The following is a 125,540-nucleotide window of genomic DNA, read 5'->3' as shown; positions in this document are numbered from 1 at the left end:
AAACCAGACTTCCATTTATCTAAGGCTTTTATCCAAATTGAGCAGCTTGTAAAATGAATGTTCCATTAAAATACCTTCAACATCATTTTTCTTAACTTACTTATGATTTCTAAACAACCTGCATGCCGGCAATCTGTGCTAATGTCTAGTTGAATGTAGAGACAGAGAATTCTAGCCAATCACTTGAGTCGTACATGTCATGTGACTAATAATGCAAAATACATAAATGACAACGCTGAATGACTGAATTTTTTTTAACCTAGCGTTATTTATAATCATTCTCATTAGACTAACACAGCCATTATTACAGTCAAATATTACTGTAACAACAATTTATATTTAAATCCTCAGTTACACGTTAAAAGTGCGCAATGTAATTTTGGCTGTCTCGTTCGCAAAATCCGTCCAGCGCACTGAAACGTTCATTCCCTAAAAATTCCCACCATGCACCACAAAAAACAGTTCCCTTACCGGAAATCACTTTATGTTATGTTTAAACAACATGGCTTGACAGGCAGGCAACACAATCTACTTAACATTTCAAATTAATAATCAACCAAATGTGTGCACTGATATCTAACAGAATAATCAAAAGTGTAGTGAAATACTTCAATCAGTATTTAAAAAATAAAGTCAGAGAGATGTCGGTTTTGATGGCTGTTGATTGATACAAGCTTTGAATTATCACAATGTGCTCACACAGTCACGTCACAGGAAAATTAGAGAACAGTTTCCCAATGTGATGTGAACCTTATAGTACTCGAACCAGTGTACACCATTTACTGATTCACGACCTCGGGAACAAGTTAGCCGATCTAGACACGCGGTAACTCTTATTAGAGTTTTAGAAAAAATTAAGTTTAAGAATAGGAATAAAGTTATACAGTTATCTAAAATTTGTTAAATAAACAAAGTGGAAATTCCACATCATCTAAAAGGTAAAACAATGTATTGATGGTTTCATCGAACACGCGCCTGGCCCGAAGTCAACTTCCGGCGTGTGTTTGTTTATCATTGCGATTAGTGGCCATCAATATAACTATTTATATTTGCAGGGACTTATATCTGCAGGGACTTCTTTGCAGATGTGTACCAGAAGTTAAGTTTGGGCCACAAAAGCATTTCTTGCGTAGTGCCTTTTTATGTTCACTGTAAAACCTTGCTCTAATTTCGCAGCAAGTTTGGCAGTAACTTACTGTAGATTTAATTTACAATATTGTTTTTAAGCATAAACTTGTTTATATATTTTTCTTCCTTTAAAACAAGACTAAATATCTTAGGACACTTTTCTTTGTATCGTAATTTAAGAAGTTTTAAATATTTTTACTATAAAAAAACTTAGAAAGTACGTCATTTTTTGCAGTGTTGCTATGCTAATGCCAGTCTCTTCTTGCTCATTTGGAATGTCAAAAGTCAAGGTGTTTTAATTGATTAAATTTTGATTAAAGTAAATGAGATCCGTATAGAGTAGTATTAAGCTTTAATTAAATCTACAGTAAGTTGCCGGCAAACATGCTGCAAAACTACAGCAAAGTTTTACAGCTTTGTTACTTTAAGACCGTCCATAAATTACAATTTATATAATACAACATTGTTCGTTTTTTCCACATTATAGTACTGTGAGGATTTGTGTGCGTCAAATGTAGGAAAAAGTTAGTAAAATTAATCTTCATTTTCACAAAGCAAACCACTTTATTTCTTTTAAGGGATGAAATGAGGATAGATATTTCTATGGTAATTTAGACGCACCTGGTTAATTTCGCCCTCTGGAATCAATCCTTGTGCAATTAAAAACACTGGTACAAGTAAGGATATAATGTATGATATTGACGGCATAGTAAACCACAAAAATTCATGAAGACTTCATGCTCTACTTAATACAAATACCAAAAAGAAACATCCCTAAGCAGGTCTGATTACAAAACAAATGAGCGAAATTCCCCACAGGATCTGATTTAATCAATTGCCGTCTTTTAGTACTCTCTATTAATGGTGCCTGAATCCCCCAGGTGCTTCTTCAACATGAAGATTTTATTCTGTGATTAGATTAGCACTGCATGTCAGGCTCATTTCACATAACCGGAGCTCTCTATGTCACAGTGCGATGTATCTAAAACTGAATTTTTATGGACTTCTGGCTGTAATGACACCTCAGAACAGGAGCTGTGGAGATCATCATCATCTCCAAGCCTTGTTCTTCCCCCTGTCGGAGCTCAAACTCATAATGAGAATCTGATCAGTCGCATTCATCCTTTCTTCTTCTTCTGAGCTGCTCACCTTGAAAGATTCTTCGTCTTTATCATCACTGAGAGAATGTTTTCCCTTCCGTTCATACAAAGCGATCTGCCCTTATTCATCGGAACCAGAGCTCGCAAGACAAAATAAATTTTTACTGACCTGCAAAACTGCCCATGCAGAGTTGGATCTAATTCTGGGAAAAAGGAAAGTTTGTTAGTCGCGGTATGCTTTTATGTAACCCGGTTTCGTAGGTCAGGATGAGGGAGATGGGATTGCACATTGTTGACAATCATTTCTCCAGTCGCCCCTCACAGAGCAGATTATATTTCATATAGAGATTGAGGCGGCAACCTTGACTCTGTTCAATGCATTTGTGGAATAGCTGTGTTTTATCAGATTAGTTTTCTCAGAGTCATGCACACTACCAGGGGTCTAAGGGTGCTTCAATCCAATATTTTAGGAACTGGTAAAAGGATTTTTCTTTTCTGATAAAAATAGAAACATGAGAAATAAGCAGATTACACAAGCAATTCTTTTTTTCATTTGCATTTCTGAAAACTAAAGCCGTTCATGCTAGGCTGTATTTTTAATAGCATCGAACTCTCTGATGCACAAAGCCAATTGGATCAACGGCCTGACGCCTACAGCCAATCGGATCACGTCGCTGAAAACTACAGCAAATCACATCAACTCTCTGACACTCCAGGTTTAATTATATTGCGGGGCTCTCGCAGAACGGCTGTCAGGTTGACTCGCTCTCTGCCCCCCGCTGCCTGTGGCTTATGTTTTCGAGATGAAATGTCTCTAGTGGATAACATTCTGTGGGCGGTAATAAATGTTCTTTTAACTCAAGATCATTATCATAGCAGAACTGAATTGCTTTATTACTGAGCACTGAAGAGCAGGCTGGTTTTCAGAATGTGTTGTTTTTGTCACCACGTCTACACAGATCGAACAGTCGGAAACCTGAGGAGCGCTTCGGGGTACCAACATAAACACGGACAAAATCAATCTCCTTTAGTGCACCTATCTTCCAAGATCTATCATAAAACCTGAATCTTTGTCCATCTTCACTCATCTCTCCTGACTCACAACTGTGCATGTAAAACTTCAAACTGCTTCAGTTCTTTTTGCTCCACTTGAATTAATTGATTTTAGATTTAGTACATTTTTAAGCTGCTTGAATAAAGTGCCTACTAAATAAATAAAATGTAAATGAAACCGAGAAAGTCCGTTGATTACACCACTGTTGAAAAATTGGCCACGACTTCCACTGAAATGTGTTTGAAAATAAGTTATGTAGAGAAATATATTGTTGTGTCGACACATTAATATCTGTCATTGCAAAACAATCTACATGAGTAGATCAAGTAATGAAGACTTATGAGAATACTAAAATACAACAGTTTTCATTTTCTTCATATTTTTTGGTCAAAACATGTGCCAGTTTTTATGTTGATCCATAATTGTGATGGGTTTACTTTACTTTTATTCTAAAATGTGGAAAAAATGAACATATTACGCTCAATAAAACGTGAAATAACACTAAAGTCTTATTTTTTATAAAATTGTTAGAAATCATCCAATTCTTCTGTATTTTATCAAGCAGCTTCCTGATGTCTCACTCTGAGATGGCCTTTCATTTCAAAGACAAAGATATTTGAAAGACATTTTACATTTTAGTGTGTAATGAAATTTAGTCAGTAATATTTTGTCTACGAAACTTTTAGACATTTAAGAACACACCTCAAGATTAAAACCTTGGTAAGAAAATGAGAAACTTTTCACTCAAATGTTCTTGAAGGGACAGTTCACCCAAAAAAACAACTGTTTGGTTTTTGAGCATTCTTCCAAATATCTTTCTCTGTGTTCATCAGAAGAAAAATGTATGCAGATTTGGAACAACTCAAGGGTGAGTAAATGAAGAAAGAATTGTTATTTTTGGTTGAACTGTTCCTTTGATGAACTGGTAGTGTACATAAATAAATAAAAAGTAGTGAATGACCCTAAACTTTTAAACACTGTATAATAGCAAATTTCTTAGCTTAAATTGACTACACAGCCAAATAAAGAGCCAACATTTAAAAGCATTACAAGAGACAGCATGGCAACATTAATATACAATTATTATACCAATCTTAGTTTTAGTGAACTACAGGTTTAGTTCATCTTTTAAAGTCAGTGATTCAGACTGTCAGTGGCGACTCTCTGAGCAGGAGAGCTCAGGGCCAAACTGGACTCCAGGGATCTACTGAGCGTACCAAGAACAGCTACTGTCTATCACACGCCAAAGAAACATAAGGAAGAGACACAAGTTCAGAAGCTTTAGCACACATGCTGGAGTCACACTCAGGCGAAAGATTGAAAAGTGAAACTTTATACAGAATGACAAACGGACCGCTAAAGACAAACATACATATTTATATATACCGCGCTACATTCCTATTGGTACATTATCAAAACAGCCAAAACAGTTAATAATCATGCAAAAGAACGGAAATGTCGGTGAATGACGGATGTCTCAGTTCTGTGAAAATCTGTGCAGGTTTTCTGCGTTGCCTATTTACAGCTGACATTTCCATTGATGGGTACAAAATAGCTTTTAAATGGCCACCCCTGCTGAACGGCTGTCAAACGATTATTTCTGACTAAGGAAAAGGTGAGTAAAGTCAATGGCAATAACCAGGAAAGTTAACTCTAACTTACACACAAAATAATGGACCGGCTTGGAGGGATCTGGCACATTATATCTTAGACGGATTCACACAGTCCTTCATTACGTGTACCCATCTTTACCATATGGTCTAATGATGTTAATAGACACATATTGGTCACCTGGAAAGCTTTGCAGGAATCAGAGCATAGGAGATGAAGAGGAAGAGAGAGAGGCATTTATGATATCCTCGGCAGAAGTCTGGATTAGATATTTACCTACATACTACATGTATACCCACCCTGAGAGCGACATTATAGAAAGTGAGACCAGCAACTCCCAAAGATGTTATTTGTTACGAAAGTTACCTTGAATTTTTAGCTGAGCTAAAAAATGTGAAAAGCATTAAATGTGGAAAGGCCTTGTAACGACGAAACTTTATTGGGGCATAAAAGTGAAATATTTCTGAGCGCCACTGAACAAAATTGCACAAATAACGGGCAAAGTTTGTCAAGACTGTTGACAAGTTTTGAAAAGTTACAAATGCTTTTAAACGTTTATGTAGCTTTAGGAAAGACTGACAGACACAGACAATCCTGCCTCTGATTGGTTGCACAGGAAGCTCCGTCTCAAAATCATCGGCTGGAAGTAAACCCTCATTCATCATGTTGAATCTCTTTAAACTGCATGGTGTAATTTGCTCATCAAAAGAAGACACACTTCAGCCTCAAGTTCCATTCTTGGAAGGAGTATTTAAGGTCCAGGAGGGGGCACCTTCATTATCTCCAGCCTGGCAGAAGAAATGGACAATTGAGTGCGGCTTTGACTTATTAAGGTCAATGAACAAGAATGTGGGTGAATGGACTTGGCAGATGCCAGCAGGTAAAGACAACAGCACAGGCAGGAGAGACTAATCAGTGTGTTAGCATCTCCGTGGATTCACGAACACACACGTGTGTGTGGACACACACTCCCCCAAGCCTTTGAACCGCGACCAACCCAAGTGTCAGGTGAAGTTTATTCCAGCTGAAATCCCACAAACAGTTTCACAAACACATGCTGGCAATGTACGTACAGAATATTAAAAATGTACACATTTTTCGGTTATCCTTCTTCGACATATGGGTAGTGACAGGATGTTTGACCTTCATAAAATGTTAATGGTCAAGCATAGAATAAAATAAATACTACAGTAAAGATGTTTTCAAGTATTTTCTATGCGTTTTAAATCAAGTTTACATTTTTGACACCCTTACCGAAATTTGGCACATCTACAGAGAGTTTATAGTGCTTGGCATCAGGGTTGCCAAGTCTGCACTTTTTCCATGCAACTGGACAACTTTTAAACTGCTGTCGGGATGTTTTTTGTTCCTGCGTTATAGGTGGACAGATTCTGTTCGTCCTTTGTCATTTTTTAAAAAGAAATTGTGTGTAATGCATATGAAGGTTCTGAAAAATATGTTTTGTGGAGAGTATACTTTTGGTATTTGGGGTGGGGTCATAAAGGGCTAGTTTTAGGATGCAGATCTGGAAACCCTTCTTGGTTTCCCTCTCTCTATCTCTCTCATTTACATATATGTATATATATCCAATATATTCAATCCCACTGTCATTGAAAAATCATAAAATAAGCTAGATTGCATCTAACACAGAGAAAAAGGTTAAAGATAAATGTCAACAGAGCAGTAAATACAAATGCAGCAGAGAGCAGACATGAACCCACAGAGAAGCTTCTATCTCAGCTGTGGACCCTCCTAAACCTCTGCTCGTCTTTCGTCTTGTTTCTGCTCGAGTACACCTCTGTGTCTGTGTGAGATGGGAGGAACATAAAATGTTCAGCAGAGTGAAACACACAGCGGGGACTAGTGAGCTTTGCTTCTTCTGCATTTAAAACAGCAAAAACCATATCCAGATCCAACCCGGTGTCATTTCAGCATCGTTTTGAGAAATTAAAGCAAACAATAATCATAGAGTTTACACTATTAAAGACCTTAAAAAATGCATGATGCAATTCACAGTAGCACACACCAGAACACACACTATATGAAAACTGTTGTATAAGTTTTGCTCCTGTAATTTAATACACAAATAAATGCTGAGAGTTTGCATTTGTTCTGTGCATTAAATATAAATGTAAATTGCTTTTGCATTATGAATGTAAATATAGATGTTCTGGTAGGTTAACACATGGTTGAATGTAGTTTTGTAAGGTTTACCAAAAATGTGCAACTCGGACGCTATCTCGAGCCCCAGCACACATCTAGAAAGCTTAAGTCTATATTATTAAATATAAAATAAAATTACTAAATGAATCAGTTTACTTTAAAACAAATAGTAAGATTGTCAGTGTGCAACAAAAAATATTAGTATAATAATGACCCCTTCAAGTCAACATGACATCACAACCAATCACAATCTATTTTACTTTCATAATTGACATATTTTAAAATGAAAAAGTATTATTGCTTTGTTTGTTTTTAGAAAAAAAAACACTATCCACTTACATGTCAGGTAGCTGGAATTGAACTACTTACATCGAAATTCTGTTTAAATCAGATTGGTGATGACAAAAAACTCAGAGCTGGAGCACGTTATATTTTAATAAAGATTATGAAGAACAATCTTTCTAAAATTGGAATTACATGCACCATTGAATCGTACACAATAAGGACGGGAACATGCATTAGGTAAATACATGCAATTTTGATTCCATGTTGACTTAAATATAAATGTTGGGGCGATGAATTTAATGAGACTTTGTAATGAGATTTTTTCTGTTTTATATAACAGCAGAGACCCACAGAAAGGTATTAAATGGGTAACATGATTGGGAAATATCCAACCCCCACATGAGCACCCTATTATGACATTAGTATGTATTAGCCTATGAATGAGACATGAGTAAGAAGAAACTATTTTCAGATTTTCTTCAAATACAAACTAATTAATTAAAATATTTAAGTAAAATGAACACAAAACTGAATAAAACATCATTCTTTGTATTTTGGGGAGAAAGAGCCGTTCTCTAAAAGATAAATAAAACGCCATTCCTGAGTTAAATACTAAATGTTTCTATCAAAGTTTACCTAATAGACCTCTCTCGCAAGATTAAAAAAACTACCTAAAACCCATCTCTTCTGTGAATACTTGACAGGCAAATAAGAAAAAAGAAGAAAAAACAATAACCTGCTCTCTCTCGAGGGGTATTAGTCTAGCATGTGCTGAAACTAATAACTTTGTAATAGTACCTATTGTATTATTATTATGGCATATCGCTCATTGCTCCCTAATCTCTTTGTAAGTCGCCTGATAAAAGCGTTTGCTAAATGACTAAATGTAAATGTTTACATCTTTAAAGAACTCATTATTGCAAAATCTGAATTGTAAATTCCCTCTCCCCTTCACCATTCAAACCTAAATATGTGTTTGAGTGAAAAGATTCTCAAATTACAAGAACAAACCTTGAAATAATTGTTTAGATAAAAACGTATAAAGGTTTACAAGGTTTAAACTCATGTAATGCATAAGGCATGTTCTGCAATAAATCTCTTTTAGAGAAGAGATGCTTTTTTTCTCCAGAACACGATTCAGGGATTGGCGACAATAAGTTGCAGGTGGAAAGAGCTCATAAAATCTTAAATGAGTTTGGGGACTTCTGGGAATCCTTCGGAAAACTTCCTGTTCCTGTTTATTGCTCTTACTGACAAGCAAAAAATGGCAGATGTTAAATATGAGCATTCCAATTTTCCAGATAACATTTTCAATGTGCCTTCAAATTGCTGTCAAACACAGACTGGATGTTCCGAGCACCACAAATGGCATGATCCTACTTTCCCAAACATTTCTGACAACAAAAATCAGTTTTCCAAAAGAAGGGAAATCACATAGAAAATGCATTGACTTTGAGCGCAGCGTGATGTCAACCTGAGTAACAACCTGCATTCAAAGTATCAGTCAGAAATCTGAGAGTAATCACTGAAAATGTTTCAGCCGTGTAATGAAAGAGTCAACATGCTACTGGTCTAATGGTTTATTCATGTAAATGTGTAAGAGGGGATCCGCCTCTATCATGGCCTAAAGCAAAGACGAGATGATCAGAGAGAGATGCTTACCGGAGACAGCTGAAGGACACTGAGATGCACTTCTGGAACGGTCGGCTCTAATCCTGAGATGAATTTATCCTGAAGTAATTTGCCCTGACTGCCTACCAGAGGCCTGCAGACATCCTCTGATCTCAGTTTCCAGTAACAGGACAGGATGTGATGTCACCCAGAGGAAGAAGCATTCAGCATCACACAGAGCAGCAGGGGTGTAAAAAGTACAGATGCTGAGAGAAAATCAAGTAAAAGTCAATTTGAATCAATTAAAAGTCAAAGAGCCAAAAATGTACTTAAAGTCACAGTGAAATAAAAAATGACAATTCTTATTTTTTCATGAAATATCTTAGCATTTATAGTAAATAGCTGATCAATATGGGTCATTTTCTATTTAATATTCACGTACCCTCATAATCTCCAATGCAAAATATTTGAAAATGCACCCTGAAATGACCATCCATCTCAAATGACGTAAATTAGACGGCCTGGCCGGAGCATCCGTTAACTCCTCCCCTTCAACTGTCAGTCTGCTGCCAGTTTCATTAAAAAATCAATGCAACAGCTGTTTTTACACATCCAATCAATTCGCGGTGAACAGTTCAAGCCACAGCCACTAATTTTCTCCTTTGAAATTCCTTTTCACTCGAAAATGTGTCCGAATACAGAAAGAAAAACGATTGCAACGTCCGGTTCACAGAGACTTTATGTGAAAGTAAAAAAAGGCATACGATAAATTGTTCTCAAGTCTTACAAAAGTCGAAGTAAGAGCAAGAATTAAACGATACTTGTTCAAGAATGGATTCTCCCAATATTAAGTGAATGAACATTGAGTGGGAGACAGAGGATATGTTTCATCTTGTATGACTCCTTGTAACACAACTAAAGGAAAATGACTTGCTGAGATATAATGCGGTGTCAGAGCACTGATCATAGAGTCAGCCATCTCTTTTGCAAATCATTTTAGTGCACTGAAACCTTTGTTTCCTAAAACTTCCCACAATGCAACAGAAAAACCAGGGAGTGTAAGTGCTCCTTATGTTCCCTTACTTGACATCACGTGCCAATTTTTTTCTAGAAATCATGAAAAACTTTTAATAAATTGGAAACGCAGTAGAAATTTTGAAAAGACAAACGTTTTATTTTCTTTTATTTAAAAACACTCATTGCTAGACGAGCTACTTTACATTTAAATGGTATTTTAGACCAAATTTATGCACTGATGTGCAGAGGTGGGCTAAGGAGGCTAAATCCCCAAATGTTTTATTACCATACCTGCGAATCACCCAGGGGCCGTTAACTTTTTGAGTCATTTTAAATGTAGACACGCTGCAAATGAGCTGAAATAATGGCCGTTCACATTTCTTACTATACTTACAATTTCTCAAGTATTTTACACCCCTGCAGAGCAACAAAGTGCGTCTGCATTTAGGATCACAGAGATTTCTCATATCGTGGAGGCTTGGAAAGCAAAGTCAAATTCTGTAAATACAAAATTAACATTAGGTGTATGTGCGTGGGGTGTAAGAATATTTAGTAATTTAACCACAATAAAACCATGAGAACTTTTAACAAGAAGCAATTATTCTAGATTAGTTTTCCTTCACAAACTTTTTTCTGATTAAAAAGCCCACACATACATAACCACATGCAATCATTAAGAATAAAATAAAAATAATATAATTTACCTTGCACTTATAATTAAACCTTTTGAATGTTGATGTTAGTCGGCTCAATTTATAATTAGTAATGATTTATAGTAATTAGACGAGCAATGCATTTACACATATTCAATTAGAAGATGCTTTTATTCAAAGCAAATAATTAATAGTCCCTCAAATGTAATTAATCCCAGGGAACAGTGACTTGAGAAATGTTGATAAGTATAGAATTGTTTAGTAAAGTATGCTATACAAGTGCACTCGCAAATACAGACATGACACCATTTAATGTACTAAAGACAGCAAAATTAGTCTGTAAAATAGAGTAAAATACATTTCAGTTTATTCTTGTGCACTTTTTTCCGCTGGTTCGATGCATGCACAACAACTTATGTCATTGTGTGTCAACACGGCATGTTGTGAAGCCCTATGTGTATGATATACATTTTAAATCATTAAACAACAAGATATAATTTGAAAAACAAATAAAACTCATCACATCAAACCTTCACATGGTTTAGAAGAATCATGGTACACTGTACTGCAAAAACACTGTCCGATCTTCACACCTTAGTTCTGTCCTCTACACTCCTTCTGTGTTCCACGGGGGGAGAAAATACAGCTTTTTTACATTATTTTTGGGTGAACTCTTCCTTTGGAAGACCTGGTAAGAATTTCGAGGTTCAAACATTTCTATTGCTGAAATCAAGTGTATTACCTTTCTCAATGATTACACCAACCCCTGAAGTTATGACTTAGGGGGTTGCATGTGTTACAGCACAAAGAAACGCTGTCATCTAAATATAAATTGTATATATTTGTCAACTCTGTGAGCATTTCGAGGCCTGGGAGACACAAGCCAACAGCTATCATAAATCTGTATGTTTGCACCTCAAACTGTGTCCACCATTAGTCAATAAAGTTGGAAATGGAGACCTCGGACTGTATCACAGAAACATTTAAGATTTCACATTTCACATTCAATTCATGAATCAACTTCCGTTCTTCCACCGACGTGGACACTCACGGATTAACCGGTGCTCACCTCCACCAGCTTTCACGCACCCCCGGCGTCCTCAACCTCGAGCATCTACCCCCCGCGTGACCGTGCGGCTGTGATTAATTCGGCTGAGCTCGGGGATCTGCTCACAACGAGAGAAATTTAAGCAGCTAACGGCCGATCAGCCGCACTGCAGTGTCCTGCCCGTGAAGCGCCGCACATGATAAATAACAACAGATGAGAAAGAAAGAGGGCACAGGAGAGACATACCAACCTGTACGGTGAAGAAAAAAGGGCTGTAGTTTCCCTCTGCGGCTGCCTGCGTCTCTGGAGAGCCGGCAGTACCTCACAGCATTATTGATGAAGCACATAGCAGAAAACAACACAACGATGAAGACACCAGGAATTCTCCAGCTAGCTGGATGGGAAACAGAGCATGAAAGAGTGAAAAATGCAGTTAGGGGGAGAAATTGAGATATAGTGAGTGCAGCAATAACTCTTCAGCGTGTCATTCTGTGGAGCCCGGGACCCATAAAATAACACATTTATACGTTCATCAACCACAAATACGTTGAGTCTGGTTTGCATTCACAGAGCAGCTAAATGCAGCTGTCACTCAGTTTCTGAACACACAGTTCGCATTTTACAACCAAATTCCATCACTAAAAGCTCCAATAGTACATTTTGGAGAAATCCAAACATAACGCATGGAGGTTAAATGTAGCATGCACATCCTACAACAGGAGTCAATGGGGGGCAAAATCTGTGTGGTTATAAAGCATTCTTCCAAATATCTTCTCACTGTTCATCAGAACAAAGAAATGTATAAAGATTTGGAACAACTCGTAGGGTAACTTGGGCAAAATACCTCACATTAAACACAATGGTTCTTTCAATTTAAGTTAACTTAAAGCCCCCATTCCCCGCGATTGCATTTTTCAACCGATAGTTACTGTCTAATGTTTCAGTTAGAGCATAAATAATACCTGCAAAATGATAAAGCTCAAAGTTCAGTGCAAAGAGAGATATTGAACAGAATTCGCTTTTCACGGACTACAGAGAACGGCTGGAATCGGACTACAGCCCTCTACTCCTGGGTACATGATGTCACTATTCCGAGTGCTTTTGATAACCTCCACCCAAAGGAATACGGCAGAAAATGGGTGAGGCCTTTCTTAGAGAAGTGGAAGAGCCGCTTGAGTAGTGTTCGGTTAACAGATATTGTACACATTTAACTGAGCTGTGCACTAAACTTCTTTCACTTTCATCACAGTCCTACAGCTGTTAATAAGAATTCAGCGGCACACATTCGAAGATAACCAACGGTCAAATAACAGCTTCCATGACTATCATTGGCTGTGAAAGCTGTTCTGTGTAATACACTGACATTGTGTGTGTGCTCGCTATACCTTTTAAACACTTCTATGAAACTTCCTCTGATGTCCTGCTTGCAAATGTCTCTTGGTCAATCTGCTTGTTTTATTATTCAACTCGGGGCCAATATAAAAAGGCAAAACTAACGCTTCAGTTATTAGTGTTAATTAATATAATCGGTCTGACCTCATTCGGTGCAGTGTCATTTCCTTCACCATAGTAGGAAAATGTAGAAAAATGTGCAATCTCTAACAAAGATTGAAGTTTTCACATGCACCAGCAGACCTCCTTAACACTCCACATGTTTTAACTGATAGAGTGAAGTTGACGCATTGTTACTGTTTATTGCTCAAAGCCAAAGCAACCAACAAATCACAACAGCCTGAGAAGCGGAAGCTCGCTGATATGGTATGGGTGGGACATCTTCACACACATACTCCAAGCGGGACACCAATCGAGAGAGAACTGGTCAGCTTTACCAATCGGAGCATTTCGGAAGGAGGGACTTTATATAGATCGGAAGAAATTCAGTCGTTTTGTTAAAAGAGGGACAGCGGTGAACAATAGACTTGAAATATTTGAAATATAAAGTTTTATTAGAAACATGAACATCCATTGTTAAACACCCCAAAAACATAATCAAAGCCTCTAAAACAGAAAAAGACTGGCTCCTTCAATGCTAAATTGCCCTTAGTAGTTAACATTACTGTTTAGAAAGTAGCTAAAACCGTGTTAAACTATTACATTATTTTCTTATTTGCAGCTCTGAGATGCCTGAAACATTTCAATGGTCATCAACACGTCAGGCTGAAGTAGTGACTGGTACACGGACAGAATGATATCGTATAAACTGAAGAAATAAATAAAGAAATGCAGTTGTCACTAATTTCACAGTGCGTACCCTGTCATCGAGATTAAAATTATAATTTACAGAGAAGACCTCGCAAAGCCCCGGAACACGGCGAGGTACGTGCATGCGATCTGAATTGTTCTGCTTATTACTAGCGAGTAAAGAGCTTGTGACAAAAGGCCAGGAGTAATCAGAGACTAGAGCACTAATGAACAGAAATATCTCGAGAGAACAGCGAGGCAGAGACGGGGGGCTCGTGAAAGCAGGCGGCTCGGTCTGAATGGAGATGAATGGGTCCATACATCATTAACCCTGCCAAGGAGCAAAGAGCAGTCGGGCCAAACAAAAGCCTGCAGGTTTCGGACACCATTCATTCCTTTTGTGATATTAAGCGCTGCCGAATCTTAACGTGGCATGGAGACGAGCGCTCAGATGAAGAAAAAAGATCACGTTGAGGACAATAGACACGTTTTAATAATAAATGATAGCATGCGGGCCATTCGGGGAGCCTTTGCGCTCAATTTAGAAGCTCATCGTCTGGTGAAAGCAGGGAGAATTTGCAAGGATGACCCGGAATCTCCTATGTGCCGTTCATTACAGAACCCTCCACATCCCGTTCCTGTAGCTGAACATTTTATATCACTTGTAACCGACCAATTTTTGTAAAGTGTTATTTAAAAACCAGGAGAGCTAGAGAAGCAGATGACGTTTCATTTCAGATACTGACTGAAAGGAATAGCAGAAGTTACAAGCATTTCATCATTGTTACTTCATGCTCATCGGCACGTAATGGAGATGCCGTGATAGATTTCTATCTTAAGGTCCTACAACAAGGTAGACGGAAGTCAATATGAGGCAGGCGTTTCTGACAACTGAACTTTCATTCGAGTCGAATTCAGACATCTGGTTTGTTATTTCTTATGAAACTGAGTGAACAGGTGCCTAAACTTTCCCAACGCACAAGAGTTTGATTTGAATGTTTTTTAGGTTGCTCATTCACCGGTACTGAAGTGAAGAAATTCAACAAAGACACACTCAAGCCAACCAGTCCTTATCTAGTCTAGTAGATATTGAAAAGTAAATAATATCACGTGTAAAAATGTATTACTTTTGACTCTGACGAATAGATTTTTAACAAAAACATCTCTTTGCACACTTGACTACAGGTCTTCCAGATTCCAAAACCAAAAAAAATTCATCATAATGTCTGCAACGTGTCGCAGCGTGTCCCAAGCGCACAGCGTTTTTGTCTAAGACTGATCAAAACATCAAAGCGCTTCAGTCTCACGCCCTTGGTTTTACTAAATTTACCCCTCTTTGATATACAAGATGCTAAAACAGCATTAAACTTAAAACTTTAGTCCAGACACGATGCTCACGTAAAATCTTCAAAACCAGCCAGCAGGGAAGGTTTCTCTCATCAGAAAGTCAAGAACGCCCAGGTACGTAATCAGCAAACGCAGTTACAACCGATTAGAAATAATGAAACATGAAAGACGCTGGCAAATTGGTTGACTTTGTGAAGAAATCGTGCAGTTGTCATTTTTTTTCAGAATCAGAAGGAGCTGTATTACAACGTATGTTTACACACACAAGGAATTTGACTTTGCGACAGGAGCTTAGTGCAGAAGAAAGTGTACACATGGTGCAAACATAGATGAGAGAGATGAAATATAAATTAAAATAGAAAAACAATAATGCACTACATACAAATTGTAAAAAAAACAACATATAATTGTATAAATGAATGTGCAGATGTGTTATTTACAGGTTTATCGTATTGCTTCTTACATTGTACAGTTTCCAGATGCTATGTGCAATGTGCAAGTGTGCAATGTTATGGACAGTGTATGCCATAGTAAGAGCTTTTAATTGTTCAGGCTGAGTATAGTATACTGGTAAAACTATTCTTGTGTCTGACTGTTCTTGTGGTCAGTGCTCTGCTGGTAGAGATGTTCTTGTGGGGGTTGTTAATATTGAATTCTATGATGAATGTGGTGAAGATGTTTACGAGCAGTGATAAATCTCACGGCTTCAGTCATGAACGTGTGAAGTTGAGCACGCTGGGGTTTAGATGCTCTCCTGCAAAAGAAAGAATAAAACAGGGAATAAACCAGAGAAACATATTTTGAGCGAGAAACAAGATGTCATTCAAAACAGTTTCATATCTGTATCATGTCTTTGATTATTTGTGTTATTTTTCTTATGTTCCAAATTTGTCCGGCTGCTCTCTTTGGCAATTACATTTTATGGATCGAAAAAATTCACTTAAATCTTTTTATGGTGAAAAATAAAATGATGTCACGCGTCACGTATATAAATCTTGAACGAACATAAATATCCTCAAAAACCTCTCTCTGTCATAGACTGTATTTTTCACCCACACATATTTTGTATATAAATCTACATACAATTCATCTATTTCTATCGAGTTTTTGACTCCAAACATGCCATACCTCATTACAGGCTGAATGAGCAAGTAAATTAATTCCTGCCTCGGCTAGCAAGTGTTTTAATAGAACACACCAGTGGGGTTTCCAGATGTAAAAATTAAAATCATATTGAACATAGACAAATGCATGTTAATTCCTTTAGTTGCTAAGTGTTACTAACAGGAGAAACGTTAGAAGCAAATGAATTTATTTCTTCTTAATAAACAAACTCCATGCAATGACTCCTCAGGGTCAGACCTCACAAGACCTAATCACTGTTAGATGAGCAACATTTCTACAGCAGTCATTTAACATGCTCAATTAGTTTATACTATCTTGAAATACTAGGAAACATTTTAAATATTGTAATATAAGAGTTTGGTTCGGAAATTAGATGTTTTTAGCTATTATTGCTTGAATCAAAACAAACCAACTGCAATTTGATTGATATTTATTGATACTTATTTATTACAATAAGAAAAACATGAAAAGTTCTTATTTTGGAACCAAACTCTTCATTTAGACACAATAACTGGCTGCAATTTTCTTAATATTTTGTTTTTGCGACAGTAACGACAGTATCTCCGCCAGATAATGTCTGATTCTAACATCACATACATCCATACAAAGCGTAATTATTCAGCTTTCATTTGATGTCAAATTTCAATTTCGAAAAATTTACCCATAAGTCTGGTTTTGTTGTCCAGGGTCACAATTATTGAAAAACCAAGCATGAAGGTTCTCCCCTAAACACAAATGTTTCCAGAGCAAGAGCAGATCGTAAAAAAATGCACAAATTATATCATAAAAATTCAAACTAAATAGCCACCAATACACAAAAATGTAAAATAATTACAAATTACCCTGAGGTTGTGTTGGGTACCTTATAGGTAAAATCTGATGTGTGACAGTCTTTCATTCCGTCAAAAGTACTTTAGATGTTGGTCACAACTGATTCATGGCCACAGACTTGTAACATACCTGGAGAGAGCTGTCCATGAGCATTAGTATCACATGTGAGGTGCACATCTGGCATGTGAGACCACAGATGTCTTCTGCCCCTTCACACTCTATAAACCCAAACCATAGATACCAAAAGTGGGTAATTCCCAAAGAGCGGGTAGCAGCGAGTAATGTTTGTAGGTGTGTTTTAGGCCATTTTTGTTCGTGATTTTTGTTGCATTCACTCAGAAAAATAGTATTTTGATGTTTTTAAAGGTAGGAAATTTACACAATATCTTCATGGAACATGATTTTTACTTAGTATCCTAATGTTTTTTTGCATAAAAGAACAGTAGATCATTTTGACTTATAAAAAGGAATTATTGGCTATTGCTACAAATTTATTTTTTTCCCAAAATCATGTTTTTTTATTGTGCACTCCTATTAATATCAATCAAACGGTTTGATTGTTCGGTTTTTTTTATTTAATCCATAAAAAGTAAAAAAAATACAGCTAAGTAATACAATAAAACACACAAAAAAACATGATAACATAACAAAAAACATTTTATTTATGTTTTATTTACTGGGTTTAGAAACCCAGTTTATGAATACAGAATAACCGGAAGCTAGAGACAAGGATGCGGCCCTCACTGCCCAAGCGCCTGAATACAGAAACACACCAGTGAAGAACTCTTATCACCTCACACACAGAGAGCACAGCAATCTTGACCCAATTTTACAGCCACACTTATCGAAGGCAACACGTGAACATACAGCAGAACCCATGAGCCAATGGACGAAGAGTTAGATAGCAGAAAGAGACAGAGTGCAAACATGAGCTTTCCAGACCAATGATCTTCTGGTGCACAACCCGTGTTCAAGAAGTCTACATACAGTCAGGTTCCTCATCTCATTGCGCACAGCTCATCAATGCACATTATTCCAAATGCCAAGTAATGTTTGTCTTTATAATCTTTTATACAAATTTAATAACTCGCTCTGCTTCTGAAACGTCTTTCCGATTCACATGACATAACAAACTAATACAACTGGAAAGTGCTCGCCATTAGAATTCATCTCAACGCCAGTTACTTGACTCACAAGTTTGCTATTTTTGTATTGCCTGTTTTTTTTTTGCCACAATGCAGTTCTTTTTGAAGGGTTGATCAAAGCATTTCACCCACATAATGGTGTCAGGAATATTACATACTTTCCTCCAACCACCTGGTCTATGTTTGTACCTATAACAACCCAAATCCAGTTACTTCCCAATGAATAATGAATTCATAATCTCCTCCCGCTCTCTCAGACATGCACCAGATTTGAGAAGTAAAACAGTTGGAAAATTGCATTTCAAATTGCTGAAAAAAACAAACAAAGCTTCAGTGACATCCAACATTTAATGTTTCCTTCTTAAGGTTTACTTACAGATTTAAGCTTGGCTTGGGTGGGCTTCATGACCAAATAAACACCGTGTAGAGACGCAGTATTGAATTAATATTCAAACACAGAAAAAGAAGGCCTTAAGCAAGTATGAAATCTTCTCAAATCAAATTATACTCTTCAGTTTTAATGGTGCCAGTCCAAAAAATAATTTACCTCACATAAACTTAAACATATGGGGTGGTTTCCCTGACAGGCAGGCGCGGATTAACGCACAGGCTTCCCTAGTGTGCAGCCTAGGGCCCCATCTGTTTAGGGGCCTCTGATTGGCAAGATTTATTATTTTAAATTTACTTTAGCAGCAAAAAAAGATAATAAACAGAACACGGGTTAATATATTGTGTTTTTTATTCACTTGATGCTATTATGAGTAGCGTAGAGAAAACAACACTTCTTCTGACTGTATGTTCGCTTAGGGGCTGTGTCCACCAAGGCGCTTTTAAGTGGCTGAAAACGCAGGAGCAGGGCATTCTGCCCCAAGTTGAGCATTTTTCAACTCTGGGCGCTGGTGCTGAGCATGGGAAAAAAGGCAGATTTAAAAAAACGTGGCGTCTCGCTGAACACAGCCCCTAACAGAGCTTTCTGCTGATTGCAGACAGACTATTTATCATTTTTAAATCTGGAAATTAACATTTATTTGCCTCTCTGATTCCACTCGCAATGCGCAAAACAATGCAGGCTCGGTCTTGCTCAAATCCAAGGTAAATTACCAACGCTATTACATGTGATTTTATTGAAGTAAATACATTGTAATCGGCTAAAGCGCATGTGCAGGGTTCGGTACACTGGTGCACACCCGAGTTTGCATGACAGCTTTACATTAGCGATATTTCATGTTAACCGCGGTCCGATCCGAACTAAACTGCAAGCACCTGAAAGCCACCTAAGGGGGGCCTCAACCAAAGGGCAGCCTAGGGGCCCCTGACCACCTTAGACCACCCCTGCTGACAGGGATTAGTTTAAAACAGGACTAGTTTAAAATGTTTTTTAGTTTAAAATGGATTAGTTTAAAATGTTTTTTAGTCTCAGACAATAACACTGTCCGGAAAACCACCCCATGATGTCTCCTGAATAATGTCCAAATAAAAATGTGATAAATGTTCAAGCACCCAATAAAAAAAGCTATTTGCAAAGCTTTAACACAGATGCAACAGAATAAAAAGCATCCTAACCAAAATATAAAATCAGAGAATGAAAGCAATACTTGGAAATTGTAGACACTACAACTAATCTGAATCTTGGTAGATTTTGTGTTCTCCGATGGAACATTTCATTGCTCGTGGTTACTCTTTCAAAGCTCAGAATGCTTAGTTCTTGATTAAAATTTTATTCAAGTGTCAAGTTAGCCAAGATAAAAACTGACATAAGAGAACATCTGCCAAATGGATAAATGTAATGCAATGTAATATTATTCATCCTCTGCAAGTTAAGTACTGTAAAAGAACAAACTACATTTTGTTGCTCCCAGGAAGAAACAGTTGTGATATCTTAAATATTGTGATTTTTTTCGTGTGCAGATTTCTACTATTTAAGGCTTTTGGGATTTTTCTGAAATAGTGATATGCACCTTTTTCCGGTTGAAAGTTTTTTCCATCCACACTTTCACGAAACTATTAACATTCATTTATTCAAAGCTTCGGGCCAAACAGTTGTTTCTCTTTTTTCTCACATGCAGATAAATGTTTGGCGGGTCTGGCAGTTTAATGTGCTGTGCAGTTTAAAGGAAACACATTAGCATGCCTGTTTCATATTCAAATGTTTGTACAAAACAGCAGTTGTGTTAATTGGTCATAGCTGGAGGAATGCCTGACAGAACATGAGAAAAGAAAATATGTGAAATGAGGACAATTGAGGGAAAAACTCACAAGAGTGCAGTGCGTGGAGAATCTGTGTTTTCCCAACAGCCTTTCTTAAACCATTCGCTGGTACAATACTGCAGGTGCTGTGTGACAGCCACACGTTTTGAAAGACAAACAAAGACATTTCAATATAATTTCAATCTTTAAATATCACAATACAGCCTTGTTATAAAACTGCAACGATCTAGAAGCACTTTTATAAAATTGCCAACGGTTTAATTATGTCGGATTCACACAAAAAGAAACTTTGTTAAGATGTTGAAAAGGCAAATTAAGACACATAACCTACATCCCTGTGCCAAATTTGCACAATACTGTGTGTACAATGTACAAAAAGGTAAAAGCAACGAGAGGCTGTGCATTACTGTGACACAAGGCCTTTCATAATGCACATTTTCATATTTTCATACTTAAATTGTACTGAAAAGCTACATTTTACTCAACTTCTGCTTGCCAGGCACATTAAGACGTGGACACTTTTAAGCATCTAAACATTTTGAAGTGATATTTGTTCTTACATCTATTTAACATTGAGAGGCTATTAAAAGAAAAAAAAAACATCCGTCCACTTAAACCTGCTGTCTGACCTTTAATTAGGTATTTAAGAAGCACTTAGGAAATTCCTGAAGACTTAACTTTAGACTGTGGAAATGCTAGAGAGAGAGAGAGAGAGAGAGAGAGAGACTAATTGTAAACATCCAGCGAACACAATGATGAATTCTTGTTGGACTGCACAGATGATTATTTTTCCTCGAGGACAAAAGACTCAACGCAACTATTCATTTGCTACATCAAAAGATTGGATTCTTATTCTGTGCTTTGTTTTGCTTGCTGAGCCCGATTCGCCTTCTCCCATTTCCAATCTCCTCCTTCCAAACCCACTGACAATGACGGCAGAAATGCTTTATGACTGCATTTGAGAAAATCAATCGACACACATCACCGGAGAGCGAACCGTTCTGCCAAAGATAGCATAACAATATCAAAAAATAAATAAACTGCATCGATAGGAGAAAATCTGACGGGCGGGTTCGATCCAGCAAAAAGTGTCAGGGACGAAACCAGGTTAAATCCAAACATCTGTATGCTGTTGGTTAGCACAGAAAATAATAAGTCAGTAAGCTTTTCGGAGGTTAATGACGGCATGCCAGCACGGGAAACCCGTTTTATGTAATTGAAGCCATGAATCATGTACTGTATTGTGGTAAGAAGGTCCATAGGATCAATTTTGACATCATGTTGGATTTTACGGTACTATTTTTACAAATCATAAATTCTACCTCTATATTGTCAACTAGCTCAGTTTTGGATATTTCTGAATGACCAAAAGACCACAACCATCTTCGCCTGTCCTTCACAGCTCTTGGCATCTGGATATGGATGCCCCTTGGAGCGGGTTGCCTTTGTCATGACCCACAGGTTTGATTTGAAGGTCAGTGAAGGGTTCGACATTTTTTACACACAGCTATGACATCCAATCCTTTATTTTAAAATCATTTTTATTATTCTAGCCCAATTGCTTTTGTCAAGGAAGCATGTATGCGTTCCCTCAACTATCCTCTGAGCAATGGAAACAATCACCTGCGCAGCTCCTGCTTGCAGCAGATAGCGGCGCTGGCTGTGAGGAATGATCCGAGCAGAATACCTGCACAACTCTCAAAGTGTGTGCTGCATGACACCCCGGCCAACGCCGCAGTGGCCACATAACCTCAGCTTGAATGTCCTTGAAACAAATATCACATTTATTAAAGATATATGTAGTGCGTCCAAGCGGGTTGTGATTTTTACCGCTATCTGTGAGACTGGCGAAAGGTTTCTGAAGGACATTTCTGAAAGGTTTCTGAAAGCAACTTGCTGACAAGCAGATGCATTCAAAAAGTATTAAAGAGTCAGTGGAGCTGAAAGTTCTTCATCAGTGTCAAGCTGAAATCTAAGGAAGGAAGCAACCGATAAGACAAACATCCACTTATTATTCTATTCTAGATGAGAACGGTCCCTACCAAAATCACTTACGGGTTGATAAATGATTGCTAAATCTTTTGGGGTTTTCAGGGGGTTCTCAACATTTTTTACTCCACAGCTCGTATTCAACAATATTCAAAGGTCACCTTCCCACTCACAAAAACTCACAATTTCGACCCAATAAAATATTTCAGAGCTTTACATGAACTGTAAAAATCGCCAGATAACAAGAAATATTTTGGTTTTAGGTCTTTTAATGTATTTCAAATGTATTTCAGTGCTCTAAATTTAAATGAAAAGTCATCTTATCAGGCCCCCTTGGACATCAGCTGATCCCCCGTTTGATCACTGATCTATATAAAGGTATACAGTGTATATGCAGTGTTGGGTAAGTTACTCTGAAAAAGTAATTAATTACTAGTTACTCATTACATATTCAATAGTGTAATTAGATTACTTTCCAAATTACTCTGTCCAAAAAGTATTTAGTAACTCATTACTAATTACTTTCTATATCCTACATCAACCTTGATTAGTTAAGTGATTCAAGAATATACATGAAACAGCTTATCGAATTCATTCAAATAATATTATTAACTGACCAAAGTATTACAAATGTGAGAATTATACATTAAAGCACAGATTTTAAAGTAAGACTTTGAATTTTGAAGTCAATTACGCTATTGCACACGCATATATTTCACAAAGTATTTAGTTTAATTACATCAAAAGTAACTGTATTTAAATTACAGAAAACATATGAGTAATCCCTTACTTTAGTTTTTCAAGGGAAAAGTTATTCAATTACAGTAACGAACCCAATACTGTGTACATGATATATTCCCCATTTATGTATGATTTACAATTAATAAAAAAATACTTTTTTTATTAAATTATCTGATACAATTGTTTACATCACTGATAATAACAGCACTTTATAGGATTAACAGTTTAAAAAATAATTATATTTTCATGATTTATTTGGTCATGTAATAATAATAATAATATCTTTAAATCAATATAATCCTATTATCCTGTTTTTCAGGAAATAGAAAAAAAACTGTACTTTATAAATGATTAAACACTGTTTTGTCAATGTTGACAAGCACCTTTTAAAATGTTTAATTAGTTAGATATTTGGTAGATATTCTAACTAATCTAACTAATAGATATTAGTTAGATATTCTTAATTAGTTAAATATTTGCAAAACCCAACAAACATAAAGGATGACTAATAATAATGATTTATTCCAAAAATGTAAAAGACGGAGATGCAAGGTTTCAGAAGGACAGCAGCGATATACATGTGTACACATGCTCATCTCTGGGTCATTTCACATAAGCAGCTTTTGTAAATGTTTTGAGGGATCCAGCCTGATATCTTGGCGACTGACAGCTCAGCGCAGCATCTACAGAACACATATATGTGTAAAGAGTCCTTCTTATGAGAGCATTTGCAAATATAAATGGCTGGTTTTAAGTCTTATGTGGGTGGAAAAAGGTTGAAGAAGCAACACATCAGATGTTTCCCAGGGCCACGACGTCCCTCGCAACTCGTCGAAAGAAAAGCGAAGACTATATTTACCATAAATGACATGCATGAGAGATCTCACACCATGACCTGCCGCTCAGCTCGGCAGCGAAGCTCAGAGCAGACGGGTAGAAACCAACTAATGTTGACTGATGTTCATAGCACAGGATTCTCATCTCTGGATCTCATGTTTCTCCTCTCTCATTCCCTCACAATGACGACCAATCCGCTTCGGTAAACAGCCCGAAAATGTGCGGGGCCGGATTCATTCATACGTGTTTGAAGGTGGCCGTTTCGTGCTCCTCCCTGATAGAGGGACGAAAAAAGACCGGTTTTTGATTGGAATGATGGAACGGAAATGGGCCCAGACGAGGAGGGTGAGGAGGAGTGACAGGAGGTAATTACCTCCAGAAAATAGGAGGAATAGATGGTGCGTCGCTGCCCTGTCGGAGCTGCCCGAGATTTAATGTCCGAATGATCATGAAAAATCACCATCATCTCATGAATACTGAGGAAAAGAAAAATGACAAGAGACAGATCGAAAGATAACAGCGTGAGAGAGGAAACCAGGAGCGTTATGCATGAACGTACAATCAGAGAAATCAGATTTGAGGTGTTCACACTGCGGTCCGTGCTACATTTTAAATCATACAGCTTGTAAAGGAAAAATGAGCTGTTACCATTCTATCAGACAAATCAGTAATGATTTTCACATGTTGGGTGATAAAACAGGCAGACAGAGTAACAGGGACCAATCTAAAAGAAGAGATTTTGATGAACGTTGGTCACCAAACAACACTGGCCTATATTGACTTCCATTGAATGGTCACAAAACAACTGACGCATTTCTCAAAATATCTACATTATATAATATCTATATTTCTGAAACACTAAAGCAAAGATGTGAATAAACAATTCTAACTTTTTTGAGAGGGGGTGAAGCATATAAATGACCCTAAAGCATTGAGCATAATTACTATATAATTCTTCAGAATATGTTATATCTAATAAGAAATTGCTTCATTTCACAGCGTAATTGCATAAAAAAAAACAAGAAAAATGGACTATTGACTAAATACGAAAATTCACTAAACGATAACCAGGCTTGCACAACTTAACCGCTGCCAACAGCTCATTGGGATCATTATAAATGAATATTTTTAGACGTTATTAATGGCCGTGCTAAACCCTAATGGTGTCATCCATAGCCTGGCCCGCGCTGGCATCATGGATCATGTCCCAAGCTCACGACAGGAGGGTTAAGAAATTAGCCTAATGCTCCAACCTACTCCAGCTAGGAAACAAATAACTTCAACAAAGCTGCAATTACCCCAACACTCAAATTGCATACACGCCACCGATAGGCCGTAATCCTCAGAAGGTACCCTGGAGGAGACTCACTGCAATATCACAAATGCATTAGTGGCCAGGTCAACATGTATAATATCTTAATGACCGGCTTAATCTGTATTTAACTGATCAATGTAAAAAAATAATGTGACTACTTACGGTTGAATACACACGCTCATAGAATTGCATACTACAGTGATACAGCATCATTCAGCATCCTTTAACCGCTGTGATCCTGTTTATATCAGTACTAGATGGTACTTTTTTCTTCAGTAAAACTGATAAATAAAATAATGCTAAGTAAAATTACAAAAGTCCAAGCCTTTTTTCAGTGGACATGCAGGTTTTGTCCTTATCGCCGGCTGCAGTCATGTCCTCCAGCCTTCCCTCATAAAACACCAGAGATGTCATCTGATAATGCACCCGCATTCGTATAAAGAAGCCTAACAAGTTTCAGTAAGTCAGGGCTAAAAACACAAGATTTAGTACCTTCAATGCCCTGTAAATGGCAATATTGCTTTTCCTGTAGCAGAAATAAACTGCTCCAGTTAGGTACCATGCAAAAGGTAATGTGTAATTGCATTTGTCATTACAAATGTGGTGGAGTAAAGAGTACATATTCTTATTAAAAATGTAGTCAAGTTGAGAGTAAAAGTCGCTAATATCTTTAATACTAACTAGAACGTAGCCAAAAAGATACTTAAGTACCGTAACCAATTACATTTACTCCAATACTTTACACCACTGATTCACTTTTATTGTAATTTGGTTATCCTTATTCTTCAAAATATCATCTTTTTTTTGTTCTGCAAAATAAAGAAAGTCATACAGGTTTGAAATGACATGAGGGTGAATACATGACAACAAAATTCCATTTTTGGGTGAACTATACCTTTGAAGGGGTCATATGGGGGGAAAACGTGTTTTTCTGTGTCTTTGGTGTATTATAAGTTGCCCGTGCATGTATAAGACATGTAAAATTGCAGAAATTAAGGTATCGAAACAAAAGATGCATTCTATCTAAAAGCGAATGCTCACTCAGACCTGCCTGAAACGCCTCGTGTAACAACATCCCCACATCAATTTGTGGTATGATTCGACCAAGACCACCCAAATGTATACACAAGTAAGGTGGGTGTACCTGTAAGCACAATTGCTTTGGAACCTGATGTTCCAAATATGGCCAGAGGCGTTACATTACCATCACACGCTTGCAGAATCTGACCAATCACTACGCACTGGTCAACTGGCCAATCATAGCAAACCTCGCTTTTCAGAGAGATGAGCTTTGTTAAAAATCTGCGCGTTTCAGCGAGATTTTTTCAGCGAAAATACAACATCTTAAATCTTGTATATGCTCATACAAAAAAACATAAATACCACGTGGAAAAGTGGTTCAACAGTTCAGTGAATTCACCATCCTATTTTCCTTTTCCTAGACTTAACCCCTTTTTTTTAACTTTAAGCAACAATTTGGTTTGTCGCCTATTTTTAAAGGTCACTTCTTCTTCCTAAGGCATAGTCAGTTTCCTGGACCAATCCTTTACAAGCTGTCGTTGTTCATACTTCCTGAAAGGGAAATAAACAAAGAGAAATCAATTGTCAATGTTTAAATTGCAACCAATAAAAATTATTTTGTATTGAGCTACACATATTGCAAAACCTCATTTTAGTACTGCTGAAACAGTCATAAGAAGGCTATAATATCATATCATATATTTATTATATTATGCCTTAATAAGCACAATAACAATGAATCGATATAATAAAATACCTAAATGGACCTAAATTGTTTTTACCTTCAGCTGTACACAATCACATTTCCATTAAATGCACAACTATGAATCTCTTCTTTCTTGAAAAGGCTCCAGCACTCACAGTGCACTGTTTAAAAAGATACAATAAAAGCATCAAAGCCTTAAAAAATCAAATGTTGTCTTTTGCTCTTATGTGTATTCTCTTCCACGCTCTGATATTTTAACGGTCCAAACACAAACAACTGAAACATGCTTGTGTGCTTTGAAAGTTTGCGGTTAAAACTTTCACCTTCAAGTAAAAATCAAATGCATGTATTCTAACCAAGACATGCACTACTAGAAATGCGATGACCTTATTCTGTTGTCTTCTGAGAGTCAAGCCAATTACTTGGATTGGAACAAACACACCACTAGACCTTGAAGTGTAAGATATCGACCTTTCAAGGACTCACTAAAACTTACTCCATAACACAAGTGGCACCCCAGTGTTTATGCGTCAATAAAGTTGGTGCATGGGTATTCACCTCTCTAATATTAAAATATTTACTTTTACTATTATGCATTCGGTATATTATTTTATCCAGCTGTACATATTTAAAAATGAATTTATAAACAACTTTTTGTGCAGGCATTTTTTCGAGTTAATCATTGTTGAACTTCCATCAACAAGTTATAGCAGGACAATAGCAGTGCACATTATCTAGTTCAATTGCAGCGAAAGCAACGTTTGTCTCAAGTCCACGAAGATAAAAAGCAAGAATGTTTGTGATTGCTGCGGATAATGACATTGTCCTGCCTGCCTCTGATGGTTCTGGATGAGACGTGGCAGCGATGTTTCACCATCTGGCTCTGGAGACGACAAAAATCATTGCAAAATCCTCCCCAGAAAGCCCAGTAGGGTCCCCCTGCCAGTGAACAGAACAAAAGCTCCTCATCTCCTGTCCTCCTAGCTGGTCCAGGTCTCATCATGATTAACAACACCATCCCAACAGAACCAGGTGTTTGTCCGCAGTTCAGTCCAGCTTACTATTTGTTTCATATGACAACAAACAAAGACTTCCTCTAATGAGCCATATGTACCACAACACAACTCATAAATTCAAACTGCACTGCACTAAACGTATCACAAGTTTAGACAATTTTAAGGCTAAGGTTGGGATCGAAATTCAATTCCAATTAGGAATCGGAACGGAACGGAATCGAAAAGAATAGGAATTGGATACTTGAATTAAAAAATTCAATTCCTCTTATTAAACTTTTTTTTAAGAAATGTGCATGTGCTAACTCAATAAAAGCCTTTGTGAAAATAAACCATATTTTTACTTTAGTAAGCAAAGTTTAACTATAGGATTGAACATAGTTTAATAATAGTAACTACACTTTAACCTAGAACTATGGTAATACAAATTGTAATAAATCAGTCAAAACATGGTTGCACAGTATATGCACAAAATGATGCTCATAAATATACATATTTCTTTTTGCAAACCAGTCAACAAGCAGGCTAAATCACCATACAGGTTAAGATCTTGAAACTTGGAATCGATCAGAATCAGAATCGATAACCAGAATAAGAACTGGAATCACGCTAAAATTCAAATGATACCCAACCCTAAATAAGAGAGATGTAGCAACCCCAACTCAAGCTAAAAAGTATTTGTGATTTATTTCATAGTCATCCTAGGTGTAAGAAATTATCTTTCAGTGCAAAAGAGAAAATGAACGGTGAAAAGGCTGACCTTATTGAATATACATTTGTAACCTACGAGTTTCCTCTTCAGACACCACCATTATGAGAGAAGAGTATTTAAATGAATCACGTATCGTGATTTACTAAGGTTTGCATTCGTCATTGTTCTGGTATTTGCAATTTTATTTTCGCCCCTAAAAAGCATATTATAAACCCTGTGCTCAGTATGTTATAATGTGAAAAAACCTCTTTAACTGGATACATTGCTCCATTTCAAACCATTGGCTCCATTGTTATTAAACCAAGATTGCCGGCATGCCGTCTACTTCCCACATAGACAGTCGCCTTCAATGGCAGAAATCTCCTAATTGACCAATTTGGTGCAAATCACGCTTGCAAAGTGCACTGGAGACTTGACCGTAATAGATTTTAAAATAACCTGTTGCTTAACTAACAACTCAAAATTCTAAAACATAACAACATTGTACAAAATATTGGGTTAAATACGAGTATTATAAGCAACATGTATTTTGCTTTCACCTGCCATCTAGAATGCATAGAAATGCCCCTTTCAAAACCTAGTCTAATGAAGTAAGCTTAGATGAAAATTTCTTTATAACCTGCCTATGCTGCCTAAAAGTGCTCACTACCTTGGCAACTCCGGTTTTGTAGACTATGAACCATTGAAGTCGGACACCAGACAAAAGGAGACTTTCAAAAACTGTCGATTCATCAAAGCAAACCAAGTTATGACATTTTGCCTCAGTCATATTGTTCTAATACACTGCGGTTCTCTCTTCATGCCCATTTATCTCAATATCTGTTAATTATGCCATGCAAGAGCAGAGCTAATGTTGAACATATGCTGTTTGTTTGAAGTTATCGCCTCGTGACTTCGCCTTTTTTAGGTTATTAACATAAAAAGTACTTGACATTCTAAAAGACAACTTCATTTTAGTTCTAATAGATCCCCACCTGTCCCTCATGAATATTCATTTCTCTTTTTTATTAGGAATTAATGAGTTGCAAGACACAGCTGGTGTATCTAAACGCTTGCCTTCATCTATTTTACCATCTAAATGCACATCCACATTCGGATACAAGAAAGGTGATGGGCACCAGTTGTAGTTTCGAGTTCATCTGTAGTCTTTAAAAGGTCATTTACGTCTTGTTACCATCTAAAGGATGCTAAACGGGAATTAATCAGATCTAGACGAGGCTAAAATAGTTCTGCAAATGTCTTTTGCTAAGCACATTGCAACTGTGTATTGAGGACAAATGGTTTAAAACAGCAGGTTTTCTCATCAGTTCTCTCCTGGAATCCCCAAAGGGGGGGGGGTCATAGGGTCTACAGATTACATTCATTAAATCTCAATATCCAAATCATCTTAATAAAGACAGACGAGTCATTTTACTCTATGCCAACAAACCTCACAACCACAAGACATAAAATTTGTGCACATTGTCCAAAAAATTCATGTTGACTACACCCACTCATCCCACATCTTTACACATATCTGTGCTGGAAGAAGAAGAACGAGAAATGATAAATGCTTCTGGCGACCCAAAGGAAAACATTTGAACTAATCGTAATTATACTTTATTTTAGAGATGTGGATAACAGAAGCCCTGTACACAGATGGTATCGCTGACCTCTCCACTGGCTGAAGAGGCCTGAACTTGCAGCTGAACGCTTCACTGCTGTGATCCCTCATCATAAGCATCACATACATCATGTGGTCCAGCTGTAACCTGCAGGAGTACATCAGCTCGCTTCAGGACTGTACACAGGTATTTTTAAGAGCTTGAACAAAAACAAACATAGATGCCATGGACACCAATTGTTGTTGACCCCCTACCCTTAACCCCACCCCTAATGCAAATATTTTGGATTTTTACATTTGCAGTTTTAACGACCACAAGAAAAAACTAAAAGTACACTTCCATGATAATCTTGTGTTGTAATGTAACACATTAATTTCATACTTAACATACTAAAATATTTTGTACTTCTTTTCATGGTATTCAAAATAACACAGTAAAGTATACTTAGATATTCTATCTTAAGTTTATCTTAAGAAGTACAAAACCTTTTTGGGGTCTATTAAGTACAAAATTAGCGCATAAATTAGTGCAATTCGTAACCTCACCACTAGATGCCGCTAAAATCTACACACAGAACCATTAAACATTCCTAATATAATAACTCCTTACAGACTAATAGATTCAAGGGTGTGAATGAAGTGATGCTACATCAACATCAATGCCACTATTAAATAAAAAGACAACAATAAAACAAACCAGGAATTGCTTACTGCACCCTCAACAACATTCCATGACTAACACATTTATCTGAAATTTCTCTGCCGTTCTGTTATTACATTACAGGTCAATAGATATCGATCAACTCGCCCTTGTTATTAGTTCAGCCATAAAGCCAAATTAAATAAATGACTCGCAAAACTGTAACGGCATGCAAACATCGACACGCAGCGTTTGATCAATCCCGGAGCGTTTCTGCTGAAATTCATTTTCAGTTTAAGTTTATGGGCCAAATAAGACTTTTTTACTTCCGGTCAGAACTGCAGCGTATCAGATCAGATCAGATCCAGAGTCTCTGACTCATCTACAAACCGTTCGGTGTGAAACTGGTGCAGTGTAAACACAGTTTTATTGTTTGATTCCATCAGTTTCGCTTCATTACACCCTCCCAGGCAGCACTCAACACCCCAATATATGATTAAACCCTCTTTCCTCATCAGGAACCGCCTACTGGGAGCTGATAACACGTCCCACCCTCTCAAATCAGTCCCTGCTTTAACAATAACAAAAAACATTTACACACGCTGCTGTTTATAAACAACATGATTTCTGTGAGCTTTCATGATTCAAACAGGATTCTGCTTGTTTCCATTTGGGCTTGTATGGGTGTATGTATGGGTTTTCCATGTGTCCTATGGTGTGATTGCAAAAATCAACAAGAAAAATTAACAATGAAGATAAATCTCTCTTATGCTATTTTATATTATAAATATTAATAGCATGAATACTATAAAATAATATTCTACATTTTTGCTTTCACACCACAGGAAACATGGTAAAGTTTATTTGTCAATTACGGAAAAACTGTTTTTTTAATTAAATGATTGTTGTGGATGAACCTTTAGGTTGCGAAATTGTTGAAGATCAAAAAACAAGAAACAAAACATTGATCATATGCAATCACACACGACTCATTCCTGTATACTGTATATACATCAGCAGAGATTTACATAAAATAAGAAATCACATTTTTTTGGAGATGCTTGCTCTTTCATTAAAGTTTTGATAAGACTTCATACTCTTCTATTATGCTGGATTTGATTGATTTTGCCCAGTTTCTTACACAACTAATTCATCCTCATTCAGGTCTTCAACAGCAGCACAAGTGCACAATACGTGGGCCACACGACTCCTACGATTCCCATCATAACATTGATTTATGCTAATTTATTTTGAGCTTGCTCCTTTCTCCTAAAACGTTGTTTTTCTTTTGCCTGATATTCTAAGGCGCTTGCATGAAACATCTCTCTTCGTCTCAACTTTAGCTGCTGTTATCTGGTGGGCTGAAACTGGTCGGAATGGGTTGAAATGAACGTGTCAAAGTCAATGCCAATGCAAACAATAAAATGGTAACAACATAATCGAGAATAATTAGAGCTTATTATTGTGTGAAATCACACAAATTCATACAAATTAGCCATCTGAGACGTGTTGTTTATCAGTGACAGACCAGAAGCACCGCAGGTCAAAGTAGTAAGCATCTAGCTTTAGTCACACTCCTGGACATTTACACACTCAAACTACAAACCCGTACGGCTGGGGGTTTCTTCAGCATTCCTCTCTTAACAGCTTTTAATAGCATCATAAAATCTTTGGCTGATTCGACTTGTTTCGACACCTCTCGTGTTACTCTATGTGTGGGACACCCTGAGGCCTGACAATTTTATGCTAAAGTTTATTGGTTGCAGTAAAAGACAAGAGAAGCATCGTGCCCCTGTCATCTTTAGCGGACAGTCCGTTCTGTTGCGTAAACGTCTGTGTAACTTACAGCCTGGTTTGTTTTCTGTGACACCTGTGCTCTGTGACACTTACCAAATGCATCCCGTCTCCTGACGTTCAGATGACCCGGCTCGTCTGGATCAGAGAGGCTTGTGGATCTCCTCTAATGTTGGGTCATCATGACTCATTGAAATTGCATGTCCTAGCGAGTCTGACCGCCTCAAACTTGACCACTTTCTATCTGAAATTCATTGCCAATGTTGCCAGATCTGAAAAAAATAAACATCCAATCCTTTTCTGACAAAACAAGCCTTAATAAGCAATCCAATTTTTAGTTTTTGGTTTGTAGAGTGATTAATCCATCTGATTTGCCATAAACAGGAGTACATTTACTTTACATTATAAACACACATATATGACATTGCATTATGTATATGATATCTATATGCACTGTAATGTACAATGTGATATATATTAGACATATACATCCATACACATATGTGTATACTGTACACACACATATATAATATATAAGAGTTTAATCCCAAAATTAGATAAATTCATTTTTTATTGTGCATTCCAATAAACTCCTCATGTATATATATATATATATAGCGATAACAGCCGGCTGCTTGTACTTATCCCGCTTATTACACAGCTACTTGCCACAAGAGAAAAAAGCTGGACATTTTGGATAATTTGAAATATTGGTTGGTTGTGGATGGAGGGATTTTAATTGATGGGGCTGTGTGGTCAGGTTTGGTCTTGTTTTGTGGTCGATGTCGGACAACAGAGAAATAAAGTTACAACATGCCATTACTATTTTTCCTGGTTGTTCCTCTGTTTTCTGGTGCCGATCGTGGAGTGGGACTGGGTTGGACCTGCACGAGTGGGACTTTCTGGGTTGCGGATGGTGTGCTCTCCCTCTTCCTCGTAGATATTTGCTCTGTGGCTTTTGGTCGGGGTCACTGAGTGCAGATATGACACGTCAGAGGGGATCTTGCCCTCCCGGCTGAGCCTGGTTTCTCTCGAGGTTTTTTTTCTCCATTAATTAATCGTTGGAGTTCGGGTTCCTCGCCACAGCAGGGCAGTGTTGGCTTGCTCACCGGGAGACTGCATTTATTTATTTATTAATTAGATATTATTTATGAGAAAGATCTTGCTTGTTCTATAAACACCATGCACTGTGCTGTGTTTTACCTTTTCTGTTTTTCCTGTTTGCTACTGTAAAGCTGCTTTGGAACAATGCACATTGTGAAAAGCGCTCTATAAATAAACTTGAATGGAATAGAATATATAATGTATATCACTTTTATAAGACTAATATGCATCTTGTGAAGTTTCTTCTACTTAAAATCATCGCAGTACCTTAAAAATTCTTTGGTTATGTAAGCTCACTTGAATTTTGTTCCAGATTTTTACATCTTAAGTTTCTGCCCTTAAAAAACACTGCTTGTGAAGGTGCTGACAGGGCGGCGAGGCAGCTACCTTCGATTTTGGACCCAGGCCTTAAATTATTCAGTTGTATGGAAAGTCAAAAGAGCATATGAATTCACACTGTAATCTAGCCACAAACACACTGCTGACCAGACTTAAAACCAAGAGCAATTGAAATGGAAGCCATTACTGCCTGACCTGCTGCAAACTTTGATCCAGGACACATCACAAAACCCACATCCCTCCATCTGCCTACAGGAGCTTAACAGCATATTAAACCTTCATATCTCAGGTAAACACACTCCTCTGCTGCGATTATGACGTTTCCAATATACAGTGTAGAGAAATATTGCAAGACATATTTATTATTGTTTTAGGACATTTTAGCTGACTGAATATAAGACACAGCATTTATACACAATGAACAGCTACAAATGAACTTACAAACCACTACAGTTCTTGATTCTCTTCATCTGTACACCATTCTTCAATCATGAAAGAACGGAATATTTGTGTGTATATCACACCACTGACATCTACATTATTGATCGGTAGTAAACCAGACCCTGTCACTGAGAGGCATTAAAATGACTGATAATAATCTCTGGCCTCATCTAAAAGGTCATCATGGGTGTTTAGTGGCATGAACTCACGGACGTGCTGAATGTCACTGAACTTGGTCTCATTTTAACACACGGTTTATTGGACATTTTGATGAAAACAATGTTCAGTGAAAGAAAATGATTAAAATAAGATATTTTGCATTTAGTTTGAAATGCTGTTTTGTGTGAATGTGTAAACTTATTAAACAAAACTAATTTAGCAAGACAAAATGAACTACTTGATCAAAATATAATTTAGTTGGATTCACTCAACAATTTGTGCTCTTAAAAATAAAATTATTACCATTTTATTTCTAAGCTTGTACAATTATTTGAACAATTTCTTTTTAAAACAGGGACACAATTCTATAAATAATTGTGATAATTTATTTTTTATTAAACCTACTAAGGCACATGATTACTTTTTACATAGAGAGTTGAAAAACTGCATAGATTAAGCTTAGATGAAGCTGTATAAATTTGAAGGAGCAATGTGGACATTTTAACAGCGGCTTCTTTGCCGAAGGAGATAACATTTTTAGGAAACGTGCTCTGTAGAGCAGTTTTGTCCGTTTAGGTCTACTGTAGAAAAAACATGGCCAATTCCATGCAAGGCCACGCACGGTGTATGTAGATAGAAATAGCTCATTCTAAGCGAATAAATACATAACGCTTCAGTATGTAAGGTCTTTTTAAACCTCTGAACATGTTATGTACATTATATAGCACTTGATACTACAAAGGTACTTTGAAACACAACCTCTGTCATTGAAATCCCTAAGCTTTTTTCAACCTCCTAGATTCAAGATGTCAGGACCTTTCACATGTGTTAAATCCAGCCAATTCATCAGCGTGTGTCTCTCACGCACACAGACACAGCCCAATACATTTCTCATTTACAGTGTCCTTGAGGCTGGAATATTCCAACAAATGTCAATTAAAAGACAAATAGATTTCATCTCCTTTCCTGCAGTCATATTAAATGAATTTGACCTTTCCGTCCTATCTACTGTGATATTGTATGATATTTTTATTTGCTCTGGCAGGGATGTTTAACAGTGTGCTACTTCAGTACAAAAGAACAACAACTGTAGTGCCCTTTTCAAACTGTGCCGCATTCAGAATGCAATTGATATTCTGATTCAGTTTCTGAATTTCAACTGAATGCCGAATTGCAGGCCTAATATAAGGGCGCAGAAATAAGTCAAAATATTGCTATAAGTGGGGTTTTAATAATACATTACATTTTTTTGTTTGAATTATATTCATTAAACCATAATTATCAATTAAACTCCAACTCGCATGCTTGCGAGCCTATTTTAATTTTGCGCAACCCTGGTAGCCTAAAATGCAGGAGCTTTCAAACCGAGATGGTAATTACTTAGGCATGATAATCAAATATTTGAAATTACAATATAAATTATTAAAGATATTAACCCGTCATAACCACTGTTGTGCGTGTGTGATGTTCACGAGCCCCAAGCGTGTACGGCTGCTTTATAATTCTGTTTTCATACTCTTGGTCTGTTCACTGATAAGAGCTACTTTACAAACCCGTCACACACAGGCCGGTACTCTTATCATTAGAGGACTTTCCATTGACTTTATCATTTTAATTTTAAGCTATAATGATAATTTCTGTCCCCTAACCCTAAACCAAACCCCCCAGAAACCTTTCTGCAACGCATTTGCATTAAACGATTACTTAGCATGTTTAGTAAGTCAATTGAATAACAAACACATCATATTAAATGTCAGGGTTGCCTATGCTGTAAGGTCTTTTTTTACCCAGTGCCATAGCAACCGAAAGTAATAACTACTGATTTGAAACTACAAGGAGGGAATCTGTGTAATTTTTGTGGTAAGCAAATATTATTTGCCAGTTATAAACCTCCTTTAATGTATTCGAGGTGGGCCGTCTTACATTTAATCACTTCTGCACCCTTTCCCATACCTTGACCTGTGATATTAAGAAAAAGACTAAAGGAGACGCACGCCATATTTTCATTTCCTGAGCCTCCCTGTCTTGCCTTTGTTTATTTCACCTTGGTTTGCTGGTTGTTGTCATCTAGGTGGAATGGAGAAATGCTTACATCTTGTGGTGGTATTCTGGTCTATGCCCCCTCCTTGACCCCTCCATTACACCAATACTGTTGAAAACTGTTGACTTTGTTTCGAATTCATGTGGACAAATGTCAAGTTTACACATAATAAAAGTCAACTGCATGTTTCCAGTATTTTGCTCAGTGGGTTTAAAAAAGAAATTTAACAATTTTAATTTTAACATTCGAGTGTTTAATTTCACGTGCACCGCGTAGTTCATTTCTGCCGTCGATCAATTTTACTGCAACTCCTGACCCACAGAGCTGAAATGACTCCCATCTTTTACCTTTTTTGCTGATGTTTGTCCTTCAAAGCAATAATGTAATCGCCTCCATCAACTTTTAGAATATTGAGTATATCGGTAAAACTCATAGAAATAGCAAAAATCGTTGGAAACGTCAAGGCTATTCTCGTAGCACGTCAACAAGTGAATAAAACATACTTTTTCTAAAGATAACAGAACAAAAAGCAACACAAATTTTTAACCTAATAAGACATTTTACTTGAAAAGCATATATAAGTAACTTCAATAGCAAATGAATAGAAAACTAGGAATAAGGCCTGATGCCGCAGAAGGACATTGAAAAACTTGAAAAGAAGCATCTTGTAGAGAAGATTCACGCCGAGACTAAACCGCCCTGAAAGCAATTTCCTTTCGTTATTATTTCTTGCCACTTTTTTGCTGACAGACAATGGAGTTTATTTCTATAACTTTGCCGTAACTACTCGTGAGAGCATTTCAAACCACAGCATGATTGTGGATCTCATATACGTGAAAACGGGCCTTTTTCTTTCTCTAGTGTAAGGTGACCAGCACGGTTTAACACATTGAAAGAGTAACATGTTCACTCTAGAAGAAAGAACATTTCTTTCTCGTGAAGGCTGTGATTTTGTCTGAGTGCACTTCACAGCAGACAGTATATGAAACCTCTTATATGCAGGAGCTACTTGTTAAGGCCTATCTGAACCACCTAATAGGAATGTAGAACCTTTTTGATGGCCTCTGTTAAAATACAGAGAGATATACCGTTTTAATGAAGAATTATTATATATTATTATATATATTATTTTAACGGACACCAATGGAACTAGAAAATCATAACAACATAAAAACATCATCAGAGACATTAAAAAGGGACAGTTTGGTCATCGATTCTGATGTTAATGTTTGGCATTGTAAATTACTCTGGAAACATACACTTCTGACCTCATTACATCAATATTACTGGGCCACTGCATCTTGGATGCTGCGTCTGTGTTGCTTGGCAACCACTTTGTTGCATTTTGTTCATTGACAGATAACAGGTTTTTTCAACATGACTACAGTTTTGTAGCTGTGCATTCATTTTATAAACATTGTCTGGTATATAAAATAAGGTAGCCTACATGCTTGTCCTAAATGCACTAAACCTCATGTAGTCATAATTTGCGATGTATTTAGAAGAGATGGCCTAATCTAAACTATGCTTTCTGTGTCTTATTGTGTTATTTGTGCAACACAAAAAACAGAAACTGTAGTGAAGTACTCCGTAATTTTTCTTTTCTCAACAATATCGCCAACCAATTAGCCAATATTAAATCATCGCTGTACAGAACGATTGGCGTGTCAAAATATCGCGAGAGCGTATATATTTGTATACACCGCTAGTCATATAAACTATAATAACCTTACCCAACCGCAAAAAAAGTGTATTTACTATACATCTCTAAGTAAGAGTATGCATTTTTCCATAAAATACGGTTAAGTAAGTTAGGTCCAATCAAATGATTTCGATGTTTCAGGTTTAACGTTGTGTCTCCAACTAGCATCCTATATAAAATCACCACCAAACGCTTACGTATTTAAACGCATTCGAACAACACACAGAAACTAATCTCAAACCACATCACGTACCCTATACATATGTTATGAAGTGCTTTTCGTTTTACACTTAATTTCTTGCCTAAATCTGACGACTAGGTTGAGTTTGGCGTTCTTCATTTCTCCCAGTCGTTCAATGTGCGCTGCAAACAGGAAACACAGCGCCACTCAGCGGCAGAACATTGCAACTACACGCAAAAGGACACAATGGATCACTCCCCCAGAGAAATAGCAAACGTCCGTAATTTAGTGACGTATATGTCATTTAATAATTCAAAACCGTAAAGCGAGCTTATAAAATGATGTTCATGTTAAACATATGACTATTGAACAATTTGCTTTAAAATAACAAATTAATTCAGATTAAATAGGTAGAAGAAAAACAATTTTGAGATCGTGAGCAAGATAAATTCATTTAAAGCTTTTTAATGGACACATTGGTCTTCAGCTTTTTTGAGGACGTTTGCTGGGAAATTGGTTTTTAGATTCCAATTATATTTCAAATGACATTCAAATAAGGAATAATGAAAAATCCCTGCAGGGTTTAGAAGACCAGAGGCATAAAATGACACTCAGCAAACTGTAAATGGAGAAACGCCACAGGACAGAAGATGAAAACTGTGTGTTTATTTACATGAAATGATGCACTTCATTTCATTTATTCATTTATTTGTCAGCTCGTGTCTTTTTGAAGAATAAATACCCACTGAAAACCTCTTGGGTTGCTTAATCACATTTAAGCATTTAAAAGGAATGTTGTCATTTAAAAACGATTGCAAAAATGACAAATAACATTTGTGCTTCTTCCCCAGGAACACTAAAATGTGGTATTTCACAAAACACTCCATAATATCAGTTTCCTTGATTTCTTATTGAATTGAATTCTGTCAATGTGGACTTGATGTAGCCGATTAATGCTCTAAAGTTCAAGGCATTTGGTAGGTGGGTCACCGTGGGAGTATAAATCTCTTACATGTAAATATATTAAATAAATAAATATTTTAATGAATATTTTAAGTGCTAGATGATTCTATGGATTTACTCCATATTCTATGGATAAAAATTGGGTGGTGGATCTGAAAGAGGTGATTATTGAAAATAACACATTTTTCTCTGACCTGAAAAACCCACAGCAGCCATAGAATGCATTAGGCAGGCCAAAGTATATTGAAATGTGTAAATGTAATGATTTCTGCCAAGCTAAATTTATCCACAGTTGGCTGGACACTCAACTCCATTATGGACAAAATATTGGAGTTCTTATCACAGAAAAACAGTCCCCGTCTCATTTTTAAAAGCTGTGCAGACTGTACAGACATTTAATTTCATTAGCTGTAGACCTTTTTTCTTAAAAACATGCTTTTAAATTGTGAGATTTGGGACATTTAAAGGAAAAACATCAAGTGGGAAACATACTGTTAAAAATATCAAATTTAATTGGATCTTCAGATGTATTAGAGAAAAAAGGAATTTGAAATCTATGAATTCTCTACATTAAATGCCAACATTAAACATGTAAAAAAGCATGAAACTGCATGTCATTGAGCTTTACACACCCTAAAATAAATGACTGCACAAAGAAATTACTTAACAGGCCTTTTGTGTTGGAAACAGAATTCAACTTTTTTTTACCCTTGTGGAAAAGCACAAATGTTGAAGATATAAGTAAAACCTTAGCTTGAAAGTGCATTGTTTCTTTTAGCTTTTTATCAGAAAAACATAGTTTGCATCAGTAGTACAGCCATTAATAGAAGTCAGTACTTACACAGTAAGTGTGTTCTGAATAATATGTTTTAAAACAACAGCTCGACCTGTAAAATGTAACTTTGGCATCATTTACATCTATAACCATTGCATTCTAAATCTGTATGTTGCAATGATAGTTCATCATTACATTAAAGAACAAAACCTTTGAGGGCCATGTGTTCAGAGTTTATAGCATGTAAACTGTATGCATAGCATATGATTTTGCACTGGATTATGATTAATTTAAAGTAATAAATGTGATGTCTAATATATCATGAGATGAATCAAGACAGGGTTGATCACAAACAACAACAGACTACATTTCATTTCACAACAGATCATTGACGTCAGTCCTTCAGTATCTGTTCTAAGTTTGAGAGAAGGTTCCTCAGTCCGTACATGTAGCTCTCATCAGGACCATCACTAGGAAACACATGAGCAAAATCGATCATCTTCACTTCTACTCCTTCTTCAAGTACATCCTCCTTCTGATGCTTCATTCCAATGTTCTCACCGTCCTCTACACTTCCTCCACGTGTTCCGTTGATGGTCCTCTCACTGAGGGAAAGATCAGTACAGTACGGTTGACTGTGTGTTCGGCCTGATCGTGTTAAACTGCCGTGGTTGTACTGCAGGTCTGTCTCAACTCTTCTCTGTTTCATTCCATTGACTCTGTGAGAAGAACCTTCATAGACCAGCAGCAGGGAACTGGCATAGAAATGCAGCTGTGTTTGGCTCTCAAACCAGCGGAGAATGCTTTTGATTTTAGAGATGATCAGGGAAATTGCATCTCTTCGTATGTCTTTACCGTTATGGAAGAATGTAGTCAACCCTGTTGCAAACAAAATCCACAAATTTTTCATCATTTTTGTGATTCCATTTAAATTCATCCCACATGCTTTTATCAATGAATTTTGAATTTTCATACTCTTATATTTACAACTATTAATTTCTAGACGGTTCAATATTATCTGAGCGTATTGTAATGAAATATTTTTTTTTTAATGAAAACATTTTCAAGATTTTGCAAGGCCTGAAAATCACATTTTTTAATTAAAAAATAAAGTCCTGGAATATTATATATATGGCTTTAGTGTGTATTTCAATATTTTTTTATTTCTTTAATTTCATATGAATTTCAATTATTTTTATACATTTTTATGACCGCGGGACCCATATAAGTCAATCATGAGAATGGAGCCGTACCATTTTTAACAGTGTCCTTTCCAAGACTGCGTCCGTAGAGCTGGTCATAGGTAATGTAACTCTCGGAGTTGATTTGGTACACCTGAGGGGAGAACATAAGAAAGAAAAACACAATCAGTATGAGCAAACATCATTAGTACTGTTAGTTTCCTAAGAGAAATAGAACCTCAGGTATGTAACACAGGCAACTCATTGCAAGGCGTTATGGGATTGCCTTATCCACGAAAGATACATGTGATGCGGCTGTATAATTTGGCTAAAATTAGCCTGTAAGAAGCGACTGCGCTCCCACACTCCTGCCATCTACAAAGGCAGCTCTGGGTTTTGGAACAGACACTCACGCGCAAACAGGCCTAAAGTTGAGTTGAGCAAGTTCCACTAGATGGATTTCCACGCTCACGTCCGCCATACGACAAAACAAATGAAACAAACGGAAATAACATGGAAAGAACGAGAGAGGAGACTGTGACAGCAGCTGGCAATTGTGTCTCAGCCTAGAGACACTGAAAGTAATTAGATGGGAAGAAACAAGCACGAGTAGAGAGTCGAAACAGAAGATGATTTACTGAGGTGTGGAGGAGAGAACCACTAAACAGAGGGCCAGAGATGGAGAACTTCCACAAGATCGTGAATCATGAGCTACAGAAACCTTCAACAACAGGCGCAATAAAATGTACACTATCAATCTATTTGTGTGTCATCACTGTTTACTGTATGTCATTTGTAGTCTCCATTTACACCTGAATTTAGTGTTGCCCATTTTGTGATTATTCAAAATATCCCATCCTTTACAAACATATATTTCAAGAACATTCTATGTATACTTAGGTAATATTCAAGTATATACATTGTGTAGCAAGTGTACTAATATCAATATACTTGTATATGTAGTATTTTAATACTCCTTGGGGATAAATTCACCCAATTTATTCACAATAAAAATAAAAACAAAATTCAATTTAAGTATAACAATAGCAAACTTGTGAGTATACAATGTTTTGTACTGCAGCTATACTATTTATGTATAATATAATGTATAAAATATTGAAATGCAAGTCGTTTTGGATAAAAGCGTCTGCCAAATGCATAAATGTAAATGTACAAGTGTAGCTTATATTGGTATAGTTCATTACTTTTTGCACCATTTTTAGTTCATGAAAAGACACTTTGAAGTATACTCTCTGTAAACTACTAGATTAGTAGTAAGATTGTTAGATTTCTTATAAACTTAACATCACACTTTATAATTTATATATAATTTTTGAACTTTACGTGTACTACTATATTCCAATGTCGGTAGTACATTTTAAAATATACTTAACTTATACTAACTGTGTACTTGATATAACTGTAAAGTATATCTCGATCAAGAGACTCAAATGTACGTAGACTTAGTATACTTAGTAGTCATTTTCATTTCTGAGAAACAAATAAAACTAGACTAAAAGTATAGTTTCCTGTTCTAAGTTTAAAAGAAGTATACAAATATACTTTATATTTATATAAATATTTATATGAATAAACTTTGTCTTGTCATTTTTTTAAAGTAAGCCTGAAAGTCTCTTGCCTGTTATACTATACTTTTCTCCTTACAAGTAAAGAAAACACTCTTCTTGATGCTCTGCAGCTCGTCTGGTTGTGTTGGCAAAGTAAATTTCATCCTACAAAGTTAAAATGAGCACCTCCTACTGTCTGGATATTATAAGTAACATTCAGATTGATCATGAAACTTTGTATATCAATGGAAAAAGTATAAACCATCTGTAATGACTAATCATCCACATTCATGGTTAGTAAATCACTAAACAATGGGTGCAGAATAAAGAGATGAGGGCAGAAAGGCAGGAGATCTTTACAATCATTGATTCTGAAGTGAGAATCCAGATGGAATTAGTTTAATCTGTCTCTGTCTTCAAGTTTGACCTTGTTTACAACCACTGCAGCACAGTGAGCTGAACTAGTGGCTGGAGAAACCAAAATGAGGCAGGCCGACAAGTGTGTTACTCACACACACCACAATCTTCTCATCAAATGTCTTATCAGAGGTAATTAACAAAGTGTCTGGAGAAGCTGTGAATATTGATCAAGCCTTACAAGATGGAGGACGGGGATTTCTGTTCTGCTGCAGTGAAACCAGACCTTTAGAGACCTCAATCACGGTGATCTCATCACAAATGAGATCTTTAACGTCTTGCTTGTTTCGTCTCAAAAAGAAATGAGATTAAATGGAAAGTAAATGGAGACATTTGCTTGGTATCGTCCACCTTTTGGATTGTCTGCCTTGAGTCTTTTTTGGAGTTTCAGGGAAACAACTCAACAATGTCTCAAGCACAAAACCACTGAGACATCTTTTGTGTTCTACAGAAAGTGCATGAACTGCACGAGGGTAAATAAATGATGATGTAAATGTTTTTTGAGTGAACTATCCCGTAAACCATGAAAAAGCTACTTCTGGGCAATACTTTTCCCTCCGATTTAATATATTTATGACCCACCACACTTGGTACATAAAAAGGAAATCAGATACAGGTAGATAAATTAAGTGATATAAAGAGGATATGACAGAAATTGTGAGGCCGCAGACACTCACCCTCATGCCTAGTAACAGGAAGCCTATCTCCTCCATCAGAGGATACTTCCTAATCTGCTGTTCACGTTTCTCATTTGAGGCAAATGGGTCGTAACTTCTCCTCCCGATCTTCACATCCATGATGCATGGCCGTAAAAACCTCCGCGTCACATTCTCCAGCTTCAGATACAGCTCTGAGAAATACAACAAATGAACCCAGTTTACTCAATTATACTTGTATTGTATTTAACAATTTAAAACAGCTTTTGATTTGGACATCTCAACATCAATACCAGACTGCCACCTTGAGGCGGACATTTGCACTGACAATAAACCATCCAATGAGTTCTGCATGTGGGTCAGGTATCAGATTTCCACTTCATGGTTATTGTTAACAGAAGTTCACTGTCTGTGACAATATCTGTTTAAAAGTTTTTTTGTGCTATCAATCAAATTCACCTTTAATTTAGTTTCTTTGTGATTTCTCTTCTTTTTTGTCCATCAAATCAGACTTATAATTCAAGTTTAAATAAAAGAGAGAGAGAGAGTTTGTCATCCCTGTGGCTCTTAGGTCAAAACTTTAGGTGCTTTAATTATTCACAATATTATCATATTGACATGGTTTGAATATTGACAATACCAGTATATTAGTTCTTTCCTTTACCTCACTGTAACGTACTATTATACGTATTATTGGTCAAAAGTTTGGGGTTACTTGACTAAAAAGGTTTAATATCATTTTAGAAACCTTTTGAAATGTATTTCTAAATACATAAAATAATGTTTTATAGACAAAAATATAATTGCGCTAAGTAATTAATTTATTTCAATAGACAACAAAATTTTCAAAAAAATCTTTCGAAATAAATGACTATGACAAATAAATAGAGAAATAGCTGATAAAAACTCAGAATAGATGGAAACTTAATAAAATGTCAAGAGCACATTTTTACAAATTCCATGTAAAGACTTACATTAAAGATGCTAAAATATGACAGAATTGTATCAATTTACAATATTCGTCAAAATTAGTTATACAGTATTTGAAGTATTCCGTTGTTTTGATGAGTTTACTATTATAAAAAAATGATGTGAATATAAATAAATAATTGAGCCTAAACATTTGAACAGTAGTGTCTGCGTTTTCTTGCTGACAAGTGTATACAGCACAAAGCACATTGATTTTCAAAACATAATTAACCAACACTGAGGTCATTACTTCATTATAGAATCACATTGCGCATTGGATCGTTGACATAGCGACAGATGATTCAGAGGCCGAGCTTAATGTGCAAACTGAAACTTCCAAAATCAGCACTAAAGCCGTATCAATACTTTCAGCCGAGTTCTTCTGTAGAGCTGTAGGCAAACACAGCTCTGTACTGTGTGCTGTTGCTGAGAAGGTCAAACAGAAGCACATGAAGATGCATAGAGAAGGTGAACAAAGGTTTAAAGTCAAGCACTAATAAAGTGAACGCTCCTTATACAGACTAAACAAACATCCCACTCATCCAGTTCATGCACTTTGGACACAAGGACACACCTACAATGATGCAGAGAACGTGAGGAAGCTATCGTGAGTTTCTGCTTTCTCATATAGTGCATGCCAATGCTGGAAGTCAATCCCATAGCAAATAGCAAACTATAATGATCAATTATTAACTAAAAAGTAACTTTCTGAAGATACCAAGATAACACTATCACCTAAACCGGCCTTCATGGAAAAGCCCAATTGTAATGGAACTAAAAAGCTTGTCTAGGATTAACTCCACAGATCAACGTATAAAAGCCTTTCTTGTACTAGTTTCTTAACTACTGCACAATAGTACGAGTATTTATATTTGTATTATATTTTTTTGTAAAGGTCACTAATACAAGTTACAAAAGTCACTATGGATAAATGTGCCTGCAGAATGACCAAATGTATAGAATTAAAAACGTATTATTATATAAACATATGAATGAGATTGTAGAAATTCATACAAATTGGCAACCAAAAGGTTCAGAATTGCCATGAAATTGTGTTGCTTTTAATCTCACCATGCGGGGACTCCCGTGGTGCCCATGTGCCATAGAACTTGGGAAGATGTTTTTGCAGGACCAGTAGCCTCACATCTGTGCAGTCTTTATCATATACCTGCAGAACAGTGACATGTGCCTTACAGTTCAGATCTAAGATAACAGACATTTCCTTATCTCAAGATGGATCCTTTGGGTATGTGTCCTTCACAACTCCTTCCTGGTGGAACATTTTCCTAACTAAGTCCGGTCAACCACATCTCTCACAACATTCAAAAAGCTACTTAAAACCCATCTCTTCAGTGAATACTTGACAGACAAATGAGGGGAAAAACTCTCTTTTGGTCTGGCTTTGGTTGAAACTAGTTTCTTTGTATTAGCAAATATTCTATTATTGCTCCTGTATGACTTATTGCTTCCTGAACTCTCTGTTAGTCGCTATGGATTAAAGTGTCTGCTAAATGACTAAATGTAAATGTGTGATTGGCGAAACTCTAAGGTCTGTCCGAAACAGAGTGAAGGTTAGTTACCTGTTTGTAGAAGAGCATCTCTCGTGGGCCTCTCGGCGGAGGCTGTAGATGTTTGAGTATTGTGCCATCAGGGTGCTGCAGAACACCTGTAGAGGTGAACCAAAAGACTGAAACCCTGTGGACACTAATGATCATCACAACGTACAAATCACACCTATTTTGTTAGTGTGAAGATGTCTATGATTCATTTGAAGGAAGTCTTTACATTACAAACATTTGAGGATCAATGCCAAGAAACGTTTGATCAAACTGTATTTTCATGCTTCGCTTTAATGGAATTTGTTAGCCTGCCTTTATCTACTCTTATCTACTCACCCCATGAAACACAAGAAAAACTAAAGTGCTGACCACTCAAAATCTGGCGGTCCATCAGATAACAGCTCTCAGTGGCTAATTCAGTGTGAAATCCCCATGAATCACAATCATGAATGACAGCAGAGGAAGTGATGTCATCTGACTGCTGAAGCTCAGCGGCTGAGTGAGCGGGACTAATCTAAATCCCTATACTTGTGTAAGAATTCCCATTGAAACCATAATTTAGGAAAAACAGGTCTAGAGCGTCCTAATGGAGATTTTACAACGTGACAAAATCTATTTTTTTCATGGGTTCTTGATCTTTTAAGAGATACTTCACCCAAAAATGGTCATTTGGTCACCTTTGAGTGGTTCCAAATCTGAAAGATAGTAGGAAGAATGCTTATAACCAAACAGATATTGCCCCCCATTGACTTCCATAGTAGGAAAAATTACTAATATTTTTGGGGGTTCTGTTTAACACAAAAGAAGACATTTAGACATTCTGTTATCCTAAAGAATAAAGGATAATAAACTGTTCTGTGTGACTTTTGACTATCATTACATGTGTCCCTGCTATGGGAGTCAATGGGGGGCAAGATCTGTCTAGTTAAGCATTCTTCCAAATAAAAGTAACTCTTGAACCTTAATGTATATGGTACAAACAATAATACATTCAGCATCAAACAAGATGATAAAATTCAACTTTGTCAAGAATTCACATCGTTTCATTTGATCAATGAAATAATTATAATAATATCTCATTTGAACACGGAATGTAACAACGAGGTTTTAAATTATAAAGTTATGATAACTTACAATATGTCAAACGGATTGTTAGCCAGTTTCTTTGTCGCTCTTCGGAAAAGAAGCGATCATAAACATGGATAAGATCACTTTGTCCAAACTTACCGGTGTTATTGATTCCGTATTTATGTCCGGCTACTTGATGGGAGAAGGGCACACATCCATCCACCCGCTCCAGTGCGTCCAACTCTTTACTATTTTCCAGTTTTTCAAGCATTAGAGATGGTGGGTCCATGATCAGACCGTTTACTGACATTTCCATTCACAACACTGCGCCAGTTAATGATTTTCCAGTGTGACGGGTAATTCACAGGAACATAAACATGTTCAGGTAACTCATTCATCAGGTCAGAGGCGCGCCTGTGACCCCGCATGTTCATTCATCACGTGCGTGTGCGTGTTAGTGATGGGCTTATCGATACCAACGTTGGTATTGGTATCGGATCGATACTAGTCTGACGAGATCGATATTTTAGTTTAAAGCTTTCTAACCTACGTTTAAGTATTACTTTCGGTTCATTAAAGAGACATGGGTGAGACTATTCTGTTCTTTTCACACGTGACTCCTCCTCTCCTGCCGTTCAGAGTGTGCAATGAACGCAATCCGGATTAAATTTATTCTCCGTCTACACTGACGTCACATCACTTATTCTTGGTTATGAATGGAGTCGTGACGTCACTCAAACCAGCTGTAGAGCACCCGTTTTTATTCACCTTTCGGTCATATGTTTAGCCTTTTCTATTTTCTAAAATAATACAAAATATTCATTCTGAAAAATGAAAAGCAATTCTACGGCTTAACCTTGCAACAGGATTTTGAACTATTGGGGTTTAACGTTACCTTAAAACGTGCTTAAAAGTATGTTTATGCTTTTACACGACTGTGACGTCACATCAATGCGAGTTGTGTCTGTGCGCATCAACGTCTCACAAAACTGCGCAGGAGCTCGTCACAAAATTCGTTTGACATTGTTTATTAAATATCAAACATGACAGTGTACTTCTCTGAGAGGAAAAACAAACATTCAACCATGCCCCCAAAAACCTGATTTTCTGGCCTGTTATGGAAATAGATAATACATACAAACAAATATAGAGAGCACATCTTTCTAAATGACAAGACAAAAATATAAGTGAATAAATGTAGATCTGTCATATTTAGTGATTATGGTTCAAAAAATAGAATCCTTAAATACATAGAATGTGATTGATCCGTTAAGGTCACGGGTGACATATATCAGGCAAAGAGCACACATGAAGGTGGCCATTTTAATTTCATACAGATTACACATTCATATCTCTTAAAACAATCTCCCCACTTATATGTTGCTCATCCAGGCTCCGGAAATCTCATACGAGCAGTAGTGTGTAAACTCTCTGGACTAATGTAGTGGCTTTAATCTATAACCAGTGTTTAAGCATGTTTAGGAGAACGTTTGATAACACATCTGAAATCCAATGAAGTCTACAGAGATGAAGAGGAAAAAATATATGCATTCTTTAATTATACCCAGATATCTACTCCAAAATTCGCCAAGTACCAACACATATTGGCAGACTACTGGTCAGTTCACCTAAACCGGTCAACCGTACATATTATATGATCAAACACGTGCACACAGAATAAAATAACCAGACAATATCACCAAACCTGAGCACACATGTAAAGACACTAATCTCTATGAATTGACTGTTGTGAGCAGCTCAGCGCACGTTTTAAGCCTCCTTGCGCTTTATGATCAAAGGACCAACGTTGTCTCCCGTTTCCTGATTGTGTTTCGCGTGTGCGCCGTCACAGTATGGAAACTGTAAGAAATCACAGAAACATTATAATTGTGTAGTGTGTGCAACCTTACATTTAATGACAAGCAATACATTATATAGAACTGTATTTCTGAATATAGCCCAAGAGACTATAGTCTGGACTACTTTATGGTACTTTGGCACTTTTTAGGATGAGGAAGAATAAATAATCTCTTAATTTCCTAAAATAAAAAAACTAATCTTGGACCTCTCGCTACAATTTCTCAACTGTTGCAAATAAGAAAGAAAAGAAAATGGAACTGGGATCATCATGAAAGTAGGTAGGTTATGAGAAAAAAACACAATTAAGGGCAAACAAGAAAATTAGGTGAAATCAGGTGGGTCCGGGTTTGGATGGTTGACCTCAGAATGCAGAGTTATGAAGGCAAAAATTAGCCACGTGGTCCACAACGAGATCACACGGTAATGTCCAGTTTACAATAAAAACTTCACAGCGGAATTAATGTCACATTTCCATTTCTGACAACATGTAAAGTCTATTATTTAAATATCAGCAATGCATATCCTTAAACAGCTATGCAATTTGCTTTGAATGAAAACTACTGTATAAACTAAGTGTCTGTTGAAAAACAATTCTGTATTTTAAGTTATGATGTTTCAAGGTCAAACAGCAGCCGGATAATGTTATACATCATAATTCATGATTGTTGTAATAGTAATTTAACGCAAACCTCATTTTACTAATTTTTTAATGGAATTTTTGATTCATGGTTCGTTAAGGTCTCTCTCACCTTTTTGGATCTCCAGCATCTACAGTAAACGGCTTTGTCGGCCATGTCTTCGATGTCAAAGGCATGCACCACTTTGGGGTTGTCTTTCTGCAGATCAAGGTTCACCTTTGGCTTCACACATGTGTCTTTCTTACAGATGGTTCTGTAAATGAGGATTCCTACAGCAGCAGCTCCAACTGACACAGATACTGCGGTGATGATCTCAGCTGGAGAGACACGAGACATTTTACCATCCAAACACTATAATCCTATTATTTTCAGCACGCTCAACTAATTGATATAGCTATATATATACACATTTATATATATATATATATATATATATATATATACACATACGCATACACATATAAATATATATACATATACACATATAAATATATATACATATATATACATATACACATATACACATATATACACATATACATATACACAAAGAATTATGTTCATTACATAAATTATTTCAAATCTATTACTGTAACATTCTTTTTTATATTATATAACATTAATAATAATTGTATTTTTTTAAGATTCCCATATAAACAAGATAAAATCTGAATAGATTCTAGGCCTCTTTAACGCCGATAACATCAAGGACAAACAAATATCTTAACAATTAAATGTCGAAACCACTATAGATAATAATAGACTAAATGACATTCAGTTATTGAAAATTCAATAAACAAATGTTAGTTTGAAGAAACCGGATATGATCAAACAGACACACTTGATACATTTGAAACAGAAATAACGTAACAAGATTCTTAACGCGACCAATGTTAAAGTGAACACTGTTTAAATCCACCATTTAAAACTCGCTTCAATGTGTTTGTCGGACATCTAACGCGCGAATATATACATTAGATTCAGTTAAATTACTACGGAATTGTGCACATGAACATGAACACAAACGCGTTCTCAACACAGCACCTTGACTTGTCCTAAACCCTGTTTCTTTCATTGAAAACGTATGATTAATTAAATATTTAACGTTACCTTTGCTTAAGGTGTTTGATGCGCACATGTTTGGTTGTAATCTGTGTATTTTATATTATGGTCTGCTCATAGTTCAAACGTCCACAAATGTCTTCAAGGCCGATGATAAATATCGAGCCAACAAACGAAGCGCTAAATCTGCGCAGCGATCGTTTGGAATGTGGTTCACTTCGCCAAAGCAGGACTTTTATTTTGACGTTTGGTTGACCTCTGCTAGTGCACGAGTTCGAAGAAAGTTGAGAAAGTGTCCGCGTGCTGGGTTCCCAGATATACGTAACAAAACTGTAACGATGTGGCAATAATTTATGACGTTGCAAAATTACGTACGCAATATAATGCTTCATAAATAAATCGTGTTTGTTTATTTTAAATTATATTTATTTGATTATCTTGTACTTTAATATGATTTCAATTATCCTTATTCACTTCGCCTACTTTACCAACGTCTTAATATTACGAATTTGACACTACTTTAATTTTGACAAATCATGGCAATAAAGCTCTGTCGGCGCTGCAAATTCAGGAATTCATTTTAAAATACTTTTATTTTGAAATAGCCTAACAGGAAGTTGTGCTTTCTTCTGCTGGGCGCACCAAACACACACGTGTGTGCACAGCAGCATGGATCTCTCAAAGTGGTGCAATTTAGCCTCCGCTCCGAGTTTAAAGAATTTGACAGAGGCAGGCTTCGGTGTCCCGAAAAAGAAACAGCACGTGGCCGTGCAGGACCTTGTGAAAGCCCAAATCGAGTCGTTTGATCAGGCTGTTACTGATGGACTGTGTCGTGTTGTGGGGGTAACGTTAACTTAACCACCGCATATTTTGTATTGATTTGTCTGATTTCCATGGGAGAAATGGGCATATGAACAACATGTACGTGTATTTCTGTTTGTTAAAGGCTATTCCTCCACTGGAGTTCATGTGTAAGGAAGAGAGGATCAGTCTGTCTTATGTGGAGGCTGTGATGCACGGTCCATCAGTCTCTAAAGGAGGAATCAGCAAAGATATGAGGGTCTTTCCTGCTGAATGCAGAGGCAGACGATGTACTTACAGAGGAAAGCTCGTGGTATGTGACACGATCAAATCAATCACTTTGTTATTGGTGTTGACTGCTGTCTGTAGCTTTTGACATGTCAATGTGATCATATACTTCATGTGATCTATGATTTAGGAACGATAGGTGGTCTGCTTGTCCCGTGGCATAAGCTTTCAGATGGTTTTGTTAATTCAACTTCCCGTAAAATCTCAAAACATTAGTCATAAATTGCATTAATCAAAACTAAAAATAAATGTGGACATCCTAGCTCCCCATCATCTGGCTTTGACCCACTGTGGTGAAGTAAATGTATGACGTGCCCCCTTTAAAGGTGCAGTTTGTAACAATTTTGAAGTAAAACTAGGTAACTAGGTTAGTAACTACTCAGTTACTGCTGAGTACTTACAATATCTCGAATGTTTCCAACTAATAAATCGTGAGAAATTCGCCATTCTAAACAGTGACACGGGGCTGTGCAGTCGCCTGTCAGTGGCGTCATGTCCGCGTTACCCTTTGTTACCGCCTTTCATGACGTAGAAACCGCATGACAACAGTGTTGTGGACAAACGCGGAAGTAGGGCCTAGCGTCTAGCAAGTGACCAGATTTTTTCGAGCAGTCACTTAATTTTTCACAACATTTATAAAACTACCTCATCCGCTAACATGATTTTTCGTTCACACCTGATTGATGGCCATCATCGATGGAGTTGAAGACAACAGATCCCATCATTCCACGCTTCTTCACAGCGTCATCAAGCTACGCCGTTGTTTTGATTGTGCGCCCTCTATCAGTGGTTTTTACAAACTGCACCTTTAAATAAAGTGAATGTTTTTATTCTCTCCACAGGCCGATGTGAGCTGGTCTATAAATGGAGTACCTAAAGGAATCATCAAGCAGTATTTGGGTCAGGTGCCTATCATGGTCAAATCTAAACTATGCAACCTTTCCGGTCTCTCGCCCAAAGAACTCATCGAGCATCACGAGGAAGCCGAGGTACAATCACACATCTAAGATCTTTCTAAAACAGCATATAATGCTGGAGAGTTCCTTTTATCATTTATTTTTAATCGTATTTTTTCACCAACAGGAAATGGGCGGATATTTTATCGTGAACGGCATCGAGAAAGTGATTCGTCTGCTGATCATGCCGAGGAGAAACTATCCCATTACCTTGTGTAGACCCAAATTTAAGAGCAGGGGTCAGGGCTACACACAGTACGGTGGGTGCCGCCTCTTTCCGCCTGAAAATATTTTCTATTAGTTCTAAATTAAATCCTACTGTAAATTAAATCACACACAGATTGATTCATTATGACTTTGTGTGCAGGTATTTCAATGCACTGTGTTAAGGAGGAACACACAGCCATTAATATGAATCTTCACTACCTGGATAACGGAACAGTTATGCTGAATTTCATTTACCGGAAAGAGCTGTTCTTTATTCCCTTGGGCTTTGCACTGAAGGTAAAATAAAGTTATTGTAACAAATGAGATCTTTTAAATCTCGACTGGTAAAAAAAACAAAGAATATACTGGCATAACACTGAGCTCAAAACAACAGTTTAACATAACATTTACTTATAAGGAGTTGTGTAAAAGGTGTTCATTTGATTGTTTTTTGTCTGTTATGAGAAATACTGTCCTCGAGAAAACAAGTTGCAGTAAATCACTACAGAAATTTTAAGTTTTATGACCGTGAATATTTGAAAAATAATTGAATTTATTTTTTTGAAAATGTGTATAGTTTATGTCTGTTTGCAATGTGTCATAGTTAATGATAAAAGCTTGAAATTGACTTGAGCTAAATATACACCAAAACATTGATGATGCTAGATTAAAATAAATATTATTAATAAGCACCACAGAATTATACAAGGACTATAAAATTGTCCGGCGAAATAACAATTTGTTACACCGTGTAATCAAAGAAAATAAATATATTAAACTGAATGCATGTGGGTAGTTGAAAAATAAATGGATCCTCGATCACAAAACCACTCTTAAGTAGCACAGGAACATTTTTAGTAAAAGACAAAAATACATTGTAAGGGTCAAAATTATAAATTTTTCTTTTATGCCAAAAATCATTAGGATATTAAGAAAAGATCATGTTACATGAAGGTATTTTGTAAATTTCCTACGTTAAATATATAAAAACATTTTTTTTTTTTGAGTGGATGGCCTGCCACAGTTCCCCTGATTAACAACTTCCATGGCAATTTTCTCAATATTTAATTTTTTTTGCACACTCAGATTCCTGAGTTTTAAACGGTTGTATCTCAGATATTGTCATATTCTAACAACTCGTACATCAATAGAAAGTTTATCTACTCAGCTTTCAGGTTATGTTAAGATCTTAATTTTAAAAAATTTACCCATAAGACCCAAAGTTTTTTTGTCCAGTGTCACAAATGTGTCTTATGGTGTGACAGCAAACTTAGAAAAAACTAACAATGAAGATAAATGTCTATTATGCAATTTATATTATAACATATAAATATGAATATAAAAGAATATTATGTTATTATTAACAGTTTGTTTTCTAACTTTTTTTAACCATGTTTATGCATTTATATGCTTATGTATATATATATATATATTTTTCTAGGCTCTGGTAGACTTCTCGGATTTCCAGATCTATCAGGAGCTGATCAAAGGTCGAGAGGAGAACTCGTTCTTCCAGAGCTGTGTCTCTCAGATGCTGCGTATGGTCATGGACGAGGGCTGCACGACTAAAGAGAAGGTGCTCAATTACCTGGGCGAGCGTTTCCGGGTCAAACTGAACCTTCCCGATTGGTATACTCACAAGCAGTGTGCCAACTTTTTGTTAGAGTGAGTGCCACGTGTAATTGAACACGTCTACTTACAATCATGACAAATTTCTGTATTTCAGTATTTGTTTAGTTATATATATATATATATATATACACTATACATTCATGTGATGTAGTACCTGTGCTCTTTAACTATGTTTTACCGCCTTCTGTTTGCAGTGAATGTTTGTGTATCCACCTGAAGACAGATGTGGAGAAGTTTTACATGTTGTGTCTGATGACACGCAAGCTCTTCAGCTTTGCCAAGCAGGAGTGCATGGAAGAAAACCCCGACAGTTTGATGTGTCAGGAAGTTCTCACACCTGGGCAGCTCTACCTCATGTTCCTGAAAGTAAGCTCGGCTTCACCATCTTTTCACGCATCTGTCTAGACGTAGAGTAAATATAAGCGCACAAATTATTAAAGCTGTTCTGAACATTTCTCAGGAGAAGATGGAAGCCTGGCTGATGTCTGTGAAACTGGTCTTGGATAAGAGAATGCAGAAATTGGGAGAATTGTCTGCAGAGAATCTGGTCAAGGCCTTTTCCAGAGCCCCAGATCTCACCAAACCTTTTGAGTATTTGTTAGCCACAGGAAACCTCCAGTCCAAGACCGGTATGAAATGGTCAATATTGGGTGTCTAGGTTTGGGTTTTCGTTTAATAAGATCTCAAATGAACGCCTCGCTCTTCTGTAGGTCTGGGCATGCTGCAGGACACAGGAATGTGTGTTGTGGCAGACAAGCTGAACTTCGTCCGGTATGTTTCTCATTTCCGCTGCGTGCACAGAGGAGCCGCCTTTGCTAAGATGAGGACCACGTCTGTGCGCAAACTGCTGCCAGAGTCCTGGGGTTTCGTGTGCCCCGTGCACACCCCTGACGGAGAGCCTTGTGGTCTCATGAATCACCTGACTGCCAGCTGTGAGATTGTGGCCCCACTTTATCCCACAACCACTTTGCCTGCCCTGCTCTGTTCACTGGGTAAAGACATCAAATTTTAAACAATCAATTGAGAAGATCTGATATGGAAATAAACTGGTATGTTAAAGTGTTTCTGCATTTATCAATAGGTATGACTCCAGCAGACGGGACCCCTGGTCAGCCGTACTCCGACTGTTATCCTGTCCTACTAGACGGGGCCATGATCGGATGGGTGGAGAGAGATATGGCGTCGTCTGTGGCTGAGTCTCTCCGCAGGTTTAAAGTGAGAAATGACGTCTCTTTGTTTTGTGTTTGAAAAAGGCAGACATCTGTTCAAAACACCACACTTTGTGTCAATATAAATAATCCAATTTTAGTTAAAATCTGGCTTAAATGTCCAAATACTGTTTTGGAGTCATTGTAGATTTTTGCTTTAGGCCTGTAAATGTATATCGATGTCTTTTCATGTGTCTGTAGGTGCTGGGAGAAAAGAAGGTGCCACCCTGGACTGAGATCGTTCTGGTTCCTCAGACGGGTAAAGCCAGCCTGTACCCCTCTCTCCATCTGTTTACTACACCCTGTCGCATGGTTCGGCCCGTCCGGAATCTCGCCCTGGGAAAACAGGAGCTTATCGGCACCTTTGAGCAGGTGAGAAGTAACCGATTGAAGAAAATGATGGGATGCAGTTGCTACTTGCTAGCATCACTAATACGAGATGAATATAGAATTGCTCAGAAAAGGTTGTAGCCTGTGGACAGACCAGATTTTACCATTAAAGCGCCTAAACCCTCGATGAAATGTTGAGTGTTTCTATAATACAAAGACAAAAATATAAAAGGATTTACTAGTCAACCTTATTAGTGAGGTTTTCAAACTAGTCAAGTATTGACAACCGCCTCTTTTGTTTTTTCTTCCTCGTCAAACTTTTGGTCTCTTTAGATTTTAACAGGAAAAAAGAATGTGTTGCTATTGTAAAATCCTAGGTACTGTAGTAAAGTTTATTAAATATTCAAGTATACTACAGTATTTACTACATCAATTCATTATAGTCAATACTACACAATACAGTAGTATACATTAATAAAGTGTACTAATTAATATACTACATTTTAATATGGTAAATATTGAAGGATACTACAGTATTTTGTCATGCAAGTCGTCTTAGTCTTCTTTTTTCTTCCAACATGACAAAAAACCTGTAGAATACTTTACTATTAACAACTTGAAAATCATGAATGAACAACATAAAACATGTTTAAGAAATAAAACAGATTTCAAAATTTAACTGGAATAATGGCGCCCTCATCTGGACGAGAGGCGAAATACAGATAATATTCTCTGATGCAGGTGCATTAAGAATCGATTTGGGGATCTTTTAAATAAAGATCGGTTAATATGGAATGATCAATTTTTTTTACCCAGCCCTGTTTATTATAATATTTTTTACATGTGGACTGTATGTCCATTTTTCTCTTGTAATCAACTTTGAGTTATTGTAGATTTATTTTTTATACTGAATTTAGGGTTTTCCTTAATACATTAATCTAGTCCTGTTGCTGACATGATATTAAAAATAAATCAATGTTTTTTTCAGGTGTACCTCAACGTGGGAATCTTTGAGTGTGAGATCGAGAAAGGAGTCACCACGCATCAGGAGCTGTTTCCTCACAGCATGTTGAGCGTGGTGGCAGCTTTAATTCCCTACCCCGACCACAACCAGAGTCCCAGAAACATGTACCAGTGCCAGATGAGTAAGAGCAGCGCTTTGTCATTATGTGATGAATTGCCACTTTCATTCACACTCGTCAGCATTATGAAACTTGAAGAACTGCAAGCCGGCGCTTGCCTCCTGGCTGATGTCAGTGAGAGAAATCACTGAAGCGTTATCGTGCTTTTACCGGGAGCTCTTCTGGATACGGTTCAGAAAATGATCTCATCCTCTCGTTCCCTGCAGGTAAACAGACCATGGGCTTCCCGCTGCACTCGTACCAGGACCGGTCTGACAACAAGCTGTACCGTCTGCAGACCCCCCAGAGTCCGCTGGTCAGGCCTGTGATGTACGACCACTACAACATGGACAATTACCCTATCGGCACCAACGCGATCGTGGCCGTCATTTCTTACACCGGATATGATATGGAGGACGCCATGGTAAGCAATCATCCGGTTATATTCCAAAACCGTACTCGTGCTTCTGCATTCCTCAATGGTTTTTGTTTGACCGTCAGATTGTAAACAAGTCCTCGTGGGAGCGCGGCTTCGCCCACGGTTCTGTTTATAAGACGGAGCTTATAGATCTGTCCGAGAAGTTCAGAGGTGAGGACAGCGTCGTGTTTGGGGTGACACCAAATGATCCGAAAGTGATGAATCAACTGGATGCAGATGGAATGCCTTTTATAGGCTCTGTGCTGAAGTATGGGGACCCTTTCTACTGCTGCGTCAATCTCAATACCAACAAGAGTCATGTGACTTTCTACAAGTAAGGCATCACTTCAAAGGTCAATCGGTGTTACTGTACATGCCCAAAATGGGATGGTTCTCCTGAAATAAAGATTTCATTCATTTATTCACTCTCATGTCATCCAAAACATGTATATGACTCTCACAAGAAGATATTTTGAGAAAAGTGTCGGTGGTTTGTGTTCATACAACGGAAGCCAATGGTGGCCGATGTTGTTTGGTTACCAACGTTCTTTGAACTATCTTCTCTTGTGTTCTGCATACAGGTTGCGTAAATGATGAGAGAACGCACATTTTTGTAAAAGCTATCCTTTACACCCAGTCCAGCTGTATGTTTTAGGCTTTATTTGTTTTCTGCACATCGTAACTCTTGTTTCTCTCCAGGAGCCAGGAAGACTGTGTGGTGGACAATATTAAAGTATGCAGCAATGACAATGGGACAGGCCGCTTCAAACGCGTGTGCATCACATACCGCATTCCCAGGAACCCCACCATCGGAGACAAATTCGCCAGCAGACACGGTCAGAAGGGTATCCTGAGTCGGCTGTGGCCCACAGAGGACATGCCCTTCACTGAGAGCGGCATGACCCCGGACATCCTATTCAACCCTCACGGATTCCCTTCCAGAATGACCATCGGTATGCTTATCGAAAGTATGGCTGGTAAGTCCGGCGCCCTCCACGGCTTGTGCCACGACGCCACGCCCTTCACCTTCTCCGAGGAGAATTCTGCTCTGGAGCACTTTGGCGAGATGCTGAAAGCCGCGGGGTACAATTACTACGGCACCGAGCGGCTGTACTCCGGTCAGAGCGGCTTGGAGCTGGAGGCGGACATCTTTATCGGGGTGGTTTACTACCAGCGCCTGCGTCACATGGTTTCCGATAAGTTCCAGGTGAGGACTACGGGAGCGAGAGATAAAGTCACCAATCAGCCGTTGGGTGGGAGGAACGTTCAGGGTGGAATCAGGTTCGGGGAGATGGAACGAGATGCTTTGCTGGCTCATGGGTCTTCGTTTCTGTTACACGACCGGCTGTTCAACTGCTCGGACCGGTGTGTGGCTCAGGTTTGCGTGGACTGCGGCAGCCTGCTGTCTCCACTTCTGGAAAAGCCGCCACCTGAATGGTCGGCCATGCGGAATAGAAAGACCGTCTGCCTGCTGTGCGATAAGAGCGACTCCATCGAGACTGTGTCCGTTCCGTATGTGTTCAGATACTTTGTAGCCGAGCTTGCTGCCATGAACATTAAAGTCAAATTAGATGTCAAGTAATATTTGCGGTTTGGTTTCATAAATTTGTGGAAAATAAAGTGCCTGAATGTGTAATATTATGGAGTCTTCCCTTACAGACTGTTTAAACTAGAAACTCATGTAGTTCTGAAACACATCTCCGTGGTTTTATGTCAGTGAGGTCACCAATGTTCTCCAAAATATATTTTGTGCTAAGGATGACATTTGTGACCTTGGACACGTATTGGTCAATTTACAATTGAGATACAACTATTTAAAAATATGGAATCTGAGGGTGCAAAAAATCTAAATATTGTGTAAATTGCACTTGAATTTGTTAATGAGAGGCGGTGTAGCCGGCCCTTGCTAAGATGAAACAGGATTGTGTTTACACTGTCTGTGGCCCTACCGCTGTAATGACATTGTGGATGTCAGATATTCTAAGCTTTAAATAAATATCAAACCTATGTGGGTAATTCCCAAAAAGCGGGCAGCGAGCGAAATTTGTGAGTGTTTTCGGTCATTTTTGTAAGCGAGTTTGCGGCATCCATACAATATTTTGCAATATTTGTTTTCCATAACAAATACTGCTGTGCTACTCAAAACATAAGGTTTTGTGGTCCAGGGCCACATTCATGGTAAATAAACAATACAATTATTATCAGAAGTCTCACAAACCTTAGAAACAAAAAATGCAAGTTACTTTGGAAGATGATTCGCCACCTTTTTTGAATGATAAATTAATGAGTCGCTTGTTTTTAACTCGGTCTGGAGAAGGTCTGCAAAAACATTTTCAGAAACGATAATGCATTACAAAGATGCTACAAAGCTATATTTGTTAAAAATAACGTAAAAACTGTTGATGATATTACTGCTTTGAAAATACAAGCATTTTTTGCTCATACTTTGAAGATGTTTAATATGAGACATTGAAGTTAAATTAACTTTTCTACAGTTTTCACTGGCCAAGTTACATTAAGTTAAATTTGAATAATAATTTACATGTTTACTAAAACTTTTGAAAGAAAATAGCATTTTAAGCAAAGTTACATTAAGGTTGAATGCTGCACCAGATAGTAATTGCTTAACTGGCTAATATACGACACACAAACATATCGGTTACCCGTAAAATATTTATTGAATGAAGGTTCCATTAAATATTTCATCTCACTTCTTTGTAAACATTTGTCAAAAGTACAATTCATTTGTGTAGGCGTAAAAATGTTCTTTAAAGGTGAAGTAATATTTTTTAATGCTTCCTGTTTGGAATAGTCATTATTTTTGCAATTTCATTTAGCGAAGCTAAAGGTGCAAAAACACACTTCACCTTTAAGTCTAAAACACATCTTTATGTCCACAAAGACAGACATCATGACATATCACAGTTCAGCTAAAACATCCATCAGATTCAGTACACTAGGAACAGTGTAGTCTGGAGTCACACTGCTCTGTGGGATACATCTACTGTCACTGTTTATCCACACGGTTGCCTTCACTCCTGCGTTGATGCCCCCCTGAATGTCTGTGCTGAGAGAATCGCCCACCATGATGGACTGCTGCGGCTGAACTCCCAGGTGCTCGAAACAATAGGTAAAGATTGAGAGAGCCGGTTTCTGCTCCGGGTGATCTCCACCCACCACCACCGCACTAAAGAGACCCTCGCATCTCACCGCCTTTATCTTCTCCCACTGCGTCTGAGAATCGCCGTTGGTGAGCAGCAACAGTTTGTAGTTTTTCTGGAGCTCCTCGAGCAGAGTTCGAACCTCAGGAGACAGGTCGAGCACCTGCATACGCGTGTTCTTCCACGTGTAGTAGCAACTGGAGGCCAGAGCTGGATCCGGGTCTGTTCCTTGCGCCTCCTGGAGAGCTTCATACCAGTGACGTATCCTCACATCGTCTATCGTTATGCCTACTGATGGGTCAAACGATTCATGGAGAAGCTTTTGTAAAAAGAGCTCACAGATGTTTCCAACGTGGCTTTCCTGCACTTGTTTGGAGTTTAGCAGATCACAGACCTACATTGAGAACACAAAAAGATGGACCTAACATCAGGGAATCTTGTACTACGTCCAAAAAACAGAACACTTATGAAAATAAACCATGGATTTACTTAAGTCACCAAAATGTAACCATGAAATCTGTAGTAAAATTGTGTTAATACTATAATTTTACTACAATACAAAGTTGATATACTTATACAATAATGAACTATAGTTCCTATGCAATAACGTTTCATAAATTATATTAAAACCGTGGTTACTATATTTAACTTTATATTTAAACCATGATTAATTCAGAAATTAATGGTACTTTCTTGAATGTTTTATGTTCGTATGTTATATGTACAGGAGTCTCAACATATCACTGTAGATTGTACATCTTTTTTTAATTAAAGTTGCAAGATTAGAAAGTGCATGAAGGACTTTAAATGGAAAAAAATCGTTGTATATTTTGATTTATTGATGTTTTCATTTACCTTCTGAATGGCCACTCGTCCTGCTCCGGCTGTATCGACCAGTGTATTATCCAGGTCAAATATTATCGCTAAAACTCTTTTATTTTCCATCATATTTCACAGACAACTCCGATAATTATAACACTTCCGACAACGCGGAACTGCAGCTGCGCACGTCACACAGGTGCTGTGACGACATGTGGCGTTGCATGCTGGGTAATGAAGTTCCCTACATATAAACTGGACTGTAATTTCTTTCCTCGCATGTAAACTGTATTTATATATTTATTCAACACTAACAAAGTTATAGGTGTCAAATGGAGTCTCTTGGGGGTAAATAATACTTTTATACGTACGTTTTAATTACATATTACAAGCTATATAATATGTGGGCTATAACATTTTATAAATATACTCAACAAAGTTTCGAAATACGAAATTATAAAAATTCACATGCTTATTAACAAAGAAGATACAGAAAGAAAAGAAAAACATGATATAACATAGAGGGTACACATTTCAATTCTTTTACAAACAGTTTTAAAATGAAAATGTTGAAAGAAGAGCATATAAAACATTGGTTTGACTGCTTTACTATTTTTAGATTAAGACATTATACATATTATCTATACACAATTTAAACTTCCTAAATTCCTAAATTTGCTTTTGTAAATATGGAATTTAGATAGAAATAACAAAAAAGAGGTTAAAGTTAAAATTAGGATTTAGTTTGAAAATGTGTGCTTCAGTCTTATAGGCTTAACATATCATCCTATTTTTGTCATAACTCTTAGGTAAGCACATGATCTTAGTTTTAGTAAACAATGGTTGAATGACCAAAGAGGTCTAAACCCTTTTAGCTAATACCGCACAATGTAAGTCTATGTTATTATACATAAATTATCTTTTAAAAATAAACATACAGGCCTAGCGTGACATCTAATCTTGTGCATGGGTTTACCTAAGAAGTCACCAAGAAACGCCACAATTCAATAATTCATCATTCCCACACCAAACACTTTATTAATCAAACAATTCATAATGTAAAAAACGAAATGTTAAATTCTTCAAGAATTTGATAATTTTATATTATTACTAGAGAGATTTTTTCCAGGATTACTAAACATAGCACACAACACTAATCAGGTATAATATCTGCAGCTGAATGCTGGCTACGTGCAAGGTTTGATTTGATTTTGACAAACATGCTCTCATTCACGTTCTGATCAGATTACATGCGCTGGCCTTTGAGAAACCTCTGTGCGTGAATTTCAGGCTGGGATTTCATCTCAATGTGTACGTGTGGGATGTGCTGACTTCAGACACGTTGACTTGTAACCACACACTATAATATACCAATTTTAAAGGACAGTTAAACATTTGAGGAAATTCAAATGCACTTAATTTTGTATAATTAACAAAAATATTGAGTATCTAAATGTAAATATTTTCACTGATTGCAACATAAAGGGCAAATGTTACTATTGTGATGTACACCAAAACACTTCATTTCAATCAACACGAGGCTTTGACAGAAAACTGCTCATTCCATTTAGGATGCTGTGCACCAAGCCAAGACATGTTCAGTTTTCAGCACTCGCCTTTATGCCCCCGTTTGACAAGATATGCTGATAGGATGCATTTGTTTTGTGTGAAGCATTTTAGATGAGAACGGTTGGCATGACAGAAATCTTAAACTTGTCTCTTTTTCTATATGGAATTCAGATGATGTCAGTTATTTCCAGCAGTGGCTGAATGAGACTCAGTATTCAGATACTTACTTAAAGTCTGAGTTATGTTTATACACTATCTGAAAATATACAATGGGAACTGTAAACTGGGGGATTTTGAAAGTCTATGAAATGAGAATGGGCTTTTGAATGAGCATCATAGTTGATGATCAGAGACTAGAGAGATCTGCAAGGGTGATCAAATTAAATGGACCAGTTTCTTCATCTGATGTCTAGCATTTCTACTGGACATGTGCAAATTAAAACAACTATAGTAGAGCTAACTAACAACTTTGCTAACTGAATTCTGAATTCTGTCAGGATGAGGTATATGGAAGTTTAGGAAACATTGACAATTGTGACCACATGAGGGCCTCCAGGCATTATCAAAACAGTGAAACCCGCATTGCCGGTTTAAATATAAAGGTGACGCTGCAACATTTAAAGATTTTTAGCTTTACATTCATGGCCATACTTTTGTTATACAGTATGTCTTTTATAGACAAAAAAGTATTTATGATTTTTATGATTTAACAATCAGTTTGAATTTACAATGTTTCTGAGGACCACACAATAAAGACAAAGTTAAACCTCAAGGCCTGGTTTCACAGACAGGGTTTAGCTTAAGCTGAGTGTGAGTGATTTTTAGGTAAGACTCAAACATTCATTTTAGTCTGGGATTAGCCTTAAACCTTGTCTGTGAAACCAGGCACAAAACATACAGATATAACACAATTTGGGAACACCATTCAATGGCAGGAAGTTTAGGTCTCACATTACTCATGTTGTACATAACAGTACATTATCACATGATTATAAAATGAAGAGAAGCAGGTTGTGGCCAGGCGCAGTATAATTACCCATCATTCCATTTATCAGCATTTTCTAAGAGTAAACTCACCTCACATGACCCTGCAGTGATTTGAATTGCTCAGCTCCTTCCCACACTCAGCACAAACACACCTTCAGGGCTCTTAAGTCCTCATTCTTACAGTTTTTACATTCAGTTTTGGTCAATGGAAAATATTCAACAAGATATGTAAATTTCATCATCTACCCACTTGTCATTCTAAACTGGCATGACTTACTTTCTTACACGCAAGAAACAAGATGTTCAAAAATAATAAAGGTGTCGCAATTATAATGAATGGGGACTTTAAAATGTAAATAATTAAGCAATAAGTAAAAAATAACACAAAGGTAGGCTACGGTCGAAAATAATGATACGTCGTCTAAACCTGTGGTTGGGTCACAATGGGACAAACACAACCGTTGGGTTTAAAGAACCCAATATATACCGGGTTGTTTTAACAGTTTGGTTTTGTCCGTATTTTAGCCAACTATGGATTAGACCACTCAAAATGTTTTAAAATGCAATTTAGAACATAAGCTATACAACATTTATTTAACATATAAATATATATTAGGGATGCACCGATCCCAGTATCGGTATTAGGCCCGATACCAAGCTCGTGTAGGCTACTCATACTCGTACTCATATACACACTGATACCAAAGACAGATACCTCACATGACATAACCGCTACTGACAGAACTGACTGAAGTTTGTGCTTTGAAAGTTTGTAACATAAAATTGTCTTTTTTCATAATGTGTTTTGAGTTATTATTTTCAGTGTGTTGTGTGATTGGACAATTGAAACCTCACCACAAAAAATAAAGGATACAGGCATCGGCGAGTATCAGAAAAAATATATATAATTTATCATTTATATAAAAAAAATGATATGAACATATATATAAACACACACACATTATTTATTTATTTTTATATTATATATAATCTATGTATATTTATTCTCTATAAATCTTTCATAACTTTAGAGGATCTGTGATCCACAAAAATCATTTACTTTGACTCCACTGAATATATAATCATGAGTTGTTTAGGTTAATCTTTCATCTTATTTTGTGTGTCTAGTTTGAAATCATTTGAAGTCATCTTGAGTTCCTCTTCAAAGATTGTGGAGGCCCTAGATGGGCCCCATCCCCCTTTTTGAGAAACACTGATTTAAAACGTCTTCGCAAAAAACACCGAACGCTCAGGTTACATTACCACTTCCATGACAAGAGTTCAATCTCACACTTTAGCTCATGTAAAGATGTATTCGGACACCCTTAAATCAAAGCACCTGTCTGCGATCTGACAAGACCTGAGACACGCATGCATCCTGTTCATGTGCAGATCGCATGAGCCATTGTCAGCGAATCCAGAGGAAGTGTCACGCTCTGTTACTGTGAGCTATAAAATGACACTTCTCAGTCTTCTGTATAGCTCCTTATGTAACCTTGCGTGCACTTACACCTGGCCGAGCGCCAAGCGTTGACACGCAAAAATGTGTCACAGCATTCTGCTCTCGTCCAAGGCACGATCAGAAATTGGAGCATTTCTCACGCATGTGGATTCTGCTCATAGCACGGATACCAGCCTCTGTTTAAACAATTCCTGTTCATGTACTGTCCCATGCAGAACACGTTCTGTAAACAGAAGTTTCTGGGAGTGGAAGTGTGAGAGAGTTAAAGCGTTTGCTGATAGCTACCATAACAAACATGCCAGCAATTATATCTACAACAGATGTAGCGCAGGCTCAAATCTCGGCACTCTTTGTCTGCTTGACGGTGTCTGTTGTGGATGCATGTGTCATGCTATTTGTCTTTCAAGGCCCCCAGTGTTATTCATCCAAATTCAGTGTTTACGACATCATTTAGAAAATAGCTATTAACTCTTTCACGAAATAAGATATTTTGATGAATATTGTTTACTGGCAGCTTTCACAAAATAAGATTTTTTGAAGAATGTGAGTAACTGAACAGCGCTGGCACGCATTCACTATTGTGTCAGCACCATTCGGTTACCGACATTCTTTAAAATATCTTCTTTTGTGTTCTGCAGGAAATAAAAGGCATACAGGTTCCAAATGACAAGAGGGTGAGTAAACAATGACATCATTTTCCTTTTTGGGTGAACTGTCTCTTAAACGCATTTGATTTTATCCAAAGTCACTTGCTGTGCATTACAAAGTATCAGAATGTGTTTCGGGGGTCAAATCCATCAACTTAAAATGTTAAGTTACAGGACACACAGTAGGGTTTATACATCAAGTGCATCAGAAAAGACAGTGGAGATGTTTTCTGTCCTTTAGACACACGGCGCTTTTGCTTTTCATCTCAGTGGGTGGCCTTGGGACTATAGTCACACGCGATCTCTGTGTTCATCACAAGCCTCCCCCACCGACAAGCGCTGCGCTTGGGTCACCATGTGTTTAAATATCTCAGATAACACCTGCGCAACAAGAGAAAGAGCACGTGAATGAGGGCATGCATCCTTTATTTTTGTTTCTTGATAAATGGTTTGACAGTCTCTGTTCAGTCTTTCCTTTGGGTCAGAACAGGCGTGAATACCACATGAAAATAGCCTGTAAGGAAAAAAGGATGTAGCAGATTTACTCGATCAATGGGCTTGTGCTCGCCAATGGAATGAACATACATGTGTCTCATGTGTCATGGTCTCAATACTGATACTGGCTCAATGTCTCATTCATGTAACATGTGATCCGCAGATTTTGTTTCATTTTCCACAACGTGGTTTTAGAAATGTGTCATATGAAAATATAAAAAATACTTTTGAGGTGCTGCTGTGTGCAAATTTTTTGAGGATTTATTGACAGAAAAGCAATATAATATGTGACCCTGGATCACAAAACTTAAGTAGCAAACATTTTTAGTAAAAGCCAAAAATACATTGTATGGGTCAACATTATTGATTTTTCTTTTATGCCAAAAATCATTTGGATATTAAATAAAGATCATGTTCCATTTAGATATTTTGTGAGTTTCCTACCGTCAATATATAAAAACTTTATTTTTGTGAGTAGGCCTAGATGGCCTGCTAAAGTGCCTCAGATTAACACCTTTTCAAATGTGAACCTGGATCACAAAACCAGTCTTAAGTAGCACGGGGACATTTTTAGTAAAAGACATAAAGTATGGGTCAAAATTATAGACTTTTTTTATGCCAAAAATCATTGGAATATTAAGTAAAGATCCTGTTCCATAAAGATTTTGTAAATTTCCTATTTTAAATATACAATATCAGTGCCCCTGATTATCAGGTTTTGAGGCCAGCTCTACAAACGCTCGGTTTTAATGGGCGTGCCGCATTGAAGACACTTGGAAGTAAACACCCACCGCTTTGATTTCTAGTTACTGGAGTGGTATATTTGTATTACCGTATTTCACCGCAGGTCCCCTAACATGGAATCGTTTCTACATTAGCCCTTAACGGACATGCTCTACAGAGCACATTTCGTGACAACGTTATCTCCATTGGCAAAGATGCTAAAACGTGACATCTTAGCCCTGTTACAGCCACCATAGTGCTCAAACAAAAGGGAGGGGTGGAGTGAGCCGGCTGGACACCGCTAAATTCGTACACTGGACTCTTAAGTTGCATTTTGCAATACCTTATAATCAGTAAACCAAATGTACTCATGTAAGGTGAGACAATATGTCATTTTGTTTGCTCTGATGTGTTTGAGCTGCAGATGTGATCTTAAGAATGTTGCTCGATCTAAGTTCGGGATTAAGGTTTTTATGCCTTTACGATATGATCACCTATCCTCATTTTTTACTGAATTGTCTGCTCTGGGCTTGTTTTACGGCCTAGTGTTTACACTTTTATTTTTGATAACACAATAAGGAAATACCACTAGTACTCATGTATAAGATGACCTTCTTGATTCTGAAAACAAAGAAAGTATTTTAAGCGGTTTGATCTTAAAGAATAGCACGTATCACACACACACGTCATTTCAATATTTTTACAACGCTGCAATTTGCATTGCATCAAAGCATCTGATATACTCACCCACATGTTGCTCCACACCTGTATGCTATTAACCTCAATAAATGACAGAGATACAAAAATGAAAACACTATACAATAGATAGCTCATACAGTAATTTTGTAAGGCCATGATAAGACATAAAAAAAAATAAGCTTGTTTGTCAAAAACACAAGGCTTTTCGTTTTTTTAGGTGTACTCGTTATAACTTAACTTATTTTTGATCAAAATTTTTAATGTTAATTACTATTAATTACACAAAGATATCACTTGACTTCAGAAGACTTGAAATATGGAAGTAAATCTCCAGTACTTCATTTGTTTCAGTAAAGTTTAAATATTTTTGATGTGTACTTCAGGCAGGTATACTAATATCAACGTAATTCCAGTATACTTGTAAGTGTACTATTTCAGTACTACTTGAAACTAAATTCGTTGACCCTTTAGTTAGTACTTTTAAGTATACTTTAAGTGTAACAGTAGTACTTCTACTCTAGTAACCATTGCGTACACAACAACGTTTTTGTTTGTACTGAACCTAGACTACAAGTAAACTTATAGGCGTACTCATCAATACTTGTAGCACTTGTTTTTTAGTTCATGTAAGTTTAAGTGAATTTAACATCATACTTATGGATTATTCCTTATATTTCTATTATTCTTGGATGTTAACACTATGCTCCTGTTTTGCTATTCATTTTTATACTTAAAAATGTATCTCCAATTGTACTTGAAATAGATTTAACTTTACTGCACCATATATCACTATCAAAAGCTGATTCAAGTCTGTGTATTTGATTGTCAACAGCCATGTTCTTGTTTGACGCCCCTATCCTCACTTCCAGATTAGCAGCCCTGAGCAGCCACTGAACCTCATCAGAAGACCAGCGTTTGATCACTGATGTAAAAGACCAACAACAGCTTCTGTTTCTATTGCTGCTTACATCTGGGGACTGGAATATAGCAAAAGCTTTCATATGGGCTTTCTTATGGCTTTCTCTGGAATTCAGCCGTGAATTTGTGCCATCAAGCTTTGCCCAACCGACACCGTTTATACACCTTATGAGATGTAAAAATCGTATTGCTTCTGTTACTTGAATGAAAATGGTGGGTTGCACACAAACACGAAGAAGGCCCACAGTCAAAGACCAAGAATGCAGACAGGAAGTTCCTTTAACCGTTATGATTGTATATCACTCGACAGTGAAGTAATTCCAGCTGATAACTGACTGTTTTCTTCTTCTTCAGGCTGTTTGATCACTCGAGTCAATTTTTCCATTAGAGTCATGGGACAACGTTATAATCCAGATGGAGATTACAGACTTTAACTACACAGTCTGCTGCATATGACATGGAATGAAACAATGGAGTTCATGCCAGGGTTTGGAGTTCAAAGGATGGAGGGTGGCAGATGACCGCTGACAAGAATATCGTGGTCTCCCAGTGACTATGGTCTTTGAATGTTCAGGGGTATCTGTATTCAGTAAAATAAAATGAGATCAAATGAAATAAAAATTAATTAATGAGCTGTATGAAAAAATGCAGCTGTTAAAGGATTGCAAGACGGTTACGATGGAACGAGGAAGATAAGCAGCCTATATAAAAAAGTCTCAAAAACGATGACATCATTGAGTGGATCAGGGAATGTATCTAGATTATGAAATGCTTATACCGATGTCATCATGATGTCATCACCAACTCATAATTATGGGGGAATTTCAAGAAAAGTGTTTTGACCCTTTCTCTATGTTTCTCAAAAAAGAATCATAGAAATGATAAACAAATTAATCATCTTTAATTACATGAACAAGGAAAATGTATTTATTTTTGTCAATGCTTGTTTAGGGTAATGACAGCAGACATTATGTTCAATTACAATCATTATGAGCTTTAGACGGATATTGATAAGGAATCTAACGACAGATGTCTTCCTGAGACTGAAACCTTTTCTGTGAACAAAAGTCTGAGTGATGGAAACAAAGCTGATGTGAGGGGAACTCCTGGTGCTCTCGTGAGACCTCGGAGCAGGAACAATGATGCTCTTTTTTACGCTCTTGGATCACATCACTGGCCTGTTTCTAAGGAAACCTATTTCATTCCAAGTCATACAAATCATGCTAAGAATAGGAGACAAATTGTTTGTTTAATAGTGTCAAATGAGGAAGCTTGTGGAAAATATTTAGCTTTCCCTAAAACACAGTGATCCTCCAGGCATGATCTGTTTACAACACGTCTAAATATGTTCTGTACAGCGTTTACAGTGGTTTCTTTTAAATCTGTTTGTGTTTGATGACACCACTGAACTGTGATCTTTCATTTTTACACAAGGTGTCTTTAAAAAAAACTGCATTCGGCCTCCAGAACTTAACAATAAAAAACTTGAATCCTAAAAACGCCTTTTAAAGAAGTAAATTTTCCTGCATTTGACGGTTTCTCATTTTTATAGAATATTAACACTACACATGTGTGACCAATAAAATTGAAGAACTTTGTCCAGCGCTTTAAATCTTCTGCTTTTAAAGGGCTCAAGTGAACTTGCGTGTAAGTGAAAATCTAAACGTCATCGGATCCTTTGAAATCAAATCCTCATCATCTATTTTTCTTCTCCTATTCATGGAGCCTGGCTCTTCTGGACATAGCTAAATACAAGGAAGTTGTAAATCACTTGATAACAGACACAGACAAAATGGCACCACAGTGTTGTCTAGCAGCCATCAGGAATTGGTTGCTTTGCGTTACATCCCGAGCAAATTCGCACTGCCTGGCATAAACAAGTCTGTGCAATCTTCAAACAGGGATGGATGAAAAGATCTCCCCAAAACAAACACAACATCTTTCGTGCATTTATATGTTCATGATAATAAGAATAATAGAATCTGTCAGTGAAATGGAAGAGGATATTTGGACAGACACCAAACATATTAAGCGATGTTACAGCGATGTGGAATGTAATAGAGTAGTAAATTCCATTAACGTTTGTGCAAAATAGGAAAGAAAAAAATCACAGATGACATGTCTTTAAATCTCAACTATTTCTCTTAGACATTATTGATGTTCAATGGAGAGCAAACGGAAACTTTTGCTTGGTCACAAACAGAGCTCGGATTTGTAAATCTCAATCATTAAATTTACACAAATCCAGATTATTTTAATTGAACAATCTATATTTATTCCTTCATACTCTTCTTTTAATTATTGTCTTTATCTTATCAAGCAATTTGAAGAGAAACATTTGAGACTGAGTTGTTACTTAGCCTAAATAAAACACGATTAAAAACATCAAATCTCCATTAATTATAATATTAAAAATATATATTTTTTTGGGACAGATCATCTCCACTATATTGGAGTGGTTCCATAAACCACCATAAGTAAATTCTCTTTAAACTCTGAATTGTTTCTATTGAAGAACAACATCAAATGGAGAGCTAGAAGCTTATAGAGAGACCTACGTCTCCTATTTAGATTTGTACATGAGAAAATAAACTACCAAAACCTTACATGCGTAGTCTGAAAATATCTAAATAAGCTCTCACATTTGACTTCCCATGATACAAAAGTCTACCAAAAAATCACTCAACTCAAATATTTCTCATGAAATTCCTCCAAAACCAAATGATAGTTTTGGTTCATTTGGTGCGGAGCATTTCAGTATCTACTGTATGCTTATTTCTCCAAACTTATCTGTAACTGGGCGGAACAGGTTTCGGAGTAGTGAATAGTTGTCGTTGACATGTATGTGTGTTCATGTATCTAAATATTTTCATCCGTCTGACACCCTTAAGTTTCGGAAACACACAATAAGCGGCCTAGTTAGTTCACATTTTTTGCCTGGGGGGTCACATTATAACACCTCTGAACTTCTGAAAACTTTTTCTCCATCAAAGGATCAAGGGAAATTTGATTCATTGTGATATAACCTCTTTAAAAGAGAAATAAGAGGTCTATTAGAGGACAGGTTTGTTTTCGCAAGCTTGTTTTTTTAAACAAAAGGAAGCGATTTACACAAGCTTCACAAATACAAGCATAACAATACAGCAAGATTCAACTACATTTCTGTAGGTTTCTCATGCAAAGAAACTTGAAACACACCCTGAAGCTCGCCAAAAAAGCTGAACAGATCACACCGAATAACTTTAAACATGATGTAGATAATACTGATGTTGGAAATTAACAATTGCATTCGTGAATAGAGTTTTTGGATGTATGCCAAGAAATACAGAGTATCTGTTTATTAATAATGTATGAAAAAATGTCATTCTAAAATAGGAAACAGCAATGACACAAAGTATAACACTTCTTTAAATAAACAAAGGAAACATTAATCATTAATAACAGAGAAACGTGAGAATACTGATATTGTCAGATAGTCTTTTACCTGTCACTGTCTGTGTAACTGTAAACAGTATGAAATGTGATATTATAGTCATGATGTTGAATGGAGGCTGAGGTCATGGAAGTTCAAAACCAAAGAATATTTTACTTCCTCCGTCTGAGTTATGTGGTAACACATAAATGGGATCTAGTTTTACATTTTTCTAGTTTGGTTTAGAATGAAGATTATGTATTTCTGACCCCGGCTGTGGAAAAAAACCACATTGGACATTTTTGGGGGGTTAGTAAAAAAAAAAGAGTAATCTGGCTGAGTTCATTCAAGTTAAAAATATTAGTTAACCAATGAATTTCATGCAAAAAAATTACGTTGAATTAATTCATCATTTTAAGACAGCCAGGTTACCTTCTTTTAAGTTGAACCAACATGTTTTGTGATTTGCTATTTTCTATATAAAATCATTCAACATCATGTAGAGAACATTCTATGAAAATAAAACTTTGATGTTTCTAATATAAACTGAGTAATGCCAAATAAAAAAACGGAAATCATAGTAAAATTTATGGTTGAAATCAAAATTTTATGCTTGATCTCTGAAAATTAGGTTTTGAGACTTTAACCTGCTTTTCACAGTCACATTCTCCATTAATCTGATCTGTGTAATTTCTTTTTTTATCTCTATATTTCCAGGTTAAAATAAAAGGCATTTAAATCTGCAAAGGTCATCTTATAAAAAGGACTACTAGAAAAGAACAATTTAAATATTAAGCAAATGTTTCTTGCTAGAATTAAACTACATTTCACTGGACTTTTACTTTAAATATCCACAAAAAACATGAAGAGACACCCCAAAGAAAATAAGGATCCCATCTTCTTCCTCCCTTTCTGGACCTTTCGTGAGAAGACGGTCGCTAGGGAGTTGCTAGGGCGGAGCAATCACAAGTGATGGCAGTACTGTCACAATAAGAACACAATGGCAGCTCTGATTCAGTTTGCATGTATGCTGACAAAAAACCCCATAACAATAGAGCAAAGTTTTGTCTGCCTGACTCACACAACGTGCTCTAATGCTTATGAATCCAACGCAGCAGCTGAGGTGCAAATTCTCAGCTATTCTGCACACTGCGGTGCATTGTTTGCACGGGCACGGTGGTGAGAGCTGAATTAACAAGCGGAAAGCAAAGAAAGGTGTAATGCGGCATACGTGCATGCGTGTGAGCAAAGTGTCTCTTCTCCCTGATCAATCCGGTTTGGTGAGTTTCATTTACACTGACACTGATTCTATTACCTGGTTGCATAAGTTAGTGTAAACTACAAAGCTTATGTTGACTGACAAACACTTACACACCCACGCCACTCTTGTCTCACACATCGAAAAAGCTTTTTATCAATGGAAATGTAAGGAGGGTCCTTTCATGTGCCATTCATAAATTCCCCTTAATGTTTTTATTTTGCAGAACACAATAAAAATGTGCTTATTTAAGCATATTGTGCAAAAAAACAAGTCTGCAATAATGGATAAAAATTGCTCCTAGAGGAAATTTGTGACTGTATTGAATAAAACTTCGTATTTTAATACAAGCACACACAAACGTCGAACCAGCTGAATTATTGAAAAATATAATACAAGAAATGCTTTGATGCAAAACAAACGTATATCTTTATAGTCCACTAATGAACAATAGGCAAAAGGTATTGCATTGGCTGTTTAGCGCGTTCATTTGTGCAAAAGGACAGATTTCCGTGTTTGAAATAAAGTACACAAGATGTTCTTGGAACAATCCCAAATCATGCAGGGATAACACAGGGTTTTGCACAAACATAGAGTCAATGCCAGCTCCATTCTGTGGTGTCTTTAAAAATAGACAAACCAAGTGTGCATTTTTTACTTCAATAATTATGATCAGGTATTAAACTACGTGTGTCTGAAAATATCTTGAATCAATGTCAACACATTTCTTCATCATCATTAGCATGCAAACGCATGTCATCTGATCTGTTTCAACGCTGGATAAAGTTTTTCAGACACACACACAGGCCAGGAAGGAGGCAGCGTGTATATGTGTTGCTTGAAACTGTCATGGCACATCAAAGTGTAGCGAGACAAAAGTAATCCAGACTGACAGGTCAGCCTTTCTGCTTTTCAGATCACCTGTGGCAACACCTCTTACCCTGCTCTCCGCGGCAACAAAGCAACCAAATATTCCCCTAGCAACCGTTGCTGAGGTGACCGACTTCAAACAGAGTTCACAGACTTTCAGGACCCTGACCGATGCTGTAAAGTTGAGCTTCTTGTTTTCACTCCAACATTTGGAAAGTATATATAGATTTATTAAATGGTTGTCAAACTTTTTATTTATTTATATTTTTCCATTGGCGTCCATTTCTAGGTCTTTGACATCAAAAACTCTCATCATTTAGTTTTATGACCCTTTTCCACCCTCTAAGGCTTACCACTGTAAATAAAGCAAAGTATCAAATGACTATTAATGGACAAGAAAATGTGATTCCTCGTGACATGTGATATGACATCCTCAAAACTTCAGTACATGAGTACTTTACACAAAATCCAATACTTCAGAGATATAATGAAGCGAGGCCTCGTAAACGTGTGAAATCACAAAATCACATCCATGTGTCGTGTCGGGAATCTGAGATGAGGTGAATTGGGGTTTGTGTTGGTGCGGGGCCGCAGAGGGGAAGCTTCTACACAACAGAAAGTCTGAACTGCAGACACAGCGACACACAAATGAGCAATCTAATTACAGACATAGCCCAGTTATTTCGGCACAGATCTTTTAGTGGTTCAGAGATTACAAAAAGCCAAACAAAAGAGATGAAGTTCAGTCATATTTTTGATATACACTCTTTAAAAAAAGTGCTAAGAAAGGTTCATAACAGTGTTCAACTACACAAAAGACTTTTGTAAAACAGAAAATTTCCATGTATGTTAACGGTTCTTTTTTGTAACTATGGAGTCGTATTTAAAGCACGTTTTTATTGTGTCTGCATTTGTATTACTTTTGTTTTACATTATCGTTACTATCACGATCACAATCTATGCATCATTTGAAAGCTAAAACACTCAACATTTCTGAACTTGTATTTGCAATCAAAAACTTACTTAAATATAAGGATTCTTAGACATTATAAGAGGGTGAAATCCGTGAATTTCAAGTTAAATCAGTTACATAAACTTAAATGATATTAAACTGACTTAAAAATCTAGATGCATTTCCAATAACTTATAAAATAAACAAAATATAACTACATTCAGTCGGTTTAATATCGTTCACGTTCGAATAATTTATAAAGCCACTTTGGTTTAAGGCAGCTGTTAAACTAAAGTCTGAACTAAAGTTTTTAAGTTAAAGTGTAGGAAATTTGTTACAAAATACAAAAGAGATACTGTCAGAACTGACAGAAGTAACCAACCTCTCCGCAGGTTGTACGTTTATTGCATTCTTATTTCATTCAGAGATGATTCACGATTCATATCTGCGAATCATCCATGTCGTCTGCTTTTAATCTGTACTCTTCATGTTCAGCACTAGTGCTCCTGACATTCTTGTCATGTTATGGCAACAGTGAGAGAGCGTCCTGCTGTTAGTGGACATTTGTGTTTTTCTAACAACACAGTGGGACATGAGAAAGGTTTACAGCCATTGAAGCTGAGCACTCATTAGTGTGTGTGTGTGTGTGTGAGTGTAGTTATCTCAGTGCTATCTCAGTGAGACAGTACAAAACTCATACTGTACATTACTGTAAGATGACGCAAGACCCAAAAAACCCCTCAGACATCAGATAAAATGGTGTTATTTTCTTTTTTCTATTTTACATTAGCCCTGAAACATTTTGCATGTGACAGGATTGAATGTCTGTTGCACATTTTGAAAGAGAACTAAAAAGATTATGTTTCACAACTATATCGGTAATTTATGGGAAAGTCAAACAGAAACTGAGTGTCACTATTCAAATTGACTCACTCACTGCTTTTGATGTCTGTGAATTTAACACTTTCGGGCATGAACTGTCAGGACTTCAAGTTTTAAGTTTTATTGCTCACATACACATACACGCTATACAATATGTAGTAAAATGCTTTTGTGTGTGTGTGTGTGTGTCTTTTTCAAAGCTCTTGAGAAAAATATACACATATTTTCAAAAAGATTTAAAGATGTTTACTCAAGCAGTATTCTTTTTGTATTTGTTGAAGAGATGCTGTCTACTGTAATGATGTCATCACATTCACAGCAATTTCACTGCCAAATGCAAACTCAACCACTTGTCAAATGGAATGAATGAAATTGTAGGGAAATTGAAGTTCTCCCTTGCGTGCTGACCTTCGAAACAACATTTAAAGAATTTCTCACCAGCACTAAAATCTGCATTATAAGCACCAGGTGGAAAGAGTTTGTGGAATCTGAAAACAGTGGCACAAAAACTTCATCTTTGGTCTGTTGTGAGGTCTATGTGGCTGCTTTCACCCCCCAAACCCTGCGTGCTTTTCTTAGAGCCAGATTTCCCATTGCTGCAGGACTCTTTATACATCATGCCGGTGAAGGGGGATATGGGTGGAGAGGAAGTGTCTTGTTTTCAGTGGGATTTCTGGATGTTGGAGACGGCGTGGATTCATGCCAACCAGTTAAAACATTGTGCGTGTGTGCGGACGTGCAGATTCAGCACTCACCTAGCATTGTTCTTAAAATGGCACCGTGACTTACATCTAAGGCCCGTGCTCATGATATCAGCACAGGATTGTTCCATAAAGTCTCCTACTAAATCTGGCGATATCAATGTCAACAGCAGCAACAATAACCACAAACACAGCACATGGTGTTTTGCACACAAAGCTAAATCTGGCCGGCGTAAGAGGGGTGTTACCTTCACGAGAACGTATAAATCTTACCACCTTATCTGATGAAAAATGAATGACATATTAATGACAACAAAAAAAGTCCAAAGGAAATGATACAAATTCCTCCCCGAAACAATACCGAGGGCAGGCAGCACCTCACATATTACTAGCTGCAGGGAGCGTTGAGCCAAGAGGGGATTTTTCTTGCTTCTAGATCCGAGCGATGTCACGCAAGTTCCTTGAAACAAAAGTGAGACAGGAATAACCATAGAAGAAATGCAAGAAAAACATTCGTGCCCACGTACAAATCATTAGCACGAATAGACATCTACACTCGCTGCACGCAACGGAGTATCAGGTGCTTGCGTATTAAGCAATATACTAAAACAAATACGATACAAGGAATCATGTGGTCAATAAGTCATGATAACATGTTTTTGCATTACGTTAACTTATCAAAATAAGCTTAAACTTTATTTATAAAAAATACCAAACTTAAAACTATATGTTGGCAAAAATGTAAGAAAATAACAAATAAAATCTTGCCATAGTTATTCCAATTTCATTTCCATAAAATTACAGAAATCCTTCATATACTCAATGTCTAAACTTCAGAACGCATGCATTCTTATAAATAGTCAACAATAATGAGCTATTTGAGGGAGGTTTAAGTTTTATTCAAACACGTCCTCACCCATGTAAGAACAACTGAGAAATGACTTACAATTACCATTCCGAATTCTGCTGTTTGCAGAAGCCCTTGGTAACCTGTAATGTTACTTCGAGCGAGTACTTAAATGTTTTACTTCCATCTTGAAGGCCTTGCGTGACTGTGAGCTGCTGCTGCTCATGCATGACCGTCCTTCATCATTAACTGCTAATGAAAACACTGCCGTTGCGTCTCATAGCAGGAGACAGGAGTTCTCTTTGAGCGAACCGCGACCTCTGACCTCTCACGAGGAGGCTGGGTAAATAAAGGAGGTGAAGAGTGGAGCTGCACTGACACGGAAAAACTCCTTTTTGTTCGGGTTGGATCTCATGCCGATTGGTATTCGGTACCTTTTTTCGTTTAAAACGGGTGACAAAATCGGTGCCAGAAACTGAGAAACCACTACGAATCGGCAGGAAGTGTCGGGTATGCAAAATAAAAGCCAAAGTGTTTGGCACTGTAAAAATTCAGTGACCAATGGACTGTAGCATACGGGCCAGAAGTGATGTCCAGTGGGCATATTTGTTAAATATTTGCTTTTAATGACCCCTCAGGTTGGTGTTTAAAGCATTTAAATTATACAAAATGGAGAAAAAAATGAAGTTAGGCTATTAAAAAAAGCAAAATACAGCATATTAGGTGTTATGGGTTTTATTTGACTATACAAAAGAATGCATAGAAAACCCTTTGGCTACAGTCTTAAAGGTTATTCATATTTTGATGTTCCTCTCTGGTTCTTCAGTTGTCACTTATAACTCAAATTCTTTTGGCCAAGCCTCTACTTTAATTCTTCTCAAAGTTGATGAGCTTCGAAGCACAAATATGCAACACACGAAACATTTGTAATCATTTAAAATAATAAGATTGAAAAAAGCAATCCTGGATATCACTTTTGGCCTCTACTGTACAGTATATTATTATTGGAATCTTTACTACGGATTATTAACAAAGTCCCTTGTGGTAATGTAAGTGCTGTTATTGAAGTGGTTAGTTCTATTAGTGGTCATTGTGTAATACTGTAATTTCACAAAAAAAAGGGAAATTGTATTATGTAAGGCACATGGTCACTAAGTGATTTTGACATGCAATCTAAAAGATATGCCTCCTTTTCTCGTCACACTCTTTTACAGGTCCGAAGTACTATTTTTGGGTCTTTTCAACCTTACAAAAAACGTTTCTTCAAAAGGAAGGTTCTATGGAATGTTACAGGGTCTTCTTGGAACAAAACCTCCTGACAAAGAGTCATTTAGGAACATTTACTATGTATAGTGTATATTAACCAGGAGCTGCATGCGTGAGCTCAAGTACTTCATTTAAAACCAGCATTAGGAAAGCCAGCATGGGAGAAGAGCACCAGCACCGCTGTGGGCTGAAATAAAAGCGCAGTCATGCGGTTGATCACGTACCACCATGTGGCTTCCTGCACATTATTTCCAAAGAGCCCATTTTTAGATGTCCGCTGCAAACCTGCCCTCAACAACAAAAGAAAGAGCCCGAAAGAATGAAAATCCGAGGCGACTGACGGTTCAGAATTCTGGGGGAAAAATGCCCTCTTAGTGTCAGGAAGAAGTAGACGCCTTCACGGACTGGTGGCCACGCTTTGGCAAGGGCCTCCACAACAGTTGGCCGGACAAAAAAAAGCAGCGCGGGCTGATGGAGGCTCTACCTCAATTGGTTGTTAATTTGTGGGGTCATTAGGATACTTCGAAAACTCATTAGCATTGTTAGCCTTTTCAATCATTTAGTATGTTTTTGAGCTTTTGGAGAAGGGGGGAATAGGACGGGTTTTATCATTTCCTGGGAAACGGAGGCTTGTGAAGACTGTGCCGTTAGGAGGGTTTTTGTATTGTAATGAGGGAGAGAGCAGTATGCTCTGGGCTGAACTCTCTGACACAACAACAACTGATTTTCACCCTTTTGACGACAAAATGAAAAACTGAATTGAATTAACACAAGTTCCTGCTTACCTGTGTTTCAGTGAAAGCTGCAATGTGTTTTTGTGTAAGAGAGATAACATGACAGCATGCAGAGTGGTATCGCATATTACAATATTTGTGTCAAATGAACTTGGATAACCTTCTCCTTTTATTAACAAAACTGACTCGTTAGATAAATAATAATAAATGTTAAATGCGTTCTCATGTGTACCCTGATAAAAGCACCTGATTGAATGAATTAATTCAAAATGAATGTAATGTAAACAACATAACTACAAAATCACATCTTTTATCTATTTACAGACTATTCACCTGTTCAGTTACATGACTGTTAGCAATTCACATTTGATAGTGTACACTTTAACTTAACTTAAATTAGATCATAATATAAGACTTGACTGTTTATTTAAAAATGAAAACATTTGGTAACACTTTCCTTAAAGCATGTCTGTATAATGCGTCATAAGAGTTATTAAAGGGTAAAATGCATTATAATTCTTCATAATGCATTATATGTAGTTGTAAAGAATTATAACCAATTTAAAATGTGTAGTGTAACAATGAATTGCTATAATGAAGTGTTATAATGTACTTTTTTATTTATAAGATATTACAATGCATTAAAAGGTGCATTACAATGCTTTAAAACTACTTTTATAATGCATTATCGATACATGCTTCAAGGAAAGTGTTACCAAACATTTTGGCAGCAATTGTAAGGTCTCATTCACTATTGCATTAGCCAACATGAACTAACAATGTACAATATATTTTTAGAATCTATTGACTTTTGATCATGTTTGTTAGCACAGACACAATTGTTGGTTTATGTCTGTTCATTAAGAATGTTAACAGATGCAAAGTTCGTTTTAAACGTGTCGGTTAATATTCAAAATAAAACTGATCAACGCAAAACAAGTATTATTACTTATTAGTTAAGGTTAACTAAGAAGTAATGGTCACAAATTAAACCTTAATGTTAAGTGTTACAAATACTTTAGATTAATTTTGAAAAATGCAAAACACAACCATTTTAAGTTGTGGTTTTCTTTAACTTTAAAATGAGCATGCCCATGTTTGATTTAAAATCCACGGCAGAATGATCTATCCAGAATTTGAGCTTCAAGCAGACAGCTCCAGTTGTCACTTCTCATGATAAAGTGTCTTTGCGTGACTGCAACCCACAACTTAACGCCCCATGGGGATTTCTCCTGTTGATGTGTTTCCTCCAGAAGATAAAGTACCCTGCAGCACACCGCACTAGACTACAGTCAGGTTAATTACTGTGTTCAAAGCGTAAAGTCCAGGGCAGATAGCGACCCCCAAATATCATAACAAGCTTCCTTAGAGGAAACTGAATGTAAGCTTATAAGTATTGTAGCTATACATTTTCCTGTAAGATTACATTAGGGAGCTTATTTGCTGGGCTGTCTGCTGTCTTCACAGTCATGATACATATGCACTCAATACACAATTATTATTTGTCTGAAATGTAGCACTTCAAAATAACCTAAATGAACATAAATCACCTGGTCTTCAAAGATCTTTTATCTCAACTATCTTTGGAATCAAATTATTCTCCAAATCAAAATGACAGCCTTACAACCTGAACCAACTGGTCTGTGTACTTTTTATGTATTAACGTGGCCTGTTTTTGGTTTACAAGTTGACCATGAGTGAAAAAGTTTACTCTGCTATACTTTCCCATAAACGGAAACATAACAGGAAGAAGCCTTAAACATCTAACGAAAATAAAGGTATACTCACATTTTTGTGAACCAAGGGGACTTGATGAAAAATGGATTTTGGAAGAACCATTTTCTTTTCTAGACAAAAATGTAATATTTTATACTTTTCTAGTTTTATCTAAACACAGGATTTTTTATTTCCGTGATGAAAAGAATTATATTATATTTTGTTTTATTCTGTATTTAGTTAGTAAAAAATGATGTGTAAAATGTTAGTTTACTAATGAAAAAAAAAATTCTGGAGTAATCGTCAAAACATAATTTTTTTATAAAAATAATAGTAATATTTTAATTTAACTTATTAAAATGATTTCACGTTTCACAATTTGGAGAGTTGCAAAGAAGCTAGTTCATTCAGACAACAGAGACATATAAGCAAATACAATTATTATTATTATTATTCACAAGACTAAATAAATCCGAGTCAGTCATTGCGTGTGTGTTGGCTTGTAGGCGTGCGTGGGATTTTTCTTGCGTTCGTGACCTTGAAACTTGCAACAGATGAGCTCGCACGCGATCATGAGCTTCGCTGGGTCCTAAAGCCTGTGTATATCGAAGACCGGTGCTGAAATGTTCATGTGAGTTTGGAATTTACATTCAGAAAAACACATGAGAAAACTGGTCATAAATGTGCAATAGATCAAATATTTCACATTCTGAAACGTGTAAAGAAAGAACTCGCCGTCCAACAAATGGTCAAAGGTTTTCTCAGTCAAAACTCTTTTAAATTATTTTCTTAGACACAAGCAAATATATGTGTGTATAGGCTAGAATTTTCAAAACCAATATTTATTAAAGCAATTTTCTTAACAAATAGGCTTAGTTTTATTCAACCTTAAATAGTCATATATAAACGGACAGCCATGTGTGCACGGGAACCCCTTTAACATTATTATATTGAAGTTGTTTGTCATATTTAATAAACGGAATTAAACTGTCGTTACTTTGATTAAACTAAATTTTAAGATTTTGTATTAAATTTAACATATAATACTAATATAAATGCCATGTAATTATAAAACCTAGTTTTTGTTAAAGACTCTCTGTGATTATTTATGATACTCTGTATTTCTATTTTGATTTATTGAATGATATTGTTATCATGTTTATTCTTATTATTTTAGTCTCTTTACAGAAACATCGTTTCTCTCGGCGTAAGGTCTGATAATCTGAGTTGATCCGATCACGCAGAAGTGCACGCGCGCTGTCCGTGGTACTGAAGACTCGATTGTCGAGTTGCCGCTGGCCTCATTTTAACCATGTTTTATGATAAACTTTCACGTTAATAGTTACTTATGTAACAGTTTTTAAACTATCCTTTATTTATTAAAAAATATTAACATTAATAGTATTTTTTGTTTGTGAAATAAACGAAAATAAACAAATAGTTAACTTAAATTACAACTTGATACGATAAAAGTCTTACTAAAATTCAATTGAGACTCACTCAGATAATGTTTAGCTCGAACATGAACTGTACTAATTGTGCATCTGTTTTGTAAGCACACCGGTATTTTGATATTCACTAACAAACACTGCGCCATGGCGAACAAGTCCTATTGTAAAATAAAATAATAAATACGTATTATATAAACACGAACAATATATAAATGCAGTGTATGTAAACATAACATAAATCATGTCCGGGAAAACAAATGTTAAGACCTTATAAAATAATCTAGCCTAATAAACCATACAAAAATTAAAAGCTTGGATATACCTAACCAATATTTGTTTGAGTAAAATATAATTTCAAAAGAGTTGAAATATAAACAACGAACAAAATTTCTATTTAGAAAAATGATAAACCCACATTTGGCTTTTATAAATCCTGTTTTAAATCACAATTGCGCTGGTTGGGAATGGGGTCCTCCTAGTGGCAACAGGTGGAAAAAAACTATCAACAATTTTCAACTTTGCAGATAGAATGAAATTTTTTAACACGACATTAAATTTGCATTTTAAAGTAAAATATCAGAAACATCTGAAGTAGCGTTAACTGCTACCAGCCTTGAAAAACATTTTTTCCTCAATAAACTGCATCATTCAAGAATTGCTGTCATATGCAAACGCACTTTTATTTGTACTTTTTAACACTACTTCACTACTTTCTTTAAATAAAAATGGTATTTTTATCAACCAGAGACAAATATACATACTAAATTTTTTTGCCCCTTGACCACACAAATGTATAGCCTATTTGTATATATAAGTGTGTACTGTATGTAGGGCTATAATGAATTTATTCACAGGATGTGAAAGGCTGAATGAACACCTCCACTGTGTTTTCATCAAAATAGAGAGATAGATAGAGAGAGAGAGAGAGAGAGAGAGAGAGAGAGAGAGAGAGAGAGAGAGAGAAAGTTAGCGTGCAGAGGAGGAGACTCTGTGATGTTCTGATGTTATTTATTCGTGGATAAATGTTGGATAAATTCACTCCACTCTTGACCAAGAAGAGAAACAGTTGAAATTTGAGCGTTTTCTCTCATGCATCACTCGCGCACAACGCAAATGCTGCAAACTTTTACGCACTAGATTCATTCACTGGGATGCTGATGAATTTTAGGTACGAGCTTGTGCATTAATTTTCATATCAATATTTTAGTAAAGCATTGTTGCAGGCACATGATGGATTTAACGGAGGTTTGGGTCGATTCCAGCCGACTGACATTGCGGAGCGTTTTGCTTGCGATGCTGGCGTGTTTGATGGTCGTAATATTGTGGCGTCGATCCGGTCAGTGGCGCCTACCCGGTCCGTTCCCGTGGCCCATCATCGGTAACGCCGCCCAGCTCGGCAAGTCACCCCACTTTTATTTCACACGGATGGCTCAGAAATACGGCGACGTGTTCCAGATCAAACTGGGCTGCCGAAACGTAGTGGTCCTCAACGGAGACGCGATCAAAGAGGCTCTCATTAAAAAATCGGTGGACTTCGCCGGCAGACCCGATTTCGCATCGTTCACGTTCGTGTCCGGCGGAAAGAGCATGGCTTTCGGCAACTACAGCCAGTGGTGGAAACTACATCGGAAGATCGCGCAAAGCACCGTGAGAACCTTCTCCACGGCCAACATCCAGACCAAACAGACCTTTGAGAGGCACATCGTGCTTGAGATCTCAGAACTCATCCATCTCTTTCTCAATAAAACCCGGGAGCAGAAATACTTCGAGCCTCACAATTTCCTCGTGGTCTCCGTGGCGAACACCATGAGCGCAGTGTGCTTCGGAAAACGGTACTCGTACGACGATGCAGAGTTTCAACAGGTGGTCGGCAGGAATGATAAGTTCACCAAGACGGTCGGAGCGGGAAGCATCGTCGACGTCATGCCCTGGTTGCAGTACTTCCCAAACCCGATCAAAACTCTTTTTGTGCAGTTTAAGGAGCTCAACGATGAATTTATGAGCTTCATTCATGACAAAGTGATCGAGCACCGTAAGACGATTTCATCGGGTCTGATCCGTGATATGACCGACGCGTTCATCTTTGCTCTGGACAAGGGTATGTCCGGGGGACCGGGGGTCTTTTTGGATAAGGAGTTCGTGCCATCGACCATTGGAGATATCTTTGGGGCGAGCCAAGACACACTATCGACAGCACTGCAGTGGATCATTCTGCTAATGGTTCGGTAAATACTTTTAGTCCAAAACGTTTTGTGAAGAAGTACATATATGATAAACATGAGACCATGTCTATACATAATGCACACATTACGCTTTTCACGTAATAAAGCAAAAAAGTAGGTAGTGATCATATCTCTCTTTTTATTTTGTAAAGAAAAAAGTTTGGAAAGATTTGAGAGACAAAGCTTTGACTTTTAGGGGGGATTATGCAGCACATTAAGTATGAAAGGAGGGTCAGGACACATCTTAAAGATGTGACAGACTGACTCAATAACACTGAGAAGAACCCTTGTGTGTTACGTAACGCTTCCGTGCAGATATTGGCAGAAAAAAGGGGCAGGTTACAGCGATACAAAATGAAATCTGAACCACTTACACTTACATGTAGGCCAGTTTACGAAAATCAGCACACAACACGAAGTGTATCAGACATACCCGACACATCTAGGGCGCCAATGTCTACACGAGTTACATTTTAACCACAAATATGTCAAACATTAAAAGAGACTGTCATCTACCTTTCAGGTATCCTGAAGTTCAGAATCGTCTTCAGGAGCAGATAGACAAAGTAGCGGATCGCACTCGCCTCCCCACCATCGAAGACCAGCATCAGCTTCCGTACGTCATGGCCTTCATCTACGAAGTCATGCGATTCACTTCGTTCGTCCCCGTGACGATTCCTCACAGCACCACTACGGACACGTCCATCAACGGTTATCCTATCCCCAAAGACACTGTCATTTTTGTCAACCAGTGGTCTTTGAACCACGATCCAAACAAATGGGACGAGCCAGAGGTATTCAAACCGGAGCGCTTCGTGGACGAGGATGGAGCTCTCAACAAAGACCTGACCAGCAACGTACTGATATTCTCAGTGGGGAAGCGCAGGTGCATCGGAGAGGAGCTGTCCAAAATTCAGCTTTTCCTCTTCACGTCCTTGCTGGTTCATCAGTGCAATTTTACAGCCGAACGAACGCCCAGCTTGGACTACATGTACGGGCTCACGCTTAAACCGAGCGCGTTTAAGGTGGCCGTCACGCTGCGTGACAGCACGGAACTGCTGGAGAACTTTTTAGTGACATCTGACTTGTCTAAACAGTAGAGACAAGAAGGTTTGAAGTGAAACGGAAGCAAGTGAATGAACTTGCGAGAACTTTGCCGAATGAAGGTGGCAAAGCAGAAAAAAAAAAGGGACAAAGACACAGCATGTGTGAATAAATATCGACATATTTATAGACGTCGTACTCAGGCAAAAACACAATCACACAAATCACATGAGCTGCAGTTTTTTTATGACGTGATGCACTGATTTATGGTATATTTTGCAAGTGTTGCAAAGCAACACACGACAGGTGCAGTCCTCAATAACATTATAATAGTTTACTTTAAACTTTATTTTAAAGAGTATTGAGACATGTATGTGCATAGCATTATTCAGAGACATGTATGTTGCAACATTGTATAAACATCATTATTGCGTAGATAACAGAAATTTAAAAGCGAAACAGTCATCAATCACTATAACTTTTTCGTTAATAAGACTACGTCGAACTAAGTTTCTCTTAGTCCATTGGTTGTTGATGGTACTTTCGTTCAGTAGCTCTGGGCTGCATTGTTAAAGGGACAGTACACCCAAAAATGTACATTTTGTCATCATTTACTCACCCTCGGGTTGTTCCAAATCTCTATACGTTTCTTTGTTCCAATGAACATAGAGAAAGATATTTGGGAGAATGCTTAAACTTGTAAGTTTTTTGGCCACAATTGTCTACCATAAAAATGACAATGTACCGTTTGCTATCCTACAGTCTTCAAAATATTTTCTTCTGTGTCGAGCAGAACAAAGAAATTTAAGAAGCAAATTTTCCTACTATGGTTGTCAATGGTGGCCAAGAACTGTTTGGTTACATGCATTCTTCCAAACATCCTTCTTTGAGTTCTTGAGAACAAAGATATTTCTACAGGATAAGTAAATGAAGACAAAATGTATCATTTTTAAGTGAACTGTTCCTTTAAGGTCAATATATTACACTCATAAAAGTGAGAAATTTGTACAGTATAATCTTACAGCACTTTACACACTGTCGTTCCTTATCATCGCGCTTGAAAATGTTTCCTGATTCTCCATTCAGCATTGTTGAACTTGTGCCTTGTCATTACAGACTTCCTAGCATTAATCTAGGATTAACAAACAAACATAGACAGGTTTTACACAGTCCAATGAGTTTCTTTAACCTGCCTTTCAATGCAACATTGTCTGGAAAATCGCACAGTTTCAGTGATGCGAGGGGTAGAATATATCATGCTGCTTACACAGACTCCAGTCAAACTATTCTTCTATTTTTAGCTGTTCAGTTCTATAGTGCACGACAGGACTTTTTATGTCCCTTGGGTCAAAGGGAATTTCAGGGTTTGTAACATTCATCGTATATGTTGTGATTACTAATTTTTGCTTCTTTCTACAAACTGCTGTAATTGTGAACTACATCCTTAGATGTTAACAGATTAATAGTTTATGTGCAAACGTTTGATATACAAGTCTGTAATTGAACTGGTTATATTTCGTTCACATTGTGTAATACGATATATATATAATTTTTACTTCATATAAGCTCTGACGTTTGGCTGCTGTGTGAATTTTAAACTGCGTACAGACTGCAGTTTACATTTTTTGTGATTAAATGTTTCGTGCAATTAAAAATGTTTTTTATTCTCATGGCTAATAAATGTACTCTTTGTAAATCTTTGTTGTTACCTGAGCTTTTTGTCCTCATATACTTTATATATTCTTAAAGGGGCAGTTCACCCAAAAATGAAAATTCTGTCTTCATTTACTCATCCTCAAGTTGTTTCAAATCTGTATAAATGTCTTTGTTCTGACGAACACAGAGAAAGATACAGTATTTGGACGAATGCTTGAAACCGAACAGTTCATGGCCACCGTTGACTACCATCCATCCATCCATCCATTTTCTACCGCTTATCCGGGGCCGGGTCGCGGGGGCAGCAGTCTAAGCAGGGATGCCCAGACTTCCCTCTCCCTAGCCACTTCCTCCAGCTCTTCCGGGGGGACACCGAGGCGTTCCCAGGCCAGCCGGGAGACATAGTCCCTCCAGCGTGTCCTAGGTCTTCCCCGGGGTCTTCTCCCGGTGGGACATGCCCGGAACACGTTACCGGGAAGGCGTCCAGGGGGCATCCGGAAAAGATGCCCGAGCCACCTCAGCTGGCCCCTCTCGATGTGGAGGAGCAGCGGATCTACTCTGAGCTCCTCCCGAGTGACCGAGCTTCTCACCCTATTTCTAAGGGATCGCCCGGCCACCCTGCGGAGAAAGCTCATTTCGGCCGCCTGTATCCGGGATCTTGTCCTTTCAGTCATGACCCACAGCTCATGACCATAGGTGAGAGTAGGAACGTAGATTGACCGGTAAATCGAGAGCTTCGCTTTGCGGCTCAGCTCCTTCTTCACCACGACAGACCGGTACAGCGACTGCATTACTGCAGATACCGTTGACTACCATAGTAGGAAAACTTACAATGATAGTTCCCCAGAACTGTGTGCTTTCCTTTATTCTTCAAAATATCTTCTTTTATGTTTTTCAAAGCAATTTTGTACTATGATAGTCAATGGTGGCCAAGAACTGCTTGGTTACAGGCATTCTTTTAAATATATTTATCTGTGCTTGGAACAGATTTGGAACAACTCAAGGGTGAGTAAATGAAGGCAACATTTTTTGGTTGAACTGGTCCTTTAATATGCATGGTGACCAATAAGGGGAACCCACGTACATCCATTCAGAATTAGAAAGCAACGCACATCACCAGATTATCTTCACGATCAATGCAAATCTTTCAAACCTGCCTATATGATCATTTAAACTTCACTGTTCACCCTATATTGCATTTGCAGTCAGCAAAAGGGGGGTTCAAAATATGAGGAAAGCATCTAGGATATACCCTTCCCCGAAAAGCGTTTTATCTCACGTTCCCAGCACATCCTGTTCTGATCAGCGAGAGGTTTGTAGCCAGCAGCCAAGCTTTGAATGTGTGCGTGACAAGTCCAGATAAAGCCAACTGATTAGTGATAGGCCAACAGCCGCCTGCTCCCCTCCCGATCCCTGTAAGGAAAAGAAAACAGTCTTTAGCATTGTGACATTAACAGTAAGACTGTGGAATATATTGGATGTTGAGGACGATCTGTCACAAAGCTACATAAACACTGGAAACTGGCGCTTTATCTGCATTTTAACATTCAACAAAGAGGTTTTGAGTTGAATGCTCACAAATACGGTCCCCGTTATGAGTATCTGTTATTGATTTTACATTTACTCTGACTGAAAAACACACCTTCACTTGGAGAACTACAGGCCCTCATTAACGCTGGATCAGGAGACCTCCAGGAATCCAGGTCATATCCTGCAGGTATTTATTTCTGTGATGTGCTGATGTGCACACATCAGGTAATGAGAGACTGCGGGATGATTTTCACTTCCTTAGGAAAAACGGCAGTCTTGTAGCATGACACAAACACACACACACACACACACACACAGAGAGAGAGAGATCAGCTGTAGGAAAAAAGCTGGAAGACCAGGAGTTGGAACGGCAATCCCACATAATTATGATCATCTGCAGTCTTTAATACCTAGAAACAGTTTCTATTAGTTTCCATTCAGTGACTGTAGCATAATTTATGGCCACTTCAGTGCACGTGATGATTTCTTAAAGGGAAAGGCAACCGAAAAGCACATGGTGTGGTTACAACGTCTACCAACAGATTCTAGACAATGCCCCGCCAAAACTTGACCTACTGGTAGACGTTCCTCAAGACTTTATTCATTTAGCTTGTCTGTGGAGCTAAAAATAGCGTAGTCTAATATGTTTAAAATATGTTTACAAGCAGAAATCGAGCAAGGAAAATGATACGGGAAGGTGGACACCATTGTTTTAAGACCATTGTCGCTGTTTCAGTTTTCAGGTATCCACAACAACAGATCTATTCGGATATAGGTTCGTTCTATCAAAAATAAAAAAACTTGATGCTCTGGGGTTTTTTCATTGGTGAATAATAAAGTAAATGAATGTCATCCCATCACACTTTACTGAACATCAGCACAGCTGTGAGCAGTTCCCATGCCCTGATATTTATTACCACAGCACTGCCTATTCTGGTGTTTCTAGACTGACTCAGACCTGAGACCTTTATGTCATTACACATTAAACATGTTCATACAGAAGGGCAATCTTCTCATAAGCCCTACGCAGTGGAAAACATTTATTACCCAAAGCCATGCTTCTGAGACTCTAAGGTGAACAGATGTAGCCATGAGGTAGATGAGTGTTGACTCATGTGAGTGGCCTGTAATATCACCTTCTGCTTAACACCTGAAAATCAGTCCAGCTTCTGTCTTCAATGGCTTTTCTTTTTGGCATTCCCCTGGTTGGCTACTATCTGGACAAGAATATACAAGCACGGTGGCTGAAAAGCATTTTCTGACCTACATTTAAGAATGTAAAGATGGGGGATTTCAATTTTAAACCACCCAACAGATTTGAAACAGCGAAAATATAAAAACTCAAGAATATTAACACATGTCAACAGTTCTGTTATTATCTTGCAGTGCTCCCTCAAATTTGGTGTTCCTATTCTGATTGTCATCTTATCAGTGTGTGCAAAGTTTGATCCAGATGGGACTTTGTATTCAGGAGATATAGAGGCCTGAATATGTGCCCGTTGGCTTGTGTAAGAACAAAAATTATTTTGACAAGATATTTGTCAGGAGGGAAGATTATTCAGAAAATGCCACTTCCATTTCTTCCTTTAGCTTTAGGTCCTAGAGGATGATATGTGTCATTATATTAACCTGGGTGGCGGCTGAAATTTAAAAACAGTGCATACTGTATATCCACTTTGCCTGTCCCCAAACCTCACACCTTTACCCGAGACAGTGTTGTTATGGTGCTGGTGTTTTTGGTTCTGTTAGTGGGGCAAAAATGACATGTTTTACATGTAATATGGAAATACTAAGGAAGAAAAATAAATAACCTAAAAGATGGAAATAATGTTCTGATCATCAGTTATGATGCGCGCACACACACACACACACACACACACACACACACATGCAATCACTACACAAAACAAAATCTTATTTTGCTTAAAATTCATTATATTTTTATATTGAGCAGCAGTGGTCCTCGCACATACCGTAACATTAACCAATTTGATCAGTTTCAAATGTAATGTACAAATTATTCTTCTAAAAAGCACCATTTTCATATACATTTCACATATTTAAACCTATTACATTCTTAATGCTGGATTATCACTATAAACACAAAAAACAACACCATAAGAGGATAAAATGAAACCTTCCATTTACAGTACGCCAAAATGTGTCTGATGAAGTTGGTGGAGGGGATTTAATAATCATCTTTGGTCAAAAAAATGATGTATATAAATATATATATATACAGTATATATGATATGATTCAAAATGAACATCCCAGCTATCAAAGTATGAAATACAAACAATAACACATTACCCACCACAGAGAACCTAGATGGAGTACCCTTATCCTGAAAAGATTTACAGTACAATTTAACTACATATCTCCAAAAAATATGACATTTGACTGAATTCTGCTAATCTCATTTTTATCCATGATAGATTATTTAATCTATTTACATTATCTAGTTTAAACAGTTATCAAATCAGCATGTAAAACACAAATACGTCTGTTTCTCTTTTCATGCAAAACAGATCTTTCCTGTCTCAGTTGGCAGGAAAGATCAGACTTGGTCAGAACAAACCGTAAACTGCACCAGACTTTACGCCACTAATGAAAAGTGGATACATGAGACTATTGTCTGTCGGAGGATGAGCGCTGTTCACAATAGTCACGGAAATCCAATGACATAATTCTATGAATCTTGAAACCTCTTTTTTACTTGCTAAGGGATTTTCATTGTTTAAGGGTTTCATTGCACTTACAGTAAATCGGCCACTGGGCATTTCACCCGAGTAGAAGACTTTCTTTACATCACATGAAAGATAACATCATCCCTTGTGCCTTGTGGCTATTTGAAGATTATTAAGGTTATGAATTGACAAATTATAACAGCTGCTCCCGAGAATGTATTGTAGCTTTGCTGCAACCTCAAAAATAAAAGAAGGCAGAATGAAAAGAAAGTGTCCTGAAGAAATGCACACAATGGTGCATGACCAGTAAAAACCACATTGTTCTTGTGCGTGTCAAGTAAAAACAGTATTGCTGATGTGTACCCTTTAAATGGTGGCACTTTAAATGCACATAAATAGTTTTCCGCACATCTTGACTGGCCAACATCTGTAGTTCATGTGTATTCAAACGCTGAGGATAAACGGCAACAGTCCACTCACAGTTCCACTGAGATGGAACACAAAGAAAGACGCCTTTGTTCCCTTTCGCTGGAGATTTATTATAGAGATGAGACAAGAGAGACCAATTCCTTCTGCGCTTCTTCATCCTTTAGAGAAAGCAAAAGCTATTCAGTTGTGGGAAAGAATTACAATGCCAAGACAAACTAGAGAAGAGACAGCAGTTATATCAAAGGTGTGTGAATCATCTGAATGAGAAAAGCACCTCTTTAGTCACGACGCTCATCGCTGAGGCGGCGTCGCACATCTGACGGGCTTGAGTCCTCTGACCCATGTCTTTGTAACACTGACAAGAGAAAAGTGATGCATGGGGTTATATTTCCTTATAGTAAAACATTACCATGTGCTTTGATCCTCTGTGTTCTTTAGGGAGGTGTTGGCTCTGTTCCAAAACCTAGCAAGCTGACTTGATAGGCAGCACTTTAACATATTACAGGAGCACTCAGGATGCTTTTTAGGCTTTTTGATCAATTCTATTTGGAACCAAAGCAATCCCATAATGCACTGCTACATGCTGAGGAATAGGGATGTTCCGGTGCAGTGTTTTTTTTTTATACGGTAGTATAGCAATGCAGATGTAGATTAATGTTCATTTGAACACGTACATCTGCCTTGTGTCTCTCTCCTAAATGAATTAGTGTTTTGAACGACTCGGACAAGATAATGAATTGGTAGGGATGTAACAATATTATCGATATCGTGCTACTGCAATTGCACATTTGTCTCAATATTATCATGGTCACATCACTTTATGAAACGAAAGGTATTCCAGGCCTAACACAGAGAATGTTCGAAAAAATTATAAATGTTATAATTGTCAAGGTCTATCTGGTGCAATTATTTTATAAAAGAGGTTTTAAGGTCACTAGACTCATACTATAACTCATATCTCTAAGCTACAGTAATGTGTAGAGGATAAGTAAAATAGGATGCTTTTGGACATTTTTATGGTAGCCATGACAACCCTAATGTACGGTATATTCGTCAACTATTTGGGACTGATCTCTTCTGCCTGTGAAATGCAACATAAGAAAGTAAGCAAATAAATATACAGTCATATATCCGAGACCCTTCAAAGCCGCTTTAAGTCATAGATTTTGACTTCTTATGCTTAACGTGGTCAACTCGTCAAAAAACAAGTTGAGCGTATTACTTAGTATTTCTGTGCTCGATGCACTCCCCCAGCGATCGTACAGGTTTTGGAAAGTTTTTTTTGTCAACTACCCATATGCGTTAGATGGACCTGATAAGAATATCACTAGATTTTGAAACAGATTCTATATCACACCCAAATCACTTTTTTCATTATTTGTATCAAATATTAACAGTGTAATTAAAATGCTAGGTTGTTTCACCACTGGGTTGGGTCAAATAGGTGAAACATGGTTGGGTTTGTGCAAATTTTACCCAACAATAAGTTAAAGCAACCCAGCATTTTTGGAGCATAAGATCGCAAAACAACAATTGTTACCTTGACTAAAAACACGTAGTTGTATTTGGAGTATTTGGGACTGATCTCTTCTGCCTGTGAAATGCAACATAAGAAAGTAAGCAAATAAATATACAGTCATATATCCGAGACCCTTCAAAGCCGCTTTAAGTCATAGATTCTGACTTCTTATGCTTAACGTGGTCAACATGTCAAAAAACGAGTTGAGCGTATTACTTAGTATTTCTGTACTCGATGCACTCCCCCAGCGATCGTACAGGTTTTGGAAAGATTTTTTTTTGAACATATAAAACTGTTTAGTAACAACTTTTCTTATTGGACAATTCTCCCGGAAAACTACGTGACACACCCAGAGCAGGAGAAGTAGCATGATCAGATGGTCACTTTCACTTGTAAGCAGGAGAGAGAGGGAGCATGCGTTCGCGAAGTTCAGGTGTTTGTTTGTTCACTGCATTTGGGTGATGAATGTTATATATAACGGTGGATATAACGCTGGATTTGGAGATTGTTTGAAACTGATATATGGTCCCAGCGCTAAAAGATGCCAGACATGCGGTAAGTGAAACTGATGTCTGTGTTTTGTTGACAATGGGTTGCGTACGTGCCTCGGTTCAGCCTACCCCTCCCCCCTGCATGGGCCGTATGTTTTCGGAAAACAATCGGAAAGCTGTATCTATATTTTATAAATGTGTTCTAACTTAATACTCTTCGAAGAATGAAATACTATACTATAGGTACTCGAGATTAATAGGAGATTGGTTGAAACCCTTTGTGTTACGCCCGCTTTAAGGTAAAATCCGCCAAAACACGATGACTACAGACCGGTGCGAGAAACCTCCACACATGGCTGTTTATGTAACAAGGTTTTTTTGAATTTCAGGTGTAATAAATATCTGTACGTAGACTACTGAAAAACACACCTGTCTCGAAAAGGCATCACTCCGTGTCCCAGCCAAGAGTCTCCAGCACATTCCTCAACACTTTGCGTGTTCCATGAGATATTTAACAATTATCATTGCAGGTCGTAAACCTCCACCCTATAATCAGGGCGGTAAATAACACCTCCGACATTTACAAGCTTTTCACAATCACACGAAAGATAAACGCTGCGGATTCACTGTAGAATAAACTAATCAAAGGTATACGTGCATCTGTCCTACATTCACAAAAGCTGTGACAGCATATACACACAACATATCAATTTATCAAGCTGGTTTATATAAAGGTGCGTCATTCAGCGCGTGAATAAGAACAGATTGAGGGTTGAGTTTCTTTCAAAATAAAAAATTGAACGAGCATATTAAAGATAAAGTTTAAAGAAACACTCTGTATTTCTCTCCTGCTCCCTGTCTAGATCTTGTATAACGCTGCAGAATGTTTGTAAGACAGCAGCGCAGCTGTTTGGAGAGTTGTCTCGGCAGGGCACAACAAGTCTACGCACAGGCCCTTTAAATATGAATGATGGTTGCGATTCAAAGGCTATGAGAATTTCAAAAAGACAGCATAAAAACATCAAATGCAGGAACGCACGTTAAGCTCTTTATAATTCAACGTGGCTTGTTATTTAAACAGACCCCCAAGACACAACCCTGCGCAGACCGATCTCTTCAAGACCGTGAACGTCACAAACACTTAAAAAGTGTTTATATATATACAGTATATGTACCAATTAAGTGTAAATGTATTATTTATTTTTATTTTGTACCTTAAGGAAGTTCTGCAGGGCATCCTGAACCGTTGCACTTGGCGGCTCTCCAAACAAAGTGGCAGCGATTTTCCTCTCGATCCATGTACACTGTGCCACCTGCACATGCCACATGCTTATCGTGAGTGTAAAGTTTGCTCAATGAATTTCCACTCATTCATCATCGTTGTATTATGAACTTAAAAATTCATTTTTATAGAGATAAGAAACAATTAGTAACCTATTTTCCATTGTATTCTGTAGAATAACACAGACGTTTGGAAGGATCTGTAGGTGAACTGTCTCTTAAACTTTGCTAATTTGAATGAACTCTCGAACGCTAGTGCTGAATGTTCTCTCACTTACGGCATAACACCAGCGACCCAACAGGTAATATGATAAAGGATCCTCGGGTTTCAGCTCAATCGCTTTATCAAGATGATCCTTGAGAGAAAGTGCAAGAGAGAGACAGAGAACGTGAGACAAAGATCATTTATTATGTAAATTGTCTTTTGCTGATCTGTACTACTAAGATTCCTCAAATATTTCTGCAAAACTTGTAGCGATACTGTATATGCAAACCCACCCCATACGTCGGTTCACCTTTTCTCGCTCTTGCGCTGTTACCTGCAAGAGTTCTGCAGGTGTGTGTGCCGTTTGCAAAAGATAAATGCTACGTGTATCAGAGACAATCTGCTCTTATGAAATGTGCACGTGTGTGTGTTTGTGTGTGTGGTACCCTCATTCTATTTCCTCTGATAAGAGACCCTATGTTTTACAGAAGCCTGGCGCTTCACTTCACATCAACATTCAATCATTTAGACCTCAGGCTGAGATTATCTCAGCACTGTTAAATCATTCCCAGGCTTTAAAACAACTGCATGTGAAGTATTCCAAGGTTCACATCTTTCAGACAATTATTAACTACTGTACCAAATTGTCTCTTTTCTTTTCAAAGCTTAAAATTAAACTTGACTGTATTAAAATGAATACCCACCTTAAAAAGATAGCCATTTTTTATTTTATTCTGGATAGATTCATATTCTGACAGGAGTCCACAGAGTATAGCATACCTATGAAGTGAGAGACAGAAAATATATATTACCAACATGCAAATTATAATTTAACATGCTTGTCTATGTTCTAATGGCAAGATAGTTTTATGCATTAAAAACAATCATTTATGCACTAAAATGTCTGCCAAACAAGCTCAAATGATCTAAAAAAAATTAGAAATGAAGAGCATTTATTTCCCATACGTTACTTCCGTCCAATCAGATGAAAGCAACAACCAAATATCCCCTCAAGGATATTAATACCAATAATATTTGACCTTTTCTGGACAGCTTTTAAAGTGATACTTCTCCCAAAAATGAAAATTCTGTCATCATTTACCTCTAGTTGTTCCAGATCTGTATAAATTTCTTTGTTCTGATGAACACAGAGAAAGATATTTGGAAGAATGCTTATAACCAGACAGATGTTGCCCCCGATTGACTACCATAGTAGGAAAAAAATACAATTGTACAGTCAAAAGTGCCCAAGAACTGTTTGCTGTCATACATTCTTCAAAATGTCTTCTTTTGTGTTCAACAGAACAAAAAAAATGATCAAGTCATTTTTCCTACAATGGGATTCAACCAACAAGATCTGTTTGGTAATAAGCAATTTTCCAAATATCTTTCGCTGTGTTCATAAGAACAAGAAATGTATAGAGATTTGGAACAACTCTTTATACATTTTGTGTGAAGGTTAGGGGATAGAAAGGTTTGTGTGAAGGTTAGGGGATAGAATATACAGTTTGTACCGTATAAAAGTCATACCTATGGAAAGTCCCCATAAAGCATAAAACCCCCACATGTGTGTGTGTGCAGTATGAGTGTTTGTAGCTTTCCGGGGGCTTATAGGTGATCAAAGCTTTTCCACCATCGCCATGTAAATCCTGCGGGTGCTCACGGTGAAACAATGCAGCCAGGTACAAAAAACACCTTTTATGTGTACAATCAGGGGTGAAGAGGTTAAATGACTGTCACGGGTGGTGGGAGGGTGCTCTGTTTCTCTGTGTGCGATAGGGTGACATGCCTGTAGCTATAAGGATTCAACCTAAACAAGCCGAACAAGTCAGAGAGAAATGAAATACCACAACAGCCCGTGTTTCTTGAAGGAAGGACTTACTGTACTACTGCACTGGCTCTATCCAAAATGGCCCACACACGGCTGATTCATGTGTGGCCTGCAAAAACAGACCGCAACTCCATAACAAACCATAGGACATTTACAAACTCACAGCACTGTATAAACGTCTGCAAATAAACCAGTGTGGTTTGTCACTTCACATGCCGGTCAGACAGTCTCTTCGTCTAAGTGGAAGTTTCAAGTCAAAATACGCTGCAATGTGGACCAGTCCAGACGAAATGCCCTCGGTCAGGAGTCTGCTGTAAAACTATTTACGGAATATCATTAGTTTGGCTGTTCTTTGACAGAGGGTGACTGAAAATGAACATTGCATCACCTCATTTAGAAGTTGGATTTCTGAGCTTGGCAGCGCTGCAGGACAGACAGTCTAAAAACAGTTTTCAACTGATTTCTCCCAAGGCAAACAAACACTCGGGCAGGCTTTGGCAATTTTACCATCTGGCTACTGTGAATCAATGGAGCAGATGAGGACAGAATTACACTGAGGTCTGCACCTCAAAGATGAAATGAACAACCTTGACCAGGCTTATGAAGTTTGCAGTGCGATCTTTGTAAGCAAAGGCGAGAATAACTTAATGCAATTGTCAAAAACCTTTTTTTAAAGGTGCAGTGCGTAATTTTTTGGAGGAGCTATTGCACAGGAATGCAATGTAACATAGATAACTATGTCTTCATAGGTGTACTAAAGCCTGACATAATAAAACATTACTTTTTATTATTTTAGAATTTAGAGCTATTTTTATCTACATACACCGCGGGTCCCCTAACATGGTATTCGCCATGTTGTTTCTACAGTAGCCCTAAACAGACAAACGTGTTTTGAAAATACATTATCTTCTTCGGACAACAATGCCATCACATTTTTGCTTCTTTGCCGGTGTCAGCCTCTGCAGTACTTCGGAAGGGAGGGGTGGAGTTAGCCGTTGGTTGCAATTCGCAACCTCACCACTAGATGCCGCTAAATTTCTTACCCTGGACCTTTAAAAGGGCCCCTTTTTGCAATGCTTAATCATTCTGATCTATATTTGAAGTGCACTGCCTACCTAGACCTGGTGCACTAGTGTGCCACCAACCTATTTTAGTCATCACAGGTGTACACTTAACGTGTGTAGGCTATGCAGAAACAAAATTATTTTCCTTAGTATCATGTCATTCTATCATAAACTTGCTACACAATATCTTTGGAAAAAATAGTATCATATGTGAGTGGCTTGATAATGAAGCGTAAATGTGCTCAAGCCTGCAAAAGCTTTCCAAACAAACAACGAGTCAGTTGATACGCTGCTTTTATAGCCAAATGTCAATGTAGGTAGTAATTCAGTACAATTGGGAACAGAAGTAGTCTAGTCGAAACAGCCAAAACGAAGCAAACAAAGAATAAGAACGTAAAAGCGGCAGTGCACAGACATCCGTGATTGGGAATCTTATCCAAAATCCTCTCAACGTGTCCCAAAATGGGAGTATGAGGGCAATACAAAAAGAGACATACATGCAGAGATTACAAATAAGATTGTGCAGGTGGGGAGAAGGTTGCTCAATGTTCCTCCGGCTAATTCTTTCCTCCTCCTTTCACAGATTGGTTTCTGCAATGTTTTCATTCATAACTGTCATGTTCTGGCAATGCCCAGAGGCCTGTATATTTAACCACACTAAAGCAATGGAAGCTGGTGGCAGAACATCTTCTGACTGACTGAACACATCACGCACCTGACACATCACACTGTTTCAGGAATCTGGGGTTTCCCTCCACAGTGGTATGTTGGGTAAACATCCCGAATAATGAAAAGCATCAACGGTAGACGCCACGGTGTGATTGTGTCTGAAAATGTTCTGTACTTTATCAAAGCAATAACAGCGGAAAAACAATGTGCAATTTTGTGTTGCCCAGCAGACATGAAAAAAGATGTCGAGCATCATGATAAAGATTTAAGGGCGACATGACATTTCATTAATGAAGCAAAGGGTTAACTTATGCTTTTTTGCTAAATCTACTTTCAATTAATAGGAAATTTAATGATGAATTCGAGTCGGTGTCGAGAAATCTGGCCAGCAAGCAAACGTTATTTATAAAGCACTTCACAACCACCGAAGTGGACCAAAGTGCTGTATGGAAGTCAAAACTTAAACAAACAGAGACATAAATACATCACATAAGCTAAAACAAATAAAATGTCAACCTCATGTTTTAAAAGCAAAGGAGAAGTGGTGAGTGTTCAAAAGTGAATTTAATGAAGAAAGCGAAGAAGACTGTCTAATAGTTCCACAATTTAGGGGCATTCACAGAAACAGCACGGCCCCCTCTCAGCTTACGTTACGGGCAGGAAATCTGACGTTTAGTTACACATGATATGCCAACAGTGTTAAACCAAACAAGCAGATGTTTGTCACTCCATTAAAGTAATGCTTCATGCTCAGAACAGGTTGGGGAAGTTTTCACAGCTTCAGGCAGTTTCCAGGTATTTTTTTATTTTTTTGTGAAACTTCTGTGAAGTTTATTCTATCTGCAAATGTGTATGCGAGAGAGAATGATAGACGAAGAGAAAAACACACTGTAGAAGACGAAGAGATTGTACAAGAAAAACTACCGTCCTTTCAATGTGTTGAAATATTATATAGACTAGACATACACACAAACAGACACACGATCACACACACTCACATACCACACTGAAGGAAAAGAAAAGAAAAAAACGGCAGAACACTAAAAGCAGCGGCTGCCAGAACATTATATAAGTTTAATCAGTATTTTTCTCTTGGGCTTCAGAAATCCCCTGAGCAACTAGCCACAAACAAAGAGGTCTAAGAGTCAACCTGCTCGACAGAGAGCGGATTGCTTTCACCTCTTCGCTCAGAACAGAAAGTTCTCTCGACACCTTGGGCTGAACATCCAGTCTCGCTGACAGCGGCTGCCATTGCCATTCATGGTCAAACAACTGCTCTGTGCCGCCGGAATAGACGGGTAGTGTTCGACTAATACAGATTAAGAGAAACCTGAAACTCAGACAATCTGTACGTGGCGCACAAAGCCCAAAGAGACGCAAGTGAATCGAGACATAAGACCCATTTTCAACAAGAACGAAAACTATAACAATAACGTCCACAACAACGGACGATTACATAACGTTTATTCAAAGCTCAGATGGTACAATTTCACATTTTCAATGCGCAAGCACTTCAAATTTAAACTGATTTTGATTGGCTGTCAATGTTTGATCATTTATGAGCTTTAAAAATTTGCTAGAGAAATGCAGACGGAATAGTTCCTCTGTGTTTTTACACTTGCGGTGTGCAGTCCACAAAAAAAAAAACGTTCTTAATTATTGATATAGAATGTTTTTTGGTGTGAACAGGAATACAATTTGCTGCAGCATTGCCTTATAATCAATTTTCAGACAACATTCAACAACTTGAAAGCTGAAATTCATTCGTCTTGCCTCTCTATCGCCATCTTTGTTTGAAACATTCAATTTCAAGTTACTTTACATGCATACTTTTATGTTTCCTAAAGGTACATGACAAAACTGACTCAAGAAAACAGCTCAAATAAAAAATATTATAATATACGATTCCCAACGTGAACCAGGGTAAGTAGACAGAAAAGTTTGGTTCTACTTTAAAAAAATGGTTAAGATCAAAAGTCATCTTACTATAGTGTCGTGTGTGGTTGTCTTTTAAAAGCCCACCCAGGTGGTACAGCTAGGGGCCATCCTTCAATGTATGACTAAAATGAGTTTCCAGCCTGTGAATCATTATCTTTCACAATTGAGCATTAGATAAGAGACATTGCAGTGAGGACAGGGCCGAATTTTATCAGAGTTGAAGGTCAAATCTTCAATGAAAACCAACTTTAACAGCCCGGATATATGATTGATAAGAGGAGCCAGTACAGTTAATCCTGCTCTCTGTCAGCGGAACGGAAACGCATTGCACAGGGATTTTCACAGGCATTCGCACAGGCAAAAAATAGACACATGGATCGACTGCTTTCATTTAGTCACATTACGACAATACAAACGTGCTTCTAAACACAAAATCACAAAAATGTACTTAATTATTTATATCCAGAACACTGTAAAAAAAAACTTAAAAAATTGAATTAAACAGCTTCATTATTTTTTTGAGTTTAAAAAGTTAATATTGAACTAATATAATTAAAGCTTAATGGACTCATAGAGCTAATTTAATTTAAAGGGATAGTTTACCCCAAAATGTCATCATTTACTCACCCGCATGTTATTTCATACCTGTTTAAATTCCTTTGTTCTGATGAACAGAGAAACATATTTGGAAAATTTTTAGCAATTTTCACTTCTGTGACATTACTGACCACCAGGGTAGGGAAAATTAAATGGTAGTCAAGGTGCCCCAGTTGTTTCCTAGATTCTTCAAAATATCTCATTTTGTGTTTTTTTCCTACTAAGGTAGTGGATGACCAGAACTGAAGTTGAATTACTTCCAAATCTCTTTTTTTGTGTTTGCTGAACAAAGAAATGTATACAGGTTTGAAACAACCCGAGGGTGAGTAAATGATGACAGAACTTTTTGGGTGAACTATCCCTTTAACTAAAGCTGTTTAAGTTTTTAAATTGTTGTTTTTTACAGTTTATTACACCAAGGTAAGGTGCTTAAAAGGTTCTTGACAGTAATGCCATAAAATAACCATTTTTGGTTCCACAAAGAACCATTCAGCCAAATGTTTTATAGAAAAAACATTTCTATATGGCCATATTTACATATTTATATTTTTCTTCACCTGACGAAAAAAAGATTGAACGAGATAAGAGCTCTCAACGACGTTCCCTAAGCCAAAAAAACAGAACCTTCTTTCAGTTTAAGGCACTTTTTCGTTTCCCTTGCACACAAAATCAACTGAAATTCAGTGTTTTAACAATAAATATAACAACTTTCTTCAAACACTAAACTTAAATTCCAAATCTGTATTATGTCAAAACTATAACATTTTCCCTTTGGTCCATAAATAGAAAGTCTTAAAAACTACAGCTTACAACATTTTTTAAATAATTTTTGAATCCAAAGTCTGAAAGCAAACATTCACAAACATCAGAAATTCGAGATTTACCACAAAAATAAAAAGAGTCATTTGAGTTAAAAACGGCACTGAGATACAAAAACAAATTTTAGTGTCACAATGTTACATTACAAGAAAATATCACTTTCCAAACATCTCACCCTAACTATATCAACTATAAAAATCGACTGCACTGAATTCTCAAAACTTTTGAATACCTTGAAAAGTTGAAACATGCCTTTGCGTCTGATGAACATGTATTAGTAAAGAAACAAACAAAAAAACGAAGCAATTAAGCAGGCATGTGTATTTACATGTTAGCTTGGGGCTGTCTTTGCACGTGTTTACATTCCTGGGGTGTGGTGATGCTATCACAAGTTTTTTGGAGACGAGTGAGTATATACAGCAGTGCAGCAGGCCAGAAGAAAACCTCCGGTGCAGGAGACCCACACACACACATCCACCCACATACACACACACAAACACACACCTTCACAGATGTCCAGGTGGTAAACAGCTACAAATAGGCATGTGGATCCAGATCATTGAATAAGGTTTGATGAGGGTGACTCTGATGTAAGAGTATTTTCCTTTTACAATCGTCAGACACTTCTTATCCAAAGCAACTTAAAGCGTGCATTTAAGTAATACATTTGATCAATACTGTATGTGTGTTCCCTGTGATTCGAACCCATAACTTCTGTGCTGCTGCTGTACACAAACTCACCACTGATGACTTTCCGCACTCAGTGGATTGATGGAAATTGCCTCCTCGCCAATCTTCTTACCTGAAAAGAATTAAGAAACATGATACTGTAGCGACATCCAAAATGTTTGTTTTGCAGAAGAGGTGATTGCATGTCTGCTCACAAATGAGAAAACACTTCCTCTGCTAGTAATACGAGTTCCTTCAGGGCCCCTGGAGGTGTAAAGAAGACATCGCTTGTCTGTTTCCGAAGTCTTTGACATCTGCCGTCAGAGAACTGACTGGAGATCAGCGATTAAAGGCGCATTAGTGAAGAAGCATCGGGAGCGGAACTGGTTGATCCTGTCCCACCAAAAACACAGAGACTGCTGCTATTGTGTTGCACTTAATTGGCGAGGACTCACATCTCAATCTCGCTTCCGAACAAAACGAAAGAAAGAGACGGAGTGTACGGACACAATAAAAGCTAAATACAGGGCACGCAGACGTTCATGATCGGAGAATACGAAGGTAGCACAATAGGAATAAATTCTGATTAAGACATTTCGTTTTTTTTGTCAGAATCTCTCAGTACATCTTAACCAACAACATTTTACCATTTCAACTTTTTCCAAATCTTTATTTTATGTCAAATTTTTGACCCTTAAACCCACTTCCAAGGCCTATTTGCATAAAACTGCACTGTACTGTATTTGACTTTTTCTGTGTTTTTATTTTCTCCTGTAAATCTTCTTTAAAAAATGATATATCGATTAACATATCTGAAAACCTGCTATTTCTTTGGTTAAAGATAAAGAAAAATCAGTTATTGATAAAGTACATAAACTCAATTTGCAATGGTAAGCTTTTGAAAATGATTTATAATTTACACTGCCAGGTACGATAACAAATGTTTTACCAACTGCGCAAGCTACATCACTTAGTTAAGCCAAGTTTCAGATCGCAGAATTAGGTTCAAGTTTGTTAGTAATCATATTCAGCCACCCCAACAAAAATATTAGAAGTTTTGATGACAAATGCAATGGTTAACCTTATAAATAAATTCAGCAGTAAATTCTCAATTCAGATGCCAGTCAGATTCTCTGTGTGCTAAAACCTTTGATTACCGTTTTCAGCACATCTTTTTTTCTCTGCAAGGTCCACAGCACAATCGTGGGCATCTGCGTAGGCTCTGGACAACCGCCAAAGATACTGGCACTTCTCATTGTACTGTAGGCACATACATGACATGTGTCACTTTATTAAAGGTTGATTTAATATCGATGTGGCAAAAGTCACACACAGCACACACCTCCTCTTTCTTCTCTAGAAGTAAATCCAGGCCCTGTGCTTTCTCTGTTCCGTTACAGCTGTGGAGACAGTCGGCTTTCTGCAGTAGGGATGTGAGATCATCCACCGGCTCCTTCACTGTCCTGTTTAGATCTTCATCGCTTTGCTCTTCATCTGAATCTGTCAGTGCAGTTATATACCTGCAGCACAATGTAGAGAAGACAAAAGCATTGAGTGAGATGAAGAGGACCGCTCTGTTATACGGAGCATGACTTATAAACCGAATCATTTTTGCACACTTTTATGCTCAGTTATATAAATGTACTATTTTATATAATTATTTGGATTTATCATCTTTTATTTCCATATCACGTTTTTGCAATTAATGTTTTTTTTTGTAATGGTGTATTGCACCAATGCACGTTCAGATGCACGTTCCATGCATAAATTAAAATAATATAAAAACATGATCATATTTACTCTCTTACTTTATGTTGATGATATTGTTGTGAATAAACAACAAGTAAACATCATCTCCCCCCCAAAAAGCTTTATTATTTTATTAAACAATTATTACATAAATACTATTAATGTCTCCTTGAGGAAAAGGCAAAAAGCTTTGGGAAAGCTCAGCTCTAATGAAAGAGAAATATCAAAAGCATTCTCGAAAACATATGGTTAATGTCAGGATCACACTTTGCTTTCATCGTGTGTGTTTTTCCTAAACAACAGGAGGTAAAGGAATTCCCTGTACAGGCCAGGCACAAATTAGGTAATCCACGTCCGGACCTAACAAGGTGTTTTCACAGGAAGGTCAAACGGATGCAGCCGGTAACTGATAGACATTTTAAAAATATTCCACGTGCAAAACATACACAAAGTACATGTGCAGCGAGCCAATCTATTGTTAATCGGGGCTGGCGCGTTCAGACACCTGAAGGCTCTTATGTAAAAACACCCTAAGTGTTGTTTATTTCACTCGCTGCGCGGCACGCAATACCTGCCCAGCTTTTACAGCCTTCGAAAAAAAGTCCCGTTTCAATAACTCCAAGTATGTACTAACAACCAGAGCTCTCATCAGCCGAGAGGAGTGTGTAAAAACTCGGCATTAATTACAGGCTAAAGCATAAATGAAAGACTTGAATGAGAAAAGTGAAGACTTAAAAGGCTTCCATTAAGAGCTGGCAAGGACTGCATGTGCGTCATCTGCGGTTTGTACGTTTGAGTCTTCCAGCGATACTTCTGGAGGGATGTGTTGGAGCTGGAACCTCCGAGGGCACTTAAATGCTATATACACAGAGGTCGGTCCACAGTCAGAGATCACCTACAGCCCCAGAAACCACAGAACGTCCGTGTATGAGCTTCTAACTCTTCTGGTATGTTTTTGATTTCTGGTCATTTTTTTGAGTCATTTTGGCATTTCTGATTGGCAGTGATGTGCAGCCGTATCTTTCCCACATATGCATTCTGCTAAACACATGCATTTTTCTCCTACATAGGGCATGTGTTGAATCAAAGCCCAAAACTTGGGTTAAGTTAGGTAATAACGGCATAAAAAGAGTCCAGGGACTTGTTCATAAACTACGTAAAAACACTGATAATGCATAAAGTATATATTATATGCAGTCTGCAATTCAGAATATGATTCAAACCTTGCCATAAACAAACAGATGTAGGATAATATTTGTGTTTCTGCACTCTCTCGAGCTCACAAATCGAAAAGGACAACCTGTGACTATAACTCATTTGCACCAAAGGTCACATTTCCATGCTTTCATCGTCCAAATGCTGAAATTCTTGGCGTATATGAGAAACGATCTATACTGCCCAGCCCTCGTCTGCACTTGTGGATCGGAGGACACAACCGCACCCAGGAAAAAGCGGGAATCTTCCGCAGGGATTATTCCAATGGGAATCTTTTATCTGTGTCTTTGTGTGCCACTCGGAGCAGAAGTGTAAGTTTAAGAGCGTGCGGTTTGTTTGAGAGCACATGTCTTAATCTGTCCTCAGCAAAGATCAACAACTGTCAAGTATCTGGCTGTGGGCTCGGATCTCAACCATCCAACTCGGCAACTGCAGTGAAAGGAAGACTAACAAACATCATTAACACAAAGCTTTGGCTTTGCGATGCGCCACCGCTTCTGTTTATGTTTGTGAGGCAATGACAACCATATTTCATCACATGTCTATTCATTTGTTGCACAAACAGCGGAAAAACAGGAAAAAACTAAGATGGACTTCGCCATTGCCATTACATTTTGCACTCCAAAAATAAAGAGTATATCATGACAGAATTTTCTATTTTGGGTGAACAATCATTTTAAAGTGAAAACATTGCCGTGCACAGGCCATTGCTTTTGGTTTCCGTGCATTATAATTCACACATCCATTGATCCCCTCACTGTGCAGCTCTTTCTCTCTGTGTAATGACTGAAGAACTTAAAAAAAAAAGAAATCAAAATTAATTGAATGGTTGAAATTCAACTTTAGCCTGGAATTTACAAACAATTTTACAGGATAAAGTGTAAATGGGAGAACAAAAGGAGAACATATTCTTCTTTTTGAGCTCTGTGCTATTGTATATCTGATGTTGTTCTTGTTTATGAAAGACTGAAAGGTAAAACCTTCTAAAGGAGACAAAACAGGCTCTTCGACTTCACGTTTTGGCCAGGACTGTTATGTAATGAGATTCTTGGATATTAAGGCCGCCATAATATATACTGTATATTCTTTTTAACAATACATTTATGTGAGCGTGTTATACGAGTTATATTTGAAGAGCTCTTTTCCAAAACGCTATAAATCTATTTGAATAGTTTTCATGAAAATTACATTTTCTTACCTAGACCCATACATTTTGTTAATATTCAATTTATCCTGTTAAAATGGTCTGTTGGCTGAGTCTGAACATGTTAAACAATGATTGTTAAATAAAACAACAATATTGTCGATTATAAATTCAACTTTTATTTTCTTTCAAAACACTACAAATCCATCAATTTAAAAAAAAAAATGTTTTTTTCTTTTTTAAACCAAACAAACAAGCGAACATGAAACAAATGACATCAGGGACACATACTATAAATTAAAATAAAAATCAAATAAATGCAAATGCATGAAATAAATTACAGCCAAATAAAATAAATAGTAACAAACTAAATAGTAAAATAAAATAAATATTTTAAATTTCATGTTTCAATATTTTCCACCACATACAATAAATAATTTAGAAAATGACACATACAAATACCACTAACGAGCAAATTCTGATTGGTCGAGAGGACATATCGCATTTAGGCTAAAAACAGGTTTGGGATTTATAGCGTTTAGGAAAGAAACTGATTCTTGCAGTAAATTTTAAACAAGTAAATATAGCGATTTGACATGAAACATTGATGGAGAAGTGAATAGGTTAAGTACACAGCAAAATGGCATCACAAACTCTTTTTTTTTTGGCATTTATTGCGTTTTGGAAAAGAGCTCTTCATTTGCAGTGCAGAAGAAACAAAATAAAAGAATTCCTCAGCAAGACCCTCGAGTTTTGTTTTGGAAAAAACACCACACAAAGTAAGTCTTCAAACAGAACAGATTAAACTCCAGCCTCTAGTGTTTAAAATGCATGACAAATCGCAGGCCCTTTCAAACTGAGAGCTGTTCGGGTGAAACGCGGTTTCTATCCCAACAGTCACGGGCTGTGCACACATTCAAATTACTTCATCAAGAAAAGCCCCTGGAGTTTGGACCCACTAAATAAAACCTGTCCTGTTCCCTCTCCCAACCCCCAGAGGTCACAGCTTCAACGTACCAACGTTTTAAAGCTTTTATTAAGCATTATTTGGAAGGGGGAAAAATTATTCTAACAAGAAAACTCTGGATGTGCATCTAGACAACTGACACTGATTGAAAGATTGTAAAGCATGCATTATTTGGGAAAATGAGGACTTAATATAAAAGATTATCCTCGGAGGCCGTGCGCATTGATACGTCACGCCTCGATGAGTCTGCACACATTTTCTTCGATACACAATAATGTGGCATCTCTGCCTTTAAAAACAATTCCTACTGTAAATAGCACCACTGTACAGTCTGACAAATAAACGTCACGGTCCATCTAGCGGAACAGAGCTCCTCGCTAGTGTTCTTTATTTATTAAAAAAAGCATCTATTCATTTCTCTCCTCCATGCATGAACGATATGACCTGTCTGCCTCTATATAAACAATAACCATTTTCATGTACATCACACATAATAAATGGTATCGTTTAAAAACATGCAAGTGTTAACATCCTTTAGCAACTAAGGCGAGCCGTGACGTGACTGCCCTCCGCCGCTGTGGGAGCGCTGACAAAAATTGCAAGTTTCTGCACGGTGCGGGAAAAATTAGGCAGCAGTCACGCTTTCAGATAGATCGCTCGGTGCTTTAAAAAGGGATGGAAAGGAGGAAACTGTTTTGACAGCTGAATGGTCCTTTGAACCCAGAGGGGCTTTGGGCCCAAACTACACATGCTCTTGAATCAACATTAAACTCTAAAATGCTGCATCGTGATGTTAAAACACATCCTGACAGCTTGAAGTATAAACACAATAATCGACCGGCACACAAAAGCCAGTCATGGTCTAAAAACAGTGCAAACACACAGAGACAAGCACGAGTTATGAAATCTGATCACGGGCAAGTTTTTACACCTGTACATCTGGAGGAAAAGTGCACAAACCAGTAAAATGCCAAATGATTTTTTGGGAGGTTTTTAAGAGCCGTTAAAGAACAGTAATGCATTAAGGGGCAAAAAAAGTTGTTTTAAATATTTATTAAGACTGGAATGGAATCAAGCAAATAAAATAGCATGCTAATAATATGCATTATATTATTCACTTCAGTTCATGCCTTTGAAATTATTCCATCTGAATAAACAGATGCTTGTGAATGGCCGTCATTACAGCATTATGCTTTTTTGAACTAGGGATTGTACTATGGAAACATCCTGAACCTGTATCTGTTTAGTAAGCATTGTGATTTTCATTAGGAACGAATTTAAAGCCTCAAACTTGTGAACATTGATTTATATTAAGACTTAACGTTTCTGTATTACGGCCCCTGAGGCGCCTTCTAGAGAAAGCAAAATGCTGAACCATGAGCCAAAAAAACAGAGAATGGCCTTTGAACCCAGAGCAGTACGTACATTTGCATATATACAAGAATGTCTTCAATCAAAATGACCTAAAACACACGCACACCAAAAAAACAATCACGTAGGAAAAGCTGCACAAAGTTACGCAATGCTAAAAAACGAATCACAAAAGTGCTTATTAACAACCTGTCAAAAAGTAACAACAAGTTAAAGATGCTATGAAAAACTATATGTTGTAAATTGCTTCAGGAGCAGAATGAGACTGGAACGGACTTGTAAGTGCTTAATGCCACATTTGGTTAACAATGATATAAATGAATGACTGGATGCAGCGGAGTTCACCTCTTCTATTTGGATGAGACATGACTTTAACCGCACGAGAGGCAGAGACAGCATTTTCATCAAAACAATTAGATGCTCCAAAGCCTTCTATTCACAAATCTCATTAAAAAATGTGGCGCCATTCTTAGTACGTCACTAAATGTATCCGGTTTAAAGCCGTATGCCAGATATTCAGGTTGTGCTAAATCCTCTCTGACTAATTCAGTTCTTCCAAGCACGCATGCACGTTTAATAAGAACTGGATTTAGCTGTTTTGATAAGCTTTTATTTTTGGAAAAGTGAAAACTCTTCAATATCCTTCATCACAATTCAAAGTGCAACTTAATCAATACACTTAACCTAACTCTTAAAATCATTCACATGTGTTATTTAGTCATTTCTGCTTTCATATATTACACAGTAAAATACTGCCAAATTGCTATTATTTAATGAACCAATTTTTTTTTTCAAATAAACATGTCAATGCACACTTGATTTGAAACTCACCCTCCTTCACTCTCTGCATCTTCTGAGCTTTGTCCTTCAATCCTCGCTGTGACACCCGCCCTTTTCCTTCTGGTGGGAGTTCTATGAAGGGGACTGACCCGGCGAGCACCAACATCCTCCCCACTCGGACCCCTCAGCTGAACTCTCACATTGTCTTGTAGGTGTGGAAGCGCTTCCTTCAGGGCTCGCACCTCTTCTTTAAGCTCAGACACACAATGGATCAGAGCGCCCAGCCGATCCAGCACTTCTGACTCACCTGTTTGTAGCCCAAAACGACCATCTACATGATCCACATGACTGCTCAGCTGAGGGACTCTGCCTCCACCAGCTCCAACTCTGCGGAAGCAGACGACAGCCAGACTGATACCTGCAGCTCCTGCCAGAACCCCTAAAGCCAGAGCCCTGCTGTCTGCTTGAGCCATAGTCAACAACTGCAAAGACAAGACCATAGTTCCATATTAGTTAAAAATGAGTCCTAGTTTTCATCATGGTCTATTGTTATACTCTATTCTATTTCAGATAAAGACATAAAAACAGCATGTCAAACACATACACTCTCAATCAGATGGCCTTATATTGGAGCAGCTCCTGGGTTAGAATAAGTTGAAATATATCGACCAGATTTTGTCATTGAAGGACTTGGAATTAAATGCAGAACAGTCCAAATGATCGTACAAGACACCTTTAAACATTATTGAACAAAACGGTGTTAGCAAGAAATTATAAAATATTAAAGTAGTCCTAACTATCCACATGCAATGTAATTGCTTTAACATGGCAATCAACAAGCTGAACTGAAGAGAAACATTAATCAAGGTCAAACTCAAAAGCCTGGCCATAAAACGTCCCTGGGTTACTAATTTGTAAAATGATAAAGAGAAGCCAAGCACACTATTGACAATAACAGTGATTTTAAAAACCACTATTCCACGCATATTGCAAATAATTCAGCACCTGTTTAAAGTGGCGCCTTAAGAGCAACTATGATTACAAACTGTTTACCCGTACATTTGTATTTTAAGTGTTATTCACTGATAAAAAGAGAAAACACAAAATATACAATATTGTACATGAATTTGACTGATAGCATCCTTTATTTAATATTTTTATTTATTTCTAAATAAAAAGGAATATAATAGGAAATATTCTATGAAGACATTTTTCGAACATTTCTTGAGATTTTATACACATTCCTGAATTCTCGGTATCAATAATTCGGCGTGTCTCACTTTAAATGTTTAATACTGTTTTATACACCAAATGTAAATGTAACAACTGTTATTCATACTGTGAAATGCCTACAGTAACTATATATATTTTTTATTTCATCGAGTTAGCAATCCTGTTCAGAAGATCTTTAGACTTTTTATAGAAAACCTCTTTTAACACAATCACGAGCGTAATCATTTTACTTACAATATCCCAGTTAAGTGTCAACTTATTTTCACTTGACAGCAGATATGAACACACAACAAAATTATCATCATATTCAACACAAAATTACCATCATGTATAACAGCTCAAACGAAAACCAGAAAAGATACAAAAACATTTTCGGCCAGCCCGGTGTCCATTGAGACACAACATACGTGTCAAAGTACAAAACTGCAACAGTAATTAACGTTACAGTAATAAACTGTCAAGGATTTCATGCAAGACCTGCCTTAATACACACGCAGGAGCGGAGGGCAGCACTGTAAAGTGAACGACCTCCATCAGGAACAATATAATAATGTCATAAATTAACAACTGTCCAATTAAAACGTTAAATAAATTAGGAATTTAAAAAAATGAGCTCTTACCTGCACTGATCTCTCTTGGGCGCAGCGGTGCGTCTGGAAAAACAGTCCGTGTGTCTCGAGCGCTCGATAATAAAGGTTCCGACTTGAGTCGGAAAAAATAGTGTCAACAAAATATGCTTGCCTTCACGCTACAATGGTTTAATCATTATCAAATAAAACGTTGAAAGAAACAAATTCTGTATTTTTATGATAAATCAAATTAAAATAATATTTTTGCCTATATTGAAAAAGACGTATTGCAATGCTGTTATCTGCAGGGGCGTAAATCCCGGAGGGGACAGAAGGGACACGTCCCCCTCCATCCGAGGGATGTCCCCCCCTCAAATCAATTAAACTCTCATTCTCTATCGTCATAAACTATAAACTATCTCTATTACCTAAACTAATTGTGTAATTAGAAGAAAATACAAACTCAAACTCAAGTTTAGAAACTGTTGAGTTCCCCCTCCCTTGCCTCTCACAGTGGTTTGGCCCACTGCCCCGTTCATCTCACCTGCGCATTGCGCAACACATACAAATCAGGTATGCGGCTCAGTTCATCAGTGTTTGTTGACCTCCAGTAAGAAGGCTATTTTATTCACTTTAAATGAAGTGATTCTTCTTAATGTATTTGATCCTGATTCATTAATAAATTAGTTGTTTCAATAAATGCTGATTACCGATGTATTTTTCCATGAATCTGCTATTTTAGCGATTAAAACGTTACTTAGCTAGCAAACGTTAGCCAGTTACATAGGACGTCACACACTGCAATTTACACGCCGAAGCAGTTTCTCATGCATTGTTATATTTTCGGCGACCTGGCATGATGTGAACATTAACGGCCACAATTAGCCACCGATCCTTACCATTCAGGTCCCTTGACACGCACAGCCGCGAACATACCGGTTACAGTTTTGTGACGTTGGCACTATATCTACCGTCCACTAAAGGTGCACAGCTTTCATTCAGTTGGAGAAGGTTGTTTTCTCAGCATCTACTTTGTGCTGTTTGTGCGCGGCGGATAAGATAAACTTTCAGTTTAAACATTAAACATTGTCAGACAATGTTGCAGTATAAATCAGGATGACAAGTGTTTAAAAAGTGACTCATTGTTAACAAGTAGTATCATGAGTAGGCCTAGTGTTTTTATATTTGTTTCCTGTCCTCACAACAGAGACAAAAAATATATAAATGGAAAAAAGCTTTTTTGTTCACTTGTATTGCAGTATGTGACAGTTCAGTTCAGTTATAATATGACTGCAAGTCTGCATGATGATCCTATGAACCTAATGCATATTGTCGATTTGTGTCGTAGTTAGTACTATTTTGACTGTATTATTTGTGTCCCCTTCAAAAATTGCTCTTGAGAAAGTATGTGTATTGTCCCCACTACTGTTACATGAGATTTACGCCCATGGTTATCTGACAGTAATCAGAAACAGAATCAGAAGAGATATATTGCAAAGTGTGCTTGCACACAAAAGGAATTTTCTTTGGTGTTGGAAGCTTCTAGTACAGACATTCACAAAGACAATTCAATATAATAACATGGGCCTAATTTGACATTGGAAAGCAACAACTGTATTAAATTGAATTAATTCAATTGTATTGCATGTGTCAAGCGGGGCCATCAGATATTACCATATCTTAGTAATATTTGAGAAGTTACAATATACAAATAACTTAAAGCAAAGAGACAAAGTTCATTTGAATTAATCATTAATAGTCAATAAGAGAACAGTTTTGTATGTCTGCTGTAATAGCATTGAACTGCATTATAATAAAAAGGATTCAAGAAAGTGGATTGGAGTCTACAATTGAGTTAAGTTGAATACCAGTTATCATGAACTTAAACCGTATTCATTATTTCCATCATGTACTGTACAGTACCCAGTCTATCTTCGAAAAAATGCTTAATATTAATTAGTAATTCCCAAAATAAGATAAACTAAAAATGTGAAACTATGAAGACATGTTGGATAAAGTGTTAGAAACTTACTACTCTGTCAGATCTGTGGCCTTCACAGTTGTGGATCTTCCAGCTCTAGTCTGTTTCTCTCTAGTCTGTAAACAGACGTATCTGATCAACCTTGAACTGTTAAAGCGGTTTCAGCTGCTCTGATAGGCTTCTTGCTTCTTTGGATGTTTACGTCACTTTAAAAAATCTATAACGTACAATGTAATGCCAACGCAAGCATAAAAATGAACTGTGATAAGCACATCATTTTTTTTAAAGAAGTGTCAAGGTGCATCAGAATTAAACTTGAATTTAAAAATGTATATTATCTACCATATATTCACTGATTTCTGAAGCAAAAGTTTGCGTAACTTTGGAAAGGTCGGTTGGGCTGTAAATCATGACGTTTAACAAATAAGTTATGGTTATGTAGTACTTGTTAGCGTGACGAAATAGACATTGAGTCACTTCGAGTACTTATGAGTTAAAGTTGTACATATGAAATAACCTGTTTTATATAAAGGTTAAAAGTGTTTTTCGCATAAAGGTTAAATGTGTTTATTCCTTGTGCATGTAGCTCAGTTGTCTGAAGTGATGAAAGAACCAACAGCACATGCGCAAAGCTTTCTGACCCAAGGCCTAAATGCCTAACGTTACACAATACAACTTAGTTTCAGGATATTTGTAGTCAATGTAAGTTATGCTGTATTTTCTGTGAGCGTTTGTCTTTGCTTTTTTGGATACATACACATGAATATGAGTGAATGCCAGTGCCTAAAATGCATTTATGTCTTATGCACATTCTGACACAGAAAGGTGTTATATCACGATCCTCATTTTATGTAACGCTACAGTAACAATTGGTTGGTAAGAATGTCAGTGGAAAATGTTCAACATGATGTACCTTGTTGTTGTAAGTCTGTCCACTGTTGTAGAGATTTGAGGTAACTACAAAGGCAAGCTGTAGTTGATTTCTTATTGCACTTTACATGATCACAGGCGACTACCCTGTGTTTACCTGAATAAATGTCCCACCTGTCTGGGCATCAGACGGATACCAAAGAAGGTCTGCATACTCTTGGAGATGCTTTAAAGAAACCATGACACCCACCCCTGATGGCCAAAATCTTTCATTTACAGAGCACAGGATGGCCTCGCAGACTTCATAGTCCATGTTAGTATACTCTTTCTGTTATATACAAACACATTTGACATCAGTGACACTCATCACTTTAATTATGTTTTTTTTGTGTGTAGTTGCGTTGCTTAGGTTGTTTTTAAAATAGACACGACCATTGTCGTTCTTTGGAGATGAAGATCAGGTTTTATGAAAGTGTTCCTTTATGTAACTTCACTCTCCTTTGTATTTATGTAACAGGGGCTATTTGTGGTGAAACGTGCAGTCTTCCACAAGCCCTACCTGTATCGCTCCATTTAAACAGTACTGATGTTGAAGCCCACATGAAGGTGTGGAAGGTGGAGCTTGCATGCTTGACTACAACTGCTACGTGCAGTTTCACGGATATGCCTCCTTTTACCAAAACACCGCATTGTTTCCGATCGGCCTGTATTCACTAAGTCTATAAATACATGTACTAACCCAGGGTATACTGTATGTAGGCGCTGCTTTAATATGAATGATAGCTGATTGATAGCTGTCATCCATCCGTGACTTCATACTGATCCGACCAAAGCTTTCAGATTATTCACCATCCTTAATGCAAGGGCATGCTATTCAAAAGACACACATGAAACTGTTATATATAGAAGCCAATAGATGCTATCAGAGCTTCAAATGCCTGCGATATGAAAGGAAGACTGATGGAAAGATAAAATGACTCTTACATAAAATCGTTTGATTTTTGTGGTGATTCATTGTGGTTTCGAAATATACTGTACAACCGCGTAGCCACAGTAATAGGTGAAAGGTGTGATAAGGACATCCTCACAGCAAAGACCTTGATTACTCTAAACATGCAGCATAAAAATAAATGCAGTCATGACTCAGACTTCATTGTGATATCAAACAAAGAAAACTAATAATGAATGGGCAATTCTATGCAAAGGTCAACTTTACTATCGAAAAAAATAACCAAATGTTTACATCAAACTAATCAATATTTTCAATTTCTATGTGTTGTGAATATGACAAAAAATTCCCATTTATTAGGAACATGGACCGTTGTCAAAAGGATAAAACCAGTGGTTCTCAAACCGGTTACCTTGGTCCCCGGGGGGGCAAATGGATCCAGGCATGGCCACAGCTTAAAATAAGTTTTTCATCTTTAAGAATTGCCTAATCCAGTTGTTAACAACCTTTTTTTGTTGTTTGCCCCCGTTTGTGTAGTGTGCATTGCTTTGTGGCCCCCATATTATATAATACAGTATATAATCTTAAATATACAAAAAAAATCTTGATGTTTTCTGGAACATCAATAGTTTTGGTTGGTTTTCTTATGTTTGATAGCATAATATCTTGAAAAATCTCAGTATTTCATAAAACGCCATAAAATCTGTGGCACCCAGGATCCATCTTGCGGTCCCCCAGGGGTCTACGGTCCTCAGTTTGAGAATCACTGTTCTAACCCATTTGACATTGTCCATATTCCCCATTAATGGGTCATTTTTGTGACATTCACAACACATTTACAAAATATAGAAATAGGAAGCATGTCTGTTATATGGCTGCTATTTAAATTGCATATGTTGTCAACCATGTTTAAAAAATATCTATGTTTTTTAGGTTGTTCATAAACGCACCAAAAAAATCATGGCATGTCTGGTGGGGTAAAAGGGTTAAATCAGACAGAAGACAACTTGTATATATGTGGGAGATTTCTAGGAGTTGAAAGCTGTGTTACAGTAGCAGCATGCATTTTTAACACTCAGTACTGTAAATATTCATATATACTGTTTGTATATTTCTGATATATAGAGAGCATAGATTTCCTGCAGACTGATAAATATGGATAGTTTAAATTGCATACTTATCAGCCAATCAGATTTTAACTGGTGCTTTTAGCCAGTCAGTTGTGTGTGCAATATACATAAGATAGTCAGTGAACAGTTTGTTCCCACAATGCTTTTACATTTCCATTTATTCAATGCTTTAATCCAATTAAATTTACTTAACAGATGAAAGAGCATTTAACATAATACGTTTTTGTTCTTTTGAATTCATTTATCAGCCAATTGACTGGGTTTCCGTCCAAAGCATGTAACCAAATTATGGCTACATGCGCAACGTGCCATTTAGGTTCAAGTTACGTGTAGTGCGATAACATTTAACGCAAAACTTTCCTGTTTGTGAAACGGGTTGTTAAAGATGCTTGTAATATCCTGTAAGGCATCCAGTATAATCTGATACATGTATCTGATGGACTGCTCATGTGTGTAGGGGTGGCCGAATAGGCCTACTAATCGGCGACATCAGCTTTAGCGAGATTGCTGCGCTAGTTAAAATCCACACCGAACATCCAGCGGAGATGTTTAGAAACAAAAGAATGCTGCTTGGATGCTTTTCGAGGTCCAGGAATATTTTGTAACATTCCAGAGGCGAGAGATTAAAAATGAGTGCCAGACATTCATTCGTACATGTGCATAAATTGGCTCGCAGATATCGAAGATATTGGTGTTTTCAGAGGAAAACATTGTCCTCATCATGACCTGTTCAGTAACCTAGTGCCCCACTGGTGACATAACTCAGGAAAATGGATTCCCGCTGGCAGTGAGCCGATAGGGGAGGAAAAGAGATGAACTGATTAACTCTCTTACTTCTCTCTTTGTAAAGATGCTGTGGGGACTGTGCGTGATACTGTACTTGTCAGTGGCCTCACTTATCACCAGCAGATGATACGCATCAGTACAGTGTGCATGTGGAGTGTTCAGTGTAACATCAGAAGGGACTTGGACTAGTCTGTGCAGTATTCCAGAATGCAATTCCCATGTATTTAATGCAAAAGTTGAATGCAAGTTGTGCTCTGATCAACACCGAATCACTTTTGATGCTTCGAGACTTTAAGCTCTCTAAATGTATTTCAAAATATGAATTTCTTAATGAGTATTTTCGGTCTTGTTGAATAAATATCCTTGGACAAAATAAATATAAACAACATAATACACGTTTTTTTTTAACTCAAAAGGCCCCCCCCCCTTAAAGGGGCAGTTCACCCTAAAGGAAAAATCCTTGAAATGCCTTTCTTCTTTGGAAGATATTTGGAAGAGTGTTGGCAATTTTCGCAACCATAGTAGTGAATTTAGAAAACAATTGTTAGAAAAACAAACAATTGTGGGACAACTTTACTACCCTTTTAATTTAAGTAGTCAATGATTTACCAGAACTGAAAATTGCTAACATTTTTCCAAATATCTTCCTTTCTGTTGAGTGGAACAAAGAAATGTATACAGGCTTGGAACAACTTTAGGGTGAGGAAATGATGAGACTCACCAGTTACTATTCCCACCCAAACCTAGGAACTAGCTGAGCATGCAACAACATACTGAATTGAACTTTAAAATGTGAAACAGTTTGAAACATTGTTGAGATTTATTCAGAAATCCAAAAAAGACACCTTTTAGATTATTATGATTTGAACTTGATAAACGACATATATTTCATTTTCTTAATATTTAAGACGTCATCTTGTGCAAGAACAATCTGCAAGATGATATTTATTTTTATTAAACCTACTTATCCATGCAAATACGATGGCACAGAAACCATCTCCAGCATTTTTCTGCACGTGTGTACATGCAGACATATCCCAGCAGGGGGCGCTTTCATCACTGTCATTGGCTCATCACTGCAGACAAGACACCACTGGCACACTTGTGTTGTTGACATGTTTGCGGCTCTTGTCTGCATGCTCATGGTTTCCTTCAGTCGTCTCTGCTATTCCTACAGACTTAATCGTCCAACACGAGTGTTTTAGTGCGTGAACAAGTACGACAAACAAATCCCAGCTGCTGTCTGATGTTGCACACATATGCAGTGATGTTGTTTGTTCATATTTAGACCTGGGAAGGAATGGGACCATTCGTTGCATTATGTATTCACTTAAGGGGGTTGGGTTAGTTTGAATTCGGCATCTCCTCTCCTTAGGGGGGAAACACAAGCTGCTACGGTGAGCTTCGGAACGGGTGGTGTTTTCACCTAAAATTACACCTGATGGGGAAAATCATGTTGCATAATCTGCAGTCGCAGTAGTTAAAGTGAAGACATGTAATTTCTGCTATTTCTGTATACTCACCCCCGCTGAAGATATATATGGGATAGATGTGTTTTAAAACCTGCTGGTTGTTTTTTGCAGTTCAAAGCTTGACATTGTCTGAACCACCCTGGTACAATCACCGTCGTAACACATTTTGTAAAAAAAGTATAAAAAAAACAAAGGCATGTAAGAATAACTTGGATTGCAGATTAATATGATATATTATATATATATATATATATAACACCATTGTTGCAGTTGAATTCTTTTAGGATTGTTTTATATCACATTTCACATTTAGTCATTTGGCAGACGCATTTATCCAAAGCGACTTACAGTGCACTTATTACAGGGACAATCCCCCTGGAGCAACATGGAGTAAAGTGTCTTGCTCAAAGACACACTGGTGGTGGCTGCTAGGATCGAACCAGCAACCTTTCGATTTACCAGTTCAGTGGTTTAACCCACTAGACCAACATCTCCAAAATCATATGTTGCAGTGGTCTGTAAAAAGTAAGTTAAAATAATTTAATCTCAATTTTTCATGCTCGTGTTTATTTTGTGGATGTGAAAGGAGGGTGGTATACAGTCAGTTTATAATTATCGGAAAAAAAAAATCTGCATGAGGGAGATACAAGACTCCTTGTCTGGGTTTAGTTTCCGATAACAATGGGCTGACTGTATATCACCCTCCTTTCACATCCACTAAAATACACATGGACATGATGGCCGTTGAGCGTCACACCGATTCTTCAGAAGTCTCTTGATTATTTAGTCATGTTGATTTAACATTGTTACGCAAATGTATTGTAATATTTATCATATTAACAAATGTGGTGTGTTTTCTGTAGCTTTGGTAAAAGTTATCTTCAATAAACACTAATGCAAATGTTATGTCATTGTTGTAGCGATGGACATGGAAAAGGTTGTATGACAACGTCTCTGTTCATTTGAGGAAGAGCAAACATCTCTGATCCTCAATAAAGCAACTATATCCTCCTGCTGGACAGATGCCTGTTTCCTGCTGCATGCCAGTGGTGAGACCTTGGCCTACACACCCTCAGATATTTCTGTCTCCCTTTCGCTGCCTCGCTCCAGCTGCACACAAAAGAGACAGAAAGAATAGAGCCAAAGTAGTGAGACCCACACTTATCCCACCCTCATCATTTTCTGGCTTCTGTGTGGCGCAAATATACAGCCGAGGAGAAAAAGACCAGTCTAATATTATTTTCGGTTTACTATTTCAATTAACTATTTATATTAAATGATCATGTTTCATTCTGTGAACCAGTAAGAACATTTTCTCAAAAATGTCTCAATTTCTCGTTCAGGTCAAAAATGTTTATATATATATATCAACCTGACATTTTTAGGCATCTTTGCATTCTTTACATTTTGCTGTTGGATGACTTTGTCATTCCTTAGGTTTGATTTTGTTGTAATTTAATATGTAACTGGACTGGAATTGCCACAACACATGCAAAAAATGCGTAACTATAATATACTTCCTATAAAGTAGATGCTCCTTTTTACTGTCTGGCTACCCTGTGTGCTATATTATGTCTTCTGAAGCCATATGATTACTTTGTATGAGGAACGCTCGGAAATTTAAGTTCATATCTCTTTTCAGAAGTTCAAAACGATCCTTTGGCTTTAATGTCAGCAGGGTCAAATGCCATTGACTCTTATGTCATAGGGCTTCAGATTGGTAAGGCGTTGCAATTGTACTGATGACTTTTTTTATGACCTTGAATTAACATTTTCTGTCAATTTTCATTATCTGAGAGTAAATTTAGATTATCTGCCCATCACAATTAAGCTGTAAAGCTAGGTTACGTTATGGGCTCACAAATATCTATACATTGTACAATATAATACTACCAATACACATCATTTTAATATGATAACGTACATTGTGTGTTAAGCCACCTTAGTGTTTTGCAGTATTGAAAGATGTGATTATATCAGAAGATTGAGACTTAGGAGACTGACCTGCTTTGAAATAGCCGTGTGGTTTTGCACATCCCTAGGACGAATAGTAAAGCATCTGGTTTGTTTTACATGGGCACTGAATGAGACATCAGATGGAATGTGCTTCATATACACGCCGAACAGCTGCAGACTCACACACGACGCCATTCAAATGATGTAACAGTCACTAATCAAAACTTAGAATATCAGAATTTTAAAATGGACCGTCATTGAAAAAGTCATGTTAAATGTATTAATGTTTAAAATAAATATTTTATGGCATTTTACAGAGTGAGAGTCACAGTAACCACATATTATTGACTGTTTGCAATGCTTACAGATTCTTAATATCAGGATGTTGTAATACGTTATAACAAAAAAGGCTAAATTAACATTTCTTCGATAGGCCGATAATTACACATAATTACACATTCAATCGAGTTTTCTCTAGAACAATTTACTGTAACCTTAAGCATATGGTTCCAAATATATTTGTAAAGTATTTAATTATTTAGTAAAGAATGTTTCATGTGTGGTTAAAGTTTCATTTGTAAACATTTACAATTGGAAATACCTTTTATAAAAGTGACCCAATGTTGTATTGCACTTACACTACGCAGAGCATTTTATCCTTACATGGATGTTGTACAGATAACTTTTGCGTGTTAGTTGCAGTCAACAGTAAGATTTAGATTCTCTAAATACATTGCAGTGTACTAGACAGATTCATCATATGGTACAGAAGGATGCTGTGGTACAGATTCGGTAGATGGTTTGGTTGCTGTCTGACAGTAGAACAGTTTGCAGGAACACAGCGATAAACAATACGTCAGATAACAGGAATGCAATTCGTGTTAGACCGTAAACATCTGCTAAACTCCTCTGGATCTTCTTCGGTTCTTTTTACTTCCAACAGATACACCTTTTCACTTTCCATTATGTAGATGTCGCTTTATAGGCTTTACAGTGTTTGGCAGTTCACAGGTCACTACAATCACAGCTCAAGAACAGTGTGACTATTGAATTGCAGAGAACATCTGCGAATGTGAAAATGTAAATATGCGTTTCACTTTTTTAACCCACATATGCCGGTTGTAGCAAGAATTTTGCCTCTAAAAAATATATATTATATGTACTGTATATTAGTTATATAAAGTAGATTAAATGAACTTCTCTTCTTTCTTGTGGAAAGCACAAGGGACCACCAGATCTTATCCCAGTAATGTAGTCCTAAACCCAAGGGCTTCGTTTTGTACAACCTGCTATTTTACCAACCTTCAGAAAGATGTTTATACTGTACCAAAAAAAGCCAAATTTCAAATTGCCTCCCTCGAATGTTTGCTGATGGAAGTCCATTTGGACAATACATGTGTAGGATGATACTGTAGCTTTATGATAATCAATCATCTCCCTTCTAAAACACATGATTACATGTGTTCTGTGAACTGTTACAAACGCTGAAATAATGTTAATGAAAATCTGCCCTGGTTAATTTATTTACTTTCTAAGTTATTTTATGCCACATTGTGCGCTATTTAAGTCAGTGTAGTAACTCCTCTTCCTAAATTTGTCATATCCTTTGTAGAAAATTCTAATAAATCCATTGGTCATGCTGAGGGTGGAAAGGCAACAACATCAAAGTTAAAGGGACAGAACGTGCAAAAAAGACAATTTGTATTTCCAAACTTGTATGACTTGCTTTCTAAAGAAAAACAAAAGAAGATAGTTTGAAGAATGTTGGTGAATCTTGAACCCCATTAACCTCTATTGTACTGAATGAACTCAAAGACACTGAGACATTTCTCAAAATATCTTATTTTGTGTTTCACGCACGAAACCGCCACATACAGTACAGTGATGCGAGATAAGCATACTAAATATATAAAAATCTGCAGCAACATCTTTAACAAATGTTCTGTGGCCAACACTTAACTTCCGGAAGACCTCCGCAAAGAATCAATATCTGTTGAGTATTTTTAATTGAATACAATTAATATTAAATAAAATAATATTAATATCAAATAAGTAGTTACATTATTAGTCAGATCGATAACCAAACACAGACCCGAAGTAGACTTCGGTCTAGGCACATGCAGTCGATGAAACGTCTATATTTTGTAGACAACATAGTTAGATGTTCATTGGTGTCCAAATAGTTTTTGTAACAATATTCTGTTTGTATTTACTATATGTGTTTCATCGGTTCTGTATTGAAGATTTTGTCGTCTCTTTCCACATCAGCTGATCACACTGAAATCAGCTGTCTCGCACACGCTCTGTGGTTTCGCATGTGCTCCTGGAAACACTCCGTGACCATTGATACAGTTATTGTTGAAGTATCTGTGGTATGTAGCCTGACCCCTCCCTCCCCCCACAGACACACACACGTTTATTTAACAAGTCAAGGGTAGGTCACATAGTGCACTCATGACTCCAGGGATTCATATCATAAGACTGTAGAGATGCTGATGTAAGCATCACTTTTAGCATTTTTGTGCATATCCTTATGGACATGAGACTGTATTATACAATCAGATGTATGATTTGAAATTCTGTTGACAGTGACATTAAAGAAAGTACCCAGGAGGCAAATGCTCAC

General features: G+C 37.3%; 6 protein-coding genes across 13 annotated transcripts; 2 read left to right on the top strand and 4 right to left on the bottom strand.

Moving 5' to 3' along the window:
• Positions 1–40,296: 40,296 nt before the first annotated feature.
• Positions 40,297–48,615, bottom strand: ipmka (inositol polyphosphate multikinase a). Its single transcript, XM_056760866.1, has 6 exons — positions 48,160–48,615; positions 46,954–47,039; positions 46,445–46,541; positions 44,426–44,598; positions 41,836–41,917; positions 40,297–41,461 (listed from the first exon to the last, which is right to left on the bottom strand). Exons 1-6 carry the CDS (start codon positions 48,314–48,316, stop codon positions 40,977–40,979), a joined length of 1,080 nt encoding a protein of 359 aa, XP_056616844.1. The 5' UTR covers positions 48,317–48,615; the 3' UTR covers positions 40,297–40,976.
• Positions 48,616–49,012: 397 nt separating this feature from the next.
• Positions 49,013–51,768, bottom strand: cisd1 (CDGSH iron sulfur domain 1). The gene is made up of 3 exons (XM_056761220.1): positions 51,609–51,768; positions 50,610–50,815; positions 49,013–49,860 (listed from the first exon to the last, which is right to left on the bottom strand). The coding sequence occupies exons 1-3, from the start codon at positions 51,634–51,636 to the stop codon at positions 49,771–49,773; spliced, it is 324 nt and encodes a 107-aa protein (XP_056617198.1). The 5' UTR covers positions 51,637–51,768; the 3' UTR covers positions 49,013–49,770.
• A 116-nt stretch (positions 51,769–51,884) lies between these two features.
• On the top strand, positions 51,885–60,541 carry polr1b (RNA polymerase I subunit B). Its single transcript, XM_056761219.1, has 15 exons — positions 51,885–52,403; positions 52,507–52,674; positions 53,492–53,638; positions 53,733–53,865; positions 53,973–54,109; positions 55,254–55,477; positions 55,639–55,810; positions 55,905–56,073; positions 56,155–56,436; positions 56,526–56,659; positions 56,854–57,024; positions 57,971–58,127; positions 58,331–58,527; positions 58,605–58,855; positions 59,221–60,541. Exons 1-15 carry the CDS (start codon positions 52,230–52,232, stop codon positions 60,101–60,103), a joined length of 3,399 nt encoding a protein of 1,132 aa, XP_056617197.1. The 5' UTR covers positions 51,885–52,229; the 3' UTR covers positions 60,104–60,541.
• Positions 60,542–61,188: 647 nt separating this feature from the next.
• nanp (N-acetylneuraminic acid phosphatase) lies at positions 61,189–62,682 on the bottom strand. The gene is made up of 2 exons (XM_056761156.1): positions 62,538–62,682; positions 61,189–62,076 (listed from the first exon to the last, which is right to left on the bottom strand). Exons 1-2 carry the CDS (start codon positions 62,628–62,630, stop codon positions 61,441–61,443), a joined length of 729 nt encoding a protein of 242 aa, XP_056617134.1. The 5' UTR covers positions 62,631–62,682; the 3' UTR covers positions 61,189–61,440.
• A 22,437-nt stretch (positions 62,683–85,119) lies between these two features.
• Positions 85,120–89,052, top strand: LOC130432018 (cytochrome P450 1B1). The gene is made up of 2 exons (XM_056761235.1): positions 85,120–86,315; positions 86,836–89,052. Exons 1-2 carry the CDS (start codon positions 85,318–85,320, stop codon positions 87,410–87,412), a joined length of 1,575 nt encoding a protein of 524 aa, XP_056617213.1. The 5' UTR covers positions 85,120–85,317; the 3' UTR covers positions 87,413–89,052.
• Positions 89,053–92,456: 3,404 nt separating this feature from the next.
• Positions 92,457–115,894, bottom strand: LOC130431397 (regulator of microtubule dynamics protein 2). 8 transcript variants are annotated; one of them, XM_056760401.1, is made up of 13 exons: positions 115,803–115,852; positions 113,822–113,903; positions 112,573–112,701; positions 112,020–112,450; positions 106,085–106,262; positions 105,900–106,002; positions 104,815–104,875; positions 97,860–97,935; positions 97,229–97,306; positions 96,884–96,982; positions 95,200–95,253; positions 93,934–94,014; positions 92,457–93,817 (listed from the first exon to the last, which is right to left on the bottom strand). In XM_056760401.1, the coding sequence occupies exons 4-13, from the start codon at positions 112,439–112,441 to the stop codon at positions 93,770–93,772; spliced, it is 1,200 nt and encodes a 399-aa protein (XP_056616379.1). In that variant the 5' UTR covers positions 112,442–112,450; positions 112,573–112,701; positions 113,822–113,903; positions 115,803–115,852; the 3' UTR covers positions 92,457–93,769. The 8 variants fall into 8 exon arrangements, 7 of the variants coding, with proteins under 7 accessions (XP_056616379.1, XP_056616381.1, XP_056616375.1 ...); XM_056760403.1 differs by lacking the exon at positions 112,573–112,701 and having other exon boundaries at positions 115,803–115,874; XM_056760397.1 differs by lacking the exons at positions 112,573–112,701; positions 115,803–115,852 and adding an exon at positions 114,670–115,783.
• Between the last annotated feature and the right edge of the window lie 9,646 nt (positions 115,895–125,540).

Source organism: Triplophysa dalaica, chromosome 11 (genome assembly GCF_015846415.1).
Source record: "Triplophysa dalaica isolate WHDGS20190420 chromosome 11, ASM1584641v1, whole genome shotgun sequence".
NCBI classification, from domain to species: domain Eukaryota; kingdom Metazoa; phylum Chordata; class Actinopteri; order Cypriniformes; family Nemacheilidae; genus Triplophysa; species Triplophysa dalaica.
The sequence above is the reverse complement of the archived record's forward strand: the minus strand, read 5'-3'. Positions and strand labels throughout refer to the sequence as shown.

Excerpts from the sequence above, each read along its gene's own strand:
- cisd1 (XM_056761220.1), bottom strand. The coding sequence starts at position 51,636 with ATGTGCGCATCAAACACCTTAAGCAAAG. Across the intron at positions 50,816-51,608 it reads ATCAAACACCTTAAGCAAAG|CTGAGATCATCACCGCAGTA; the intron begins GTAACGTTAAAT and ends GTGTCTCTCCAG. Across the intron at positions 49,861-50,609 it reads GATGCTGGAGATCCAAAAAG|TTTCCATACTGTGACGGCGC; the intron begins GTGAGAGAGACC and ends GATTTCTTACAG.
- polr1b (XM_056761219.1), top strand. The coding sequence starts at position 52,230 with ATGGATCTCTCAAAGTGGTGCAATTTAGCCTCCGCTCCGAGTTTAAAG. Across the intron at positions 56,660-56,853 it reads AGTCTCTCCGCAGGTTTAAA|GTGCTGGGAGAAAAGAAGGT; the intron begins GTGAGAAATGAC and ends ATGTGTCTGTAG. Across the intron at positions 58,128-58,330 it reads CATGTACCAGTGCCAGATGA|GTAAACAGACCATGGGCTTC; the intron begins GTAAGAGCAGCG and ends CGTTCCCTGCAG.
- LOC130432018 (XM_056761235.1), top strand. The coding sequence starts at position 85,318 with ATGATGGATTTAACGGAGGTTTGGGTCGATTCCAGCCGACTGACATTG. Across the intron at positions 86,316-86,835 it reads ATCATTCTGCTAATGGTTCG|GTATCCTGAAGTTCAGAATC; the intron begins GTAAATACTTTT and ends TCTACCTTTCAG.
- ipmka (XM_056760866.1), bottom strand. The coding sequence starts at position 48,316 with ATGGAAATGTCAGTAAACGGTCTGATCATGGACCCACCATCTCTAATG. Across the intron at positions 44,599-46,444 it reads ACCACGGGAGTCCCCGCATG|AGCTGTATCTGAAGCTGGAG; the intron begins GTGAGATTAAAA and ends TGTATTTCTCAG. Across the intron at positions 41,462-41,835 it reads AAAGGACACTGTTAAAAATG|GGTTGACTACATTCTTCCAT; the intron begins GTACGGCTCCAT and ends TGTTTGCAACAG.
- nanp (XM_056761156.1), bottom strand. The coding sequence starts at position 62,630 with ATGATGGAAAATAAAAGAGTTTTAGCGATAATATTTGACCTGGATAAT. Across the intron at positions 62,077-62,537 it reads GACGAGTGGCCATTCAGAAG|GTCTGTGATCTGCTAAACTC; the intron begins GTAAATGAAAAC and ends TTCTCAATGTAG.
- LOC130431397 (XM_056760397.1), bottom strand. The coding sequence starts at position 114,704 with ATGTTCGCGGCTGTGCGTGTCAAGGGACCTGAATG. Across the intron at positions 97,936-104,814 it reads AGTGCGGAAAGTCATCAGTG|GTATGCTATACTCTGTGGAC; the intron begins GTGAGTTTGTGT and ends CTCACTTCATAG. Across the intron at positions 96,983-97,228 it reads TGGGTCGCTGGTGTTATGCC|GTGGCACAGTGTACATGGAT; the intron begins GTAAGTGAGAGA and ends TGGCATGTGCAG.